At 40.0% G+C, this 144,179-nt stretch overlaps 1 protein-coding gene across 1 annotated transcript; it reads right to left on the reverse strand.

The window, feature by feature from the left end:
- Window positions 1–4,413: 4,413 nt before the first annotated feature.
- On the reverse strand, window positions 4,414–114,230 carry hs3st4 (heparan sulfate (glucosamine) 3-O-sulfotransferase 4). The gene is made up of 2 exons (XM_086093180.1): window positions 113,073–114,230; window positions 4,414–6,727 (listed from the first exon to the last, which is right to left on the reverse strand). Exons 1-2 carry the CDS (start codon window positions 113,615–113,617, stop codon window positions 6,073–6,075), a joined length of 1,200 nt encoding a protein of 399 aa, XP_085949306.1. The 5' UTR covers window positions 113,618–114,230; the 3' UTR covers window positions 4,414–6,072.
- Window positions 114,231–144,179: the final 29,949 nt, after the last annotated feature.

Consider the following 144,179-nt stretch of genomic DNA (forward strand, 5'->3'; position numbering starts at 1 on the left):
GATCAAAATGAACCGGATCACCCAAAAGAGCCGAAAATCCCATCACTACCAGACCTATAATTGAATTATTTTGCTGGTAATTTAAGATGCATAATCTGTCATTTCCTCTGGTCTTTAGGGTATCGGTTGCAGATGGGAAATTTATGCTTTTCAGGAATTAATTTAGACTTTTTGTTTTAAATAATTTTGCAAATGTAACAAAAGAGAAAATAACTATGTATTAGTTAAAAGTATGCATTAGTTAGACAATTTTTTTTCATTTTCAGCCTTTGTCAACATTTTCAGTTTATCTTCCAACTCAGTGTGAAAACACTTTTAAAAAAAAGGCCTTCAGAAAAGTGATATTCCATGTGTTCTGTGAAACAATCTATATAAGTTTTCTTTTGTTTTGAATTACTGAAAGAAAGTAAGTTTCTATGATATTTGAATTTATTGAGCTGTGATTCTATTCTCCTAAAACACAAAGTTTGCGAAAAGAGCCCTGCGAGAACAGGCCTCAAAGTACAAGTTAGGCATTGACTTTGGGAGTCTTGCTCCGGCAGCGAAGTGCTCAAGGTTAGCGTCGCAAAGGACAGCGTGGGACTCGCCTTGATGGAATCAATGGCGCCACGTTAAAAGGAGGCGGCGGTGCCAGCCTTCCTTCCCAGGGTGACGGAGTGCACCGCAGAGAGCAGCCGCCGTCCAGCCATCCTCGGCCGCCCAACAGGCGGGATTAACGGAGCGATGCATCATCGCTGTGGCAACCAGTGATCTGTGGCCGACTTATTTATTGACTGGTCAGACGTATCGATTGTCTCTAGTGATGAAAGTCCAGACACACACAGCGAGTTATGCAAAGTAATAATATAAAAAAAGATGGGTAGTGTTCTTCTTGTTTCATTACAGGGGCATTTCAGCAGTCAGCACCCTCCTTTTACTAAGTTTTTGTTGTTAAATATTGTCATTTTCAAAACCACTGCAAGCGTGACGTATAAGAATCATCATTTTGCATCAAAATATTGTGAGAGTAACCTAATTTTGTGACGATTTGCTTTGTAATGTCATGCAACATAATTTTATTAGTAATGTTTTAATACAGTCAAAATTTTAATGTAAAGCAATGTAAGAATAATGTATTATTTTTCTAAAGAGTACATTTACAAGAATGGAGTTCTGACTTTAAATTGACCTTTAAAAGTGTGCAAAATTTGCAGAATGAAGTCATTTTGTGAGGAAAAAGTTAATTTAATGCAAGTCTGCATAATGGGAAAAAACTATTAAAATTTATTTTGACTTTTTTTTTCTTTCAAATGAGCACTTGATACATTTTTGTTTCAGTGTGATCTTTGTCGGCATGGGCCAAGGACATGGGTCATTAACTTTGGCATCCGGAAGATTCTCTGAAAAATGCTCGCGTCTTTAAAGACAAATTTCAGGCACATGCAGGACGTTCGCATGTATGACAAATAATTTGGAGCTCATCCAAATGAGAATTAATGGGCCTTGGTGGAGGTCGTACTTTTCTGTTCTAGTTTGACTACCTTTCTGTTCATTAGTTAGCGCTTCCATCGCAAGAGTGTCATAGCGAACATCCGATTTGGGTTCCGTTTTAGGTAACAAAGCAGGCCTGTGTGGTGTTTCTTTCCTTTTCTTTTTTTTAATTCCTTGACGGCAAACACTGCCTGACATTGCCAGTGTTCCGGCAGCAGCAGCTTATTTAACAAGCCATTAATCTCTAACGACAGAGGAGAGCGTGGCAGCAGATGTTTGTTAACAAACGTTCGCGGGGCACTTCGGTGCCGTTCTTCAACCTCACGCATCGCCGTGACGACGAGAGGGTCACGAGGCAAAGTGCTGCAGAGTTTTGCAGGAGTTTGCTGCTTATTTTTATTTGTCATATATCTACAGAGCACATGCTTGTCCTGAAATATTGTGTTTTGATAATAAAACAAGCTTTAAGTTTGAAAATTACGAAAAATAACTGTTTTGAATGCCCACATATTACCATTTTGTGCAGCTTGTATCCGTAATGGCTATAAATTCTGTATGTTAAGCCTGGTACGTATAAATCGTTAAACCTGTTGAATTTTTACGATGACAAATCCTAATGTGTGTAATCAAAGCCAAAGTTGGGTTGAGCCACGGATTCAAGTGATTTGATGTAAAATGGAATGGCAGCCAATCAGGAAGCGACCTGAAGCTGCTGCTGTTGCCAGACACAAAAAGTGGAGCAACGTGATTGTGTTGAGTGTTTGTAGATATGTCTCATCAATGCTTCACAACGATAACAATGGGGTATAGTGCTGAGTTAGCCATTTTCTAGCACTGTTTGAATGTGTAGTAAGTGAGGCTAAGTGGTTTGGCATTGCAGTTTGCGAGGCAAAATGTGCATTTTGCACTTCATTGAAGCTCATCGAATAGCAAAACTGAAAATCAAAACAGTTACTCAAAGGGCTATCCTATATTAATCGTTTACGAGAGCTTTATTTTTGAAAACCTACTGTAGCCGTATGAAAGCATGCTACTTAGCACCAATTGATGGGCTAACTGACTGCTGTTTTTCTTTAGGAAAAAGAAATGCAGTATATGTGTGTGAAAGAAGCACAAACACAGCAATATACAAATTGTGTCATTTTGGGTCCATTTCGTAGTAGATGGGCGGCTGGGTGAGTCATGGCACGAAACTAAAATGTTTACAGTACAAAATTGACAATTTTTCCTCTTTTCATCATGATGCACATTGTGACAACTCTATCAACCAATCAATGGAATCATAGCAATATGCAGAAAATTAGCTAATTACAGCTAATAGTGAGCACCTTTACACAGTAGCTGAGACTTGCTATGAGGTACTGTGTTGAATACGCCTGCGTTCTTTAGAATCTTCCGTCGACCATGGAGGGAGGGGAATTAGCAATTAGCAGTTTAGCTTGCGACGCGGCACCGGCAACACATCATCGCAGCGCACGGTCATCAGTATGCTAATGTCAACCACGCAGAGAGACTCCAATTATCGGCTAATGCTCATGATACGTCAGTGCTCTTATTCAATATGGGCGCCACTAATGAGTGTGATGCGGCGAGAATAGTGAGCACATTAATGCGTTAGTAAACAGCAAGGTCATTGCGTGTGCTAAATTATTGTTCCTCATCGTAAAATTAATCATTTTATCTTTTTCTGTCAAAGCGGCGAGTGAGAGAAAGGACGCACAGCCTCCATGGAAACTGCATGGAAAAGCATTGTAATGGTCATCATTAGCCAGTGATGGGAGGGCCAGCAAAAAAACACTATCACTAGCATTATCCTTACATTTACAACCTTAATTTGTTCATTTGTTACATAAAATTGTATTAATGTATTCCCAACTGTCCCTTCTCTTCATTTTCACCTTTCCATTTGCCTCCACTGCTTCCAGTACATGTGTGCGGATTTTATACTTTGCTCAGTGTCTTGAGAATCAGTGGTGCTGGCCGAGCTAAAATAAACGAAGGTAGCAATGGCATTCTTCTTTGACCAATCATATTTTAAATCCTCATCCTCACAGGGCCAGCCGACAAAATGTATATGATTTCAACGTTTAAAAAAACAAAAACTTCACGATTTCAAGGTTTCAAAAGCACGATAAAATTCCATCAGTGGTATGAGCTCTTTTCCTTTTTTTGGTGTTTTGCTTTGGACACATCAGTGAAGGCAAAGTGATGATCTCTTTCCCTCTTCTTGTTGGTGCAAGTAGTAAGTCAGGCTTGGAAGAGGCTGGTACCGCGTCTTGGAAGAGGAAGGCTGTCACTCTTTGACAATTTCAACGTAACATTAATACAAAGTAACCAGTTCAGGGTGTACCCCGCCTACTGCCCGAAGCCAGCTGGGATAGGCTCCAGCGCCCCCCGCGACCCTTGTGAGGACAAGCGGTTAAGAAAATGGATGGATGGATGGATGGAACATTAATACAAAGTACACTCACAGAAATATTTCAAGCTTAACTTAAGATGTATGTATTTTTTAACAAATACTGTAAACCATATATGATACATATTCATTTGTCTAATAAAGCCTATTTATTTGAAATGCATAATCCTCAGGTTTATGTATTTAGTGTTAATAAAGTACAATTACTCTAAATATTAATAATGAGAGTATTTATTTAAAATGCATAAAGTATATTGTTTAAATTGCATAACAATCAGGTTACCTATACACGATAAATATACTGCTATGTGAAAAACACTTCTGTCCTTTATTTTTTATTTTTTTTACATTTTTATGGTTTTGGTATGAAACTGAATGCCAAAAATGAAAAAATTTTTTTTAAAGTAATTACCGTATATTTTATTGCATTTCAAATTAATAGGCTTTACTAGACAAATGGATATGTATCATATAAGTTTGTTTGTGTTCAAATTATCTATAAAAAAATAAAAAAGTTAATGGGAATTTGTTTCTGTAAAAAAATACATAAATCTTAAGTTAGGCTTGAAATATTTCGGTGAGTGTATATTAATATAACTATCTTGAAATTAACATTTGCAACCAACCAGCGGCAAGAATTAGGGTGTCTAATTGGTGATATAAATATTAAAGGCTTGCAGCTGAGGCAGATGACTAATTATCTAGTATCAGTCCTCCCATTTGCACCCTGATGATACGTAACAAAGCAGGGAGGAGCAGAGTAGTAGCTACTCACTTCCTGAGAAAAAAGTACTTTTATGCTTGATTTTTATATTTGCATTTAGGTAAAACAATTGTTCATCTTCTATTTATGTTTACTAATGTACCAGTGGAGCATATTCAATGGAAATAAGTTATATATCCAAATTAGACCTGTAATTATGATACCATGAAACGGCAATATTTTAAGCCACAGTTATCATGTCACTGTCAGATCTAATATTGGCCCATGCCCAGTGGAATTATGTTCTTATTAAAGAGACAGTGTGTAGATTATTATTATAATTTGTTTTGCCATTAGGTGATGAACTAATAGGCAAAGCGCATGCATTTTGAAGCACACACACGAGAGTGTCTCAGAGACACCAGACTTTGTAAGCCTACCACCAGTTACTACATTCACAAACTTCTTCTCCTTCGGGTATTCGGAGCGGAAAGATGGCGGCAAAACATGTCAGCCTCCTGTCAGGTGCGGCGAGACCTATGTGATATAATAAGCGATGACTAGACCTACGATTATATAAAAAAAAACGTGTATGATGGTGTGATAGAACTTTTTTTGCATATTATTGAAATTAATAATATAGTGGGTTTTTAAAATGAATGCACATTGAAAAACTCGACATACTGTTCCTTTAAGTAACTATCAAAAATAGTACTTGAAAAGTTGTTAAAATTTCAATTATACATTTTTTAAGAAAATAAACAAAGGAATATCATACTTGATCTTACCTGCCTCTGTTCCATACTATAATTTGAAATAAATAGGGTTCTTCAGCAAGAATCTTGATGAAGCTAAAGAGAGACTTCAGACCTTTGGAAAATCAATATACTTCCTTAGCTGATATATAGACATCAACAAAGAACCTTGAAGATTATGGAACATTTAACTTTCCATTTGCCTTCAGCTATCGCCATCCAGCTGGCGGCTGGACACCACCACTCAATATCAAAAGGCTTCTTGAATTGACAGGAATATTACCCCTCATATTTTGACGATAAGGTCAGAACTGGAACTCGTTGAAAAGAACTGCTCGGTCAAATTTTGTTGCCTTGTCACTTTAGAGGTCGGCAGTAATAATTTTATTATAACGATAAACTTTTTAGCGGGTTAGCCAGTGTCGCCATCTTGTGCGGGCAGCCTAACTTCTTCACATACTTCTTCTGTGAGTTATCATAAAGAAAAATCTGCATTATTCATTGAAAACCAAAAAAAAATCATCTCTTTTTCACAAATATAAATATATTTTATGTTTTGGTATATACAATATTCATCTGCCATCATCATCAACATTACTTTTGAGGGGGAAGAGAGAGCAAATGGAAAGTGCCATGATTGCGTCCAAGCGTGCCCTCTGAAGACAGAAACAGAACAGGAGTGTTTTTGTTTAGTTGAGTTCATAGAAGGCTGGTGGCGGCTGGTCCTGTTAGACCAGAGAGCCTCGAGATACGCTCTCCTCCTGTTTCTCCCATTCAAAGTTCTGGCCTGTCATTTGGTAGAACATCATATTAAAGGGCTTGTAGAACTTGTGCAGTCGCCGGATCACGTCCGGCTCGATTTTGGGATGAGTTCTCCCTTTGGACTTGCCCAGGCAGCGAGGAGTGCTGCTGTCCTCGGGCTTCTTCAGGCAAGGGAAGCCTTTCGTCTTGTTGAAGTAAAAGTGTTTGTCAGTGACGATCCTCTTGAGGCCCAAAAAGTCCTGGACTTTGGCCATCTCGCCCGAAGGATCCACGATGAGCCTCTCGCCGCTGACAAAGTGCATTTGGGAAAGAGGGAAGTACTGCATCCAGCTCTCCAGGTGCAGCGCGTATATTCCGATGCGCAAAGCGCTCCACGAGGCATCTATGAGCCCCAGGGTTCGGTTCTTGAAGGCGAGAACCTCAAAGGTCGGGATCTCAGGCTTCTTGGACAGAGTCTGCGTGTAGTCCGAAATGGCTCTGGTGACGGGATTCCGCACCACGATAATAAGCTTGATGTCCCTGGCCATGGTGTGGATGCGTTTGGGGGCTTGGTTGGTCACAAAGTAGCTGGGGGTCTTCTCCATGGTGATCTGCCCCTCCAGCGTTGAAGGCATCAGGTCTCTGGGAAGGAAACACACAAACAGACATCTTAGTGTGCAACCAGAAATGGATTGATGGTTTCTCGTATACATGTGCTTCTAATTTGGTAGCAGCCAGACAAAATCTCTAGGACTCGTTTGGGTTTGAAAGACAACTGAAGATGGATGTAAAATGGCAGGTTGAAACCAAAATAGCAAACTTCTTGTGCTTCCTGAGACTTTTTTTGTGGATTTACCCATGATGGACATCTTGCTAACCAAATTCCATGTTGCTAAGTGAAACAGAATTCAAGAGCAAGTTGGATTTTGACCAAATGGGCACAAATGATTGAAAATGCTCATTTCAAACTAAAATGGTTGACTTGCCGAATTATTGATACTTTTTTTTAGTGGGTTTCCTTTTACTAGACACGCCTATAAGATGTCATGTTGCTAGTGAAACTGTCTTTCGGGGCAAGGCCATTTTTAAAGGCCCACTGGAAATGCCCAAAACTACCCTAAAATGGATGCTTCAAAACAAAATAGGAGACTTGTTGAGTATTTTTAAGGATAGTGTCTTGAGACTTTTTTGTGGGTCTACTCATGGTGGACATGCCCACAAATTCCATGTGTGTAACTGAAACTGAATTTAGCCAAACACGCTCATTATAGACATTAAAATTGCAGACTTCCTTCTTTTTGGGGGCATTGGTTTTAAGACTTGTTGTGAGTCTACTCATGATAGACATGTCTACCAAATTCTATGTGGCCAAGTGAAACAAATTTCAGTGCCTGAATCAAGAAAGATAGAAAGAAAGAAAGAAAGAAAGAAAGAAAGAAAGAAAGAAAGAAAGAAAGAAATCGCAACTCAGCCAATTTTCGCGTCTGCTACCGAAGACTCGCTAAGAATAAAAAAGACAAACAAAGCAATTTCAACTATTAACACTTGAGTATTATGCTGTGATGAGCAACACATCTTAATAACTCAAATAATTACATCCATGGAGTAATGTGCAGGAGATAAAAGACAAGAAGATGAAACGGCAGCCGAGCGAGCATGCTCATTGCTTAATTGACTCCATCTGTGTTACTCCAGGAGCTGTTTTGGAACTTTAATAATGACTCGGCTGCATATCATTAATACCGAGGCGCCCGGGGTATTGTTTTGTCATACATTTATTATGCATGCTATGCTCTCACTCTGTACAGGCAGCTTTATTCACGATCCCCCCCCTCTCTCTATGCAATGGGTGGGGGGAGGTATTTTCGTCGGTTGCTCATTGAAGGCAGACGTAACTCATTAGGAGATTTAAGGTGATTATTTGTCGTACAATAGGAACGTCCCTCACTTGAGGAATACGTCCCACTAAAAGCCATTTGCCATGGCTGCCAATGTTCATCTCACCCTGGTGGCAACGACAGCAGTAGTGACGACGGCATTGCTGTTTCTATTTCGGTGCCACTGATAATACAGCATAGCAATAGCTTCCGGCGCAAAGCTTATAAAAAGTTTACACTGTTGCTCATTCCAATCCGCGCTCCCCTCTCCTCTTGTGGACTCTGTGATCCCGCCGCTAAATTGGGCCATTAAATCCTCGATGACTCTTATTTAACTGATCACAAACATAAACGTGCAAGCTTTTCTGCAAAGCACAATTCAAAACGACGCCTCGCGAGTCGCTAAATGAGCGCTTAAACGAGCGGAGCAAAGTGCAATTATGGCGTCTGTTACTGTCTCGGAAATGAGGAAAAGTCGCCATAATTCTGTTTTGTAAGAGCAGTTTCCTCGCTCGTGATATCACAACACCCGCCCCCGCCTTGTTTCAGACCTACACTTATATATGGTTGCATCAATCATTTGCACCGTGGACATATTCTAAATGAAGTCTTCTCTGCTGAAGAATCCAATTTAGCCAGCAAAACATAAGATGCGGTTATGCACATATCGACCACCCGCTCACGCACACACGCTGGCGCACACACATGGTCATCGGTTTCCAGGCTGAAAATCTTGCAAGTGGCCTGGTAATTGCATCTCAAGTAACAGTATTGCCTTCCTGATGGGTAATTTCCCTCTGGGTTGTGTTTGTCTCTCGACAGTATGGTACTGCGCATACTCCCTGGCGCGTGTTAGGAAAATTAAGCATCTGCAGATTGCAAAGTGACCAGAGAGAATATTTACTTTCATTAGGTGCCCTCACTTTCCACTAGTAATGAATGGCTAAAGATTTGTTTATTTTCTTGCAGCCTTTTAAAGGCGTGCTCTTTTCTCGCTGTTCGAAAAGTTCTGTTCGGTGGTGCGCCATGGTCATAAAAAGAAGCTTAAATGGAATCACCTTGGAACAACCAATTTCCTACTCTATAGACACGACATCATTGGTAATGTGCCGTGCGTTTCACAAAGCATGTCCAATCGTTCAAGGTTACCTTTTTGGAGGCATAAAACCCTATTGTCCTCATCCGGCGCAACACTGAACATTATACATTTAATTATAGGACAACACAAGCCCAAACACTTCCCTCTCTCTGTTTTGATGGCGCACCACAATCACCACCATCATCAGTCATGGATCATGTGCGTCTGAAATGTCAGCAGCGAAGGAAATCAGAAAACCGATAAACAAGCTAATTCTTCCGTGCATGGCAAATGGGTGCATGTCCGTCGAGTGGAACCGCGGTAAATAACGGCAAACTCTCACCTCCTCGTTTTGGTTCATTTTTATTTCTGTTTTCACATCAGCGGCTGAGCTTGACGCAGGTCAATCAGGTGGGTAGGTGACTAAAGAGATGGTGCTAAACGGGCCTTCCTCGCCATCTGCTGTTTACTGACGAAGGCCATTCAGAATATGAACCTCATAAAAATGTGTCAACATAAACAAAAAGTGTGGCGATGAAATAGATGCTCACCATTTTGGATAGTGGTTCAAGAAAGTGCCTTTTACAAAGATAAAGACCAGAACTGGACGACCCCAAGCATACTAAAAGAAAATTCTCATCCTGTACGGGTGTGCCCAATTTTCTGCACACACAAATAATGTTCACTTTTATGACTATGATATATATATATATATATATATATATATATATATATATATATATATATATATATATATTTTTTTTTTTGTTCTTATAGTAGTAGTGTAGAACCGCACTGCATCATACTGAGCAACACTGATAAAAATAGGAGATATTTTTATCTTTGTTGCTATTTAATACAATCCAATCCAATGTGTGTACAATGAAAACCAGATATTTTCATTTTTAAATCCAACAAAAGAAAAATGAAAGAAAATCTTTATCAGGATAGTTACCATTCGACAACTCTAATAAAATAAAATCTGAGGATGATCATTTTAACATACTGTATATGTCCCAGATTTGATTTGTAAGATGTTTGCAGTTAAGTTCTCACAGACTGAGCAACTAACATTTTGTTCGTAAAGTTTTTGATATATCTCATACTGGATCTCATTATATTATGCAGGTAGGCCCACTGAAGAGTCCTGTGAGTGCAGTGTTTAAATGCTGTAGACTCCAACATCCCAGCACAACTTCTGGCTCTGCAGAATCTAGGGAATCATTTTCAGGCTCAACGAGGTGAGAGCCAATTTACATTCGTAGAAACTGTTAATCGGTCTGAGCTGTTTGTGGCGGAAAAAGTTTTTCCTCCTGAGAAGCTCAGCTGTCTCCAACAATTAGGGAAGATTAAACAGACACCTCCGCTCGCCCTCACTTCGTTTCCTCGTCATAGCGGTTAGGATTGATCTGCACCGATACGCCAGGCGTCCTCTACGTCAAATACAATCAATTATCCCAATGAAGTCTCAGTCAAAACTGATACTGCACCCTCCGAGAGCAAAATCTGAAAGACGTCGGCGCTTATGAGAGCAGACAAATGTGCTCCTAATGATTCCTTTCAAAAAGAAAGCTGGATTTTTGCAGTGAATAATGTAGACCCCCCCCCCCCCCTCCAACCCCCCTCCATCCGGCTGCTACAGTTTTCCGTATTATCGAATCGTATGCAATAGCAGTTTGAGACAAGAACCTTAAGCAATAATTGTGTTTTCTCGGCAGCTTCGGTGCAAAGCAAAATGAATGGTTCAGGTGTTCCCCGGTGTTATAACCGGCTATTCATCAACAACAATCGGTCAGGAGCTGATAGATGCTGTGGTCAGGTCAGTCTGCAATGAATAAGACATGGCTGCGCATTGAGCGACATGTTTGTGATAAGCACCATCACCGAGATATTGCTTCTCTGAGCACACTGAGAGTGAGAGGGGAGGAAAACACTCCAAATGAGTCATTCCTCAACAAGTGAATGCATTCTTGTTCGGCACACACGTGAACACAAGCCCACAGGCCAGAGCAAAGGCTTCTGCCGGGTCTGTTATGGAGTGGGAGGCATTGTTGTTGTCACAGTTTAAGGTGCAGCTTTTTCGGCGGAAAACAGCGCTGCCGTTCACGGCGATCAGTGCAGTAATGATGCGAGCGGTCGGATCCAGATGGCTTTTGTTTGTGTTTGTTTCCAAACCTGAATGTGAACTTTCCACCTGTGTGCGTGCTCAGAGCATCTTAGCTTGAAGCTTATTCACTGCGCAGCCACGTGTTTTATTTGGCACTTGGGGTCCCTCCCCGGGCTCTCAAATGCTTGTATATATAATAATAGCGCTCCAAACTGACAAAGATACAGGAGTATGTTTTTCCTCTTGGTGATCTCATAAATACTTTTAGCACTGGTCAAATAATACTACACACTTGGATGAGCTTAAACAAGTTTACACCTGTCATTTTCCAGCCAGTCAACTGTCCTCCATTCAGAATGTTCTCTCACGTGTCATGTCGTTTCTTACTTCTTTCTTATTCCTTTCTTTTCCTTTGGGTCTCAGCTCATTTCTCTGTTCCTGGTGTTCTTTTACCTGTCTTACGAGTTTTCTCTTGATCCTTCTGTTTGACCATTCCATGTGATGTTCCTTCACCTGTGTCATGACAGTCTAGGTTTCCAAAGAGTCCCAGACAGTCAACTCGCTGTCTTTCCAATTGCTCTTTGACCTGTATCATTTTTCACTCTCTCCCAGGGTGTTCCCTCACCTATTGATAAAAATGAATCCCTTTTTCTGCTTCCCAAAGTCTCATTTGGGTAATTTTCAAATGTCAGTCATAAAAAAAAATCCTAACCTAAATACCAAATCGTATCTATAATTCAAATTTGTATCCAATAATTATGTATAATCCATGAATTAGAAATGTAAAGTTATGATGTATAAACAGGAAAACATCCTCAGCTGTTTTCACACAATCTTTTTGCAATTAAGGACCAGTGATGTTGAAAAATCTAATTGTTTGCTTTTTCAGGCTTTATAAGGTTTAGGATTTAGAGTACTGTTAAGAGTTAGGGTCTGGTTAGGGGATTTAGGGACAGGGTTATGTTTTATGCTGTTAGGATTAGCGGTTATGGTTTAAATTATAAGAGATAGGGTCAAGTTTTTGTGTCATTGTTAGGGGGATGGTTCACTGTAACTCTTGTCTAAGAAACAAACTACCTTAACGATAAAATGTTTTAATCAGTTTGCTCCTAAAAAATAAGCAACATTTAATCATCCCTTGATAAATATGTCTGTCACCAGAAACAACATGCGCTGTCTCTCTTTCCTGTCAGTAAATAATTGAATCTCTATGCAGGTGATCATATTTGACAGCGTCTTTTAATAATAATCCATATTATGATTGTGAGCAAAAGAATAGCTAAAGCTGATGAATTATTATTGGCCCAACAGGACTGTAAACGTCAAGTACATTTGAGGACAGGAAGTGACAGCTGGTCCTGATCAAAAACCTTATTCCCCAAACTCTTCCAACGGCACCCGGCCAGCCAGGTACTTCTCTCAGCGCAACTGCCAGACTGTAGCAGCCACATCTGAGGCTTTTTGGACATGAAACATCCTGAAATAATGTGTGGGAGAAGAGCGGTGAGGATGTTTGCAAAGCTGTTCCACGCTGCACCATTAGTCCTCAACAATCGACTGAGAAAAAAAAGACTATTTTTAACTTAAGTCTGCAGAGACAATGAGAGCGCAATCTTATCTCCAATCAAATTCTCAAAAGGATATTGCTGTCTTTGCTGTCTCCACATTACACTGTACAAAGGAGGCGCTGCTTTCCAATTTCCATTCTAGAAATAGATAGAACAAAACCAAAAATAATGATCTGACATGATGGCGCATTTGTGATGTAATGCAATTATAATGAGAAATGCTACAGCCACACACACAGATAATTTACTCTGACAATTCCTTTTGTCGCTCTCATCCCGTTAATGATGTGTCCATGTTGTCCTTGTAGCCTTATCATCAAAATTATTATTTTTTCAAACATAATGCTCATATATTTATTCATCAACATTTTATTGCGTTGCATCACACTACCTTCGCCTAACTCATTCACTCCCAGCCATTTTCACTGAAGCAACCCCCTTCGCTCCCGGTTGTTTTACTGGATTTTAACTGATTTTGCAAGGCCCACAGAATATTGTGTTGTATTGCTATAAAAACATGGAACCTACCAAAAGAAAGATTAAAGTCTCTTCTGTCATCCGGAAAAAAAGTTTCCGTTTTGCAGACATTAGCATTAGAATATAGCTAAATTCCATCATTATTTACAAACCTGTTGAAAACACTGGGAAAAAGAGCTAGTTGCAACACGGCTCTGACTGATCTCTTATACTCTGTTGCCACCAGCTGGACGTTTCAAGTAATAGCTACCAGTGTTTTAAGCAACCTCTTCAGGTCAGAAGCTGCATTAAAGCCTTCTGGATGCTCTAGCATAAAAAAAAAAATATATATATATTTTTTAAAAACAATATAAATAAGTTTTTGTGAGTGAAGGACAAAGCATTAAAACATATTTATACGTTTTTGGGTTTGAATGAGTTAATAAGCTAACTGAAACAGATGCGGGACCTTTAATTATTTTCATGGACCTCCTTTACATTAGACCAGTGAATCCCAACCAGTGTGCACCGTGAAAGATCATCAGGTGTGATGTGGAAAATAATCCAATGACAATGTAATTGGTCCCAAGACAGCTTTGTGTGTTTATCTAACAGGCCCACTATACAAATACGTTTGTGAATAAATTGATACACGATCATCATTTTGGTGTACAGTATACACTTTTGTGACATATTTGTTTGATGGTGCAGCATAAGATTATTCTTATCTAAAATAAGTGACTTGTCTAAGTAGTGGTTGGGAAATACTGCAATGGACGCCACATACAGGCTTCCACCCTCAAAGTATCATAGGAGAAATTTATTTTACAAATAACACCTGCCCTTTGAACTGTTTCTCTGAGACAAGTGCACATTTCCTCGTTTTTGTGCTCAATCCATTCTGGACCTGAAGGTCAGTGTGACACCATCACACAAACACAGAAACAAGTATTGTTTATAGTGCAAGAAAACAAATAATGCTATTCAGCAGTTTTCTCCTTGCAGAGAAATATCAGGACAAATTTAGCTCGTCAACGGGAAAAAGTGCACCATTAAGTTGTTGTGAATCACTTCAAACACTTTCACGTCAATATTAATGCTAAATGATAGCGATGGCGTGATTACCAACATTTTCCAAAGCTGTTATACACGAGCAGTACAAGTTTGCTGGCTAGCTGCCATGAAATACACACAAAATATCCCGAGCACACCAAATAAATATTGCAAGACCTGCTCTGAATAATACAGGACACTTTTGGGGTTTGTTCCCAGATGCTATTACTGCGTTCAGCATTGAAGCATGCTGCTACGTCAACTTTGCTTCTCCTTCCTAGATTCGCACCAGTGCTAAAAAAAACAAAAAAACACACAGCTCGCATCACATCAACATCAATTTATTGCTAGAGATTGGTATTAAATAAAAAATAAAAAATAAAATAAGGAAAATGTTTCTCCCACACAATAGCTAACTATTTGTGTTGACATGCACTGAGTACTCTGGAGCATTACAGGGCAAGATGGGTGTATATATAACACTATTTGTGCTGTCAAAGCTGCTGCATCACATGAAAAAAAAACTTCTGTTACTTTGGGCGAGAGCTTGCTGTAAACAGTTTTTATTTTATTTTTTTGCAGTAGGAAAGAGTTTCGCTGAGGTTAACGTTGGCAGAATGATCCAGAAATGTTTCAGGAAGAGCCTAGCTTAAGGTGTGGTTATCTAGCGATTGGCAAAACACACTTTTTCAAAATAAGATCTTGTAGCATTATGAATTGTTCTCGGAAAAATACGACTTTCCTGTATTAACTTAATAATATAGTAACATTCCATAAACTAAAGCACATTTCTGGTAATATCTTGTAGCATTATGAAAAATATGCTCTATTTTATTTTCTCTCTCTTTTATAAAATGACATCTTTTTTCCACACACGTCAGAGCACAAGATTTGAGCTTAAGCCATTATTAGTGTAATCATGAGGTCAGACGTGGAATTCAAAGTGGTAACTTGATGCTACATGTAAGCCCTATGAGTGCAATGTGACTCCCTTTGCGGACTAATTGGCAATTTGTAAAAGATAAAACCTGAACAATTATTGGAATGACTATCGCTATGCTAATGATGACAAAGTCTTGATGAACTTGGTGGTGCTGGGCTACTTGAGTAAAAAACATAATCAATCATCCTCGTCTTTAGCTTTTTAGGATTTTACTCGAGAGATCAGAAGTCTGAATGATAATTTATGCTTTAACTTTAGTGGATGTGTCGAGTGTGGCGTGGATTTATTCCATTTCTAACTAAGAAATGTCATATTAATGAAGGCGTGCTGCTCTTGCTTGTTAATTAGCATACTGCATTTTACATACGGTATGAATCATGCATGTTGCTGCAGTACCTGCTGTACTGTCTCCATACAAGAATGCAACACAAATGTATGTTAGAAAGACTTCCTGGCGTATTATCACACTTGAATGTGGAAAATATGCGCTTATGTTCTCTACTCACAGATTATTATTTTTTCATCCCAAAGGACAGAAAGGGAATGATTAGGTCTTCATAGCATCTGTTTTATGCCAATGTGTAGCAAAGGCACCTTAAAGAGCAATCAAACAACGCAACACAGCAAGTTCAAGTCTTCTTGGCGTGTTATGAAGGGGCAAATTATCAATGAGGAATGGTGCAACTGTAAAAAAATAAAAATAATAAAAATAACTGCAGTGGAGTTGAAGAAAATTGTGCACTTCAGTGTGACAAAATGTAAAATTCTCCAGGCCTTTAAAAAAAAAAAATCTTTCTGGATTTGTTTGTTTTCTTTTGTCATCGCAAATCAGATTGTGAAAGTACACTTCTAAGGTTGAACACAGACTGTTCAAGCTGGTTCAATAACAACTTTTCCCAAAAGAAATAGTGAAAGCAAATCCATTCCAGATGTCTCATCTTAAAGCCTACTTTTAACGCTGCAAGGCTTTTTAAACCCTAAACTTAACTGTTCCAAAAAAAAAAAAGCAAAGATATCTGGTACTTTATTGTCATGTATTATTATAATAATAATAATAATTATTATTATTATTTATTATTATATATATATTTTTTATTTATTATTTGTAATTATTATTATATATAATTTTTAAAAATTTTTTTTTTTTATATTCATTAAAAAAATGCTGCTCAATGAATATGGACATATCCATATTCATTGAGCATGTGGCCAATATATAGATAGAGACGTCACCTGTGCATGATATAAGCTCAGTTAGTAGACAATGTCTACACAAACGCTTCTAGTGTCGATCCTGAAAGCATTATGCTGCATGGTTTGGCAGCAACCCGGCCAAACAGGCCTCGAGTAAGATATCCTCTTTCAGGGGAGGAAGTTGCAGTGCGAATGTTGTTTTCAGGCACAAAATAAATCAAAGTCAAGATGGACACCACAGCGATTGTCCAAGACAATGTGCCAAGGGCCAACTTCAAAATAAAAGCCTGAACAATAATAACATGGGCATGAATGCTTGGTTATTTTGAAGTTGGCCATGCACACGCCAGAAGCAATCTGCCGCAATGCACGGGATATACAATTGCTGTGGCGGCTGGTTTGAATTCCGTCTTTTCGCCTGAAATTACAGCGTGAATACACATGCATGCGTGTGGTTAAGTCAAATTGCCAGGGCTGATTTATTTATTTTTGTTTGTGTCAGTCCAGCCCTGGCCACGCCTGTAATTAGCAGCCAATATTGATGTCCCCGTTCCTGGGAAAATCTTGCCTTAAAAATGCAATAAATCAATATAGAAGTGTATTTTTCAGCCTTAAGGCTCTATTTCCCAGCTAAACTATTTCCAATTTCCAACCAATCAGGCATGATCCCTTTAACATTTGTGACTATCAGACTAGCACAAGAAGAAAATTAACCACTTTAAAGCAGCAAAGAGGTCTACTGTACATACATTTGCTGATGCAATACCGCTAATGACAACATTGGAGTCTTCTTTTCCTAGACAAAATGTGTCGCGTTCCACCTTTTGCAGTAAGTTTGCCAAGAAGTCGAAGAAAAATCTAATATGAGATAAAGCCAGAAAATTATTGCAAGAAATAAAAAAAACTGTTTTCTGCTTTGGTTGCTAAAAGACAATTTATTATAGTGTGACAACAGTTGAGAACTCCTGCGTTACGATAGACACAACCCCAGTTTGGAGTTGATCAGTGAAAAAATGTGCTCACCAGTATACTCAGCAGGAAATCTGCATTGAAATGTCTACAGATTGTCCGGTTAAATATAGGCCAAATAACCGCAGGCCTCTGGGGACTATAAATACGTTTTCCACCCAAAGTCACATATCCAATAATCTGCATGCATGAAGCTGTAGGCTGCCTCCAGCCAAACGTTATAAGCTGCTACTTTCGTATTGGAAGCTGGTGAAGACATTACACACTGGAGCCACTAAATTATATATGCTGTGTATTGACCAGCAAATCGACCCGGTGCTCGGGTTATACTGTAAGTAAGCCACAGCATTGTTTACATTTCCTTTTTTGTTTCATGAGCACAGCTAGAGAAACTTTTTATTAACTCATTCACTGCCATTGACAGCAATAGACGTCAAAAAATTATTTGAACTATTTCTATTAGTTTAACCTTTTTTTTCATTTTTGTTAACAAGAGTATGAAAGCCTAGATTTTTTTTGGTGTACATTTAGAACAGATTGAATCAGAATCTTTTCTTTATTTTATTTTTTTATCTTTTTTATTTATTTATTTATTTTTTAAAGAAAAGATTATTAAAAATTAGGGGTGTCAGGCGATTACCATTTTTAATCGTAATTAATCGCATGACTGCACTAGTTAACTCACGATTAATCACAAATTTTATATCTGTTTTAATACAATAAAAAAATCTATATTCATACTCTTGTTAACAAAAATGTTAAACTAATAGAAATAGTTCAAATGAATTTTTGACGTCTATAGCCGTCGATGGCAGTGAATGAGTTTAAAATACACCGGTCCAAACTATTTTGTTTTCATGCAAACATGCAACATGACTGTGAATACGCAGTTCATTTCAGACTCATATAGATTTAGAACGCTAAACATACTGTATTAGTCTGTATAAACAAAAACATGAATGTTTTAAGTGTTTGTAAAATAAGGATGAACTGATTTAGCATTTGGTTGATTTATGTGGAATTGTAGGTACAGGAGTTGCGAGGTATACTATGGTCCCGACGTTCGAGGTTTTGAGGTGACTAATTAGTTTTTGCAGCAGAATTCGTTAAAGTGCAGTTACAACTATACACACTTTTTCATTTCTTTCATTGTTATGGCATAATTTCTTTTTTTTCATTAAAAAAATATTTACTGTAATGATGGCTTTACTGCTGATTAAGTGTAAGATAGACTATGACACATTGCAATTTTAAGTACAATTTGTGTTTGCTTTATTTTAGATTCATAACACAATACAGTACGCACGAGTAAGTTTATATAACATATATAAGCAAAGCAAATAAATGTAAACAATATACAGGGTTTTTCTCAACATTTTCCATCATCTGAAATATGTTTATTTGATTAACTGCATTTCAAAGGTAAATACAATTTTATTAGCTTCATTTTGGGAAAAAAATAATTAATTGTACAATATATATATATATATATATATATATATATATATATATATATATATATATATATATATATATATATATAAATATATGTATAAGGACATTTTGGTGCCTGGTCCAAATCTGCTTTCCTGTGTCGGTGTTTTTGTTGACTTTCATGCACACACTCTTGTTTGACTATTTTCAAACGTATTCAACCACAAAATGTTTTTTCGTTGCCGTGGAACGTTAAAACATTCTCTAACATTCAACTCTGTTAGTTTGTAAACATCTTGTAAAATGTTTGATAATTTGAGAGAGAATTGTTGTTGTTGTGATATTATTCGATGACACATGTACGTTTGTAGTAAACATGGTTTAAAAAGTATTTACAAAATGCCATTTAAAAAAGAAGATTAGTTGAATCCGAATGGAATTTAATTACTAGTATTAGTTCATTCATCATACGACCTATTCATGTTTTTTTTTCAGCAAAAAAATATATATTGTTGAACTCACCTATTCGCTGCTCTCAGTGCATTTTTACTCTTTCTGTAACTCTCTAATATGCCACAAGATGCTGCCAAAGTGCTAGCTAATAAGAAATTAGATAGGACATTTTATTTTTACGCGTTGTGAAGGCAACATACTTGCAGTTTGCCATTTATGTGCAATGCTAATGTTTGCAATCATGTTAAAGTATTTCGGGATCATGGTTTGGGTATATATAGGGTATGACGACATCAGTTACGGATTTTTTGGCCCCTTTACAGTAACTCAAACAAAATGGAATGCACTACTTTACTGCGACCGGTTGTTAAGTCCCAACGTCACGTTACCTGAGAGGCATTGAGCTATATATTTCATATTCATAGGAAATTTTCCAAAATGTAAAAATGGATCAGTTAATTGGTACTTTTCTTGAAGAGTTCTCAGTGTAAGATATATGACTATGCATAATTATGGATCTTGTTCATCCAAAATTCGTCATTTGACATCCGTCTAAATAAGCCATGTATGAATAATTTAGCTGCTTTTCTACAACATCACATTTGCAGAGATATACTAGAAGGAATGAGGTGCGTCATTTTACCTGAGGTGAAGGGAAAGTGGAAATGGGCGGTGGGGGGTTGAGGGGGGCATTTTTTTGCACCACAACATCTGGATGTAAAGAAACAGGCTGCTAAGAATGTTCTAATCATGCAGACACGGACTAAGCTGCTCCATTATGGGCTAAACTGACCTATCAGTTGGGCTTTCGCTAATCCAAATTGTGCTTTGCCTGCCAGCGCATTGCTCAATTCAGACGCTCAGCCGGGTGGGAGGCGGGGGGGGGAACGCAAGCATAATTCACCTGCCGTGTGAGCCGCTAGCATTTAAGAGATATTTATCTTGCAGTGTCATATGTGCGCAAAGAACACAAGCTATTCCCCCCCGACTCAAATCTACTCGTGTCCCATTCTGGTGCCATGTGCATGCCTGTTACGACCAGTTTGGAGTGCCTTAAAAAGGCTTTTATCGGATGCCAGCTCGTTTGCATGCTCACATCGGTGTTAAACGTGCCGAATGACAGCGATAAGCACGACTTCAGATAAAGATTTAAAGCAGCACGAGGAAAGAATTGGATGTTTTGGGGTTTGTTTTTTTGCTCCCCGGATGCTCCTTCAGTTCATTCCCTTGAGGCCACTGTTCATGATGGCCATTTGCTGACAGGCCGACTCAGTGCTGCTGGACCAGCCAAGACACTATGGGCCCTATTTGCTTGGTGTAAAATGGGCACACCTTCATTTTGTACCAGGTCAAGTCTAGTCTACGGCAGACACGGCTGCCACGTCTCCGGCACATTTGGTAATTTGGCGACAAAAAGTAGACTGTGCTTGGCATAAAAGTGGTTGCAGATGTGGTACCCCTCAGCGGGCGTTCTGGTTGCTAATTTGTTGACAAAAAGTAGACTTGATTTTAGACTCACAAAAAGCAAGTCTAACTAGGAGCTCGGGTGGTAGATTTGATCGAGGTTCAGGCAGACAGATTTGGCACTCCGCCGGACATTTGTGGTGCGTGTCATCAGATTTCATTCATAAATATGACAATGCCTCTAAATCATTGTAGAAACCAATTCATTGAACACATTATTGTCATTATGATTTTATAGAACCCCATGTTTGTAACAACTTGGGGTGGGCGCACACATAGATGCACGTTCAGGGGTCTTAATTGCCACCGTTACATGCCCGGCCAACTCCATCATCCGCAAGGGGGGGGTCTCGTGGTTTTACCTGTATAAAGTAAACGCACTTAGCTTGCATCAATCTTATCTCTCAGAACCCAGCGAGTCAATTTCTACTTTCAAACGTGTGCGCTTCCACTGCCCTGATTTTAATGGGAATGAAGGGAGCCAGCTCATTTGGCCAGGAATCGGCTACGCTCCATCCCACAACGGCGCAAAATGCTACAAATGCCCCATTTATGCCTAATTCTAAATCTAGCAAAAAAACAACAAAAGTAAACACCACCCTTGTGCACGGTTGGAATGCGCACCACTCGACATACCCTGGACACGAAAATAGGGCCCTATGTCAGCAAAGGTTATCACTATTAAATATTTTTAGAATCAATTATTCTATTGAATAATTAAATAATCGGATTTGGCTTCCAAGTCTGCGTGTTTGTGGAATGTGGAGGAAAGCCGGAGCCTGAATTCAAACCCACACCTTCTTAACAGGTAGATGTTCTAACCACATGTGACTCAAATGAAAGGATGGAAATAATTAATATCGTAAAATTCTACAGTAAATACTGTATTTACTTTCCCATGTAAACGTTTGGGCTTGTCAGCTCATGTTACATGGCATAACACAGTGGCGGCTTCAAGCGCGCGTCAGTTTGTTTGTGTGCCCTTTTGCACTGAGGTCAGGCGTTAGTAAACCGTTTTAGTCGGCGGCTGCCATGATAGCAAATATCAGCAGCGCGCAGTCGACTCGGCGGGAACACAGCTCGCCTGGCTGACATGACTCAGGGGAAATTAATTTGCTACAGCTATAAAACGCTTGGTTATTTAATCACTGTTAGATTTAATCTAACACCTTAATCTCATCGGGTGGTTTCTCCGCCCCGGAGCTTTACACCTGCAAAAAGTATGAAGGGATTAAAGTCAGAAGAGTCTGTATGTAGGAGGGAAAAACAAACAAACAAAAAAAAACAGTATGAATGGGTTTCCAGTGCAAAAAAAACAAAACAAGCACCATTAAAAGCGAGTGCCTTTCTCTTGGAGAGTGACATCTAATGGCATCTGAGCTTTTTGGGTTCCTGCTATGTATATTTAATGCCGTCCGGATCAAAGCGTGGCCAGCACCTCCGCGCTCTCACCGGATCAAAGAATTCTTGCTCGCGAGTGCGACACGCTGGCCGACATGAAGCGTCGGAGGCCACGGCCTGTTTGCCACGGCGCCGCCTCGTCTTTCATTCCCAGCAGGAGCGCCCCTGCACGCCGGAGAAAGTAGACTGGCGACACCTCAGCTGCGAAATGGCTGACGCAAAGCTTAGCATCTCCCCGCTTTTCAATAGCGCAGATGGGAGGAGATATGAGGGTGTAATCCTTGAATGGATCTGGCGAGAGCCCCCCCAGTTCCCTTTGAGCACTTCCACTAGAGCCCTCTACGCACACACACACACAAACACACACACGCACACGCGTGCATAATCTGCCTGCCAGAGGTAGTTTGACGCAGCAAGCGAATCTGCCATAAACACTCATCACAAATGCAGGATAATGTTTTGCTGATACACAGATTAACTTGTGTAATCCAGGCTGCCAACGGCAGAGTTTAAAGGAAAATGTGTCAAATGTTTATAGATAAAATTAAACCGTAATCTCTCAAGTCTTTCTTTTTTTCTGCTATTGTCCTCACATGTTCCGCTTTACTGTACTTGGGATCAAATACATACTTAAATAGAAACATCAGTGGCACACTTTGCAGGCTATAAATAGCGCTTGAGCTGGATTTCTAATATGCCACGTTCAGTCTTGTAGGCACTTGATGACACCTGGCTGCAACTGTTGAAGGGACTCAGCAATTCAGCAATTCAGCAATTTTTCTTTTGTCAACGTGGACTAGCTGCAAAGCATTCAACTAGCCAATTATGAATAATTGTTTTTAATGGCTGATATTAGGGCTGTTCAATTATGAAGAAAATATTAACTCATTTACTCCCCAGCCATTGTCACTGAAGCAACCCCCTTCGCTCCCGGCTGTTTTACTGGATTTCGACTGATTTTGCAAGGCCCGCAGAATATTGTGTTGTATTGCTGTAAAAACACCGAACCTACCAAATGAAAGATTAGAGTCTCTTCTTAGCTAAATTTCATCATTATCCACAAACCTGTTGAAAACACTGGCAAAAAGAGAGCTTATTGCAACATGGCCCTTGTTGATCTTTTATACTCTGCTGCCACCTGCTACTACCATTGCTTTAAGCGACCTCTTCAGGTCAGAGGCTGCATCAAAGCCTTCTGTATGCTCTAGCATAAAAATAATAATAATAATAAAACATATAAATACGTTTTGGGACCATGTAAATGTTGGTAGCAAATTAGTTAATCACAATTATTTTGTTGTTGAAATCACGATTAGGACGATCATTAATTTTTTGGTTCAAATCAAGAAAATGTTTACATAACAAATTTTAAGACAAATAGAATTCTTTCAAACACTATAAGTATGCAAGCTCCTTTTGGACAAAACAAAATGTATTAAATTAGTTATTTAAAAAAAAAAAGTGTAAATGTATACATTTTAATGACTCAAACAACTTAAAAATTAGTGCTGTATTAATAATATTTTTTATGATTATGCTGAATTTGTAATTGTGGAGTGTAATAGTTGAAATTGTAATTGAAATTTGATTAATTGCGCAGCCCTAGCTGGTATACAAATATTTTTCGTATCCCTGACTGCATTTGTTCCTTAGCTTTGGAGGGAAAACCAGCTCTCAGTAATGTACGCCATATTTTCTCCACTTGACGACGTCGAGCTTCACTGTGTTCCGCGGTAAAGATTACCTGCAACGACCATGTTTTAATTTGCCGCTTGTAAACGCAGTGAACGCCTTCAGCAGTCTGTACCAGCATAATTACGGACAATAACCAACTAAATACCTCCCACCCGTTGAGAACTTAGGAGGGCTTTCTTACACGCTTTTTGCTTAAAAGACGGAAAATCCCATTCCCATCGCACTAACTACGTTGGTGAGACAAATTGTGGATTGCAATGTGTCGATTATCTCATATTTGCAAGTGTATAACAATGGAAACTGAGTATCGATATGTCAAAATGCATAGTTTTAAGGATAAAGTGGTGCATACAGACAATCGACAAATTTAAGTTTTTCCTCTCCGTTGATCAAATCACCTGATGTCTGCAACGAATGATGTTGGATGATTACCTAGTGGTGTGGGGTGTGTTACGAGTGATTATTTTCCTTTGTAACAATCGTAAATGTTAAACATGTTCAATATTTACGATTGCAAATCCTATTGTGTACGCTCAACAATGGCTGTGGCTGATCCACAGACTCTGACTGTGATGTAAAGCTGATCAATAGCCAATTAGAATGCAACCTGAAGCTGCCACTGTTGCCCTACACAAATTTATATTAAACTGCCTCTCACGCATCAGTCTCAGGGCTACGGATGGTTTGGGGGAGGAGACTCACGAATGTCCGTGGAAATACAGTATGGTTTTAAGTGGTGCTGCTATGTTGATGTACACCACACACAATAAGAACACTCCCGGTGATTTTAAGTTCTTGCTTGTCATGTGTGGGTTCTCAAAATTTAGTACAACTGATAGCGGTGATCATGAAAAAAACGGTAAGTACAATATTTATTTTGTAACATCCAAAATATTTTCTTTTTAGGAAAGTGCAACATCACTATTAGGTCTTCTTTGGAATGTGAAAAATCAACATCATCGGTTTGCCTTCTTTTTTTGTAACGGTTGTCTTGTTTTTAAGAAATGAAGGATCCAGACAAGTGCAACAGCAGCAGTTTGAACAGTCTGAATTATTAGGCCGAGGGGATACATGCGGTAAAACAAATGATCCTTAAGGACCGACTAGATTGTATTAATTACTTGAGGATGCATTCAGTATTCAATTTAGACACCTGATTCAGGTTGGGCAACTGCATTGCGTCTTTCTGTCATTTCTCCCCGGGCTGATGCGAGCACAAAGAGAAAGCTCGGAAAGAAGCCGTTTTTTTAATTAACGAAATGTGTTATATCCGCCGCGCGCCATACGTCTATTCAAAGGGGTGTGTTTTATCTCGGAGAGCAGGTTTCCATCATCCTTTGTCTGCACAGCCCTGAAATGGACCGGCAGCCGAGCCCAAGCCAGCCCCCCTCTCGCTTGAAAGAACCGCTCACTTCAGTCGGCTCTCGCAAATGGAATTTGACACTAGGGTGTGTACTTTTGTACAATGAATTAATCGCCTAATGACTCTTGCACACACGGCCGATATATTCTGGTGATAGCGACTTCTGAGAGGCTTATGTCTTTTGCCGAGACAAAAGGGTAGGCTTTAGCGTATCATTCACATATCCTTCACCAATCTTTCTTTTTTTCCCTCCAAATTCCATGCATCTCCGGCAATAAGCGCGGTAAAGCTCCTGACAACTTTTGCTGAAGGTTTTCGCTCTTTATTATCACCTCACTCATTACAACTCTAGAAAGGTGCTAAAAGGTCAAATGACAAAACTTGGCAGGAATTTACCGGTACACCTGTGCTGCCGAATGTCAATTAGTGTTATTATTAGGAGGTGGGAAACGCAGAGTAACTCGCGGCAAACCAGTATAAAAAAAATCTTAACGACATTCCATGCCATTAATCTAATGCATTTGTTGTGAGTGAGCAATCGTAAACGCTTTCTATGATGCCCCTTTGGCATGATTGAACTAAAAAAGAAAATATTTAAGCGGTGTAGAATATTAACTACGGAGGTTCTCGGTTTACACAGTTATATAACTATAACTTTATAATTTTTACATAAGCTATAATACTCCATTGCCTATCACTAGCCTACACTAATGTAGTTAAGTCATAACTGCAGTAAGTATATGTATAAAAACACTATTAGACTTACATTATATTTACATTAGTGTATATAAAAATGAAAAAGAAAAAAGTAAAATACAGCATAAATTGAACTCACCTTCTTGTGCTGTGTGACTGCGTATACTGTACGTATGCCACTGCGCAAAAAAAGGTAATTATGTGCTATTACAATACCTTTGTAAACCAAGGACTAATGTAATGATTGATTTTATAGTATACATTTTTTATTTAGAATTATTTTTGGGAGAAATAATTACTTCCATTTCATTCATGTCTTTCTGTCTGTTAGAAAAATAACACTCTAGAATATTTTACTGTTTCATATCATACGGTAATGACAATTAAATAGAATGCAACTAAACTGTTTTTGCCACATTGTTTTCTTCATTGTAATAGTCATTGCACAAAGAAGAGTCTCACAACTGACTCAGTAAGTTGTAGCAAGATTTGTCCGTTTTTTGCCCGTTGGTATTGTTATATTTTCTGTCTAGATGTGTTGCTCCACTGTTTTTGCATTCAGTCAGACTACGACAGTGTTGATCCCAGAATATCACACTTTCATTATCAAATGCAGTCAATGTAATGTCGTACCGGTGATTTACAATAGGGGAAATGTCCTTACAATTTTAACGATGCACGGTCAAAAGTAGTGGGTCATCTATTTGTGCTGACAGTAAAGGCACATGGAAAGAAATATGGAGTTGTGTTTTCTAGATTTCCAAGCACGTTCATTTTTTGTTGCTGCTGAGGTTTAATGGAGCAGATGTTGTCGTAATTAATTTTACACACCGCAGTCATCCTTCATATTACAAGGATGTTTATGCTTCATAGCCTGAAGTGAACCAAATCAAACTGCTGGCCTCTCCCAAACACTTGGATCTTGAAGAAAACACAAATAGAGTGTTGGAACGTGGAGGTGTGGGGATAATCTCAACGGAGTGACTTTTTAATTTTCAGGGCGTAGCAGTTAAAAGCTTGTCAGGGAGTATTTTCCCCTCAATTAATCCGCGCGCTTGGTCGTTCGCATGATCACTTTTCAAAAACGCGTCTTTACTCAAGTCAACACGCGGCCATTGCTAATCTCAAATCACGCGGATTGCTGCGCTAAACCTGCTAGCAATTTGCATGGCTCGCATTGAAATCGGCGTATTACATTCCGCAGTCTGTAAGCATCCCGGTGAGCATTGTGCTGCTTGTCTGGAGGGCAGCTGGGTGAGCCAACTGGATGTCAGGGTCACGTCACGGGAAATAACAAAACGACTTAACTCTCCAAGCGCCGCCATTATGACCAACATGAAAATACATCAGCATGCTAGGCCCAAAAGGGCAAGGTTATATTCCTGAAAGGTATTATTTTTTAAAGTCATCGTAATCCATATGCGGTTTGAGCATTAACAATATGGGGGGAAAAAATACTTATTGATTTAATGAAAATATTTTGCATACTAAAGTTAATCCACACTTGTGTTTATTTGAGGATTTGTTGCTCGCAGTTGGCATTTTTTTGTGTGTGTAATTTGAAATGTCATATACAGTAGCTTGCCTCTGCTTAATTTGTATTCAGCAGGCGATGAATTATGAGGCACCGTTGCACTGATGTCATTTTAACAAACAGATAACTTTGAAAGTCTGCAGCTCTTCAGTTGATTATCTCATTTAGCGGCACACAACACAAATCAAACGTCCCTCAAGAGTTTGAAGGACACGGTGATGAACTTGGTAGAGAACGACTTATAAGATTAGATAAAGATATGTTCTCCGTCCCATTTGGACAGCTCCCGTTTATGTTTACGAGTGCTAAATGTGCAGTTTGCAGCCAATCTCAGGAGCGTTTTGTCAAACATGGCAATAAAGCCTGCAATTATTCATGTTGCTTAAATGCTCTCAAGTAGAACAGCTCGGCAGGTTTGACTGACTTGTCGGTGCTGCCCTGGAAAGAAAATTTAGCTTGTTTTGTTGTTGACACAGTTGGAAAGATATGTTCCTCTGAATGGCAAAAGTAGAGACTTTATGGCCTTGCCTAGTAGCAGAGAGGAGTTAGATCATTCGCATTAGGATTCAAGATTATGGCCACATCCTCGCACGCAAATGCGTCCTGAAGGAGCGCCCACTCAAATGACATCTTCTGCAAAGGCTGCATTCTCTTTTGTTTTGCTCTCATGCTTTTATTGCTTTAAGACAGCCGTTTTAAAAAAAACTCAGAGATGCATATATTATGAGCAGCGCAAACATGCACAATCTATATTGAATTTCCAAGAGCTGTTAAAACAAACACGCACAAAGCAAAGAAAAATGGCCACTTTTTTAAAGTTGACATTATAATGCTAAATTGCTAAATAATCTTTTGCTCCTTTGCTTAGGATGGTCACGACATACGGTGTTTGGAGGTTCCGAACGATGTGAAACGAAATTACCTCGTTTGTGCACTGATGTAAAACAGTGGTTCACCGTCACACAAAGACATGCTCAGTTAACTGCTAAACTCACTGTTTTTCGACCATTTTTTGTTCTATTCATGGCCAATAAGAATTTAAAATGGGAGTTTGAGAGTTTGCTGGAAAAAAAGTCACATTTCTTCAAACTTTGTAGTTATTATACATTAGTAGTAGTAGTAGTATTTATATTATACAGTAGTAAAATGATGTTTGAAAAGAAATCATCCCTTTCTTTGTTGCATCTTGCTCTTTCAATTTGATTTTCAAGAAACCATCGGGTCCAAGGAAAAACAACTATGAGTGGTGAGTTGTCAATCATTTGCCATGCACACCCCTGCAGCTTTACACTGATCTTTTACCTCAGGCTTCAGGAGTTTTGCTACCACTATGTTGGAATATCCAAGAGAAATGACTTGTCTCTAGTTTGCTAACAACTCGGCATAAATCTAAAATGAAGCAGGGCAAGGGAACTCAGACAAGTGAGGCAACTGAGGATTCAGTAGTGATGCAGCTGTGGCTAAGTTGAGCTTGTTTACAGTGTAAATGCTAGCTTAGTATTGATAAAAGATGCCATTTTGTTGAACCTGTATGGACAGTGTTGGCTGTTATAGATGACTTTGCACTTTTGTAATCGCATGCCGTTATAAATGGCCATGTTTGGGAATCACGGTTGGAGTGAAGGCCTACTTTCAAATAGCTTTCTTTTGTTTTTGTTTTTTGTTTTTTAAATAGCACATAGCTTAGTCTTCCAGGGAGGGAAATTCCTGACATGATGAACACAATTATAAAATAAATGATGTTAAATGTAAATTATTATCTGTAAATGATTATATTCAAATTCAAATCAAATAAATCGATTCCGATCTACTCAAAAGATAAGCACTGTTTAGTAACGTATATACGAAACACATGATTCCCCCTTCATACAGTTACAAACCTTAGAGTATTTTCTTAACTCATAATTGATGGTAAATTTGGCCTAAACAAAGCAGTTGAAACGTGCTTGCTTGCAGGAGATCAAGCAGGTCTGATTTTCAAAGATTGTTCCACTTTGAAAACTGCTGTAAAATATTCTAATAACAAGTAATTTAATTGTAAAAAGTCCTTTTAAGCATAGATGTATGTCTTTGGTGTTTCTCTTTCACTTGGAACGCCCCGCTAATCTTTCCAGAGGTATCGCTTTCACTTTGTTTCTGAGGCGTTTTGATGATGTTCTGCATTGTTTTTGTAGAAGTTTAAGATGACAATTCTCCACCTACGCTTCGAGTGGCATGACAAAAAACGTCTATGTAGTTGTCGTTTAGCCCGACTGACAAAACAGCACACAGTGGATACACACACACACACACTTGCTTGTCTCACTTCCGACATTGACACTCTTAGAAGAAATCCGCTGCTGTCTCAAACAGTAGTTTTGCGGCAGTTTTGAATAGCTGTCAGAGTGCATCATTATGGTTGCTTGCGGCAATTTGCACATGTCAAACGACGTAGCGAGTTCCGACCACCCCGCTGACACATTACTCCGCCTCTCTCTCGTCTGATGTATTATTTTCATCTAGGAACAACACTCAACCTCTTTGGATGTATGTCACACTGAATTGAGTGATACCGACACTATGACTTCGCCTTTTCATATCAAAATATCTATCCGATATCTTTCAACCTGACCGAGACCAAAAGGTTTAGTATGCACTGGAGTGACTTGATGCTGATTAGGAACGCCGTGCTGGCAAATTGTCAAGTCACAAGGTAGCCATAGCCTCAAGCACAAATTATTTTAGCGCATTTTCCACTTCAAATGAGACTAGCACCTGTAAAAACTAGGTATATATATATATGTGTGTGTGTGTGTACATGAAATAAAATATCAAACCTGCAGCCTAGATGATTATCACATTACAGAAAATATTGTAAATGAAGAGAGAAGTAGGGTGGTACAGTCTTCTAATGACTCACATTTTATAGTCTTATAAAGCCTCACAAACTGTTATATTTGGGGGATATTAAGCTTTCAGGTACAATTTCAGGATGAAACAAAAATTCACTGAATGGCACATTTCCAAGGACATCCACGTCTCCATATGTAATGTCTGTTGCAACCTGCTAATGCCACTCTAAGCTGAGTGGCCAGTTCCTTCCACATCCTGTTTGAAGCCTTTGCAATGGCGAGGCACGGTTGACCAATTATTAGGTGTCGTTTTGCTCTCATGATGTCAGAATGTGAACAATGTGATCGGAAAGACTGTTTAAAATAACAACTGTAAACGAACCTCGAAATGTATAGGTCCATTCATGGATCAAACACGTGTTGTGAATGGTTCCTTGTTTGAGCTGTTCACACACAAAAAAGTGACAAATATCACTACAGAAATGTACGGAAGGTTGGCAGAATTCTGACTTTATTCTCAGCATTCTGACTTTACAGTCAGAATTCTAACTTCTCAGAATTCTGACTTTATTCTCAGGTTTCTGACTTTCTGACTTCCCCCACACAATTCATAGCTCTATGTCACAAATGGCAGAGATGAAGATGCTGAGGTTCTCTTTGGGAGTGACCAGGATGGATAGAATCAGGACTGAGTACATCAGAGGGACAGCACATGTTAGAGGCTTTGGAGATAAAGTCAGAGACGCCAGACGGAGATGGTTTGGACATGTCCAGAGGAGAGATAGTGAGTATATTGGCAGGAGGGTGCTGAGTTTCCAAATGCCAGGCAGGAGGTCTAGAGGAAGACCAAAGAGGAGGCTTATGGATGTAGTTAAAGAGGACATGAAGGTAGTTGGTGTGAGAGCAGAGAATGCAGAGGACAGAGTTAGATGGAGGCAACTTATTCGCTGTGGCGACCCCTGAAGGGAAAAGCCGAAAGGAAAAGAAGAAGATGTCACAAAGTCAGAATTCCCACTTAAAAGTCGGAATTCTGAGATTAAAGTCAGAATTCTCATTTTAAAGTCACAATTCTGAGAATAAAGTGAGAATCCTGCCAACCCTTTTTTTCCTCTTCACTGGCCATAATCCTTTTCGGTAGGAAATGTCTTAATGTACAATATTGTGGTATGGTTCACTTAGTGTCAACTGAATGAATCCATCCTAGAGTCAAACACATCATGAATCCTTTATAAAGAGTACAGGCAGTGCTCAAAGAAGCATTTGAACATGTTTAACAGTTATGAAGGGGTAAACTCAACTCATTAAACCCAAATACTGTGTGTGTGCGTGTGTTTTTTTTAACACTCCTACAGACTATTTCTATTTACCCCCCCCAAAAAATCAACATGGTAGGCTAAAACATTTTTGGTTTAAGGCTCCACTGGTTTCACTTCTCCCAGTTTTATCTACTTATTTTTACACAGTCCAGGATATAAAATCTCAACGTTTAAACCATCCAGCTGGCGCCAGTGATCAATTTTCCAAGTTAATGTCTTGTGTTTCATCAAAACATTAAAGTTTATGCTTTCATCCAAGCGCGACAATAAACAAGTTGGCCCGTTGTCGCCGGCCCGAGTGCCAAGCGGGCGCCAACGTCGTTGAAGTAGTTCCACTGACCTCTAAATGTGATTAGGAGCAAACACATCATTTGCCAAGCAGTCCGCGCTGGTTGGCAAGCTAACGCCACTGAACTAGTTGCCATTGTTTTGTTTCAATTAACATGCGGCGTCCTAAATTTGCTGAGCGTGAGGCTTTTTCAGTAACACCATAGCCCCTCTGCCTTGGCGAGCCAAATAATTAACAGCTGTGCTGACACTTAAATCTGTTGTGTTTTACAGTTTTCATTAAATGTGTCAAAGTCCTTCAGCGTCGTCATCACCGCAGAGACCGAACTGAGAATGTGTAAACATCGAACAGTTATCAAGCTTTGGTTTATTCTTAGTGGTAACAAAATGTCATTGATAAAACAATGCATGCGAAAGGTCATGGCTGTTGTCTCAAACTGTAAGCGCCCAGAGAGAAGAAACTCCAATATGAACATGTGAACTGATTAATGAGACGAGGCTGCTAAGAACAGCATTGTAAAAGGGAAACAAGTTGAATGTAGACCTCCAAAACTAAGGGAAACTATATTTCTGGATCCAAGGGAAACGTAATAAGATCATTAGCGGCACAACAAATGGCAAAAAAGTGATTTTAAGTCCTGGTTGAATTTCAATTTCAAGGTTCAGGTTGGATCCCAATGAAATAGTTTTATTTGTTATTTTATTTTTAAAGATTTGCTGTTGATTACGCTCAACAACAATACTGCGGGGTGTTCATTAAAAAAAACGGTTAATAACTTACAGAGACTTTGCCATTGGCCATGGTGAACAAACAAAATAGTCGTGGAGCTGCCCTACCATGGCCTCTGTATAACCCACCAAAAAGTTGAATGGAAGTTTTAGGTGGCATGATATAATAATAATAATAATCCTATAGCGCCTTTAAAAACAAGTGTTTACAAGGTCCTTTGACAACCCAATGAATAAAAAATCCAAACAACTATAAAACCAAATAGACAAATCCTTACATACCTACATAAACACATAAGAAGGCGATGTTAGGGAGGTATTAAACATTGAAATGTAGTATTTATTTTTTTAACTAATTATTAGTTAGCTATTTCTTTTTTATTTTATTTATTTTATTTTTGTATTTTATTGACAGTTTTTTATTTTCATGGTTGGTTTTACTAGATTGTATGTGTATGGCAGTGTTTGGATCTCAATGTGCAGCACTTTGGAAACGTATGTTTATAAAATGTGCTATAGAAATAAAGTGGATTGGATTGGATCTAGTATTTTATTCCACGCATTAGGGCTGCTCGATTATGAAGAAATGATTAATCCCAATTAATTTGGTAATACTGTAATTGAAATCACAATGATAATCATTTGTCTTTTCGTGCAAAAAAAGAAAATGATTAAACGTTAAAAAAAAATATTAAGACAAATTAATTTCTTTGAAACAACAGTAATTATGCAAGTTTCTTTTGGACCAAACAAGATTTATTAAATTAGTTATAAAAAAAAAAAAAGTGCAAATATATACATTTATGCCAATTTTGTAATTGTGGAGTGTAATAATTGAAATTGTAATTGAATTTCGATTAATTACACAGCCCTACCGCGCATGGAAGAGGAGAGGTCGGATATAGAGCACATTGCAGGGTGTGCTACACTTCCAAGGTCCTTTGACTGGCAAAGCGGCAGATGGAACATTTGGAGGAGACTCGTGTAATTTGTTTACAGACACGAAGACCTCTGTACAGGAATGGCCTTGGTATGCCAAACATGTTATTTTCTGATCACGTGCAGCAGTCTGTATTAGTAAATTTCCATTACAAGCACCCGGAATGAACGTCGTTTGTAGTCGTAGTGATAACAGATTAATATACAAATGCCTGTAAAGACAAGCCCAGTAGCGCATATGTTGGGGTTCGAGCCTCGGAACTGAAGAGTCTTGGTTCAACCCCAACAATTCTGGAGTGTTGTGCACTGTTTATGCGCACCTTTCATTCAATCTCTCCTGGTAGGCCTGCATTTGTGTGATTTGGTTCCGGTTGTCAGTGGTTTCCAGCGCAAAATGTACATTGAATTTCCCCTAATCAGCAGAAATAAATACATTTATAATTGAAATCTGAGGAAAATGACCTTTTTGGCAGAGGTCGAGATTTCGGGGATGTCAAAGTACAGCACATAGAAGTGCAGTTTTGGAGGTAAAACGAACATACAAAGAAATGCAGGAAAGGTTTTGGCAAACAAATACAAGTGAACTTAAGAGGCTCTAACCTTCAAATACGGGCACAGAATAAAATCGGTTTAATAGAAATCCAAAGGAATTCAAGTGAAGTTAGGATAAGCAGAAGGTGAAAGCAATCACGGTGAAAATATAACCTTCTTGGTAGAGGTAGCGAGTGAAGGGTTCTCAAATATGGGGAAGTACAATTCATAGAATGACCTTGCTACTTCTATACACTTGATTGTCAGCAATAAAAGTGACTGAAACAGTTGAAGAGCTTTGGAGCTTAGCTCATCAGCACTCCTGCCATTCCCTGGCTGGAGTGCCTATTAATGTTGGATTGTCATTCTGATGAGCACGAGAAGAGTGGGCGTTCATAAAGATAAGCAAATGAAATGTGCGGCGTAAACAATATAGGCTACCGTCCCGCATAGGAGTTGTTGAACGTGTGGCTTTAGCAGATCGACGGTCTCCTCTTCATTAAAACAACTGGAAATCATCATCAGCAAACAATTGGATTTTCTATAGGGAATAGCGTTGCATCACATCACATAAATGGCCGCTCGGAAATAGCCATCTTGCTCTGCATAACGACGACAGATCGTTGAGTATTTTTAAATCTGCCAAGAAATGCTACAAAGGGAAAGCGGAAGATGAAAGCCCGATGTTTCTGATGTACAGTATTAGCATGTATAAGCGTGTTGTCATTCTTCCTGTCAAGCTCTGAAGGCCTCAAAAGAAACACACTTTTGTTTCGCGCAAGGTTATCCGAGTGTCGTTCCCTCCCCACAATCCTTGGCAACCACTTATTGTTCTTTAACATTAAAAGGAACCTTGTCTAAGCGGCTGTCATCTTCCCCACGCATAGCGAGTTGAAAAGGTTGCACAAAGGCAACCACACGGCCATTAGCCTCGCAGGCAGACGTGTTTTGATGGCTGTTTTTCGACTGCATGGCCTTGTGAAATCTGGCAATTGAAGGCTGATGTCAGTCAAAGCAGCTAAATGTCAACTAAAACACAATGCGGATCAAGGTTCGAAACTTCATTAGAGCCAATTAGAGGCAACTATGCCACGGACACTGACACCGCGGACTTTGGGTTATGAGGGCACGTTCGCAAGATGGCAATTAGCCTGCTGTTGAGTTAAAGTTGTGGAGACTGAGATACTCGCAGATGACCTTTTTTACCTTATAAATGCTCGAGTGATGTTCACATCCCTGTTAGAACCGATCTCATGACCTCTCCAAAGAGGCAATGCAGGGTACCAGTGACTTTTCACCTAATTTTTCCAGTGATACAGCAAGTGGCCTTTTTATGAAGCAGAAAAACAAAGCCTGACCTTTTGAGTGATCTCCGAAGACTGTTAAAATTGACCCGTTATTGCAATAATTTGACTCCTGTCCCAGCGCCAGGGAATTGAGATAAAACGTGTAGCTGAAAGGCAACAACAAATACACTTGATAAATGGGTGAGTTGAAAATTACACAAGCGTAATGATGGTAATAACACAGACTGGATGGGTGCAGAGTAAAGCACTGACTTTTTTTCCCCCTGGTGTCCAACGCCTCAGAGCAGAAAAAGCAGAGATGCCAACCCTCTGGATTTTCCCGGTTGGTGGAAATCAATAATGCAGATCCTCGATTTAAGAGTGCGCCGAACTGAATGGCACTGTGAGTATTGTGGACATTGAATAGTTTCATAAATGAAACCTAATAAAACCTACCTAAAGCCTCAAATAGATCTTTACGATTCATTTTTATTTTTTTTAACGATTTGCATCTCTTAAAAATGTAATTTTCCTGATGCCGTTCCCACAAAGTCAGAAGCATACAACTCTAATGGCCTAGATACGCTAATCCGACGTCAGGAGTCGGACTGCTTTGGGCCGACGGCATACACCGTCTAATCGGTGTATAAATTACTGTTGTAAAGTCGAATCGAGTTGGAATACGTCGAGGGGGCGGGCGTTTGCAGCAAATTCGACATGTTGAATCGGCGTCAGGCGTCAGGGCATTTGATCACTGAGATTGGCTGTTAGCTAGCGAATTAGCGCATGGGGAGAGAAGAGGAAGTGACGAACGCGGATAAACAGTACTAAAAGAAAGCCTGGACCATTTTTTCCCCAGCTCAGTTTGCGCATAGTCACCCTGCTGTACACTCCGCATTTGAACGTACAATGTCTGTCTGAACAGAAGATTGGGAAGATGACTTTGTTTCTTTGGTTCAAGAGAGACCGGCATTGTATGATATTGCCGTTAAAGAGTATGCCGACAAAGGTATGAAAGCCAAACTATGTCATGACATGGGGAAGTGACTGGATATAGCAGGTAGGATTTACTTTTATATACGATACTGTGCAAAAAGGGTTTCATTCATGTGGGAGGACATCGTGAGAGAAAAAGTAACCAATATGCGTGTTTATGTTTTTACATTCCGCCCCCGTAAAGAGGTTTTTGGTTGCCTTTAGGAATAATGACTACCGCCGCCGATGGTACGGAGGGGAATTACTTCTCGCGCATGCGCTGAAGGTACATAATAGTCGGGGTCGGTGCCGTGCGTGTTTACGTCATTTTTCTACGCGACGTGCCGACCTCTGGATCGACGCCACCGGCTAGGGTAGGCGTCGGTCACATTTGGCCGACGTCAGATTGGTGTATCTAGGCCTTAAGGGGACTAATCCCAACCCTAAATTGATTAAGATGCATTTTTCAATGCAGTTCGACATTATTGGTAGCTTTTAATTCTTTATTTCATTTTATTTTAAACCAGTGGCTCAAAAACAGAACCCTGTGGGACACCAAAGTTTACAAGCAGTTGAGTAGGTAAGATGTGATAAGTCCAGCGTAGCATGCTGTGCACATGTAATGTGTTGTGCACTGCTGGCCAGGATGACTTTACAAACAAACAGTGCCATTAAATATGGATGCCTTTTCTTCTAAACTCCGTAAAGTGTATCTGAGCAAGTAATGGATGGCGATCGAGACAAAGGTTATTGAAGCAAAACAATGCAGTCCTTTGAGAGGATATGATCACAGCAAAAAAAATAAATCCACACGCATACCGGCCGAGGAGGCCAAAAACCGACAATCTGATTGATTCTACTATCTAATTTATTCCGCCATAGTGCTTTTTCACCACGTTTCTTCCAATACGTGAATAAGCTCCCGTGCCACAGCTGTGAATTTAATAGATGTAAATATTGATTTTCCCGTAAACGTGTTGACAGTAAAGGGATGGAATATCTACTGCTCACTTGATTGAGCAATTAAAGACAGTGGAGCTTTCGATGAATGTTCATGTTAAGCTTTAGATAAGAACCTACATCCTGTACTTGAGCTGAGTAATGGCCGTCGGCTAGCCAGGTGAGCTTTTTTTTTTTTAGTAACTTCATAATTTAGATGCTCTAGGGAGACATCGTCTTGTCAGAATTATCCCCCAACTCCTCACAACCTCTTCTTTTAGTTTTTACGGTTCTACTCGAGTCTGCCCGTGAAAGTGACCAATCGGGTCAAATGTCGGTGGTGTTCATATGCTCCTATCCGTCACCGGTTTATGAGCTCGGGTGCTAATTCAAAGTAGAAACTCGACATCACAGCGCACATTGGTGAATGATGAGTGTGCAATATTGCTTCGTAAGTTACATCAACTCCTCTGCTCAGTTGTGAGTCTGTATGCCGTGTGTGTTACGCCTCGGGGCTTATTTGTTCCTCTCCACCATACACAGAGAATCAGGCCAAGAAAAAGATCATCAAAATAAGGACTGTATGCATACTAAAAAAATAAAAAAAGAAATAAGAAAAGAAAAGCACACGCCTTATATCTACTAAGAGCCGGTTGGTTTGCACCTGTGCTGTGTGGTAACCACGGCAACAGTGAGAAGGATCATACCGGGGCCATCTGTTTATTAAGGAAGGGAAAAACAATGACAGGATTGAAACATGTTATCGTTGTCATGAATTTTTCACAGAGGCAAGGTTCATACAGAGGACGGAGTCAAAGCCAAATGGTTTTACGCTATAGCAAAAATACATATAATCCATTGAAGCTTCACAACAGTAAAAGTGATTACTAAAGCGGAGTACATGCTCAATGTTGTACAGACGACTCGATTTGTTGACTTTACCAATAATTGTTCCTGCCACAACTTATTAAAATTCTCTTAGGTTTCTGAATTTGCAGTTTGGTGAGTGAAGGAGAGAGAACAAGTGGGAAAAAAGCCAGGCCATATTTTAAACATTTTGGCCCACACTATTAAAGTGGAAAGAGAGCGGGAAATTACTCCAACATACACAAAGAGGTTAGCTGGTTGTCCCAGTGGCAAGCATATCGAGCGAGGGGATTTATTTATTTATTTTTATTTTATTTTTTTACTGGCTGGAAATACTATTGCACTACAGCGGGCAAGCCTTCACACAGCCCATGTTGATGGATGTGTTCTAATATATATGCTAGCAAAAAAAACTTTTTTTTTATTGTATTAGAACAGATGTGTAAAATGTGTGATTAATCGTGAGTTAACTAGTAAAGTCATGCGATTAATTACGATTAAAAATTGTAATCGCCTGGCGAACCTAATTTTTTATAATCTTTTCTTAAAAAAAACTAAGATTATTAAAAATGTGAAAAAAAAATTTTTTTTTAAAGAAAAGATTATTAAAAATTAGGGGATATTTGTAATTGTAATTAATCGCATGACTTCACTAGTTAACTCAGGATTAATCACAAATGTTATATCTGTTCTAAATGTACCAAAAAAAATCTAGGTTTTCATACTCTTGTTAACAAAAATGTTAAACTAATAGAAATTGTTAAAATGATTTTTTTTAAAGTCTAGGGCTGTCAATGGCAGTGAATGAGTTAAATCTATCGTATTTCTGGAAACCAAACATAACTGTGGTGCTGATAGCGAGCAGCTCTGATCAATAAAACTTGTATGGGTGCGGGCGATTAATCGGAGAGAGAGTGAGCGCACATGGCAGCTCTTTGCAGCCCGCGGCTAATTTGCGTCGCCTGTCTCGCTGCGAGCCTTAATTGTGGACTGTTGCTTAAACACTAACACTATGAATTTTTCAGCCGCTCGTAACGAGGCGTAGCTCTCGGCCAGCATTTAATGGATTGCTGATGAGTCACAAAACTGGCTGGAAATGATTTATTAAACTGCCTGAACTGACATTTCATTCGTTAAATCAAATCAATCCGCTTTATTTACACACTTGAGGTCCAGGCACAGACACACATGATACATAATATAAAAAAACAAATACACATGGTTAATCATGTACATTTACCAAAAAAAATAAATCATGCAAGAGGCAGCAATATAAATGACTTCTAGCACTTGCCTTTGAATTGTTTTGATGTTTTAGACATTTAACAGTCAGAAAATTAAATTTTATATTTTATTTGCACTTAATCTGGTCTATTAAGCAATAATCTCGGAGCATCATTTTCTGGATAAATTCTACTTTAATTTGACCACAAATGCGCCGTCTAGATTGAAGTGCAGAATGCTCTGAAGAGAGACAACTTTACATCGTACATTAAACTTGCGTCCAAGCATTTTTCGTTGTATTTACAACATAAAAATGTCCTCATCATCAGTCATTTGCTCTGTAATGAGAAGTTCAAGATACGTTTCTTTACTGACTGTGAGTTCATTATTATTCAACAAAGTCAAGAAAATGTAGATGTTGCTCCCGCTTGGTCCTACAGATCATTTCCACAATCAACACTCTTGGCAGCATATTAATTCAAAAACATATATTTCATATCCATTAGAGGCCTACACGACTGGGAGTATCCATACATGATATGGTTTCACTTATAAATTTCCAATCATGCACTCAGGTTTGCAGGGCCGCAAGTCGTTGGACAAATCGGTCATAAATAGATTAAAAAGAAGTGAGGGGGAAATTCCCTCTTGCCTGACCCCATTACAAGCACCAAATGGGGTTGAGACACTATTCCCGCACTTACATGTATTGTCTGATGGGGTTACCAATATCCTTACTATATTTTTAGGCACCAATCTCTGATCCAACTTTTCATATTATTTCCTGTGATTAATACAGACACATTTTTAGAAAGCATTTGAAACAAAAAAAACTGCTGAAATCTTTCTTCTGTATTGGTTAGGGTGACCACTGACTTTCATGAATTCATGAATATGTCCGGTTTTCATTGCAGGACAAATGTGTTGTTACAGTGGCTATTTTTTTTTTAATGAAAGAAATAGGTCATTTTTTTACGCACCTCACTTCCTGAACATTCAAATAAGACGCTGAGCTGTGTCAGTGGAACAGATTTTTAGGTCACTGGTAGCGCTTTGCTCTTGACCCCCCCCCCCCCCCCCCAAAAAAAAAAGTCAATCGTGGGAGTGAAATGGTTGGGCTTAGAATATTATGTCATTCATTATTCATTCGTCAACTAAGACTTCAAAAGACAAGTTATGTGTTTTTTTTTTCTATCCATGCAGAGGAGGGATATGTTGTAATGTATGGCGTCTTAGACGAAACTTGAGAATCATTTGCGTATTTCAAAGGCTGGCCGAGCGTCCCCTTTTTTGGGAAATCATAACATGGTCACCCTGGTATTACTTCTTTGTTTCCTTTAAGGCATGGCAACCCGTCAGTACTGTTTACTGTAGCTTTGAAACAACGTCTTCTACTAAAATGAGCAGCACAATTTGCTCTAAGCCTTTGGACAGTACGCTGGCTAATGCTATCAGCCTGTAATTATCAAGGCTTCCCGCTTAACTGGCTTTATCTGTGATAACAGGGACCAACAAAACAAACAACATTAAATCTGGAGCAGACCATAAAATATAAATCCAGGAAAAAATAATAGACAACATTAAATCGGGTAGCAGATCATAAAAGATAAATCTGGGGGGGGGTGAGCAAGAAGAGCAGCTAACTACATGCTAGCATCTTTAAGATGTTCAGCAGAACTATGACGCCATTTGTGAGTATTAATGGCTTCATACACGTCAAGTGACAAGATCGACAGAATCATTATTATTTTTAAACATTTTTCACGTTGTACGGTTAGCGCAGAACTCAGTTAAACAAGATGTGGCAATATTGTCGTCACAATGCTATATCTGTACAGTACAGAATAAAGTTATTTTACAATTTCTAAGAACTCTCACTTCTCTCCTAAAATCAGTAGCACTTTTATTTCAAAAGTATTCAGCCATAGCTAACCCTCATAAGTAAATAAAACAAATAGTACACTTGTATCTGACTGGTCTGCCATGGCCAATGTCCGAGTGGCTTCATAAACTTCAGTGATGTATATTCCAGCCGGGCCTGACATTGTGTCTTATTTTGATTTTGTGAAAGCACATACAGCCTCCATACAGAGCTTTTACAAGGTTGTCATCAATTTTGACAGATTTCTTCTCTCTTAGGAGATTCATTATCACACTGCCTGGTTTCACAAAATAGCATCTCAAGGTAGACTGATCTGACTTGATGCCGTATCTCTCTTTATAGCTAGTAAGATAAGAGGTCTTCCTCACAGAATGTTAACCAGTCCAATGTTGGCACTATTTCTATGACTAGGTAGGTACAGTGGAAATAAAGTCTTCAAAATGTATTTCCACCATATTGTGGCCTATAGTCTGTACAACTCCAATTGAGGGGAATCAATGTCAACTTTTCAAGAGGGGAAGTAAAATTAAACAATTGAGATAATGTTTTTCCACAAGTGTGCACATCCTTTTGTAACTGGAAGGTTACAGTCACATTCAAATTAATTCAAAAAGTCCTTCTGATTAACCTCAAATGAATTTCACGTGTTCTAATACTACTGGCGGAGCCAGAGGGGAGGCCGGGGTGGCACGTGCCCCTGCTCAAGGCCTCCCTTTTTTTTTTTTTTTAAATCAGACGCTTACTAATTGTTGTGCCCCTCCTGCACAGTAGGTGGCGCTATGTACCACAATATGTTGTAATCCACCTCAATATGAGTCTGAAGAAGAAGAATCTCCCGAGTACCATCAAGACACTTCAGATCAGTGCATCAAGATGACACGTTTTTGGCAATGTCATGTTGGTTTCCCCGTGAAATGTGAGTGACTGTTGTATAAATATAAATAATAATAATAAATAATAATAAATATTTTATATTCAGATAGATTGTTTTGAACGGACATCAATAAGTTGTTTCGCACAAGCTAAAAATAAATCCACGAGCTGAATGACAAACAAAGACGTAAAACAGGAAACAGAAGTACGGAGCGGCCTTCCAAATTAAAAGCATAGATTTCAAAATAAGAGATTTAAACATCACACACAAAACAGCTTGAAGAATACAGCTTAGCACTTACTCACTTAGTATATATATATATATATATATGCCCTAACGTTTTTAGTCTAGAAGTGGGGGGTTTAATAACAAAATTTAATAACATTATTATTAAATAATAACATTAATAACATTATGTGGTTGTAAATAAAGTGCGTGGAAAATTAAACAAGAAAATATGACTTGTCCCTTAAACAAAACAAATTTCAAACAAATAGCAAATTTCATTAATGTTAAACACTGTTAATTGTTTATTGTTCAAATATTGTACATTTTGTCCAGCACGTTATGGGCAAACATCTTCTGTGTGCTATAATCCATCCACGCATTTCCTGAACCGCTTACATGTGCTATAATATTTACTTAAATATATTTCAACATTTAGAGACTCCGTTTGAAATGAATTGTTTATAAAACAAAAGTATTTGGCATAATCTTTTGATATGCATATTAACAGTGACGTGCAGTGAGCTCTCGGTTTGGGTAGGCAGGCAGTCACAAATTGAGACGCACACACCAATTACAAATTTGTGTGTGGGCAGGCAAGTGTACAACGTATCCTAGGGTGACCATATTTTCATTTCCAAAAAAAGAGGACACTCAGCCTGACCTCGAGATACTTGATACACTATTTTAACATATGCCTCATTTGTATGAGTAGAAAATAAAACAAAAAAACATTACTCTCTTTTGAAGTTTCACATTTTATGCTCCGCAATCTTTTTTTTCCTTTTTTTTTTCGAGCGGGGTTCGTACCCATCAACGCAGTCTGCCAGCCACAGTAAACGTTGAAGAGCACTCCATTTGCCACACATCGAAAATAATGTAATAAAGTGAATATCTCCCTATAAAACAGCCTAATTCCTCACAAAATCAAGCTAGCAATAGCAATGCCATGTAAAGTGAAAAGTTAATCGAAGCACATCCACAAAGCCAATTTTTCCTTTTGCACCATTCTTTGTGAAAAATGCGAATAATTCTTTGTCCCTTACTTTGCTGAAGATCCGGTAGCTAAGGCGTTGGTCTCCCATCCTTCAAAAGATGGCGTTTTCCCTCAAAAGAAAGGCGTGAAAATAGTGGCGTCATCTTACCGCTTTGCTGTGCACTACGTGTGTTTTGAATTCACGAATACACCGTGCCAATGTATGTTTGCATAGGAATAATCCAGCGACGTAAAAAGGCTGCGTAGCGATCTGCCTATTTGCGTAAAGGATTTTTCTACTGGGAAACTGATCACGCATGCGCGAACACACATCGCTACGCAGACAGAGCTGGTAAAAGCACAGCAGCGGTGTGCCTTTAGGAGGATCATTTTTGCAGCATTTTTGCCTGCAGGCCAGACGAAGTAATGAGTCATTTTTAATTGAGGTATGAAAATCACCAAATGTTGTCACTTTTAAACCTATAGGTTGTATAGGCTTTCTGAAATGGATTTTTTTTTTTTTAATAAATAGAAAAAGCCAAACGGTTTCAACTTTCATTTCAGCCTGGGGTAGGTAGTGCCTACCTTGCAATCCTGACCGCACTTCACTACATACTAAGTATCCTTGCCCCCCGCCCCCATTTATAAAAGTCTGGCTCCGCCACTGCTACTACTCCAACAGTTTTGTGCTTACACTGACTGCTATTTCAGATGTTCAATAATTCCCTCCATTTTGTTTCTCCAATTTCAAAGAGTCCATTACCATTTTTCTGCATGATGGGAAAGGTTTGTGCACACTGGTTTATAATATTCTCTAAAAAGGAGAATCACTTGACAGTCAGTTCAGCGTCACTTGATAATCTGCAAATGATAGATAACCTGCAAAGATTAACGGCCATTACTGTAAAGAGCACCCGCAGATTATAAAATATCAATCATTACAAAATCGGTAAATTTTTAGAGTGCCGGCAGAGCTGGTGCACTCCCTCGCTAATCCTTTAAAACCCAACAAATTCGGGAGGAATTACAGTAGGTAAACCAAAGCCCATCCTTGACTGCCGCCAGTCGACGTTAGCCAGCAGACAGGATTGAGAAATATGCTAAAAAAATGCAATATTCTCTATTTGAGATTACATAGGCCGTTCAAAGGGTCATGCTGTGTGCACTATATTAATTACTATGTTGTAGAAGAGGGTTCCCTCACCCCAAGGGATCGGTGATATTAAAAATGTAAGGGCAGATTGGTTTGATTTGAAATTCAAGCGTGACACTTTTTCACAAAAAGTTTAGTTTTTTTTTTTTAAACTACTTAGAGGTATAACATAATGCCCAAAATTACTGTTTAAAGTTAATGACATTTATGTCACGGTGTGGTCACGGAGCGGCGTGGTGTCTGTCGGCGTGTGAAGTGGAGGACCCAAAATGCAGGGAGGCAGGACAACCACAGCAGGAGTGCGAAACTGCCGTGCTTTATTTTACAGAAAACACTAACCAGGGTACTGGTTAATGCTAACTAAACAACAAACTGAAAAGATACAAAATCAAAATGACAGACAGAACTCCGGCGGTGACCGTGACAAGCGGCATTGATCCCACGGCGCATGAATTAAATACACTCACACTAATTGGGTAACTAGCCACACCTGGGGCCAGGCATAAGTGGCTGAGGGCCCGGATTGGTCAATCCGGAAGGGCTGGAACCCACTCAGGACCAATCGAGACCCTCAACCAAAACCAGATCTTCCCAGACATGACAATTTAAAAAAAACTCCTGACTTTTACGTGTGGGTGTTATTTTTTACAAACTATTGACAAATCTGAAAATGTCTCAACAAACATGCATTATTTTATAGGTACGAGGTCTCTGCCCGACTCCAACGATAATTACTGTATATATAATGCATAATTGCTTAACGCTGGCGGCGGGCTAAAACCTTGTACCTCCGAAATCGTCACTATGTTGTTCAACCATTAACATTGCATTATCAAAGAGAGTGAGACATTTTCAACACTTTGGAGTGGTCAATAATTTATAAAAATGACACCCACACGTGAGCTGACCAAAAGTATAGATTTTTGAACAAAATATGAAATTTGCAAAGTTGTAACTTGAGACGTTTCGGCCCGACGCAAGCGTTAGATATGTTCTTTTTAGGAAAATGAACATGGCAATTGCAGTTTGAACACTCGGATTGATTACACTATAAAAACACCAATGGCATTTGTTGCCATTGCAAACTGCGTTTCTGAGGTATATACACTTTGTGTCCTTTACCTTAGGAGAAAACCCATGCAAGCATGGGGAGAACATACAAACTCCACACAGAAAGAATGAGATTCAAACCTGAGATGGATTATCTGGAAAACTCCATGCACAGGGAAGACAAGAAAATTCGACAAAGAAGGAGCTGAGCTGAGATTCAAACCCAGGAGCTTTCGTCTCGACAGTAAGGCAGGCTTGCTAACCACTTATTAAAATGACTAACCTGACATATTGTGTGTCCTCAAACTACAGTCAATGAGGTATGATGGCAAGTCAAACATAATAAACGAGGCGTCAGTCGCTTGTCAATTGGGATTGTGGTTCAAATCCCACGTAAGGTCTTTTTGCCATATGGTTTCTCCTTGTATGCTGTTGGGCTTCTACAGCACTACAGCAGCCAACTGAGAAACTCTGAGGCAAACCCTAAAATCACTTTTGTATTTGCATAGTGTAAAATACTCAATCCTACTACCGATTGGTTTCTCGTTGACAACGAGTAAAAATAGAAGCTCGTGATCAAAGGCACATATGGAAGTGGTGAGAAAAAGAGAGAGAAAAAATGTCATCAGACGTCGCAGAAAGGGGGTCTGCCGCTCACCATCTGCCTAAAAGCAAATTATGAAGATGTGCAGACTCCCGGTACACGTCCGCCCTGAGGGACAGGTGCCCAGGAGGAACCACCTGAGGTCCCCTCCGAATGGACCCCCGATGACCTCTTATCAATGTTTAAAAGCGTTGTGCGCTAGGCAGGGAAGAAGTTTGTCATTTAAACTAAAAGCAAGAGGGAGGAAGAAGTACAGTGGATTTTCACAGGCATGGGGGAACAAAAACAGGTTTTGCGAGACTGCATATCGAGTTCCTCCACACCCGTACATCTTCTCCTTCTTATTTCTCATCAAACTTTCCAAACTGGGTCATTTCATTTTGGGTATTTAATGTTAGGCTTCAGCTCGAACAAATCAGTTAAATCCTCTCTGGTTAAAGGGAGACCATGAAACATTGATGGCCAGTAAAAATAACTCATTAAAACTCTTGATCCTCCTTCATAATGACAGCAAAATCACATGACAACCTGAAAGGCTGATGCAGTTGAATATTATTCTAGCTACATGCAGTGAAAACTGCAAATTCTTTTTCTCCAGTATTATTTAATTTATTCATTTGTTTGATATAGACATCACAAAAACATTGGACAAACCAGATGCATTGCTTTAGGTGTTTTGGCAGAGGTGCTAATGATAATAAAAAAGGAAGGGGAAAAATGTTCGTTTGTCCAAATATTCATTAATTAGCAGTCTACTTCCTGGTTTATGGACGATTATGAACAGATGGGAGGTGCCTTTATGACTGGGGGGTGGACAGGTTGCATTAATGTCACAGTGACTCAAATGGTAAAAAACATATATTAAAAAAATATAAGTTTCAGTATTCATACCTTAAAGATGCATAGGGGAGTTTGTCACTTTTTAACTCGGGCCTAAAGCATAACTGCAGCCTCAGAGCCAGGCTCTTGCATGGCGTGTATGCGAGTATGTGCGCTTTACGACGGCCTATTAGGGCCACGTATAAATATTTTTTTTTCAGAGGGCCGGGGCAATATTTCGAGATAATAACTTGCCACTTCATAAACTTGCAAATTTACAAGTTTTTTTCTTTTATAAAGTGGCAAATTTGCGAGAAAAAAACTCTGAAATTTACGAGAAATACACGTAGCGTAGCTATAGTCTAATCATGTGAGGATTCGATGGTGGTTAATGGGACTTTGTTTATAAAATGAAAAGGCAGGATTGAGACGGATTCATTCTTAAATTTAAATTTTACTCGTCATTCACCGCAGCTGGAGCGACACTTCCTGATCCCCTATCAGCTGACTAACACTAACCAATCAGATGCTAGCATACTTTAGGTAAATGCTAGTAAATGACAGAGAGCAGCAGATTCGACACATCAACTTAGATACTTGTACAAAAAAATACCAAAATGTATGATCGTGTAAATAATAATTCTGGAAACATAAATGTACAAGTAAATATACATTTTAACAAATTAACTTAAATGCTTGATCGTCTTTGTCGCTGGCCAGTGGCCGTACACAACGCTTCAAAGAGCGAATGCTTAATATGATATGGTTAATCTATGCTAACTATCTCCTTATTTGGAAACCCAACCGAAAAGCATTGGCACAAACAGTCGAGTAGTACGCTGCGTGTATTTCTCGTAAGTTGTTGTTTTTTTCTCGCAAACCTGCCCCTAATTAAAGTGGCAAATTTGCCACTATAAAAACTTGCGAGAAAAAAACTTGTAAATTTGCAAGTTAATAAAGTGGCAAATTTTAAAGTTTTTTTCTCTGAATATTGCCCCAGAGAAAAAAAAAGCATTCAAATAAACTCTTCGTTTTTTGTGGGGTTTTTTTTGTTTTCTTGGAGTCTTTGCTGGAGTTTGGGCTGTGCTTGCAGCTTTTTCATCTTTTTACTCATCTGGGAAATTGTCACGAGGGTAAAGTTTGGTGGAGGACCCAAACGCAGGGAAGCAGGGCAAGGAGTCAGAGGTGATGTACAAAAAGAGAATTTAGTTATTCGAAACAAAAGCAAACGCAAAATGGCAGTAAAACAAAATGTAGGGAGGACAACAAGGCAAAAAACTGGCAGCATGACAGGAGGAAAAAGACAATGAACCGACACAGACAGAGGGGAGACAGGAGACTAAATACACACACACACACACACACACACACACACACACACACACGCTAATGACACAACAAGACACACCTGGGGCAAAACACAAGTGGCTGAGGGCACTGATTGGTTGACACGAGGAAGGGCAGGATTACACTTAACAAGACCAAGGGAGACACACAAGGAAAGACAGATCCCAAACATGACAGAAATGGTCGAGCATGCAGGATGTAAAAAATTATTTAACATTAACATTTTCAACTCCACAATGCATCTTTAATGGGACACTTGATTGGGATGAATAATAGATTTGTATGTAAAAATGATGTCAGCACTAACATTCACCCCCCTGAAAAACTATAGATTTAATGCGTTTTATATGACTACATTTCACACTTTTTGGATGTGGACTGCCCCTCCCCCAATCTCACCATATCAGCGTCATCGATGGAAGGAGACAAGCATCCTTGCTTCATTTACTTCACTTTTTGATTTGATTTTGATTTTTAAACAACTCTGACATCAACCAGCAATCACGGAATGCGTAGGAGGTTTGTAGCTTTTGTAGTTGTCTGCTCACCATGTCAACAAGTGACCCTCCTCACTGAGAGCCACCTGAAACCTGGCGCAATTACAACCACAGTCATGAGCCAGACGTTAGCCAGGTAGGAGGAAGTGGAGGAGGACTTTTATATACTAAATGACGCATTCAGGCTTGTTATGACACAATCTGAATCACAGCTTTGGCGGAAACCTTCAGCGTTTACCACAAGTGTGATTCACATAATCGCCTATTAAAGTGTCCTTCTGATTTGTCAAGGCTGGCGACTTTTGCAATTCAGAATGACCACACTCCTGTACTGTATACTGAAATGCATTCCCATTTTCCTCCAGATCCGCTGCATTTGAAGAACAAGCTTGACAAAAGGTTGAATCTACCTCCTACCCAATCATTTGTGTTGACAGCTACCGCAGGAAATGATTAAACACGGAACGCCATATTGCAGTCAAGTGTGAAGCTGTATAAAAGTGGAGGTTTTTTTTTAGGTGGCTTTCATTTCTATGGCTCCACACATCACTGTTGAATGACTTGAGCGAGCATTCTCCTAAGATAGCAACTGTTTAGAATTTGTCCTCAGTACTCAACTCTCTAACGTCTTTAATACATAATAAAAGGATTTGGAATTAGAATGCAAAAATCCTCTTGCAATCAAATGCTGCAAATATTTGACGTGTCCAGGACTTGCATCAACACTCAAAATAATTAACATGTTTATTATTTTGAAAAAGAGTGATAATTTAAATAATTAACATTTTGATGGTTACGTCCTTAAAAATATAACATTTTTGATCATAGGGATCAAAACTAAAGTTTGTTAAGGAATTCAAGAAAAAAATAATATCAAATTTGTATTGCAGATTCTGTGCATGTAAAAAGATTTGTCATACAGTTTGTCCAAAGGTTAGTACATTGCATGTTCATGTTTCTAGTATTTTTTGACACAGCCTTCATTTTGCAAATATACATACTGTGGGTTTTTAATGGCCACAGTCATCCGTTTATGAAATGATTGCCAAGGTGAAGTATCTCAATAAAGTTGCAGTCGTAGTCTTTATGGAAAAAGACACTAACAATAAATCATTTAAATCCTTTCACAATGAAACCGGCGCTCTTTTTTTTTGTCACCACTATACCGGGTTTGCTTGTAGCCCGGTCGGAATAATCATACTAAAGCATAATGTGCATTGAGAAGGTATGACTGCATCTTGTTATGAAGCCTTCACTTAATGACGAGTTAGTACATGTAATGTCAGCCCCTGCCTTTGCTATTCACAAGTTCAAATATATGTGTTTTTCCCCCCCTCCCCTGGGGCTATCTGTCTTGCTGTCCTTGGCAATTTACTGAAAAACTCAAACTTTTCACAGTTTGGTGCTCTCTCACAGAATCCCTGGCTAATAGAAAAGTAGTAACTGGTGTTGAAGGGATACATCTCCATTGAGAGATCTTTTTGTGTCAGCGAGGAGCAATTGTTTAGCCTGGGTTGTTAGCTGAGGCTATGTAAAGTCTTTAAAGCATGTTTTTGTATGATTTTTGCTCAAGCATCTGGAAGCCTTTTACTTATCCATTGAAGGGTAATATTATAAGATATAAAAATAACCACACAAAAAAACGGTGTCGGCTCACATACCCTCAGAAGAAAAGAAAAAATAAATAAATAAATGAATGAATCTGCGGGGGCCAAACTGCAAGTATGCGGCGGTCCACTTTATAGGAAATGAAAAGATTTGTACTCGCATTTTTTTGCTATTCGTGGTAGGACTCTATCCCTCCATTTGCTGTAGTTCGACACTTGCTCATTAGCAAGCAGCTTCATTAAGATAAGACCTGCATCGAGCCGTGTGACAGTGCTGCTGCGCCTGAAAAAGCATTTGCATCTGAAAAATGAAATCTTTTATTCTTGTTACTGTTAGTTGACAAGATCATTGGCGTTGAGGGGTGGCCTGTGCAGGTCTGCGACCTTCTAATGATGGAGCCTGGGATGCCAACCTTGTCTCAAACTGCAACTTCAGCCCCCCGAGTCCTAGGAATGAGATATGCGCGGCTAAGACGGCATCTGCACACACACACTTTTCGCACCACGTGGCGCTGATAACAACACAATCCCTCTGACATTAGGGAGCCGGCTGCCTGTCCATTTTAATTACCTGGGAAACTGCAACCCAAACAGTATTGGTGCAGGCTTGCGGCTCTGTGATTGTCATTTTGGGAAGATAGGGGAGGAACTGTCAAGTAGGCTAACCTCTCTCTCGCTCTCTATTGCTCACTCCCTCTCTCATTGTGTGTGAAGACACAAAGATTTCCGGCTAATCCGTACGGGAGAGCGAAGCACAATGGATAATAACGGAATAGGCACGAGCAAGCAAACAATCTCCACTGCTGCTCGCCTCAAAGAAACCTCCCCCGTCACAACTTGTCAACTCACCAAAGCGCTAAATGCGAGGGAGTTGCTCTACACTCTTGCCTGCAAGTTACGCATGCTTACAGAAGCCAAATGTAAGACTTATGTAAAGAGGCATATACATTTTTTTCTAATTAAGGTCTTTCCTGCTGAAATAGACTGGTAATCGTCTTTGGTGTCCCACAGGGCTCTGTCATAAGCCACTGCTGTTTTGCCTTTGCAATTAAACATCGAAAATAATATTGAAAAAACAAACATCTTTAATTTATCATTGATTAATCGAAGTTGGGCTAGGCCTCTTAGAATCTTAAGATATATAATGTATTTTTTTAAGCAATTTAAAATAGTTCCTAGGTGTCTTGATAACATGTCTGTGACATTCTTCTGTCAAACTACCCTGAAGATCAAGAATTATAGCTCACACCTCAGTCAGTGGAGGCTGGTGTTTGTGGATGTCACTTTGCTTCATCTATTCTTACTTCCTTCATTTAGTCTTTCCCCTGGTCTCTTGAGGTCTCCCTAATCTGTTGGAATTTATATGTTTCTGGGGTTGGTGAAAGATTCTGGTTTTGTAACTCTTTGGGTGGTAGGTGGTGTCTGGTTGGTGCTGGATTTCACTTTGTTTCACCTTTCTTTCTTTTGATCCTTCCTCTGGTCTCCTTACATCTTTACGACTCTGGCGGGACTCTGAAGTATCCGGTTAAGGTGAAGGGTTTGGGATTTTTAACAGGTTTCAGGTGAATTAAAGAGCACAAACTCATTTGGGCACACACACACACACACACACAGAATTATAGCTCACACCTTAAACACTATTTATTGTCATGTTAAAATTAACCCCAAAAGGGGGGTCTTTTTGTATATACTACTGGCCCAAATAATAAATTTATTTTTTAGCACGTTTTCAGAGACAACAAAGCAACAATAAAATGACTCTAAAGGAGGATCCTATTTCCCTTGCTGCTTCACCGGTGTTATCTTTTTTTGTATGTTTTTGTGTTCTTGTCCACTTGCAGTAAGTCCTCACTTGAGATAGTGTCACTGGAGGCTTGCTGAGCACTTCAATGCCGCCTCTGTTCTTCAGACGCTCTTTGACTCTCAGCCAGTATCCGAGCGGACGCGGTCAAACACGCCCAAAGGTTATCTGGCAACATCATCGCGGCAGATAACACCTTGAACGCGGCGTGAGGCAGACATCAGTGGCCTGGACGTTGTCATGTTTTCCAAACATAAAAACAAAAGAGCCGTTTGACTGTCCTTTTATGACAGGATTCCTCTCAGGGAGTTTTTTTTCTAGTCCAGTAAACAACATCCTAAAAGTGCCCTTCCTAAAACACCCTCTCCACTAAACTGTGATTTTCACAAAAGTGAAACAAAATGAATCTCAGGAGAGAGTGGGAAAGAGTTTGGCGTAGAAAGCAACTTGAAAAGAGAAAAGCTTTACAAGAGTGAAGCCGACTTCCTCAGGCACACCGCAAATTATCCTTTTCACTATGAAAAGTGTGAGTGCAACTTGAGCTGAAAAACAGCCTTTTAGCGGCAAGTGGGTGCCCAATGAAAGTAGAGGAAAATGGCTATCTATTGTTGCAAGAGAGAAAAAAAAAGAAATGTGTATACAGACTGTTGCTCATACTCTTCTTTTGTGGTGTTGACACTTTGATTGCTTGCTACGGCCCTAACCAGGAGAAGATGTATGCTCATTTAGTCTTGGTTAATGGGTGAGACTGATTTTCTGGTGAGTTATCTGCAAAAAATACTCACAAATTTAACATCACCCGTCTATGCACAATACCTCCTTCCGATCAGGTCTCATTTGGAGCAGCATTCTAATAGGAGTAGGACTTTGTTCAAACACAAACCTCAAATTTCACTCAAAATGGCTTCTTCATACCAAAAAGGCAGACTCCGTTTTGGTCATGGGTCTGAGAGACTTTTTCATTTGTCCTGTTATGCTAGATAGTTCCACCTAATTTCATTTTTTTTAGCTATCTTGGGGATGCTGCTGAGTCGGTTTTAGGGAGAACTGGTATGTTTGTAGGGATGTAGAGGCCAGGGGTGTCTTAAAACTGGTGCTCAATATCTCATTTAAATTGCAAGCAACAATCAAAATTTCCTGCATGGTCATTTCATACTCAATGACAAAAGCTCAAGATTTTCATAATTTGGAATCACCCATCCACTTGTGTATATATATATATATATATATATATATATATATATGTTTCACATATGTTAGCAAAATCTCCAGGATCAGTATTTCTTTGAAGGAACCCAGGTAACAGACAAGAGATTTAAGACCTCTTATCTTAAATTTCAAATGTCCTTTGACTTTCCGAGCATGGGGGTTTGAGACTTCTTTGTGGTCTACCCATGATCGACATTCCACCAAATTTCATGTTGCTAAGTGTAACTGGCTTTGGGGGGTACATTTTTCACTCTCACTTCAGGTAATGCGTTTGCAAACCTGTAGTACCTAAGTATGCCAAAGACTGAAAATGAATGATTCATTTTCCTTTAACATGCCCTAACACCATATTTTCAGAACAGGATGCATCTCAGGGACCCGCGCTCGAAGTTGAACAGCAAAATTGACTTTTTAGGTTAATTCAGACTTTGATAAGCTCCTTGTAGGGAATGTATCCAAATGGACCAGAATCAGATGCAATTACCATAGACAGCACCCATGCTCAAAACAAAAAAATTAATAAAGTGAATTTCAGTGACTCATCCTTTGACAAACTTTTCCCCCAAATATGCCCCAATCGGATGTTTGCATCCTAGACTGATTGGCAATGCTAAAAAATGTGAGATTACAGTTATCTAATTTTGAACATAATATGCTTTATAGATTGAGATTTCTTCGTCATCATAGATGCACCGCAGGAGCAAAGGAAAAACTATAAAAACAAGTAACCCTGTGCGTAATAAATAGGACTCTAAAAGCTCACTTACTTTTGCTTCAATACACTAAAAGGAACATTTCATCTGGTTCCAAGAATAATGAACATTTTCCAAGTGAACGCAAAGATTTATAGCGCCGCTACAGAAAACCACTTCTACGCTGCGTCCCTTCAGGGGTTTCTAAAGAGGAAAAAAGTCCTTCCCCGGTGATATATTAACATTGTGACATGACGCGCGGTGGAAAACGTTAGCCGCATTTAACACGCCGCGCCGTTCAATGGGTCGTGCATTACTTTTACACATTTAAAGAGGTTTTGTGGAGGCAATTAATACAGAAAGATTGCGTTTAAGAGCTCCTCTTTTGTCCCATCTGAGATTAAATCTAAATGAATCACTTATACAGCCGAGGCGACGTAGTTAGCGTTTTACAACACAGCACCCTCTCGAGCTTCTAAAGATGGCTGTTTATGTTCCACTTTGTTTTACATGTTGCACTTGATGCTAGTGCGGGAGCGCCAGCAAGAAGTCGCCTTTGATTTATTGTTGTCGAGGAACGGGGAAAAGTGCTTGTCAGTGCAAATATGCGCATGCTGCGCTTCACTGATGTCTCGTGTGTTTTCTAAAGTAAAAGTGCTATCAAAAGTGTTATGGCGCAACCTTTAAATGCACAAAGAGTTACATGGATTCTCATACATAGACGTCAATAGCAAAATTGAGATAGCTGCTTCTGAAAATGACAGTGAATAAGAATGACTATGACTAAGTGAAGTGCTTTTTAGGTCCTTAATGCAGGTCCATAAAATATTGTAAAAAATAGTGTTGCTGCAACATTTTAACATTCAACCAAAGACTTTCAGATGATGTCAGATATAGTTTTGTGGACGAGGGACTTGGACAAACATGATTATGGAAAATATACTTTTGAATGATTTGTTCTAGCATGCCTGTCCACTGATCCACTGTGAAATAAACAACCAAGTAAATATTTACTATTTCTGAAATGGGTCATTACGTTATCACTGTTATACACAAAAGAGGATAAATCATCATAAATCAGACGAGTATCACCCCCACAATGTGATAAGCTATTCTGGGTGAAGATCCAGAGCCACTTTCAAGCACATGCACATGCTACCATGTTAAAGCCAAAAGGTCAGCAGAGCTGCACATATGTTTGGGAATGGAATTAGCATTTGCTTACAATATTAGCTTCTGATAAATGGCTTGTCTTTTATTCCTCTGTAAAGTTGTCAATATGGTAGGATTTGTGTGTGTTGTCATGGTGATGAAAGCAACCCCATTATGAAGGGTTTATTTCTTATTTCTTTCTTAATAGGCTGGTAAACTTCTGTTTGGTCAAACTTTGAGGTTGCACTCCTGCTGTGATGTGAAACATTCACAACAAATGACTGTCCTCGTGCCTCGTCCTCTTCTATTAAAAGCTTTTCCAGCAGTTTAGGTCATTTGGTCATTCAGCGGGAAAAAAGTGCAGCTTGCTGGTTAAATTTTTAAACGTATCCCTCTTGGTTTATTTATCTCCCGCCAATGTACTGTCCCTTTGTGTCATCCGCGCCTGTCCCGAGTAGTGTCGAGCTCTGACGTTACGATCGTGAAGCCCACACGAGCCAACTTGCGGAGCACGAGCTTCTAAAAGCTTTGCAAGCGCGAGACTATCAAGTGATGCGCTAAATGCACTTGACACGTGAGGCGCAGCAAAGCGCAGTGAGGTACAGCCAATGACGTACAACCAGTGCATAAGGAAGAAGATAACCGCCATGTCCTTCTATCCTTTTTGCTTTTTCTTGAGGTTTTTAAGGAATATTATGTACTCACTCCAAAAGAAAGAACAGTCTCAACAAGGTGGTAAAGGAGACTTTTGTTTCACAATTTGAAACGGGTCCTGGTGTGAAAGGTCTCTGACATTTATCCATTAAAATACTTTAAATCTGCCTTTTTTGGGGGGGGAGGGGGGGTATTTATATATATATATATATATATATATATAGTGTTTCCCTTTCCAGGATGTTGCAGTGGATGCAGAGTGGGCAACTTGGAGACTTTGTGGTGGCTACACTGTGTGTATCAACTCTTCTGACACTTCTTGTGACTATTTTTCAAAATAGCGACAAATCTAGCAAGCTAGGTCTGTGTTTGGAGATTGGTATTGGAGACTGTGCTCACCTTTTTCGAGTCCAGCCTGTAAAAGATTGACGCTTGTGCGAAGTCCCACTGAAAAATGGAGATCTCCAAAGCAAGACAGCTTCCTGCATTTATTGTTTTTATCATTTATAACATATATTTAAAAATTATTATAAGAATCATTTTTTCATGTTACCCAAAACTATGCTTTTTATAGTTAAATTGCATCAGTATCGTATCTGCTCTCACTTTTGGCTATTTTTGCCGTTGTAGCTTAACATAAAATTTGTCCCCATTAAATGTAGAAATAGAGCGCAGAACTCTACTAAGGCCTCCCAATCCTAATTTGGAACAGCACCAAATAGAATTACCTTCAGCACATGCTTAGATGTTGTGGTAAGATTAATTTATTATTTATATTAATCAAGACATTAAGCAAAATGTGGAAAAATGCCCAGAAAAGTGGCAAAAAACGATCTACAAAAAAATGTATGGGTTCTTCCTTGGCTTTTGCAGTACCCTGATTAAAATTGAGTGAACATTGCCTAAAGTCTTCCTCTATCACAAGCTGATAAACATTGTAATGAGCAAATGACGTCCTTGGCGGAGGTAAAATCAGAGTTAAAAATGGCTTCTTGGTGCAGAGGTTGAGCACAAAAGGCAAAAGCGGTAAGGGAGCGAGTTGTCTCCAGTATTGGAAATTACACAGCGTGCCTGCTGAATGGCTAATGAACTTCCTCCCGCTCCCCACGCTAATGGCGATCAGGCTGATTTCATTCCCTCGGCCCTTTTGTGCGTAATTATTGATTGTCCTGAGAAAGGTGGGCCGCGCAGAGACCAGAAAACAGCAGGTAATTAGTATTTCTGGACCCTGACGTCTCCGCTGTTGCGTTTATTTGTTTGCAATGCAGCAGGCTTGCGATAACTGCCAGCGCGAGCTGCTACCTGAAGCTTTATTTTTTATCTCCCTTCTCTTAAAGGCGTTAACGACCCGAAATTACTAATGTTTTCAATTACAGCCTGTTAAATTAATAACCTGCTCCCCATCTAGCGAAGACGTAGCGTGCATGACGATTGTTCTACTTTCAGATTCATTCACATTACCCTCCATATAAAGCTAAAACATGCGGGATGAACGGCACAGACGCAAACATGCGATCATTTTCAACATTGAAGTGTTAGCGCATCTCAGTCTGTTCACCGGATGTCTCAGCATGAGGGTCCAACTGTGACATGTTACCAAACATTAAACTAAAATTCCAAATGGTCCATATAGCATTTTACATACACATTTCTTTTCTTCCTTACTTGGGGATTGTGGAACTTGAGCACAAGCGTTTGCCGACATCCTGTTCCACAATATGCTAACATGTCTCTTATGCTTGTATGTACTATAAGTATGAGCAATTACAGCATCGCCATTCATTTTTAAAGCGCCAGCAAAGTTTGCAAACATGTCTGAACACGTTTACGAAAGATGCTAACGTGAGTCGACAGCAACACGATGGGGATGTTCTCCAGTTTGTAATGTTCGCGTGCGTCGTCGGTCATAATTTGCCATGTAACGTTTCAACTGAAATATGGATGGAATATTTAATGCCACAGTCTCCGCTCAGATCAAATGTATCCTTTATATGGAGAAGAAAATTGTGGTCTCGCAATGCATACATTTTAGTACAGGTGTAGACTGAAACATTAGCAACATTGCAATATTAAAGGGGAAGCCCCCCACCCCCCAAACAAAATCTTGACAATAATATGTTCTATGCATCTCCACTAGTCTAAATACCGTATTTTGGTTAATTTTGTGTTTGTGGAATATGAGTTAAGCAGCAAAATCCAGCAGTTTTTAACAATATCAGAAGGTGGCCATTTTGCTACTTGTTGTTGAGTGAAAATGAGATCACAGTTGCTCAGGTCTCAGGTAACAACCAATTACAGTTCAGCTTTAGAAAATAGGTGAGCTGTGATTGGTTACCTGAAACCTGAGCAACTGTGATGTCATCTTCAATCAACAGCAAGTGGCAAAATAGCCGCCACCTGAGATGGATAAAAATATTAATCCGAATGTTATGTTTAGATTAGTAAGGTCACATACAATGTACTATTGTCCAAAAAAAAATTAAGGTTGACTTCTCCTTTAAGCGCTTTGACTGGTTTCATTTTACTTGTTGTCTAATTGCGGTTTTTGTGAGCACCCACAGACAAAAAAACATTTTCACTCATGGAGACAGAACTGTGTATATGAGATGTTGGACGGACAACTGGTACTTGGAAATGCGGATAACTGCCCCTTGCAATAAATGTAACATTCTTTTCAAGTTTAAACTTTTTTAAATTTCTGACTGAATGAAATCCAACACAAAGTGCCTTTGAATCCTCCCCGAACACCAGCTGACCACTGAGGGGCGGTCCTAGTAGAGGACCTGTTGTCCAGTAACTGGTAACATTTCATGTTTGGCCATTTTCCAACATGAATGTGACATGCTACCAACGTAGCCACCTTGGCACAGTGCACATGTTGAGACATGAAGTGATTGTGTGCCTTTAAGGGGCATGGCCTAGTGAGTGACATCAAAAGTTGAGTCAAAAGCTGGAATCCTTGCAAGTATTATTTTTTACTTATGTGTTTGACGGTTTGTCCCATTTAATAAACAGCCGAGGGCTCTATTTCCGTGACTGGCGTACTGTAAATCCATAGTGCACTGTACTTCTGCACGGAGGCAGATTAGACCCGATGTTGGTAATTTTGCAGACAAGCGCAGGCCGAAGGATCTACAAGATGGAGTGCTCTACCAGTGTGGGCACGCCAGCGACGCAACTGTTTGTACACAAGACATTAAAAACTCAATTTGTCCACTTGAAATCATTGAGGGAGCACAAAGCCTCGGTTTACATCTGTTGACCTCCATTTAATAGCACTCGTCCTCAGCGCATCAATTATTACATCTTCTGTTGTTTAAGTGCATTCGTGGAGTGCTTTCTGACATTTCTAGCAAGGAGCTATGTAAAAGGCTGATGGGGGAGGAAACTTCTTCAAGATAACTTGAGCGACCTGGCGAGCGAGACATTGGCTCTTGCGAGGACACAACGCACTCGCGTGACACACACGCAACGCAGCACACCACTAAAAGACATCTGTTGCGGATCACTCGCTGCAAAAATGTCAACAGCATTTGCAGGCGGCCACTTTCTTAAGCCCGCCACCCGCCCCCAGTGTTGCGGAGGGTCACTCGTGGAAAGACCCGCAGCGTTGCATGCGCATGCATCATTTATGGGCAGCAGCAGCATAACGGAGTCAATATTATTCAGAGGAAAATAATAATATGGCTGCATGCTTCTAAAGGTAATGCATATTAAATAGTTTTCAGTGTTATAAATGACACCCACGCAGCTACTTCTTTCCACATAAATATTCAAAAGCTAATGACGTTTCTTTATAAGCCCTCCATTACATTAGTCACAAGCAAAGGAATAGCTCGATTTCATTTGTTTATCCATTTGACAAATATGTCATGCTTTCTTATAGAACCTGCTAGAGTTTTCCAATATTTATTAAGCCAAGGCACATATTTGATTTGATTTGAAAATTCTCACTGCTCTTGAAAACCAAAGAAAAATGTCCCAAAAGTACTGTATATACAGTGGTATGACATATTTTTGTAGTAAATATTTTCAGATCAATTTAGTGAAAGTTGATCATTTCCCACGGTGGGATATTTCAAATTCACTCCGTCCACGCATGAAGCAAAGAATGCAAAGAATGCGCAAAAAATACATGTTGTGACTGCACGCAACCTGAGATGGGAAGTAACTAAGTACAAATACTTTGTTACTTTACTTGAGTAGTTTTTTCAGTACTTTGTACTTTCCTGAGTATTTATTTTTTAGACTTCTTTTTACTTTTATCCGTCACAATTATTAGTACTTGTTACTCGATACATTTTCAAAACAAGGGCGTTACTTTTGTTTTTAAATAATGCATGAAAACGATTTAAATATTTGAGCTGGAAGAAAGAGCAGCCGTCAATGTCTCCTGGCTCCACCAATCACATGAAGCGTTACACCCAGTCCCCTACATCCCAGCTTGTGATTGGCTCAACGACACGCTATGACGTGACGTGCAATCGGCTAGATTAGAGCATTTGAACTTGGGAAGAAGCACACTGCAGACTGTCAATCAACATTATCAGAAAGTCAACTGGCCGACATTTTTGCTCCATTATCTAATATCTTTCAAATTGACGTAGGAGGAAACATCCGGTAAAACTACTTTTTACTTCTACTCGTCACATACATTTCAGAGACTGTGCTTTTTTAAATTGTACTTGAGTAAATATTTGAGTGAGTACTTTTACTTTTATTAAAGTCATTTTTTGCACAAGTAATTGCACTTTTACTCAAGTAGAGAATGTCAGTACTTTTCCCATCTCTGCACGCACGTTCAAAAACTCAATTGGAAATAAGTGCCTCTGTGAGTTGACATGACGTTTTGGCTCGTTCCACAGGGAACGTCGGCATGCCTCGTCAGTCATTACACGGGAAAAGCATGTAGCACCTGCAATTTGAATGGAATATAAGACAAGAAAATAACATTAAGTACTTGGAATTGCAATTAGTTTTCATCTGACGAAATGCCAGCGAAAGCAGTTAATAAAGATCTGGAGTCTTGCTGGATCACAGCGTATCATAGCATGATGTTGGACGATGATATTCCTGTCGTTTGCTATGCTATAAAAACCTGCAACCTACAGAACATATGCTTTTGAGTGAAGCAACATTTTAGAAAGAGGTGGCAGAATAGGTTCTCTCCTAAAGTCAATGTGTCCTTGAGCAAGATAGTGAAGCCCCAGTTGCTCCTGATGCTGTGTCATTAGTCGTTAAATGAAGGCAACAGTGTTAAAGTGCTTTTGGTAGAAAAGAGCTCTACAAGTTACCATTTGAAACAACCGCAACTCGGCACATTACGAACCATCACTAGTCGTTACTTGAGCCCGGAGCAACTGTAATGTCATTTTCAGGCGACAGTAAGTTACAAAATGGCCACCCCATTAGATGAAGAAAAACCTGGATTTGCTTCTTTACAAATGCTGTTTCGACTCGTGGGAGTGCATAGAACATACTATTGTAAAAAATAATAATAATTGCCGTCGCCTTGAAGGAAGGGGTAGTGGTAAAGTTGTACTTCCTCCTACTCCATTTCGGAGGAAGTAGTCCTTTTTGGAGAACAAGAAAGATGCTCAGAAGCCTTGCAAGATGGTGAGGTAAAGCTGAATGCAGCAGTGGATGCCAGAAGAAAGCTGCAGAAGACTCGTGTGTGTGCGCCCTCTTATGTCTGCAGTTCGTCGAGTTTTTCAGCCAAGAATTGGGCTTACTAGCCATTTTAGAAAGGAGTGGTCTTCAGCCAAGCTAAAATCATGGATTGAATCCGAAGATGCCGAATCTAATTTCATAAAATTTTAATTTTATGTTAGTTTCATTTTGTCTGTTTAATTGTTATGTCATTTTCACGTTTGAGAAAGAGGATTCATTCAAACGAATAGAAACATTGTAAAAAAATAAAAAAATTTAACATTTTCTGGCACTTTCTGCTTGCAACAAAAAACATGCAGCTCTGTGAAAAATAACTGGGAAGTTTTGCTTGATAAATTTTGTGAGATTTTATTTAATGCTCCGACAACAAACAACACCTGCTTGCCGTCTTGCTGCAGTTAATCCAGCCTTCCCCTGATGATTGACGTCAACCAGCTTCTCCTTTACACTGTTACTCCTTGTAGTTATTCCTCGCTTTCTCGTTTTTTCGCTTCTTTAAGCACATCCGCGCGGGCCTCCATGACCCACATCAGCCCGTGACCCTGCGATGTGTGAGAGCCTCCCCACGGCAGCAGCCTCTTAAATCTTTCAGAGACATTTGCAAAAGTAGACGCGCGCACACACGCACCTCAAAAAACACTCTTCGGTGTAACTGTTGCATTATTTAACAGCGTCCTAATGGCACCGACTGGTCTTAAAAAGCCAATCACCACAGAAGAGGCGGCGAATAATTGCTTTTTCAAGGGTCAGGATTGGATTTATTTTTGAAATATTGGAACCTTTTATCTTATTCGACAGGATTTTTTTTAGCAGGATTTTAGGATCCAAACACAGACAAGACACGGGAGTTGGGAAAAAGAGCCTTACAAAAATACAAAGTAACAACAGAGAGCAGTGCTGGACTGGAGTGGAATGACTGGAATGATCACGGAGAAACACTTGATGGAGAGCCTTGAGCGGGCTGGATGCAGGGAAACCTCGTTTGAGAGAACAGGGCTGGATTCAAGGAAAAAAACTCAAATACACGAACAGCTTGCATTTGAAAGTAGTACGTTTCTTTACAACATTACTGTCTGTGTAGAGTAATGAGTTACTCAAGTTTAAGTTACTTTTCAGTTACTTTTCTTAAAATCTGGGATTAATGAATTTAATAATTAGTTTGAGATTTTAAAAAGAAAATGCTAAATTTGCAACTATAGATGGAAAACGTTAAATACATATATATATATATGTATATAATTTGCAACTTTTATATTTAATAAAATGCCACTATTGTGCACCTAAATTTAGGATTTCATCTTTGGAATATTGCGACGTCTATCAAAATTCTGTATGTATACTCATAATATTGCTACTTTTTGTGAGATCGCAATTACTCTCATACAATGACTTTTTATACTTCAACTTTTTTCTGGTTGAAAAAAAGAAGAAAGAAATAGACAGATTACAATTTTATTCTTACTGTACTGTACTGCAAATACTACTGTAAATGTTGTATTTTGTTTGTTTAATTTACGCTTTTGGTAATAATTGATTTTTGTCAAATGATTTCTTCATAGTATTTGAACTTTTAAAAAAATGCTACTGTTCTCATGTTGCAACTATCTTCTGATATTTAAATCTTTGCTTGAAGACTTTCTTGTCGTATTATACCTTTATTCATTTAAAGTACAAAACTTTATTCAAATAATGCTGTGGCTTTGTATTACACCATTAACTCAACACGAAATCAACTTATTTTCTTTTTTTTCTTGCTTTTAAACTGGTGTTAACTAATGCTGTCTACATGCCCTGGTCATTATTTTGACGTTTTGGTGCATGTTTGTTGAAAGCTTGAATTTGGTGCAAAAAACGTGTGTTTGGTGCCATCTTAAGGTTAAACATTGGGATAAACACAGTTTGGCTGTTTGTTCTCTCATTACATGAGAAGTGGTTGACTACGTCACTTATGGATTGTGACGTAGTCGCTCCCGCCACTCACCGGCTCAGTCTCGTACACGCCTCCTTAAACGCCTTCTTAGCAAGTTGCTGATGTCCACGCCCAACCAATTATTGGTTAATTAACTAATACTACGCCAACGCTCTCCCCATTCGCAACCCAACGGTCCTCCAGGTAACACCCCCTATGAGCGCCCAATTTCAAATCTTAGTGAGGGGTGGAGCAAGAATCGAATTTCTTGTTGAGTTATCCTTTCATCTTGCGCAATGACTCTTGGCAATGTGTGTCCTCTTTTTGTTTTATTCTCATTTCTCCATGAAAGTTATGATTTTGTCTTTTTTAGTCATAGTTTTAAGATAATTGAAGTCAAAGAAAACTTAGCAGTGATCAATTTTTCTAGGACGTTTGAGTGACCAGGGTTATTATAGTTTTGGAATTTTTCATTTTAGTTAGTTTTTAATTCGTTTTGAGTTTTGTTTTTTAAATTTAGTTAGTTTTTATTAGTTTTAGTTATTTCATAAATGCTTAGTTTTCGTTTAATTTTTTAAATTTAGTTAGTTTTTATTAGTTTTAGTTATTTCATAAATGCTTAGTTTTCATTTAATTTTAGTTAGTTTCAGTATTAGTTTTTGTTTTTTTAAGTGTGTATTACTTGTGCGTAATATTTAAAAAAAACACCATGGGAGCAACGTCATCTGAAGGTGCTTTTCTATTGGCTGTTGCTGGATGACATCACTTTTGTCTGACACACTTTCAAATGTCCTTATTCCGGTTAATATCAAAATAAATCATCCCCAAAGGCTCATGCATTAAATTGATTACCAAATACTAAAACAAAGGACATTTTTGCTATAATTATAGTTAGCTTTAGTTAGTTTTGTCAACATAAAATGTAGTTTCAGTTAGTTTTCGCTTTTTTAAAAGCGTTTTTGTTTTTATTTTATTTCGTTAATGAAATAGTTTTTTGAATTTTATTTTTTTTCGTGAGTTTTAGTTAACTAAAAATAACCATGTTGGGTGCTCCTGAAAATCAGAAAATTGCCTGTGTTTGCCCAATGTGAAGTCCGCCCCTGGTTCTGTCAAGGAGAAGCTGGTCTTCTTGGGTCTTGTTCCTTGACGTGCGGCCGCCTCGGCTGTCTACCTCTGACATTGGACGACCTGATTGATTACAGCTGCCGCCAGTCTTGCTGAGAGCTGCCGATATCCCGCGTCGCGGGCACAATGAAGGCATCAAGCCTCTCGTCTGTACAAATGGCAAACACCTTGGTTAGGACGGGCTTTCGGACCTCGTTTGAGGAAGATTAAACATCTGCGGCGCTGAACTTAAAAGACAGCGAGATAAGATGGAAGCGAACGATGAGAACACTTTCAGCTCGACAAGCTATAGCATAATCACACTCTGCTTCTTTTATCCTCGTTAAATGTGCTCTCTGCTATACTGTGGGTCTCAGTGCGTCACTTTGTTGCATAAAATCACCAATGTGTAATTAATCCTGCCACGCGGCGCTCTGTCAGACCACAGAAAAAGCAAATGGCGGCATAATTGCACGCTTAAAAGTTAGACGATTACAGATTCGCTTTCCTTTGCACGTGCTGACGGCTGCATAATGACATGCAAATGAGTTTGGGGGCTGTTATCACTTACCTGTGAGTGGCGGGCCGACATCACCGCGGGGCCGCTTAACTCTCAAATCACTCATTCAGTCATTAGCAATAACAAAGACACCACGATGATGAAGAGTGGGAGCCGCTCGGTGCGCTCGGCGTACTATAAAGGCTCAAATGAGATCACACGTGTCATTACGTTGTCTCGTGTTTTGGAGGGAACGTACAGTACTACTTCAACATCAAGGAAACTCCTGAGCGCTTTGCTTTTTGGTATATATCATTAACACCCAATGTAAGTCATTTGGAAGTAGCGTGTGTATGTATATAGAAAACAGGACATTTGTTTCAATTTGACAGTGAAGAAAATGCACAAATATGATTCAGTTACTGGTTTGGTCTGTAACGTGCAGTGTTTAAGAAAAGGAGAGCGGAAGCTAAACTGCACACAGGCTGACTAGTCTCTAGTGGGCTGCAAGTTGCAAAGCGTGAGCTGCGGGTGATCAGTTTTTGTGATCAGCAATGAAAGGTATTGATCATCATATGCTGATCACATACTTTTCCATGGAAATTGGCCGACAAGATCAGTGGCCGATCAATCGCAGCACCACTAATATATATGTGTATATAATTGTCTTGCCAAGAAATTTTGTTGAAGTGATTTAAAGAGCTTTATGTAATAAGTATAAAATATACTGGAGCAGGAAGTTAGTTTGCAGATTTTCGCTATTCCCGGCAGAGATTTTTCTCTATCTCCTAGAACAGCAACGGAATAGTGCGCTGTATTCAATATAAAATGTATTTTTTTTTTTTATGCACCACATACACTCACTGACATGACTGGGAAGCAGGTGGATCGGAGCGTGGGGATATCATTTCCCTCTGCTCCGGCTCACCTGCTCCCAAATTTAATGCACCACACACACACACACACACTTGTATATACACTGGGTGGGGTCACATTCAAGGTGTAGGGGTAGAGTTCGCCAGTCGGCGAGCTGGCGGACTCAGTAACAGGGGTTAGCTTTCACGAAGAACGCTGGAGTGACGACCGTCCCCCGGTGCCCCCATCTCCCCTTCTGCCCCCGGTGTTCCGTCCCTCCACGCGACGGGAGGTGGGCACGGGTGCCCTCTCCGCTCCGCTGTCCGGCCCCTCTTCGGCACCGATGCCTGGGTGCGGGGGGTCCCCAGGGTCTGGGGGTCGAGGGCTGGTGGATGGCAGTCGTGGGGGGAGCCTCATCCTACTGCGTTGGGTCGGGGGCGCGGGCCGTGTTGGGGTGGGGGGCGCTCCTGCTCCTGGGTTTGCTCTCCGGCCGGTGGCCCTGGTGGGGCCCGGGGGTCGTCCTTTGGCGCTGCCGCGGCCTGGGGGGCCCTGAGGTGTTGCGCTTGCTCTGTCCTGGCAGGGGTCGACGGCTCCCCTCTTTGGTGGAGATTTTCATGCTTGCCAGATCCACCACACCAGCATCTACCGAAACTCAGACGCAATCTGCTTCTTCCTCAGGTCATTGAATCGGTGGAGGCTGGTGTCTGTGGATCTCACTCGGCTTCGTTTGTCCTTCTTTCCTTTCCTCAGTCTCTCCTTTGGTCTCTTGAGGTCTCCCTGATTTGTTGGAATTCAGATGTTTCTGGGGTTGGTGAAGGACTCTGGTTGGTGGCCTGGTGGGTGGTGGGTGGTGTCTGGTCGGTGCTGGATTTCACTTTTCTTTATTTTCTTTGGTCCTTCCTCGGGTCTCCTGACGGCCTCACGACTCTGGCTGGATTCTGAAGTGTTCGGTTTAGGTGAACGGTATGGGATTTTTTAAATAGGTTTTAGGTGAACTAATGAATACACATTCACACGCACGCACACACGCACACGCACATACACATACTCACCCACATACAAAATAAAAATTAATAAAAAAATTAATTAAAAAAATTATTAAAAAGAGAGCAATGATGATGACATGTCAAATCGGTAAAATTACCGAATGAACTGAGCTCTCCAGAAAAATAATAATAATAATATATATATTTATATATATATATAATGTATGTTATAAAAGCAATGTGTTTATGCATTTAAATTTACTCTATATACAGTAGAGTAGTGGAGTATGAATGAATGTGGCCATCTACAACTTTTCATATCTAAATAAAATGTACTCTTTACTGTATTTCACCAGTTCCATCAATACGAAACGCATTCTTGAAAATGAATATAGTATATTGAGTTTTGTTGTCACTGTGCATACAGTATACAATCTAATCTAACGACTGGGAGTGCCAACATGCAGTTCAAATTTTGCAAATGAATGGAGCTGTGTATTTAATATAAAACACATGCCAGACGTTCTGTAATAAATAGAAAATACAGGCACAATGTGCATTTTTGTTTAAATTGCCAGGAAAGGGAGAATGAAGATCTGGCATCTCTTTTAGCTCGTCCGCCGCGCTTATCTCCAGGCGTTCACTTATCAGCAGGAAAATCATCTCAGCCGTTGACCCCGTGCCCCACGGCACTCATTAGAGTGCCACGTGACAGTGATGGAGGGCGGCTCGTCCCGCAGTTCAGTCAGCTCAAACTGCGAGTACACGGCTCGCAAACAGGAGGTGGTCAAATTAGTGCGTAGCAGCCACTGTTCTTTGCCCAAGGCTGGACGTTTTGTCTGCTTTCCCATTACTACCATTACCAATATCCTTATTTCTGCCCTGGATACAGGCCGCACTCTGTGACGTCACGGTGCCGGTGAGGCATAATGGTGCGCCGACGTAAGCGAGTGCATTGAAATGAAAGAATGTAGCTGGCGCTTTTCAAGCTCCCAAAACATCAAGGGTCAGCGCATCTTTGGTGCTCACTGCGGGGTCACTGCTGCAGCCTATGAAGTGTGGCTGGTATTGACTAAGCAATTAGGACAGCGTGCTTTTGAATTATGCACGGCGGGACACGAAACAGCAGTCCCTTTTTCGACATGTGTGCGGCAACGCCACGCATTTGTGCAGCCGACTGTGACGTGCACTCGCAGCCTTTTTCCGCTGGAAGACACTAGTTAAAGCTTCAACTACAGTAGGGAGAAGTAATTATTTGATCCCCTGCTGAATTTGTAAGCTTGCTCACTGACACAGAAATTAACAGTCTTCAATTGTTAGTTGTTTAACGACTATGGCGGTATCCAACCTTTAGTGAGTATAAGCACATATTTTGCATAGAAAAAATCTCAAGACGCAAAAGAAAAGTAAAATTAAATACAGTTGGTACCTTGATTTATTTTTATTTTTTTTAAGTTACAAGTGAGCTTAAGTGGGTTACAGTCAAACACTCAATGGTGCCACCAATGCAAATATTCTGGCCAATGGAACTCAAAATTTTAACTGTACTATTATTATTCTTTACACACAAGATCCTTAGTAACCAACGTATTTTAGTCGGCATTTAAGTCTTACTACTGGCCAGTTAACTACAACACTATCATGATATGATACCCTGAAATGATGGCTTTTAGTTTTGGTGCGCCACCCCAAGATTTGAAGTGTCCCCATCTGGCCACCCCTGTGAAAAATTTCTGCAAACGCTCAACTACAAAATGAAAACACTCTCAAGAAGCATAGGAGAGACATTAACACTCGACAGCCTGATTGACTCCAGCCTCTTGAGGTCATTCACTTGGCCTTGGCAAACCTCTTTTTTGGAATAATTTGTACGAAAACAAACACACCCAAAAAACATGACTGAAACTACTTTAGGTTTTCGTCATAATGCAAAAAGTTAAAGAATATCCCAAAGTAATACCCAAGGTGTTACGATTTCATTTGGCCGCTTCATATTTGGTTTGTGAGATGGAAAAAAGCAACAACAAAAAAGCCGAACGCATCTATTGTCAGATTAATTTATTGCTTGTTTATGTTAAAAAAATACATGTGAAGAGGGCTGTGAAATTTATTATGATTAAATCGCACTTGCTATATAGAGGAAAAATTTGATCATTTTTCCAAATCGTTCAGTCCTAATTAAGCAGTGTTGGGAACGTTACTTTAGAAAATTAATTAGTTATAGTTACTCTGATAGTTACTCTATAATTACTTCATAATAAAAGTAACTCATTACCATGCAAAGTAACTATTTTATAACTACTTTTAAGTTTAGTTTAGTTTTATATCAAACTATTTGGATTTTTTTATTATTATTATTATTATTATTATTATTATCATTGTTGTTATTATTATTATTATTATTATTATTATTATACAAGGAATTATGTCCAGGCTAAATAGGGTGTTTTCATTTATTTTTGTTTGTATTTGTCACACAAATGCCTCACTCTATAATAATAATAATAATAATAATAATAATAATAATAATAATAATAATAATAATAATAATAATAATAATAATAATAATTTATTCAAGTCGGAGTGGTGATGTATGTTCTCCCACTGTCAGTTACTACAGCAATCATAATAATAATAATAATAAAATAAATACTGGATATATGGTGATTTGTGGCACATTTGTCATCTATAGGTAATTTGTAGACAGTCCTAGCCAGTCCCTCCAAGATTTCGCAGGCATTTTTTATGATTGTTGTGGGCTAAAATAATCTATAATATATAAAAGAAATGTCCAATGCTATGAAATATACAGTGCTTAATGCTATCATGGCCAAAATCATTACCATAACTACTATTCCATTTCCTCCTCAAAATCATTAGCTTCCACTTGATGTCTCTGAAATACATACTTTTGTACACTTTCAATTAAGAGAGTATGGTGATACATCTTCAGTTTATAATTCTACACATTTAAATACATGGTTAATGATTGATTTACGTCAGAAAACTGCCCAACTCTAGGCTTAACGTGCATCATTCACATACAAATGTCACTCCATCGCCTCCATGAGTGTGAGCATATTTCCTTCAACACTTTTCACATGGTTAGCACACATGAAATAAGAGAAATACAATTGTTGACACGTCTGTCACGCCGCGACACGTTTCCCGCGGCACCTCCAAAATAAAAGTCACTACACATTTCTGCTGTCAAGGCATTTCTATTGTGACGAGGTCCGACAACAACAGTGCCTCTAAATGTGGGCAAATTATATTTTCAGCAAGTTTTCTGCAACGTCTTGTAAAGCTTACTTTGAGGCTTGAAACTAATAAATAAATTGTAACGCAACACATTTATCATACAATAACGATAACAGCGTTTCAAATATGGGGAGAATAATTAGTTAGATTAGTCCGTTTATGAAGAAAAAAAAAACGGAGTTACCTAACGCTGTTAGTTTAAACGCCGTTATTCCATACACTGTAATTAAGTCCCCACTGAAGCCCCTAGTACCAAATGCGCGGCCTGCCACTATGCCCCATGTGAACTTTGGGCCACTAGTGCAGCGAGTATGTACCCCAATGAGAACAATTATCATGGAAAATGGACAAACGGAAAGATAATATTATGAGTTAGTGTGAACGCTGGTCTCTCGGCATACACACCAGACTGTGTTGAATACAATCTCCTTCAAGCTACTTCCACCTCCACATATCCTGCTCCCACATCCTCCTCCTCACAGCTCCACCACATGGGGGAAGCGCACGTTTCCAGCGCCGCTAGCAGGTGTGATGTGCCAACGCGTACAGAGGACGCTTCCTGTAGCGTTAGGTGTCGCTAGACTGCGCCTGCCCCGAAATAACTGTGGTGACATCAAACATGTGAGTGCCATTGTTGGCATTGCCGCGTGCGAAGTAAACACACCCGAGTACGTGGGAAGTGTGGCAAATTTCTTTCTTTAGAATAGCGCTCGCCCACGTGTGCTGCATTGTCCATGTTTAAAGCTGTTTGGGACGTGTACTATTTGATCAGCCTCCCCAGGCAATTAGTCCAGCATGAATGAGCACAAACTTCTCGTATTGTCTTTTAAACTCAATGCTAGGCTAGCACTTATTAAACCAACATAGCAATAACCTAGCCATCCCCGTCCCCTCAAAAACTTTGGAATAGTTTGACCTTGACATAACAGCTTCAACATCATTGTAATTAGCATCATTGTCATTGCTATGATGACCAGCTACTTGAGTGGTCATCTCAATAGACCACCCAGCTAGTGTTAATTTCGTCAACGAAAACTAAGCAAAAATAATTTTGTCAACACACGTTTCACCAGACTAAAACTAGACTCGAGTAGACTAAAACCCTCATTAATAAGCAATAACTTGGACTAAATATGCATTTTCGTCGACTAATGAAAACGAGACGAAAATGTACTTCACTTAATAAAACCTGGACTAAAATATATCGACATTTTAGTTCACTAACAAAAACGAGACGAAAATGATATGATTTTATAAAATCTTGTCTCTGCTAATCTGTCACTATGACACTTTCAAATCTGAAACTAGCGAGTGCAACATGCACAAACACATGGGACAGACAGGAAGTGGATTCACCGTGAAAGGTTAAAACACAAAACGTAAATTAGAGTTATAACATAATAATAATCCAACGGATATAACGTTCCAACAATAATGTTAATTCGACCGCTAATAATGCTAGCTAATTTACTAGCTCATAGCATGAAGCCATAGTAGCCTCTTGTTACACTGTGATTGTGTGTGGGGTTGTTTGAATTTGTTTGTTTGTTTGTTGAACATATAAACAAGTAGCAGAAAAATATTTTTTTTTTTAAAGAAAAAACCCTTTACATGTTCAAAAAGGAGTAGGAAGAAGTTGAAAATGTATCTAGTCCTACCCCTGTTATTCTTTGTATGTTTTGACTTATTTCATTATTGATACAATAGGTTAATATATTTCAATGAAAGAAGAAAAAATTTATAAACCTACTCATGTATACAACTGCACTTTGACATGTACGTACATTTACCAGCAGCATATGTACATAAAATTCATGCATACACCATAATAGGCCTACATCCTCCACACTCACATATACAATTTTCATTACACTCATACTAATTACATCGAAAAAATTTATAAAATGTGTGCAATTTTACCAGTTCATGTTTGATTTAAATACTTTTCTTGAACTTTGCTTTTAAACATTTTTTTAAAGTCAGCCAGTGACTTTTCAGATCTGTGGAGTTGTTTTTCTATCAAAAAGAAGACATTTTTATGTGAAATCGTTTTAGATCCAAAACGGTCAACATAATCTGCTGACCCAAAAAAATACAGGGGTGAAATGATTGACATGTCTAAGACTACAACGTTTACAGTTTTTGTTGACTAAAACTAGACAAATAAAATGTGGTTTTCTTGGACTAAAATGCTAGTTTTTTGTCAACTAAAAATTGACTAAATAAAAACAGGATAAGGTTGACTAACTATAATAAAAACTATCAAGCGTGATTGGAACTGGACTAAAACTGAGACTAAGTTGAAAAATGGCAGATAAAATGAACACTACACCCAGCACACAACCATGGGTCTTTATTTTGAACTTCCTAGGTCCTCACTCCTCTGTTTACATTAGCATGTTATCAAGGAAGCAACGAGAACAACAGAGGAGCGAGGCGAGCGAGAAAATCCTAAAACGATCGAGACTAGGACAGCTAAAGATGACGTCACTTATATTTGTTGCCGATGATTATTTCGACGAAAACTTCATATTTCAAGTTGGATCAAATTAAAATCAAATATGACTGACCCTATCGTGAGTGGGATTTCAAAAAGGAACATACTGTATCTATACAGTCAGTGTATGTAAATGGAATTTAAATGAAAATTCCACCTGACAACTGTAGAAGAATGAACGTAATCACGCCAGCGAGTTACTGTTTTGTCTTAATTCATTTCCTCAAGCTTTTCAGTAGCTTCATGAATTGGAGCACATATTATTTTCTTCCAGTTTTTAGTAGCATGGATCCAGACTTTATGGATCCAAGCATGCCCACTAAGTCATTATAATGCAGACGGAAGGCACACAACAAAAGGACTGGGTACCCGAGAGCGCTTTCCTTTCCAATAGCATTTCTTTGTGTGTCCATTATGTATCTGAATCAGACGCCCCCAGAGATGGAGGCAAAGATTTACTTAGTTTAATACCATGTAGGCCACACGCCCTCCAGCAAGGGTCGCACTCTGGATGGAAATCAGAGGGGGGAAAAAAGCACCAAACCCAGACGCGTCCGGTGGGAGTTTTCTAATCATGTTTGCTAAAAGAGAATTTATACTTGTCTTTTTTTAAACCTCTCAATGCTTGACTATTACAATTCTCATCTTAAATTATTTATGTACTACTACATCGAATGGGATCAGGCTATATTTTTTGTCCGTCAATCTGAAAATATGTGATTACCAATAACACAAACAAAAGTCCCACAGGATGATTTTTAATTAACTTCATTAAATGCATTGAAAAATGTATTGCTTATCAGTTCTTGCAGAAAGAATATGAAGAAAATGTGTATTTGCAGTGCTGTTGTAGGCTCTTTTTCCATGAAAAGACAAAAAAAAACGGCTTTAACTCTACATTTAATAGTAAGATTGTGGCTCAACGGATTTGAAAGCAATTAAGAACAAAATATGTTAAATGCTCAAGGCAGATGTGCTATTACTTTTAAAAGGTAAGTACTTTAATTATTAATACACAAGTATGACATTTTTAATCTATAAAATCATCCCTTAGGTTGAAAGATTGTTTCCACAAATTTTATGATGTCATGATGCCGTTTATCTCATCTCTCCATAAACAAACAAACAAACAAAACACACATATGCAAGAAAATTTCATTAGCTTTGTTTTGGTACCACTTACAATGCTATAGCATCAACCTTTGGGAAGCTACAATGAAAACAAGGACATAATATCATTAATTTCGAGAAAGAAAAAAACTGGTGTATTTCGTTATTTTAGACCTTTGAGAATGGGAATAATATCAATTTGCATATGTTTGATGGAAAAAGGTCAAAATTGAAGAGGTCTATAGTGACCAGTTTAGGGCAGGTGTGGTATTACAACTCTGCGAAATACAAAACTATTTGTATCAAATTGTTGTCCAATGAGAAACACAAATCCCTCTGTGATGCGACTGATGAATTGCTTCCCAATTATTTTTGTTTATGCGCCCTCCCCAGGAAAGAGAAAATGTTCTGGGTCTGGAATCGGAACCGAACTAGAACCGATATCTAGCTATAATCTTGGGATTGCCTTCGTTATCTGTGATGAATTAACAATTTCCTATTTTGGCATGATGAGAGATAATGAAAGGAGGTCTGCATTAAAGCTTGATTTCATAACTAGCTGAAAATTCCGTTCGGAATCCATGCGTCTTAGTAAAGATTATCTTGATTCTGGAGGCCTTTAGCAGTGGGTTTGGTGCAGGGGAGGGGGATCATCCAAAGAGGGAGCAGGCTGATCTCCAGAGCTTGGGCAAGGATAACAAGCAACCAGGAGAAAGGGTAAAAAAAACAAAAACAAAAAAAACAAGGAATGATGTAGTGTCAGCAGGTGCAGGATGAAGATGGATAGCACAAGTGTCGTAGCAAAAAAACAAAAAAAAACAGTTGCATTGGTTTGAGATTTGTTTTTGGTCAACACGCCTCTCCCGCTGAGAAAAGGGATGAGGCCAGATCTGCGCAAGGCGATTACCGACACGGGTCGGCAAGCGGGCGCATCCAAGGGGAACACATGAAACAGTTTCCTGCGTGTAACACACGCTGACACCTCCTGCTGGGAGGATACCGTCGCTTCAAAATAAATAAATAAATGAAAGGCTCCCGTTGACGCTGCGCAAAGCGTGTTTGCTCTGATAACATTTAATTACAAAGCTGTCGGAGTGTTTAATATAAAACAACAGCATCCCTGAACAGACTGAAATTGAGGCATTTATTTTGGAGTGCACATTCCGGGGGAAGGAGATTGTTGTGGGGCCGTGGGCCAAAGAAAGTCATTATACTTTGGTGTGAAGCAACATGAAACTCTGATGTAAGCAATAATTAATTTCTCAGTGATTAGTACATGAATCTCAGTGACAAAATTCAAACACATGCAAGTGCTGGCTGTCTTTTTTTCTCAGATGGATTACGCTTTTGTGGTGTGAAGGAACACCAAGCACTGATCTGGTAATTATTAATTTCTCTGATTAATTCATGACCCCCAATGAGAAATTCAGGCATATTAAAGAGGTGGCAACACAATGTTGATGCCGTTCCACAGACAAAAGCAGGTACGTTTTGGAGTGTCTGGTCAATGGGGGACGTCAACGACTGCCGCTAACGTGCTGAAGATTCTGCAGTGTTCCATCACAGTCGCCATTTTGCTGCAGCGTAGTTTTCTTTTTACCATTATTTCTTTTACAGATAAAATATGTCCCAATTTTGTGACTCTGTGGCTTCAAAACAACCACTAACTTTCTTTGTGTTTGGAATAGACACAAAATTGTTTTCTTGTGTATCACACATGGCATGGACAAAAGCAATACGAGTTAAGCAAAGCAATGCTGAAGATTGCATTTACTTACATCATTATGATGTTACAGGACGCAGGGAAACTAAGACATTTAGTTCAGAGTGCGCATTTCGGAGGAAGGAGATTGTTGCGATGCCGTGGGCCAAAGAAAGTCATTATATTTAACATGAAACTCTGATGCAGGCAATAATTAATTTCTCGGTGATTAGTACACGCATCTCAGTGACCAAATTCACATGCAAGTGCTGGCTGTCTTTTTTCTCAGATGGATACGCTATTGATGCTTTTCCACAGACAGTCACTGTGCACTTATGCACTTATTAACAGATATGTGGGGGTGGTTTTTTTCAACATATAACACAGGAAGTATTCTAGAATGTTTGTCTATACAAATCCAAGTTTCGTCTATTAGTAGTACGAGGGTTGACTTTTACCACTGTTGGTTACATGTTGGTTGCACAGACTTGCAGAAATTACAAAAGCAAGCACATATCAGTCGACGTCTCTTAGGGACACTTCAGTGTTTCCTCCCAAGTAGGCATGCGCCGATTATGGTTTGACGGTTTACCGTGGCTTTGAATAGTCAAGGTTTCAATTACTGGTCATGGACTGTTTTCTTTATTTGAGGGATCTCACTGACTTCCCATGCAATTTTTGGAGCGGGAAGTACCCCCAAACCACGACAAGCTACCCAGCACCCCTAAACCTCTTTATAGCACCCCTAAACCTCCGATCCTAGAATGGCCTCTGCCAAGCAGCAAATGAAGATGCAGAATTTCTTGATTACCCAGATTTTTGTTGTTTTGCCGTTCTCGTCGCGTCAAAGATATATTTAACAAATTGGCCTTTGAAAAATATAACATCTTCAGTCAAACCGTGAACCGTCAAACTTTTTGATGATTTATTCCGTGTTCAGTCAAGATAAACCTTTTCCACGGAACACGTTTCTCCTCAGCCGCCATCACACTCCGCCATATGCGTCCCTCGCAATGTTTTCCACCAAAGTTTTGACAGATGGGTGGGACTGAGGCGAGCGCAAGTTAACATACGCTTAGGCGGGACACTAATTCCCATATCTGAACACAGGCATGCTGTTTACATAACATTCTGAGGGGAGTTATCAACCACACACGCACATGCTATTTATAAAATACACGTTTCTTCAGCATCGGGCGTGACATCAGCCCGACTTAATCAGTGAGTCATAGTGTGTAAATAAAACAAGGGTGTAAAACATGCAAGGTTACACTGTTTATAACCTACAAGTTGTTTAATTACACTTTGGTACAATGACGAAGCTAAATGACTTGTGGTCATGGTATTCACTCACTTTTCTGTAATAGAATATCAAATGTAAGTCCCTGGGCCAACATCTCTTAAGTTAAATTTACATATATTTACATGCCAAATGGGCTTAAATGCTGAGAATTGAGCATATCTGTTGCGTGCGACAAAATTAGCATCGCCAAATTGGAGCTCAAAGAAGAAAATGTGCATCTTAGCTGCTTGTTAATGTTGAGTCATTACTTTTCTCTGCTCAAAACACTGGACTTTTTCAAAGGCAAAAACACGGGGAGAGAATCAATCATGTTGCTGGCTATTACGCTTGCTAATCATCCAATCAACAACTTTCGATGTTATCGCTATAATGTTTGTTCAGTATTTGGTTGATATTGGTTAGGCTTCTTTTTAGGACGGTATATTTCCTTTGATCAATGCCCCATCCAAAGCATGTCGAGATAGTTTAAGCAAGATATGTAGTGACCCATACCAAAGGAAATGTTGAAAATTTTGTTCGACAATTCCAGCTTGACGATACTGTACAGTACGTTAAAACTGAAGTTATTATTGAACTGTGTAACACGCTATTCTTGAGGGTCTTTAAGACTCGACTGCCAAGGAACACGTTTCTCGAAGTAACCATTCTTACAAGCGTCTGCTTAATCTTTCGTTGATGAATATTCATCTGGCTTTGACTTGACTTGCTTTAAGCATTTTATTGCTCCTCCCAGTTGAAGTTTACTATCAAACTACTCGTAACCAGGCTTGGGGAGTGACGGAATACATGTACCGCCGTTACGTAATCAGATTAAACCATTTTTTTAAACTGTATTCCGTTACAGTTACAGGAAAAAACATGTAATCAGATTACAGTTACATTTATTAGAAATGGGGATTATTTCGAGGGAGGACAATTTCTACGATGAGAGCGAGCCAGCGTGAAAGAGAGAGAAAGAGAGAGAGAGACTTGTTGACGTCATTTCGGGCACGTGGCCTGTTTAAAAGGGTTTACGGACAAAAAGAGGAAGTAAGTGTAGACCGCTATTTACTTTTTGGAACATATTTGTCTTGCTGCAGGACCGATTTATCTTTAACAAATCAAAAGTTTCAGATGAGAGTCGATCATGCGGCATGCTACGCTGAACTTCTTGCTAGCTGCCGCTACAACATAATGTGAGTTACATCTTATCCCTCCCACCAATTCACCATACACAATATGGCTACTAAACTCGTGACTGGGATAAAAGTTCATTTTGCAGTTAATGTCACGCATGGTCATCCTCATAGCATTATTAGTGCATGCGTGAGTGGGGGTGAAATGACAATGGAAATGTGCTTTTAAAAGCATAATTTGTCCCTTTTCTCCATATTTATTGGATATCTATCTATCTGTCTGTCTGTCTTAAAAGTAACCCCCCCAACCCTGCTCATAACAAACTAAACATAACAACAACAACAAAAAAGTCTGCTAGCATGGAAACCTAGCTGTTACGCTGCACATAAATGGAATGAGCTGCCAATAGAAGTGAAACCAGCCCCAAGAGTAAATGCTTTGAAGTCCAGGTTTCCCATACCTATTATTAAAGTGTTGCAAAGCATTTTTAAAATCACATTCCCCAAAATCTTGTGTTTGCGCTGTATGTGCATTTAGTATTTTCAGGAATCTACTTTTTATTTGTTTACTTTACTTTGCTTTCAAGTGTCTTTCATTCTCTTGTTTGTTAATGCTTTTAAACGTTATACTTTTGATTATGTGAAGCACCTTGTATTGCTATGTGCCTTTTAAGATGAATACTTTTGGAGGGGAGTGTACATCATATGTAAATGGGTCCTTCATAACAAAAATAAAAAATACTATGTGAGTGAGGCGCACATTTGTTGACACGTTATGGCAGATCGTCAGTTTGAGGGATCGCTCATCAGCGTCGTGTCCGTGGGCAGCGCGAATTGACTCTCGCAGCTGGAGTTATGTTAAGCGTAAGGCAAAGTGACAGACATGCTAATCAAGTATCTAAGTGACACCGCGTTGCCATTGACGCACATCAGACCCTCAGTGATTTATTAGTCGCAGCCAACGCACCGCGTGTCACAGTGTGGAGTGGCTCACGGGTAAACATGGCTGCTGCCCAGTCGCGACACTTAGTCACCGCCCGCCCCCGCCGCCGAGCCTCGCTTCCCCACAGGCCTCAGCACTCGGAGCGCGGGACAGCCGATAGCCCCGTCGGAGGGCAACTTGCAAAATGGGGTTAAAACAAGTCATTGGAGAGCGTTATTGCACCCGCGGAAGGTGGAAGCGCGTCTGCTGAGTAAGCCCCTGGCCCCGGATCCCAGACACAAGACGGAAAACTTGCGGTGGACCCCAATTATCGGCGCGTCACTCACAATCTTTCAATTACCACCTCATCGCTTTAAATTTGAGTCAGGATATTCCCGGAGAAGCAGGGGGCGGCGAGGTTAACCGTTGCGCTCAGCAGCTAAGCCTTGGCATGGGAAGAGAGGAGGATGAGACATGAAAGGCAGTCAGTCGTACTAGAGAGTGCTTGGACACGGGGAGGAAAAGTTGTGTTTGCCTCTACTTTGGTGTCGCCAATTAATTCCGGATTTCTTTGTGTGAGCTGGGCTTGGAACAGGGCCTGTTTTGATGGCTAAACAATGCCTCGGGCGTGCACAAGATCCATTCGGTCGAGCACGTTCCCCCGCCAGTATTCCTTGCATCCACTTAATCTGCCTGCCGAGTTCAGATGAGATTACCTCGATTGAAGTGAAAATTGCATAATTGGACACAGTTCTCTTTTTCTTTTTTTAGCATGACGGGTAAATACACGCCATGTCGCGGCACCTGCGTCGCCCATGCGATGGAGACAATTGCACATTGTGGGGAATATTGGAATAGTCGGCTTTTGCATAATTCATGCATCTTAACATCTGCGAGCGAGTCCGCCGCGCATCCCGAGTTCATTGGCTGCCGAGCGGATCGAGGCCCATGTTGGCACGCTATTAATTTTTAATAGAATGAAGAGGGGAAGAAAATAGAAAGGCTTCATTTTAGGGGTGTGTGCATCTTTGCTGTCCATATAGAAAATAGTGCGGTCATGCTTGTCTTTATGGCCCTTGAATTCCCATTCCAATTCTTGCTTGACACAACAATGAATTGCAGTGTGTCGAGCTCCATGCTTTCTGTACCTTAGACACACTCTTTCCTCGCACAACAGGTGAGCGATGGCTGGGAATGCTTAATGACTTGAGCCCAATGATAATTGCTATTATTTGCCAGAGACAACGTTATATAGACACATTTAGATACATGGCAAAGTGAGTGATTGGGAATCACTAGTTTCCGTGCTCCTTTTATTAAAACATTATGTACTGATATTAGATGTCTTTGTATGGATATCGTACCTTAAGAAATTACAATAGAAATTAGATTGATAAGAACTTAAAGGGGAAGACCAGTCAAAAAGTTGAAAAAAAGTACAGCTATTCTGATTTTGTGGCATGAATTAAGCAGCAAAATCCACCCCTTTTTGTCCATCTGAAGGAACGGTCATTTTGACTTGTACAGCCACTACAGCTGTCGACTGAACATGACATCACAGGGCCTAAAGGCCTAGATACACCAATTCGACGTCGGCACGTCGCGTAGAAAAATGAAGTAAATACACACCGCACTGACACCGACTATTATGTACCTTCAGCGCATGCGCGAGAAGTAATTCCCCGTGGTAGTCATTATTCCTAAAGACAACTGGCAACCGCTTTACGGTGGCGGGATATAAAAACGTAAACAACTGATACCGGCGTTGATAGCGGTGCCGAGGTAAACGCGGCGGCCAGCTGTTGAAGCGAAAACGGGCGCTGGAACAAGCTTCGTCCACTTCGCATGGATGTACGTTTATTTTGAGGGAGTTTTTCCTTTCCTTTTCATGTCTGGCACCAGTTTCCTGATTGGCCGTGGTTTCATTTCAAGTCACACACAAGCAGTCTTAACCGTTGACCATGCATATAAGGATTTGCCATCATAAATAGGTTGAACCAGAGGTGAGCAAAAAAACTGTTGTTCGATCGGTCTGTCATTGGCACCTTTTCGCAGAGTGCTTCATGACGTGAAGCCTCGTAAATACTCGGACTGAGAAGGACCGTCTGTACTGAGCCCGATCTACGGACGTAAACCTGCTTGAGTTGGTGAACAATGCATGTATTGTCTCAAGGCGTTGCGTCATAAAGCACTCGCCAAAAGGTGGGCAGGCATTGTGATTGACGGGCCAACGTAACGACGGTTTTGCCCAGCTTTGGTTTTAACATTTGTGATTGTCAGTCCAACTGTTTACTGATCAGATCTCTTTGCCCACCCCACACCACAGGACAATCGGCCAGGATAATCTTCATCTGAGAACTGAACTTTTTCTCTTTGATTGTAAGGTAAGGGGGGGATATGTTCCCTTGGGCACCATGATTACATCTAAAAAAGAAAATCTCTCCAACCGTGAGAATGCAATGTAATTTTTTAATGCGTTTGCTCTTGGGGAGCAGTTGTTTTTCTACACGTTGCATTCAAGCACATAGCACGGCGATCGCCGTGCACGAGCACAGCCTAAAGCAATGTGTGCTGTACGCTTTCATGAAGTGAAGAGCAAGGGCGGCGATGTTGTGAGATATTAATGGGACATAAACAATATATATGACGGCGCCAGCTTGTGCGTTTTTCATGTTTCTCTGTATTTTATTTATATATTTATTTATCTATTCTCAGGCAATTTGTGTCGCGTACATAGCCTCCCGGCAGAAAACCTTGCCAGGAGCTTTATGTCCTCGCGGCTGAATTAAACAACATGTCCTCCATTGAACGGGGAAAGTAAGGCTTTACATGCAGGGGCTTAAAAGCTCGTATGAATCAGTCCACTTCACTGCATTCTGGCCAAATATGAGTCAGTCGCATTTAAATTTTGGGACGCATCTCCTCATCTTTTACTTGTCTGCACTCCAATATTTTAATCTCAGTCAAACAAAAAGGAGACGTCGCCATCATCATCATTCAAATTCTGTAGCGGAAACAAACTCCCGGTTACAGGCCAGCAAGCAGGATAATACATCATTCAATCGAAAAGCGCACACACACACGCATGCTAGGACATCGGTGGCATGTTTATGCTTGTGTTGATTGAAAGGTGCTGGCTGGGCAAAGTTGACACGGCGCCAAATTGAGCAAAATGCGAGCTGACAACAAAAATGATGCCTGGCATCTGACGGCGTCCGTATCATCGGATGAGGACAATCAAATCGGATGGAATCTGATGTTTATCTGCGGGAAAAGCGGGTGGCCACACTCACACAGCAAAAAAAAGGCTAATCTCTGAGTTGAGAATTATTCATTTTATCCGTTGCTGAATTTCAACTAGGTTATATAGAAAATACACACACATACACACACAGCTGCCGATGAGCACATGTTTTATTAAACATCCATCACACTCAATTGGGTGCTTCCCCCACCACCACCACTACTATTTACGATACGTAGCATAAAAGACATTGATTTAATAATGTTTATGAACACAAATCTGCTAATAATCAACGCGAGTGCCCGTTCTTTATTTCGACCCACCAACGTTTTAGGATCTTGCAATATTTGCTGCATTGATTAAGATGTTTTTTCCCCCTAAAATTGGTAAATGAAAATGGCATTATTCATTCTTTATTTTGTTATTTATTAATCCCGTTAGCAATATGTCATTAAACTAGTCAATTAGTTTTTAAAATAAATGTGATTTATAAATAAATGAATCAATAGATTAATTCTAATTATTAAAATAAACATTTTTGTATTAGTATTTATTCTATAAAGGAATAAATGCATGTTAAATGTTCATGTCAAATTTAGGCATGGGCGAGTACCGATACCAGGTATCAGTATCGGGCCGAAACCCTTTATTTCAAGTTACCGATACTCTGACAATATCAGTATTGGCCTTAATCTTGAGGCCTTTTTACGATCAAGAGCTAGATATAGTACTCGTTGTATTGGTACTTGATATCAGCATCGTTGACGACATAAGAGTTGAGTACTCGTACTGGAATCGGTCTGGGGAAAAAATGGTATTGAACATCCCTAATATAATTGTTTATTATTTTTCATTTAATGAGTTAACCAATTTATTGTAAAAAATATAATTTGTCAAAAATATAATTGTTATAAAATAAAATTTTACATCTTTAAAGAAGTTGAAATAATAAATGTAAAGACTAATTGTATTAAAATAATAAAGTAAAATAATTGAAGATTAGTAAGATATTTTAGTCAATGAGGACAATCTACATCATCTCATATAAGCCTCTCTGTCCTTTCTGAAAACTTAAACGAGTTCATTAATTTGAGCTCTTGATGAAGTGCAAATGCCTGCAAATTTGCCCCAAAAGGACCAGCACGCTGATGCGTGATCGTGCCTTCATTGGCTGGCATTGACGGGGCGGATTTGGAGGGAGCGGTGTGTGGCCGCCAGCACGATATGTGACCTGAGAGAGCACATTAAACGAAAGCATTAGGGAGCGTGGTAATAAAGAGGCCGGCGAAGGCAAAGCAAACAGCATCAGGATCGCACCCGGAGGCGTGCGTGCGGTCCAAGCCAACGTGCTCGTGTTTGCACTCCAGAGCCAAAATGTTGATGTTTCATCATCTTTGTTGCTTTTTGTGGTCTAACAGCATTGGAATGATCTGCGGCGTTCTTATAAGCAAGATGTAGGCTATCTGCTACTGGCAGGAAATACATAATGCATGTATTGTTTACACGGGGCATACGGTATTATGGCAAATTTACTTTTGAATGGCTTATATACAAATAGTAGTCTCTGCAGTGGCGGACTGCTCATCAAGTGTTGAATTAAACAACCGAGTAAATATTTTGTTTACCTATTTCTGTTACAGAACAGTGATGCTAATCGACATACTTGTGTTTGAGGACGTGCCCAGTGTCATTCGGTGAATTGGTGATGAAGAGCTGCATCCATGATGGAAAATATTGTCCTTTTTTTTATTCAGGAGTAAAAGTGCAGCCCTAGCTCCACCCCTAGTCGCCAAGGTAACCAAATATGGACTCTGCATCGGCCTGAACAGTAGGCTATATGGGGTGGGGTGAAGGTGGTTCAAGCTTTTTTTTTTAGGAGTTGTCAGTACAAGCAACTAAACACAGTGCCTCCCATTTTTGTCATTGGTGCTGAAGCACCCCCAAACTTAACAATAGCACCCCCACATTTTTTGAGTATATTATAGCTATAATATATATATATATATATATATATATATATATATATATATATTAGGGGTTGCCTAGTACCTGGCGATTCAATTCGTATCATGATTCATAGGTCACGATTCGATTCGATACTGATTAATCCCGATGCGAATCTATAAATTGATTATTGCGATTTTTTTTTTTACTCAAATTTAGAAAATACTAATCAGTAAACTTGTACATATACACTGTAAGATTTGTATGAAAATGTATTTATCTGAAAATTGAGGCTTATAACTAAGCCATTGCATTTAACAAACAGGTTGCAGTCTGTTTCATGTTTGAACAGCACTGAAATCAAATATTAAGGCTTAATGTTCCATTAATATAACATTCTTCCATGCTTAAAAATGTTTGTTTAAAAATCGATTCGGCAGCATATCGAATCGATTCAAGATTTGCGCGCTGTAATATTGGAAATTTTATTATTCAAAACAAAAGCGAACGCCAAATGGCAATGAAATAAAACGTGGGGAGGACAACAAGGCAAAATACTGGCAGCATGATGGGAGGAAAACGACAATGAATTGACGCAGACAGGAGACTAAATACACACACACACACACACTAATTACACAACAAGATACACCTGGGGCAAGACACAAGTGGCACTGATTGGACACGAGGAAAGGCAGGATTACACTTAACAAGACCAAGGGAGACACACAGGGAAAACAGAACCCAAACATGACATATATATAGAGAGAGAGAGAGAGAGAGAGAGAGAGAGAGAGAGAGAGAGAGAGAGAGAGAGAGTTTAAAAATAATATTTAAACAACAATAATACAGTACACACCCACCATTTAATTGAAAATGGTTTGATCCACCTCGACCCCTCCCCTGATTACAAACAAACGAGCAGAGCGCGTCGTCTTCATAAATCCAGTCACAGGGTCTGTTTCTTTGGTTGACTGAAAGTGTTCCTTCCTTTTCCCTTTTCCCAGGATATGTGAAAAGTTTCTTACCTTCTACCACTCAACACCAACACGTTATTTTCATTACTAGTCTTCTTTTTTTGCTCCTCAATCATGTTGCTACGTGCTAATGAGGGAAACAAGTGTTAATATGAATGTCTCTATTGTGCTGCTATTGGCTAGCTTACTATATAATGTGTGTGGCGTGCGTGCGTGGTGTGTGTGTCTGCACACACACACACAAAAACGAGCTTCATGGAGTAGGTCATGGACATAAGATTGTTTTTCAGCAAACAAAAGCTCCATTTGAAGTATTTGTATTAAAGACGAGATGCAAAAAGGCAGACACAAACAGTGCTAAAGTCAATTTGTTTTGTTCATATGTTTTATATGTGTCTGTACTTCACACATTCACAGACTTGTACATGCATTATTATTATTTTGGAGATTCAAGCACATTTCTTTTTTGATGTCTGTAGCAATCTGGCAGCCCTTTGACATTTGCCATTGTAGGTAGAGGAAGGATGTAAAATACGTTCTTACGAAGAACGAGACAATACTTCCAGGACATCCTATTTACATGAGCATCAACCATCTGTCTACTGATGCATTGTATGCCGAGGCAGTTAACTAGCTAGCTAGCTAACTTGCATAGCGACGCTGGAACGATAAGAGGTTAAGTAGAGAAGAGCAGGGAAGTAGCTATTAGCTACAGTACTCATTTTTCAAGTACTTTTACACTGTACTACATTTTAATTGCATTTAGAACAATCCTATTGTTTTGCTGTCAAAAATATTCTATATGTTCATAAAAATAAGTTAGCTTGTTTAATTACTGCAATTGCAGTCCTGTGAAATGGCAATATTTCTGCTCAATTCTCATACTGCTACAATGTGATTCCCATTTCCATCCATTTCATATTTGCAAGATGTTTGACACTGACTTCACTTCAAAAGCAGCCATTTTGTCAAAAGCGTTTGTGTAACCTTTAAGATTGAGACCTCGCTGAATACATAGTAGTTTCAGTATAAATATGTATCTGTTTTCATGAATGCTGTCAGCTATCAGATGAGCATATTTTCAACTGAAAACTGTCTTGTCCATGCATGTGGCCTTGTCCACGGTCAGCATTTGTACTGTCACCTCAAAATCATTTCATCCATTTTCTGGGGTGAAACCGATCACAGGCGACTTGGGGGGGAGAGGCGGGGTACACCCTGAACTGCTCACCAGAAAACCACAAGGCACACATTTACAACTGTTGGACAAGTGAGTCTTCAATGAAGCTAAGATGTTTGTGGAAAGTACAAAGAAGCCAATTTGTGTCGGTAATTGCTTTGCTTGGCGCAACAACATTCTTGACAGTCATTCTTTACTTTCATTGACAGTCATTCTGCCAACTTTACTTTATGGTGGTCTACCATTCATCTACATGTCCAGGCCTGGCTTTTATCTCTGTGTGTTTAGTGGCACAACCCTTTGCATTGGGGTAAAACTGTTGCCTATAAATTAAAGCACTTTGCATTCCAAGGTAAATTTGGTGTTAAGCAGGAGCTACAAGTCCCTCGGCGCACTAGCCTGAAGCTTTACAAAGAGAATTTATAATTAGAATCTTTATAGCCATTGCTGTAAAGGTAATGCCAACTCCCCCTACTTGAGTACTTGTACTGTTGACTTTATTTTATTTGATTCCAGACCTTTTGTGCTTCTGTGCTAATTGCCTGACAGGAGGTTGGATGATTGCTTTCATTTTCTGCCCGAGAAATTGACGGTGACTGAAAAAAAAAGCTTTGGAGATTTTGTGCTGTTCCTTTCAACAAAAAAATTAAATAAAGCTTTAAAAAAACAATGAAGTCGTGTAGCAAATCAATGGAGTAGCACTTGGGCACACAGCCTCTCTGATGTCAAAACGTCTATGCAACCCACAGCCTCATTAAAAGTCATCACTCCTTTTACTGGAGAATGATGCATTTTATTATTTGGGGACATCTGACAAGCTGTATTAAAGAGCAATCTTTTTTTTAAAGAAAATGGAATAATTAGAAGGCAATTAAAGTCATCCAATTTGGGCAAAGGTGATGAGTACTGATGGCTTCTCCCACCCGAACTGGAGGATCCTGCTGCTTTACACCTTGAACATGTAATCAGGAAACACTTTCTACCTGCAATCAGCCCGCATGGCGAGGAGGCAGGAAGGTGAGCGAGGGCACGGGGTTGCATTGAGCATCGTTCAAGACAGACAAATGATTTTTTTTAAGTGAACAGAGCAACACGCCGGATGTTCTGTTTGTTGTTGGAATTTGCAAGACCCCAAACAGTTTCAACCAATACAGTACAAATTAGTCCAAGACAACATGTGGGTCACGTTTACAGACATGATGAGGTTGAGCAAACTTTCGTGCGTGCTCCTGCTGCGATGAATAAGACATTATTTTGTGACAAAATTAGTGCCGCCAAAATGAAAGTGTTAACTCAATGATTAATCACAAAAAAATATTGCATTTATCATGTATAAGCGCAGATTAATCACACTATTAATTTTGACCGCAGATGATCCTTTAGCTTGACATTGGAGGGCTACGTTGAAGGTAGCACAGGTTGTGTTTGAGCAATAAACATAACTACATGCAATAAAGTAAAGCATTTAATACTTGCGTATGACATTCAGAATACTTTTTCATGTCAAACGATTTTTTCTTTCATTTTAAATTATGCAAGTAATTAACTGATTGGAAAAAGAGGAGGATGAGAGCATGCAGCGGATAAAAAAATGTGGAAGACAGCCTCATAACATAAAATGTGGAAAGAATGAACACATAATTCAATTTTGAGGGGCAAAAATGTTGATAAAAAGCATTGTTTTTTTTACTTATTTGCTCCCAAAAACATATAAATATGTTCTATCTATTAAATATTATCATGGTCCCAAAGACGTATTGTTTTTGTCTTTTTAATGCTTAGAGCATTCAGAAGGTTTTGATGCAGCCTCTGAACTGAAGAGAATGCTTGAAGCAATGGTAGTTATTACCAAAACGGCCAGCAGGTGGCAGCAGAGTATGAGATCAACCAGGGCCATGTTGCAACAAAGCTCTTTTCCCCATTGTTTAAACAAATTTGTGAATAATTATGTAACTTCACCATATTCTAATGCTAATTGCTGCAAAACGGAAACAGAAATAAATTGACTTTTTTTTCTGATGAAAGAAGAGACTCTAATCTTTCTTTTGGTAGGTTCCATGTTTTTATATCAATAAACACACAATATTTTGTGGGCCTTGCAAAATCTGTCAAAATCCAGTAAAACAGCCGGGAGCGAACGGGGTTGCTTCAGTGAACATAGCTGAGACTGAATGAGTTAATTAAGTGATTAATCAAAATTCTAAAATGTGACTAATCAGATTTTAAAAATTAATCGTTTGACAGCTCTAGACAAAATTTGATTATTTGTTATTATTTTAAAGTCAACACAGTCAGTGAGGAAATATTTGATTTTTAATGGCACTCATTTTAAAAATATAAGACGTTTGGATATTCGTCAGTTTTCTACAAAGAACAGAATCTTTAATTTTTGTATGAACTCTGAATCCAAGCAGATAGCAGGATCCGACTACCAATGAATAAAACTGTATTTTGCAACAGTGTTATATTTTGCCATAATTTCAAAACAGTAGGCTCAGTCAGGGCAGTGTTGGGGGTAACGCGTTTCAAAAGTAATGTGTTGCAGTAATATACTACCTTTTAGTCACTGTCGGTGAGCAAAATGCATTCTTGGGAAAATCTTGCAAATATGTGAAAAAAAAGTCTGAATTGGGCTGCAGTGTGAACATAGCAAATATATTTTTGCTTTTATTACACACATCCATCCATTCATCCATCCATTTTGTTAGAGCAGTCATCAATTATACTTTATCATTATTATTTTTTTTGCCAATTTCTTTACATACAAATTTACTATATGTAAAAAAAAAATACATTATGCTATTGATAAGGGGGCACACGTTGGCAATATGAACTCATCTTTCCCTTGTATGTAAATTAATTTGAGTATGTTGATAATTGTATTCATCGTGTACAGTCTGGGATTATTTATTTCCAATTCAAATTCCAATATTTATATTTGGAAAAAAATACACCTTAATACAGATATGAATCAAACTTAGTGATCTCACACAATAGAGTAAAAATATTTAACATTATACCACACGCTATATACTTAAAGGTCTTCATTACAAGTTACTTTTACCAGCTATGATTGCAAATAAATAAATGAATCCCCGATGTAAAAAAAAAAAAAAAAGTTTGAAAAAAAAGTTACTCAAAAGTAACTCAAACTTGAGTAACTCATTACTCTACACAGACGGTATTATTGTAAAGAAAAATTACTTTCAAATGCAAGTAACTAATAATATAAAATATGTTACATTTACAACACTGGCTCAGGGTATATTAAGCAAAACAAAACAGAAAAAAATGGCAGTACTCTCTACTAATTGGGCAGAACTGACTTATTTTTCTTTTCTTCTGTAAGGTTTTCTGGTGAAATCCGAGATGTTTCTTTGTTTTAATGGTACCCTTTAATTTTTGTTTGAATGTCTATTCTCAGTTAAAAAAAAAAGAAGTTAAATACAGTAAATGTTCTTTTATGTAACCCTCATTTGTCCATTCAACAAAAATATAAATGCAATGCTTTTGTTTTTGCTCCCATTTTATATCCACATACACAATACCACCATTTCTCTCAAATATTGTTCACAAACCAATCTACATCTGTGATAGTGAGCCCTTCTCCTTTGCTGAGATAATATCATCCTCCAACCAGTCAGTTGACTGGTTTTCTGAGTCCCTCGGCCCCCCAATAAAACAAAACTGCACTTTTCAGAGTTTTTTTTTTGGGGGGGGGGGGGCAGTCTAAGGCACACCCATGCACTAATCATGGCGTCCAATTAGCATCTTGATATGGCACACCAGTAAGGTGGGATGGATTATCTCGGCAAAGGAAAAGTGCTCGCAATCACAGATTTATTCTGATTTGTGAACAATATTTCAGGGATATTGTGTACATGGAAAATGTTTTAGATTTTTTTTTTTTATCGTGGTGCCTAAAAAAAGACTGTCACCCACTGTCATTCCATACAGATGTAAACTACAGAATTTCAAAGGAATTAGGCTTAGGGGGTTTTATTTTCATGATGGCTTTTTAAGTGAATGGAGCAACAGTGGATATTCTTTTGGTGAATGTTTGTTGTCATAATTTATTCGCACATTCATTCTCTGAACCGCTTATCCTCACTCGGTTTAGATATCAGATAATTCTTTTCTACTAACAAAACAGTCCAAAACCACATGTGAGGACTATGTGGGAAGACCCCAGCAGTCAGAACATCCTCTCAATCACCCGCCTGTTAAAGCAGACAACTGCCATTGCGTCTTTTTGCACAAATCCGTCCGTTGAGACATGAAACTCGACAAGCGTTGGCTAATATGAGCCAACGTGTGCACATTAAACCAGGACAAATTGCACGACATATGATCAAACTCAAGGTGTGAAATTTCTTCCCTCTCTGCCGCTAAACTAATTATCAAGGCACATTAATTTTCAGAAGCCTGAAAGCCTTTGTGGAGTTCAATGTGCATGCAGCCTGCCGGAGTTTATTCTGGTAAAAACTAAACGAATTGCGGAGCGAGCGAGAAAGCGAGAGAAGAGGGCCTTCGCTACACGGCTACAGGGAGTGCTTCGATTGTGCACAGCAGATTGTATCACAAATGTGGGAAATGGTAATTGGAAACAATGTTGTTTGCAGCCCAATATGCTGTGACGTGTTGTGAGAACAATGGTATAGATGGGCATGAATTCAATAAGCTCTCAGGAGAAATTATCGGGGAAAACAATGCCAAAAAGTTGAGCGTGACTAAATATTTCATTTGAACTAGAAAGTCAGTTTAATGTAGTGCAGCATTTCGTGAATATAAATGATTGCAATATCATCAAGTGTAATATCAAATTCGCTTTACGGAAAATGTATACTTACCACAATTGTTACTACAAATATTGCCTTGTGTTAAAATTACTATTAGCACACATTTCAATAGGGTTTAATATACATTACATCCATCTATTTTTTCTTCTGCTTATCCTTATCAGGTTTGTTGGTATGCTGGAGCCTAGCCCGGCTAACTTTGGTTGAAAGGTTGGGTGCACCGTGGACAGGTCGCCAGTCAATCACAGGGCAAATATAGACAAACATATAGGGCCTGACAAGGATTTTTGAGCTGATATTTGGCAAAATAACATTCCAATAACTGATTAATGCGCCAATTAATTACTAAAATATACTAGGGGTGTGAATTGCCTAGTACCTTGCGATTCAATCTGTATCACGATTCATAGGTCACGATTCAATTCGATGAATCCCGATACGAATCTATAAATTGATTATTGCGATTTTTTTTTCTTTACTCAAATTTAGAAAATACTAATCAGTAAACATGTACACTGTAAGATTTGTTTGAAAATGTATTTATCTGAAAATTCAGGCTTATAACTGAGCCACTGCATTTAACAAACAGGTTGCAGTCTGTTTCATGTTTGAACAGCACTAAAATCAAATATTAAGGCTTAATGTTCCATTAATATAACATTCTTCCATGCTTAATGTGTGAATCCTAACCCTTAGTAAGACGTTTTGTTGAATATTTCCATAAAAATGTGATGTTTAAAAATCGATTCGGCCGCATATCGAATCGATTCGAGAATTGCGCGCTGTAAAATTGTGATATATAGCCGAATCGATTTTTTCTAACGCCCCTAAAATATATCATGAAGAAAATTACTTTTTGGTGTGTGTCTTAAAATAACAATGATATGAATTACAGTCCGAACATTTGACTCTTTTTCCATTGTTTGTTTTTTAGTATTGGTTGAATTTTACAACAGAGAGAAAAATCTGCGTAAAGTGTAAATAAAATAAATCAACCGATTTTTTTAAAAGAGAGGAGATCGACCAATTAATTTTTCGGTCCCCACAAATTACTCTTCATACTCACACAGGGGGGTAGACAACCACTAAGTGATTAGGAGTGTTGCTGATTTGTTGACTACGTATTTATGTTTACTATGGTTCGTGTCTTGTGTTTTGTTATTGTTGGCTTTTTGGATCTAGGTTGTACTTTATGTTTTCTGTGGATTTATAATGATGAGGTCTCTAAGTATTTATTTTATATTATTATTATTGAGTGGTTCATTATTAGTCACTTTTGTTATCCTCAGCAATATATTTTTGTACTTTATATTTATTTACTATTGATGTAAACTAAAAAAAATATGGAGAATGGTGGGGATTTAATAAGCGACTTCTTCCGACTCCCTTTTGAACATGGAAAATCGTTGTTAGGTGCGCTTTGTTGAATTTTGTTTGTGTTGTAGCTATTTTATTTTGTTGTATGTTTATTACTTTTATTGTTTTTGCTTTGTTTTTAATTCTTTTTCATGTTCAAATAAACTCAAACTCAACTCAACACTTAAGGACGATTTAAAGGACGTGTGCCCAAGTTCGGTCCTCGAGAGCCCCTCTCCATGTTTTTGACGGTTCGCTCCTCCAACACTATTAGAAAACAGGCTAGATAGGAGCTCTCAAGGACCGGACTTGGGCACCGCTGATTTGAAGTGTTCATATGAACGGAACATCAAGCTGTGTAACAAATCATTGCTCCCTACCAAGTATATTAGCTTTGTGTTCAAGTATACATGCCCAGATTTCACACTGAGTAATTACTGCTACGTTTGTGACTAAACCGACACAAGATCAATATTTCAGTATGCATACTTTTTTTGTACATTGCATACTAGTTGTTTTTATACTCCCTTTCATACAGTGCCTGAGCACTTTACTGTTGACTATATCTTGTCTTGTGTTTTTCGTGTCTTGCCAGCACCTGGGAATGCGAAGAATGATATTTCGATTGCTTTGCATGCCCAGCATATGTCAAGAAATTGACAATAAAATTGACTTTGAACTTTATATTTGTTTGGTGGTTTACCGTGAGGTTTTTCTCTGGCTCCACAGGTTATAAAACACTGATCTAATCATTACGCTCCTAAATAAAAGCTCAAGTTATTGAATTTATCTTATATGATGCACAGAGACGAACATGTATCATAATGCATATCATTTAGGGAAAGTATATGTATTATTGCTATCTGTAATCTATCTATAACTATATATAACCATTCATGAGTGAGCTGAAGTCAAGCATAAAGTAACTTTTTTTCAAAACAGATTTCAAATTAAATGAATAAGATGTGCTGCAACAAAATTTTGTTATGCTTGCATAATGACAATAAAGATTCTTGATTCTTGATTGATTCTTAATTTTAGGGTATTTGCATCCAAATCAGGTAAACACCGTAGGTAGTATAACAGTGAGTATATGGAACATATGTCTGTCCATTTTTAATAATGGGGACCGGCTAGCTGCATGCTTACCAAGGGTTAAGCAATGTTTCTGTGATAATCAAAACTTCTCAGTCACGAACATAATTTCCAGTGAATATATTATTTACTCTATTACCTCTATCTTTTGTACGTCATCCTATTAAATGCAACCATCGATAAACAGGCTTCTTCTCCCATAGATAAGCAGAATATTGTGATATCATTTTAAATGTTGGCATAATTTAAAGACAACGAAAAAATAACGACAACTAATCAGCGGCTTTTTATAACATTCAGGCTCATGATTGAGATGTATTCAACAGAATTGTTTTCCAGCATTTAAAAGCAATTAGGCTAAGTGTAGTATCATTTTCAGTTACATTTTGTATGAAGTTCTAAGTTTGTAACAAAATGTAATGTTTTACCCTAATGTCATAGCAGTCAGGCTTCGGGCATGTCGGTGTACAACATTCATTCAAAACAAGACATTTGTCAGTGCTCGATGCTAAAGGAGCTAGCCTGCGCGCTACCGTTTTCCTTTGGGCCGCCACACTGAATTCCAAAGGCTTCTTCTCTGCGGACGTGTTGACAAAGCCTTCATTTATGATGAATTCCCAGCCGGGGCGAGCACAGCCCCCGTGTGATTGAGAAGCCTTGTACCAAACAGGCTTGCGAGTCCCATTTCACCGCGGCCCTATATTCATTTAGTTCTGCGGATTTATACATGCTGCAATCTGGCCGGCCAAATCCAGCATGACATGAGGGAGCAGCGTGGCCGCTCACAAGAGGAGGTAGCGGGGCCTTAATCTCTCTCTTTCTCTTCACGAAGGAAGCTCAATCTTCCAGCGAGCGGCGCGTCTCGTACGGAGGCAATAAATTGAATTAAATAAACCCATTAGTTACGGCATCCACCTCCTCACCTCGGCCGTTCTGCGCTTTCATGCTAAGTAGGTCCTTTTATGAGGATGCGGCCTTTGGACCGCCACTGCCGCAAAAAAAGAAAGGAAAAAAAGTGACCTTGAGTCCAGAAGAAAAACCAGCGTGTTCTCGCTCATTACGCCAATCAATTAGAATGCCCGCCTCATTGCGCAGAGTTGCCCGCCGTGTTCTGCAGGTGTTTAAAGGGAAATGTATGCCCGGGGGAAAAGTCGATTCATACTTAGGATTGGGGAGCAGGTGGCGGCGGCGCCTACTGGCTTGTATACATGAAGCAAACCAGACTTTGAATAGGTTGGGAAAGCAACTGGAAGGAGTTTTACCTTCAAATAGTCTACAATTGAAGTCATCCATTGAACGCTCATCTCACTGACAAACTATTAATTCTATTCCCAGCTCACGGTTATTTAATCAACACTTAGTCATATGCAAAGGTTCTCAGAATTAGATTGGTTGTTACTCTGTTTACATAGATCAACATTGTTCCTGGCATTTCCTCTCTCTGTATGTGTATCATTATTGTGCTGCCTTTTTATTGTATTAAAAATATTTAGGAGTCATTATTACTTTACCTCCGCGACCGACAATTTGACGGCTATTCTTTCACGTCGCTGGGACCTGCGGGTTTGCGCCGCTGGGCTTTCGTAGCAACTACTGTAGGCATGGGCTTTGGATACAAGCTACATCATCATGGCGAATAAAAAAAAAAAACGATACTACAGAGGAGAGTCTGATGAATCACGATGAGTGGTCGCTGCGCTGGATGGCTCGGCAGTTTCAAACAGCAAGTCCGAACAACATCAGCCCACCCCCGCTAAAAGGAGCCATGTTACTGCTGCACTAGAACTGGTGACGCAGTTCAAGGTATTATTGTTGGCTTATAGTAAAAAAATATTAAAACATATTAAAAAGATAGGTTGCTATTAGCTTTATTAGCTACTCAAAACAAAGAGTAATAACCAGAGGTTGGTAGTAACGAGTTACATTTACTCTGTTACATTTGAGTAACTTTTTGAAAAAATGATGTGATGTTCACGAACAAATCAAGTCTTCTGAACGGCTTTCAATGTGACGATGGGAACTGAGTCTTTATAGAGACCCGCTCAACAACCTTGAGTATTCTTTTTAGCGAATACTTTTGTACTTGTACTTGAGTGATTTTTTTTTATGTTGTTTTAGAATTCTGGTAGCGTCAGAATTCACCATTCTTCCCTCTTGTGACAATTGAAAATCGCTTGAGCCATTGGGATTTTTTCTCCCCCACGCACCCCATTTTTCGTTGTTTAATCAGCGTTTTTTGACTAATACTTTGTAAAAAAGAAAACAATAAATAAATACATCACTCCCCCAAATGCATTTCAATGGCGTCAATCATGCACTTTTCAGGGGTCACTATAAAACTGTAACTGTGATTTCCTGATCCTGTCCTTCCCCTACTGATTCATTCATTCATCATCCATCCATTTTCATCCGCTTATCTGGGTTCAGGTGCCGGTGGTTGTAGCTCAAGCAAGGAAACCCAGACTTCCCTCTCCCCAGCTATTTCATCCGACTCTTCTGGGGTGAACTCGAGGCATTCCCAGACATAGTATTTCAAATCAGATGCCCCAGCCACCTCAGCAGCGGCTCAACTCTGAACTCACCGATGACTTAACTTCTCACAGTCACTAAGGCATTCTGGTAACTATTGTTGTGGGTGAGAATAGAAATTGACCGATGAATTCAGATCTTTTGTCTTGTGAAATTCAAGAAAAAAAAAAGCGGATGGTGATAAATGCACATTTGTTGAGCCGCTAAAGCTAAAGAAGCTAGTGAAAAAAATGTTTAAATAAAAATAATCTGAGGTTTTACAGTTTTATGAAACATTTGGATTTTTGTACATCCAAATATTAACCCATATTAATCAAGTCAATCAAATTAAACACCCTCTGTCCATTTTGAGAATGTCTCAGTGAGCAAACCATTCTGCACTTCCGCCCCACTTAGTTAACAGTGCTAATAATTGACATCCTAACCAGCCAGCCACTGTGCGCAATCCCTCCCCCCATCGACGAACAACGAATAGTAACCTAGATGTCGGCCGCTGTATCCAAAACCACTTTCTAGTTTCAAGTGAGTGTTTCTACCTTATTCCGTTCTTCAGTAATCAACAATAGAAAATGGTTAGTTTCACCCAAATGCTCTTGTTTTGGACCAAAATACGGAGAAATCAAGCTTTTAGTGAAACAATATTATTTTATGCACTCTAGTGAATTTGACACCTTTTTTTTCCATGAATGATGCCACAAACATCTAAACAGTGCTTTACTTATGTAAAACACTACCACCAACAATGAAAAAGTGTTTTTTGATAGCAAAATACGTTTATTTACATTCAACAGTGTAACAATTTGACACAACAATTTGGCAAACTATTTACAAATGTGTGCAACTGTGGTACTATTTACAAATATGTGGATGTTTCAACTACAGTTTTTCTTTTTGTGTAACACTCCCCTGCGTGCAAGGAGACGCAACAGGATTTGCACAACAGATTAGTTTCACTGCGATTGCCCCTTCGCGTGCACTTTCTTGCCGGCCGTTTTTTCCGGGGAATAGCAAGTATATACTGCAGTGTGTGTTTGGCCATGTTGCCATCAAGTCTACTCTCAGGATCACGATACGGTGACCTGGTGTTACGTCTGGCTTCCTCATGTCCTTCGGTTCCTATACCGGGTGGTAGATGTTCTGATCCATCTTATCCACTCCATTCATGGTGGCATCGTAGTCCAGAACCAGTGTCTTCTCCGTGATCAGACTGTACCCGCTCCTCCGATGAATATGCATTGGACTCGGGGTACTCTTCATCGTCCGATTGAACGTCCGCCTGTGCTCGGTTGTGCTACGCGTTTTCCGGCGTTAGCATCGCTCGCCGGTGAGGCTTTATGACGTGATCATAGCCGCCGCGTCAACGCTTCCAACTTCGGCGTCAACCTCGGGAGTCACCATCATCATCGTCGACATCAATGTGCTCTTTAGTATGAGTCGATGCTTTTCGACTACTCTTCATCGTCCGATTGAACGTCCGCTTATGCAGAAGTGCTCGTTTTCCGCCGTTAGCATCGCTAGCCGGTGAGGCTTTACGACGTGATCATAGCCGCCGCGTCATCGCTTCCAACTTCGATGTCAAGCTCAGAGTCACCATCAACATCATCGTCCTTGGCATTAGTCGATGCTTTTCGTGTTTGAAAAAAATGCTCAAGCGTGAGCTGCTTGCAACCGATCGCCATTGTTGCTTCGTCAGCCGTTGTCCCCTCAACACTCTAGCTCCTCCTCACGTCTTCTACTGACGCCCACCCAATCTTGTCCAAAGAGAGTCATCGCTGCCATCTAGGGGCCAAAACTAGTCATTATACTAACTACATCTGCTTGATACTTTCAGCACAGCTGGCCAAGGCTTTCCTCCACCCGTTTCCAAAGAAAACCAAAAAAACATAGTGAACGTCTTTTAACATCTTTGACGCCCCTCCGTAGGATTTTACTAAACGTTATTTAACGTTTTTGGCAGTAAAAGAGTTAAAAGATGGTTTCACGTGAACCTCCTACATCAGGGGTGCTCAAGTTCGGTCCTCGAGAGCCCCTATCCAGCCTGTTTTCTATGTTTCCTTCCTGCAGCACAGCTGAATCTAATGATCAGCTGATCAGCAAGCTTTGCAGAAGCCTGATAACGATCCTGATCCAGAATCAGGTGTTAGTGGAGAGAAACATGGAAAACAGGCTGGATAGGGGCTCTCGAGGACCGAATTTGAGCACCCCTGTCCTACATGTTGTTGCTTTAAGATTGCACTTAGTACTGATATTTTCCTCCTCTGCATTGTTGTTGTTGAATACAACTTACTCTCAAGTTTATTGTTCATTTCTACCACGTTTGTTGTTGGTTTGTCTTGCTATAATGGAAGGCTATCATCAATCATCTTAATTAATCAATTATTATCCATATGTGTGTGTATTGTATTGTCGAGTATGGTTCTGCTTGCTAAGGCATTGTGGCTAACTCGGATTAATTGGGTCGCAGCTTCCAAGAGTGGCTTCGGCTACATACGTGCATGTTTCAGCATGTGTCGTTTGCAATAGAACTGCACAATTAGCAAACGCTTTGAATTCGATCATTGGTCCCAATTTGAAGTTATGAGGCGGACGGCTTCTGCACGTTGCATTACCAAACCAAATTATGCTCAGCAGCAACATTAGAGAGATTGATTTTAAAATGTTCACTCTGCGTTGCTGCAAAGAAAAAGCATATTTGGAGGTCAATGACTCGAGATTGTCGGGCCGCTTGTTAGTGGCTTGTACAAACACAGACAACCACTATCAAATGAGAGCAATTTGCAATGATGTCATCCTAAAAGAGGAGAGCATACAATCAATTGACAACAAAAGGAGCGATGCCTCCTTGTGCCCTCAAGCGCTATTTGTACTGAAAGTGCTACCAGTTTCTCCTCTTCGGAAGCACAATTCAATATTGATTTAATTGTACGTGGGCGGGCCGTGCATTATTGATATGTTCGTATATGAGAATGCCCACGAGGGAGGACTTGTCATTTTGCACAAGCTGGTAGAAGGCACAATATCCAATTAATCATCAGAATCGTGAAGAGCAGCCTTTGTTCTGAAAATCTGTGTCAGTCTATGATTTGATTTGCCCTATATTTGATTTGGATTCTGTATTTTGTATGTTTTGTTAGTTGACTCGCCATGTAACCATTACATACTGTACTTGCCTTGATCTAACGCTGCTTTCATCCATGATGTGACCTGACATAAAATAAAGCAATTACATATACACACATATATAGATGTTTTTTCTCTAACCATAGTCTTTGTTTGATGTAAATTTGTAAGGAATTTGAACTTTGCACCTAATTCTCTTTCAGCACGTATGAAAAAGAGCCCTGCATTGCAAATAATGGATTATTTATCAGAGTTTCAAGTAAAATGTCTTCAAATCCTTCAGTGTATATCACACAGATTGAACACCCCCTCACACCCAGCAATCATCACAGCATTAGGGAAGCGACTGCTCTTCAAAGCGTCAATGGCAACGGAGTACATGGCCTCACGCTGAGCTAAAACCAGTAGAACGGAACACCCCGCGGTGATGTTGGGGGAGCGAGCGGAGCATGAATAAGTAAACAACATAAAGCCACCAGGAACTTGAAAAGCAACGGGCGGCAACAGACTTGGCAGCCAATGGGATTGTTCTAGTCTTTGTCCACTTGCTCACGAGGGCGTAAACACAAGAATTAGCTTGCGCCTCTTGAGTCTTTCGAGCCGCATTTGAATGGAGTTGCCTTGAACAATGAGCAAAATATGCATTTTTTGGTACTAAATGGTCTCCAAGCACCTTGACAATTAAAGCCGTTGTCCTTGGACTACTGCCTTTGGAGCGCTTCATTCTTGACAATAACAATCCATCTTGCGTGTGTCAAAGCAAAAACCAATTGTTAATCAGTAATTGATTTATTGTATTTAAAATCACGCTCTGATCTTATGAACTCTTGATTTCATGCCAGTGCTAATTTTCACGCAAAGGCCCGATTGTCCGATGCTTTCTAAAACACCTCGAGCTATTATCAGAGGTAGGCATCCTCTCAGTAGCTACTGACAGACAGTCCGTCACTAACGAATGGCCATTTTGCTGACGAATGACAAAAAGCATTTTAAGGCCCAACTAGCACTGACAGAAGTGGGTTTTTGTCTGTCACTGTAATCATCACTAACCGGGTCAAGTACCGACGGACTTCTCAGTCTATCACTGGCGGCCACCTGTTTTGTTGACGATTGACGAATTGTAAAAGGACGGACTGACGATGGCGAAAGGGTGCCCAGGGTGCTGACGATTGACAGACCAGCAAAATATTCTAACTTGCGCCTAAAGTGTGTTAATCATGTTATTTTCTCCTCGATCTGTTCGGCAAAACAGCCAGGGCCAACGATCATACATTTTAAACCTGTTCAAGATTATCCATCGCAAATTCTTGTGTGTGGTCAACGTAAGTCCGCCAGGCCCAGACGTGAAAGGGGACGAATAGCCAATTGAACAACCACACTTCTTCACACAGGTTAGTCTTGAAGCTATGCCAGACAGCTGGTTTGAGGCAGGTGACCTATAATTGTCAATGTGTGGGGTCATTTACCGTATTTTCAAGACTATAAGGCGCACTTTAAAGTTTTATTTTATTTTATTTTTTTATTGACGGTGCGCCTAATAGTGAGGTGCGCTTTGTGTGTGGAGCAATGTCCAAAATCTGACTGACTGTGTGAGGGGACTTCCCGCACACATTGCTTATATACAAGAAAGGCGGACCTGACTGAGGACAGACATGAGAGCACGGAAGAGTCAACTTGGAGTTCTCCAGCCCCTCCTCTCCCTCTCCCCCTGACCCACCCCCCACCACCATGTGTTCGCTCTGCCAATCGTGATTTGTTGTGTTCAAACTTATGCCATGGTGCTAAAGCGTGCATGTTCAGTGCGCATGCGTCCTCTTTTTTTTCTTTTTTGCTTGTTTCAGAGCTTAACGAGCCACTTACAAGTTCATTGTTTGATTGACAGCTCACGCCAAAACAGAGGGAGGAAGATGGAACATACCAAATGCAAAGGGGGGCCAGGCTACACTACTACATACAGTAGTGTATTGTTTCGTGTTTTGTGAGTACATTGTTATATATTTCAAGTACAACTGAACTCACTGTTTACATTGTTACTTCAACCAAACTCAGTTTTGTTCCGTTCGCTGCCTTTTTTAAAACATGCACTAGCACTACCATATGTTTTGAGCTAGCGTATGTTTAACCGTGCGTGCGCCCAATAGTGCGGTGCGCCTTATGTATGTGTTAAACACAGAAATAGCAGCAGTAACTGTGACTGCGCCTTATAATACGGTGTGCCTTATGGTCGTGAAAATCCGGTACATGTTCAAAAAAAGTGCAATGTTAAAATTCAGCACTCTACTGACTAGAAATTGCACAGCAAATTAGTAGAGGAGGGCACTTCCGTCTCTCCGTCGACACAGTTGTTGACAGATGCCAACATTTTGAGCGAGTGTTTAATGGCACAAACATTGGCCGAAAATGTGGGCACTCGCCGAAAAAGTGGGCATCAGTCAATGATGGGGCCAACAGAGAAACGAAAGTGCCTACCTCTGCAGATTAATCTAGCATGAATCAAGAGTGCCTCTGCTGGACGAAAGCAAGTAGTGCACTCCATTTTGAGTGTTGCTTCATGATGTTTTAAGCTTTTAACAGATTTCAAAAAGCAAGGAAGGTTCTCTTTTCAAGTCGATCTTTTAACTTTTTGCCATTTGATATTTTCAAAGCAAGATCTGTTTAGGTTCGAGAATATCTGGATCAATACATTTGACGAAGTACTTTATTTTCTCCACATTAGCATCAATTAGCTCAATCAAGTATGTCATGTTGGACAAAGCCATACGGGCATATAATAGGACATATTATAGTGACACCCGGACCCTCAGCCTATTACTCAAGTAGTCAGCTCATGGACAGACCTCGGAAGCATATTCCCAACAGTGACTGTATCTTGGCTCCGGCACCGCTCCTGTCATTTTTTTTTTTCCTGAACAAATGCATGAGCTTGCGTCATGAGACAGCATCCCCCGCAGCCAATACGTTGCATGTAGAGATGTGGGGAGAAAATTGGAATCTTGACAAGTGTGATTGGCACATGCATTTGTCCCGAGGTAGACTTATTTGCCCAGACGTGCCCGAGTGTCGTTTCTGCCTCCCTTGCATCAAAATGACGTCATCTTATATATATATGAATTTTCCGTATGGACGCTACATGATTTGACACACGGGGGCCATGTCACTTTCATTTCCAGACATGCATCTTGTATCACTTTTAATGGACGCAAACATGAAGTAGATATGAGCCTCGATGGAAAAGCATAACCCACGGCTACTACACTAATAGAGGAGTGGGATAAAAATAAATAAAGTAAAATAGAGCTTCACTTGAAAGCATCCGAGTGTGACTGCCGGAGTGGGAGCAGAATGGCGCATCAATTGGGAACACGACCAAAAGAGGAAATTGGCGATGCCCATTAAGTACCTTCTTCTTCTTTTTTTATTACCATCAGTATGCAAAAAGAGGCCAGAGAGTTTTATTGCTACTTGCAGCAGCACAATAAGATCAAACCCATTCATCGCACAGCAAATTCAAAGCAAAACCTTAGTAGATGTGTAACGGAATGAAAATTTCACATTATTGGTATTATAAAGACAATAGTAAAATAAATGTAAACAACATTTAATTTTGAATACAAAAAAATAAAGCATGAGATATAAGCAGAAAACCTATACAACAAAAAAACTGTGCCTATTTTGCTTTTTCTTTGGCTTTTTTATTTTACAAGAAGGAGCAGCCTCAGTAAAAAAAAATTAAAGAACAAGAATGAGGAAAACGTCACTTCATTTTGCATGAGGCGAGATGACAAATCATTACAACAAAGAACTCACTGCCTGTTTTACTTTTACTTTGGCATTATTTGTGACTATTGTTCCACAAGAAGGACAATATCAAGATGAAAGATGAAGAGAAGAAGTTGATGAGAAGAGGCATTGATTAGACATGCGTGAAGTTGTCACTTGTTATCAAAGTGTAAAGGTGACTGATTAGTCGTTTTCACATTTGAGATCCAACCCAAATCCTGCTCAATGCTCAAAGTTAGGACTGTTTTATGGTTTAGTACGACTTAATACTAAGAGAAGTGTTTATATTTGTATGACAGTTTGACTGTGAAACGAATTATTTATTGAAAAGCTGTTTCAAATCCATCCACTCGCTGAAAACGAGTAAAGGACCAACAGGTGGACAGAACAGAACAATGTTACTTGCCAACCACTGCACTTAAAGAGATGGAGCAGAATCCAGGCAGCAATTAAATGTCCTTCAAATCACTCATTCGGCCCAACATTTCCTTCATGCGTGTAATTTTTGCAGGAGGAGGGTTGCTAAGCACCCGTGTCTGCCTAACTTGTGAGAATACTGCACTCTTTTTATTTGCAAGATGAAATCAGTTGATGCAGCAACAGCTCGACCAATCGTTGTTGGCGTGCTGTCCTTGTAGACATGTCAGCCTATTTCTCACACACACAATAAACACACATCCTCCATATAAAATTAAAGTGTGGGAAACACATTAGGTGCACTAGCAAAAATGATGAGGATAGTAATTGATTGTCCAAAATTATTTTGGTTCTGTCGAATTGATTCATGATAAGCAATTGAGGCAAAATGGAGTACACTACTTGACTGACCAATGGAGGCGCTGTTGGTTCCTTCTCAATCTCAACAGACTGCTGTGTGAAGAACACCAACATGACGTCAGCTATGAGATTTTGCTATGGTCTTTCCTACATGCACGCAGCTGTTAATGGCCTGGGGTCGAGAGCATTCGGAGACATTCCATCCCGTTAAAAGATAGATAAATAAATACATAAATAAAAATATCACAAAACTGGACACAAACAGCGATGATTGTGCCCTCAAACCACTGTTTAATGGTGGATATTCAAAATGATCATGCTTGGGCTTTGTGCCAATTTGGCCTCAGTAGGACTAATTAACTTGTAGAAGTTTGCCCTGGAATTCACCCAAAATGGCTGCTTCAAACCAAAATGACAGACTTCCTGTTTTTGTGCATCATGATAGTCATGTCCACCCATATTTGTGTTGATCAGTGAAATTGGCATCCCCCACCCCCACCCCTCACACACACAACTTTCCAGCGAGTGCTACTGATGAAACTTGCTGAAGCCGAAATGGATATGACTTCCTCTTGAATTTCAAGCATGTGCCCTGTAGACTTTTTCATGTGTCCACTCAATTTCATGTCAATTTGTGAAACTGGTGTCGGGAGCTTGTTATTTCTAACATTTTAGGTTGTGTTCCTGAGTGAGAAATAGCTGATTGAAAGCAAAATGACTGACTACCTGTTAAATTTTGGCCATGGGTGCTTGAGACATTTTCATGCGCCCTGTCCTGATGGACATGTTCATTCATTTGTGTGTCGATTTCCAGGAAGTGGTATGAATGATAAATGGCTGATTGAAGGCAAAATGGCTGACTCCCTGTTCAATTTTGAATGTCCTGTTATGAAATGACCACCCAGTTTAATGTCAGTCTGTAAAATGTGTGTCAGAAGCTTTTTTCTTCTTCTAACTTTCCAGATAGCGCTACTGGCTGATTGGAACTAAAAATGGCAAAACATTCGAAACACAAAAATTGGAGAGCCACCATCCTTGGGGAATACAATCAAGTAGGAAGAGGATGAGCCTGAAGGCAGTGTTCCGTCAGGTCTGGTGGCACGCTGCTAAATTCAATAAGAAATTCCACAACGGCAGCCAGCGCGTGTCCCGGTGAGCCCTGGCGCCGTCTTATCGGGTGTCGACAGATTCCCTCTATGTCGGGAAGGAACCGGGAGCCGGTGGGTCCAGCTGGAATTGACAGCGAGCGACCACTCAGGAGATATCTGCGGCCCCGCTGATGAGGAGTCACCGGGTCCCCGTGCGAGGGAAGCTGCCGAGGTCAGGAAAAGTGGAGCTAAGCCCTGGATAAACACTGGATTTAGACCTGCTGCTGCTGGGATACACACTTGGATCCATCTTCTTGCTGTCACTCGGGCACTCGCCTCCTGACCCCAGTTTGCGCTCGCAAGCACACGCTGTTTCACAGTCGCACGATCTACTGACAGCGTCGCCATGAATGGACTGCAATATCTCCCGAATCCCGCAAAAACAGAATCACTTTCTTTTTCACGCTTGAATGTGCTCCGCTGCACTGCTGAGGAAATGTTTTGTTACATCAGGCCAGCAAGATGGCACAACTCCTTCACAATGGCACGGTTTGTTCTGTGACATGCCTTTTATAGCTGGAAATTCTTTAGGAAAAAGTCAGAACCTGAAGTCAGAGGATGAGTTATTTTAAATTTTATATATATCTTTTTTTCTTCAGAGCTCAGTATTGTTCATTCGGTAATCTTACAGATTCGACATGTCATCATCATTGCTATCTCTCTCTTATTGTTCTCTTTTTCTTTTTTTTGTATGTGCGTGAGTATGTGCATGTGTGTGTATGTGCTGGGGTGTGTGTGTGCTTGTGTGCGTGCGTGGGTGTGTACTCATGAATTCACCTAAAACCTATTAAAAATCCCATACCGTTCACCTAAACCGAATACTTCAGAATCCAGCTAGAGTCGTGAGGTTGTCAGGAGACCCGAGGAAGGATCAAAGAAAAGAAAGAAAAGTGAAATCCAGCACCGACCAGACATCACCTACTACCCACCGGGTTACAAACCAGAATCTTTCACCAACCCCAGAAACATCTAAATTCCAACAAATTAGGCAGCCTCAAGAGACCAAAGGAAAGACTAAGGAAAGGAAGGAATGACAGACGAAGCAGAGTGACATCCACAGACATCAGCCTCCACCGATTCAACGACCAGAGGAAGAAGCAGATTGTGTTTGAATTTCGGTAGATGCTGGTGTGGTGGATCTGGTATGCATGAAAACCTCCACCAAAGAGGGGCGCCGTCGACCCCGGCCAGGACAGAACAAGCACAACCCCCCAGGGCCCCCCAGGCCACGGCAGCGCCAAGGCACAACCCCCGGGCCCCAAAGGCAAAATACATTGCAACCTCTAAGGTCAAACATGTAATTTGGCCACAATTTTTAGGAAAGTTAAAGGAGACAGCAGTCTTCTATTGCCCTTGTCCTCATTAGGGCACCAGATGAGCAGGAACCAATCCCAGTTTACCTTGAGCAAGTGCCAGGGTACACGGTGGTCTGGTCACCGAATCACAAACCAGCAATCACTGCAATGGATGACTTGAGAGTCTTCACTGAACCAAATAGGCATGTTTTGGGGATGCGAGAGTAAGCTGAAGTACCCAGAAAATCACGAGAACATCCGCACTGGAAAGCCAACAAAAGTTTCGGATGTAAAACAGTTTTGAAAATCCAAACCAATGCCAAGTCTGAAGGTTCCACTGTAATTTTCACAATAAAACAGTAGTGTGCGGGAATGAAAACAATGTATTTTGCAACTAATCGCCGCGGAGCAGGAAGCTATCGATGAGTTATTTCTCAACGCTTGCCACGCAGCCCCGAAGGAGGCGGTTGGGGTAAGAGAGATTTATAGGCTCGGCCCCTCGCCTTTTATTGCACAGGGGGGTTAAAATGTCATTTTAATAACACAGAGATATTAGAGCTTGCAAACCTCGCAAGCACTTTTGTTCTGGTTCACCGTCGCTTGATTTATCTGCCGGATAAATATTGAACACGCCGCCAATGCAATGGATGTACACTTGTGAAAACTTATGACAGAGCTGTTGTCTAACGCCCTTGACTGCCGACGCAGTTTGAAATATTAAAGTTAAACCCTTAACTGCAATTTCCCTGTGAATGACAGCGAGGATGTTTTGAGGATATGTCAGATTCCTTACTGGCTTTCATTCTATTATTGCACCGCATATCCTAAGCCATTGAAAAGACGAATGGAGAATGTGTGTGCTTTGACGCGGTTCACACTTCCATTGAGCCCGGGCGGGGTGGGAAACCTCTCGTCTTCCATGCCTTTTATACGATGTGGTCACACATGATTTTCAAGTGGAATTCATCTAAAATGGGGATTAATCAGACGTGAGGAAAATGACGACATTTATAGCGAGGAGATCGTGTCCGGGTGTCGTGTCAAAACAATCACGGATTCTTCTTCCCCTTCTTCTGAGCTCGGAGGACTGTTGAAGGTGATCCGAGGAGATCCGCTGCAAATGAAAATAAGGGCCGACGGCGTCACTTGCATGTAAAATGGAACTTTGCTGCATACAGTATGCACCTGCATGCAAATTCGACAGTGTAATGTCTTTTTTTTATCTATTAATTCTGGAACACAGATAGGTGAAGTGAGGTTGAGTCATGCTCAGGAGAGCAGATGAGTTGAAATTCTCACGACGGTAGCTCCGCTCTTAGAACGTTCCAAGTGCCAGTTGGCTGGAAGTCCTCTGTGCATAGTAAAGATAGAGCTACATTGCTAATTAATCCCAAAACACACAGGAGGACGTGTCCATGAGAGCTAAAATAAAAAGACCAAAAAAAAGGTAACGATCGCCAAGATAAGCCCGTTTGAGAATGCCCAAACCACTCCAAGCCTTTTGTGAAGCTTAAAATAACTTCATGAATCTACCACTATTTTCCAATCAGTGGATTTTAATTAACTTGGACAGTGAAGTGATTCTACCGTCATTAGCAGTATTTGTTTTATAAGTTCTGAAATGTAAGGCTTTTTAGTTGTACCCACCAATAAAATACAAATACGTATAATATAAACCGGTCTATTCTGGAGTTATTCAGCTTTTGTTTTCCCTATTGGCAATAAAGGAAAAAAAGAAACATTCTCTATAAACTGTCTATAAAATAACCTTTATACCGTCATTACAAAAATATAGATGTAATGAAAAATGCTTTTGGAAGTATTCTCATTTTTGCGGACTTCAGGTCAGGTCAATTCTAGAATGAAATCATTTAGGGAATGATGATTGCTGTCAAATGTCAAAGGGAGTGAAATTTGACCTGAACGAAAGGGTTAAGGACTTGTCATCACTCTACTCTCGCCGTAACACCAGTTTAACCCAGAAACACAATCCGTGTGATAAGCACTCTCATCATGCCTTGACGAGTCGGCATTCTATCCCATGCAGTTTTACTTATCACAGGCGTCACGAGCAGGTGTTGCCGCCTCAAATTTACGAGTTTTTTTTTTGAAGAGCGCCAATGTCAAATGGTTGCAAACATCTGTAACCCATCGTAATTCCGCGTCCGTTAAGTGCACATTAGCCCGGGTGTCGGCAGGCGTGGAGATGTGCGTGAAAATGCATTATTCACAAACAAGCTGTAATGTGGTCTGCATAAATTATCTTCATTGGTGACTCATACGAGAGCACAACTTCTTCTCCTTGATGCTACAATCCGCTGACCTGCTCGTACCGAGCATTTAAACAAAAGACGCTCAAAAATCCTCCCTTTCCTGAAGGCATCATGATCGTACAGCTAACCCTTTGGTGAATAGTGAAAATCCATAAGTGACTGACACCCACACAAGACTGCCGCCTATACAGGTAGATGCCAAACAATGGCGGCAAAGCACTATATTTTTGTGAGACATGGCTTTGGCCCAAGCAAAAAAAATATATTGAATAGATAAGTTTTTCAGTGAATAATGGCATATTAGGTCCTTCTATTGGAATGTTTTCATACAAAATAAGCGAAAGAAAAAGTACAAATTCTACCTAGCAACAGGTGACCCAGGACACTCATACCTTGAATGACAAACAGTGGGTCCTCAAATTAGGGCGGTATCGACATATGAGATTTCGTGTCACAAAAAGCGCACAAAGAATTATTTGGTGCAGAATGTGATGTTATATGTGGCAGAAATCGTCACGCTTAGTTATGGCCGTACCTAAAAAAGTTTTGATTGGCATAAACATGCTTGCAATGCAAGTACTTACAACAATTAGGACTTTACTACTTGTATACAAATTACTGTTACTTTGCCACTGCACAAATAGAACTCCACCATACACCAAGGACTGCAGAACCTGGTATACCGGTACATATTTTATTTTTCCGCCTATAAAGGGTTACGCTTAACATTATGTTAACTTGAACAATACGTGCAGAGCCAAGACAGATTTGTACTTAAATGGAGGCCTGTAAATGGATTTATTTGATGAGCGCTAAAAGTCACATATATTTATGTAAGCGTGTCATGTTCTCTGGGTAATGAGCCTCTCTTCATGCGCCCAATGAAAAACGCTGCTTTCACATAGGCTAAATGTGCAGCCAAAAGCATGTCAGAGCAGGAAGACCAAACAGATGCTTGGGCATCCGCAGCAGCAATCTAGCTTTGTCCAAGAAACAAATATAAACAAATAAAAACAAGCCATTCTCGACAGCTCATTGACTCCATTTGCAAAAAATAAATAAAAAATTGAATTCCCACGGTCCGACATCATCATTAAAGCCTAAGCGGCGTCCGAGCGAGCCGTGACCGACTGACCACGGGTGAACCTTCAAATTGATTTCCCCCCCCCCACTCTTCACTGGCAAACACGCCGATGATGTACAGGCTTCTTTTCTGGCTAATAAAGCTGCAGTCAGGGGGAATGTCAGCAGCAGCGGCGGCAGCGAGGCTGATGAAAGGCAGCGTAAACACACGCGCACATACTCAGACACACACAAACACACTCGAGTCAGAGAAGCATTGGTTGCTATTGAGGCAAAAGTTTATACTTTAAAGGGATGCTTGACTCATTTAGCCATTTATCAATAAGAAGGTAATATTTTGTTTGTAATTAATGTGAGAACGTTCCTACTTTTTTTTCTTCACAAACACATACCCACTGTAAAACTTTTTAAAGCACATTTTGCCTCTTGTTGCCTGAAAATGACATCACGTGTGCTCAGGGATCCGTTTGCTAACGTCACATGACCAAACCCAGAAAACAGGTGAGCCTTGAATTGGTCGTTACCTGAGCTCTGTGCACCTGCGAAGTCATTTTCAGTCAAAAACAAGTGGGAAATGTGTTTTTTAAAGTATTAATTGTTCATGAAAAATAATGAAGTTATTTTTTTTAGGAAAATATTAACTTTTTATTGCTGAAAATGAGTCAAGTATCCTTTAAAGGTGACATGTTATGCTTTTATTTGCCCGCAATTTAAAATCATTTTAGTTGAAGTGACACTCTCTTATCAACATACACAAAGGATAAAGAATAACAGGACACTTAATAACCTCCCATACTCAATTTCAAATCACTCAGTTTTGAGGTGGCAGTTCTGTCTCTTGAGTACATCTTTCGATATGCTGCTGAATGGTGGTGGAGCTAGGGTGTTGTGATGAAGCAAACAGCTAACTCAGTCTTGCCAACTTTGCAACTTTTCCAACCTCTGTCGCGACTGTTTCGCAAAAAGCAAATCTAGCAAATTTTTGTGGTGCACTTTGAGACTTGGAGAGATTTGGAGACTGATGTTTACCTTTGCACATCCAGACTGCAAATGAATGCCGTTTTGGGAAAAACTGCAATTGAGTGATTTTGCCACGGTGCTACCATGAGATAATAGTTTAATTTGTTCCGTGACTGCACTTGTAACTTAAACTCTTGTATATCTCAAATCCTCTTTCCCACTGAAATCAATGGAAATGCCACTAATCTGTTCCAACAGTTACAGTCTTCCCCAAAAACAACCAACATTTTTTTTGGGAAGGGGGGGGGGGGTTAATGCAATAAATAATACTTTATAATATTGTACTTTATTAAAACATTAAATAGAAGGTTTTATTTTCCTTCTAGTGTGTGCACCATGGCCACTTGGGGCAGTATAACACCAACATAAGGACGTACATGGACCTGGTCACAGCATCTCAGTAAGCTGCAGTAATAGTTCTTCTTCGCAGAGGATAAAGATTTTTTCCTGTGAGGATTGTCATACATTCGCAATCATTTGTGTTTCAGATGTCAATGGCTATTGACCTCCCTATTAATATCCCGTCTGTGCTATTTTGAGTTATTTGTTAAAATTAACCTAAAGGGACATTCGTAAGATAATCTATGTGGTTGTTTTAAATACACAAGGTGCAATTCTCTTTGTTTGATGTTTAGTTTGACAATACCCTTCAATAGGGAGTGACAATAAACAGCTTGAAGTCTCATTTTGTCGAATTGGTCACCATCTGCCAAACTGCTGCTTGTACATCCCCATAAAGATTTGATTGTATTTTCCCACATGGAGGCACTATTTCATCACTAATCCGCTGAATTACACGTTGTCAATTAGTCTAGTAGCTCCGCGCTTGTGGTGCATGCAGCAGACATATCACCAATTATAAATACGATACATAGTCATGACGTAATTTTGTGGTGGAAGTGCCGAAAGGGTTGTGCATAGACAGATTCTCAGCAATAGGCAGATCACAAAAGATGAACTCGCTGGTTTCATTTCACAACTTTGAATCAATGCTTTATATATGGCTGAGACATTATGAGCCAAAACTAAAAAATTAAAAATATTTACTTACTATACAACTCATAGTACAACGGCATCTGTATTTGTTAAGAACGCTTTATTATATAGATGTTTTTTTCTAGTTTTAAGCAACCTAACTTTTTCCAAATGTCATGCAAATGCATAGACTTATGTCGGCTTATCTGTGTGTGTGGTGCAGTTCAAGTTCATCATACTGCATAATATCAGAGTCAGCAACTACTCAAGACTTGCAGTAAACATAACAAAGCTCACTTTATTTCAAAGGAGATGCCGATTCCTTATTAAAAAAAAAAGCTTCCTTTCTTGACTGTGTTGGACAAAAAAAAGCACAAAAGAAACCATGTTGGCTTCCTTTTACTGTTTTGCAGAGATTCCATCACACCACATTGATGACCCCAAAACGGTAACATGCAGTATCAGGGACAGGGCTACAGTAGGAGTCTATTTCTATCCATCGACACTCGTGTACCACAGAGGACTAATTATCCAGTGTCCAAAATTGTTGAGCTATGTTGCAGGTATATCATGTATGGTGCAGCCTCCACTAATGTCTCCCTTAGGGCTAATTACTGGAGTGTATTTTAACTCGTACCTTTTCCACGGGTCAGGAATACTGTATGAAATGTCAAAGCAGAAGAAGCCTATTTTACAAGACCCAGTACCCTTAAAAGTATCGTATTCACTCATGTACGGGAAATTCTTTATAACTTTTCCCAGCCACGAATGTTCCCAAATTGTTGAAGCTAATCAATCCAAGCTAACTTTGTGCAGGACCAAAATGGGCGAGGCACAGAATGTTCCTAGAGTGTAAAAGTATGATCAGTCATTGTACCCTTACACTAATATATCCCTTCAGGCTGATTATTGCACTCCACATTAACTTGGTTCTGACAGTATGTTCTCAAAGTACTTTTATAACAATCAAGATTTTTAAACTCGTTCACAATAGCACCCTGGTCACCAGACATCGTACCCCTCCAAGATACAGCCGACACTCATGTATCCCTTAGGGCTAATCATTTCACTCTTTCGATTCCAAGCTGGTACGGAGTTCTCTCAAGTTGTAGAAGTCAAGTGTCAGATCAGAAATTGTTCAGGGTCCCACCCTAGCGGCAGAAATCGTACCCCTTAAATACAATCTAAAGATAACTCTGTGTACCATTTTTATGCAAAGCAGGTCAAAGTATGTCCACCAAGTCCAGAAGGTCAAGTGTCAAAGTAGAGCTTTTCAAGAACCAAGACATTGCACACCTAAATGTAAAATCTACACTATGATTGTGCTCCAATGGTAACTTTGTCCCGATAGTATGTTACAAAAGTGTAAAGGTTCAGGGTACCACCCTAGTGGCAAGACATTGCAACATGAATGTACTTCTTTACTCTTTGTAACACTTCCAAGCAAAGCAGGTACAAGTATGTCCTCGAGTGAGAGAAGAAAAAAAAAAAGCTACATGTCAAAGCAGGGCTTGCCTGTTTGGGGTTCCACATTTGTCACATGGCATTGTCCCCCTCAAGGTACAGTCTAAACAAATGGACCCCACGCTTTCACTTCAAGGTAACCGTTTGGACCATTTCGACTCTAATGTACACCACGATGAGCCATTTAGGGTACTACTCAGGTGGTAAACCATCGTAGCCTCAATAGTCTGGGGTACGACTCACCTATACCAGTCTAGACCCTTCTCGTAGTTCCTGTCGAAGAAGTGCGGCTCGTTTCCGACGGCCCGGACGTCCGGGTGCACCCTGAGCGCCTCCAGCAGGGCTCGGGTGCCCCCTTTCTTCACACCGATGATGATGGCTTGGGGCAGCTTCTTCTCACCGTAATCCGAGGTGCAATTGACCCGCAGCTCGCCCTCCGTGGCAGCCCGGAGGCGGGCGGACTCGGTAGCTGACGCCCGCTGGGTCCCGGTATAGGCATGATCCTCGCCCTCCTCCCGGTCCACGATGGAGACCGCCGTGCTCTTATGGCCAAACTGAGCCTTGGCAAAGCCCGGAGAGGTGGAATAAAGTTGCTCCCTCACCAGCGTGGTCTCCTCGGCGCCGGCCGACCGTGCCTGGTAGGCAAAGTTGTCCTGCAGCGGGAACTGTAGTGAGTTGTAGCAGCTCATCAAGCTGTAGAACAAGTAAGTGACGGACAGGGAGAGGGTGAACATGAACAAGATCTTCCGGGGCACTTTAGAGGCGACAGTGCCGGACCAGAATGCCATCTCTGACAGCGGGGGTCCTCTCAGGGAAGTGGCCAGACATGTTTCCACTGCAGGTCTTGCATGGACAAAAAAAAAAAGAGGAAATCAGCAAGAATCAGTCCCTGCTGCAGCTCCTGCTGTTTAAAAAAAGAAAGAGAGGCGTGAAGCTGGACCAAGCCGAGCCAAACACACCGAATTGCATATTTATAAGAGGAGAGACAGAAGGGGGATCGTTAAAATTCCGAGTTCCTCCCTTCTTTCCCCCCCTCTCTCTCTTTTGATGATCGATTAGATGATGCTTGACAGACAATGTCAGAATTTATCGGAGCCAACTTGCGAGGTTCCGGTGGTTGCTGGCGTCCTTCCAAATGAGAGCGTGGACGCACGCACGCAAAGAAATAAAGAGAAAGAGAGAGAGAGAGTGAAGAAGTGATGCTGGTCAAGTGCGCATCTCATCCGTCCACCTCCGAACAGCTGATCCACACAATAATCTCATCATAGCAATCCTTCCTCCAGCAGCGGCATTAAGAAGATCTTTGCCACTTGGGGGTGGGGCGGGGTGGGGGGGAAACAAAACAAAACAAAAAAAGTCAAAAGGAGGTGCGGAACACATCCACTCTTTCCCGCCGCCAAGGCATCTGTGGACGCGAGCGCAGTCCGCCGCGTAAGCTCACTCACTCACTCCTCGCTCCTCACTCACACGCGTGTTAACACACGCCTTCATTTTTTTAGTTGAGGGAGGGGGGTCACACCCCGAGTACCCCGTGCTGCTCCCATGACGTCAATTTCATTCAAATCACCCACACACCCCTCAATAAAAGTCCAGATTTGATTCTTATTATTATTTTAAAAAAAAAATTAAAAGCTCCTTCACATTGTTGTGCACAAAAGCTCGTGCCTGCACCCTGCTGGTGTCCCATTGAAGCACTTGAATGCATTGACAGCCACAGTTCTGCATGCGCTCCAGGCACACCGTGTTTATTGCAAGAACTTAGGAGGTATGTACAGTTGTGCTTGAAAGCTTATGAGCGTACTGCATGGTGAGACAAAAGCTTAATGCACATACAATCTAAAATACTGTGGTCATTGTTTTGACATTTTCAAAGGTTGAAGTTGACATGAGTAGGGATGTGCGTGCGAATGTTGGTGGCGATTCATAGCATTTTTGTGTCAATAAGTGGCGTTTAGATTTTGTACATTTGCAGTTGTGTTCAAACGTTTACATATCCCAAAAGGTATGTATACTTATAAGCACAACTGTATAGGAAATAATTGAGCATTAAAATAGCACTTAAAAATGCTTACATACTTAGTAGTGACTTGTCCGTCTCTCACGGCAACTTTCTTTTATTTCAACAGCCCGCGCAAAAAAAAAAATCGAAAAGAAACCATAGCGCACAATCATCATTATCACCATTTTTTGTTAAGTACATAACTCCAAATGTGTTTGATAGTTGTCATAGTTGTCGTCATAGTTTTGATGCCTTTAGTGAGAATCTACAATTTAAATAGTCATGAAAACAAAGTATAGTATTGAATGAGAAGAGACAATATTGTTTTTTCTAAATTTTCGTATTCTTGTTAACATAAAAGTGGGGGGGAATGGTCAACTAATAGAAATGTGGCTGCGTCTTTCAGTCATTGATACAGTAAGTTTATAATAATTCATAAAATTAAGTTAAAAATTGAAAAGATAGATGTACTGTACTGTAAAAAACAAGTGTGATATTGATTTGTCTTGAGGTCGTTTTTCTGCCACTAGATGGCATCATTGCATTTGTAAGACATTGGTGACAGCACAGTGCATTTTTCTTTTCATATTAAGAGCTATCTAATCTTTGACATGAAGTAACTTGAGAAATTCTGCACATTTAAAAAAATGTCAATTACAACTTTACCCCAGACTCCACAAATATATGCATTATTATTAAATTTATTACTGCTAAATTTTGACTTGGACGTGTCTGCTGCGTTGTGATTGGAATTCCCCCAGTACAGGCTTTTTAAGTAAGGGCGGTCATTAATCGGCCCAAAAATAGTAGCATTAAAAGAACTTTAAGTTCACTAAAAATGAACTCACTAATATATATATATTAGTGCTTTCAAAGTTAAAGCGTTAACTGATTAATTAATCACAAAAATTATCGCATTAATCATAAATTAATGCAGATTAATCGCACTATTAATTTTGACCATAGATAATCATTTAGCGTGACAGCGGATGGCTACGTTTAACTTAGCACAGGTTGTGTTTTAGCAATAAACAGAATTACATGCATTAAAGTAAAGCACATAATAAATGTTTGCGTATCACATTCAGAATATTTGTTCATGTCAAATTATTGGGGTCATTTTTTCTATTTTAAATTATGCAAGTAATTAACTGATTAGAAAAAGAGGAGAATGAGCGTGTAGCAGATCAAAAAATGTTGAAGACGTCCTCATAACATTAAATGTCAAATAGATGAACACATAACCAGTGCTCTTCAAATTTGGTGGGACATTTTTTTTGATAAGAAAAGCATTTTTTTTATTAAGCGATTAATCGTGATTAATCAAAATTCTAAGATGTGATTAATATGATTAAAAAATGTAATCGTTTGACAGCTCTAATATATATATATATATATATATATATATATATATATATATATATATATATATATATATGTGTGTGTGGGTGTGTGGGGGGTTGTTCTGACGGCAACCTGTCAAACCTCTGCTGGGTGGAATCTTCCGTCCAACCAACGCTAGCGACTGTTTTAACAAGGGGGCAGTGTGTTTGAATTAATTAATTAATTCTTTGAATATTTTGACATCACAGACTTGTTATTAAGATACACCATAACTATTTTAAATAGTGAAAACTAGGGGAAATCGATAGTTGCACTGATTTGAATAGGTAGTAGTTTACCACAATGTATTTTTTCATTCAGCTCTTGTAGTGAATGTTATTGGATGAATATTGTGTTTAAACTTGCCAAGGTGCAATGGCTCAAAGCATGTCTCTTTGTTTATGGCACTGTTGCTGTCTACATTCATAAGTGGGCCCATGTGAGCCTCTTTTATTGTGAGTCACATACTGAACATTAACATTCACCTCAAGACAACATCTTATTAGAAGATAAATTATCAATACTACACTTGGAATGATTAACTGGTCTCCACTTTGTTATCTCTAGCTTGGACTGTTTTCAGTCAAACCACCATGGCGCAACAATCCATTTGTTCTGTTTTGTTCTAGTTCTAGTTCCTCCATCTGCCGGATCTGAATGGTCACTGTCCCACATGATCCCCAATGCAAGTGGATTGTAACAGGCAAAAAGGGGATTCTTGTTACTGCATCTTAATAATGATAATAATAATGATGCATTGGATTTATATAGCACTTTTTTAGACACTCAATGATGCTTTATAATGAAATGGATACATTATTCATGCATTCACACATTCACACTGTGGTGGCTTGGGCTGCTCGATTATGGAAAAAATAATAATCATGATTATTTTGGTAATAATTTAAATCACGATTTTTTTTTTTTGTACAAAACAAGAAAATGTTTAAACATTTGAAAATATTAAGACAAATCAAATTATTTAAAACACTATAATTATGTAAGTTCCTTTTGGACCAAACAGAATTCATAATGATATATATCATTTATGTTGAAGTTGGGATGCAGCGTGTGCAGTATAGCTTGTGGGGTGCAAGCTAGTTTTGACAATTGTGTGTGGTGAAAGAACTCGTATGGGCGTGCCTCAAAACAACTCAAAATTAATATTATTAGGGCTGCAGCTATCAAATATTTTGGTATTCGGATATTCTACAGAAAATTCTAACGAAAGAATCTGGTATTTGGATAGAAATAAAAATATACTTGTATATACTTTCTTGGTTAAAGAACAATTATAAATACAGAAGACAAAAAACACATTTGCATGTAATAATTAACAACCAACTGGTTTTCATTTTTAGAAAATCAACTTTTTTTTCTTTTCTTTTTTTACTTAAACTGTGCTTGTCAGCAAACTATTTTTCTCTGAAACTGTGAGATTTTAGACAAATCCCTCCCCATAGATTTTGGTCAATGGAACTAAACTGACGTCAGACCCACAATAGCGATTTTGTCAGCTAAATAAATAGCACATTTGAGTAAGCCTGGTTTGTTAATAAGTGATCAGTAGGAATGGCAAATTAATCCGGCTGTCAGCATCAAAGTGTGCGCAGTCCATCGATCTATTTTCTGATCTGCTAATCCTCACGAAGGTCGCGGCCGCGCTGGAGCCTACCCCAGCTGTCTAGTATGGGCTGTAGTATTTATGCCTTTGAAAAGTAATCAGATGGCTGGAGCACTTTACCGCTGCCAGCTAGCGCGGCTAGCTTGCTGCTGTTAGTTCGCTGTTAGCTAGCGGTCGCCGCTAAACGCTGGCAACAGGCGGCGTACAATACAATGTCAGCATAATTATGTCTTAGCACTCTTAACTGGAGCTTGAACGTGACTTCAGGACTTTGTCTTACTGACGTCTGTCGCTACATGGTAAGGTTAATTTTGAAATTGGTTTTCTCTTAGCCCCTTGTACTGTTGTGCATACTGCCATTAACTTGACTACGACTATCTCAAAGGGTATCCGAGGCAGAAATGACCAGGACTCGTTGCAGCCCTACCATTAATAATCGTTTTTGTACGATTATGCCAATTTTGTAATCGTGGAGGATAATAATCAAAATCGTAATTGATTATCGATTAATTGCACAGCCCTAGCGTTACTTAAGTAGCCACAGCTGCCCTGGGGCAGGCTGAGGAAAGCGTGGCTGCCAGAGTACGCCTACGGCCCCTCCGATCACCATCAAACATTCGCACCTTCCACACACCAGTTTCAGTAGCACTGGAGGCAATGTGTGTGAAGTGCCTTGCCCAAGGACACAACGACACGTGATTTCGGGAGAGCGGGGATCGAACAGCCAACAGACCTCGCCAATTGTCTCCTGGCAATTTCAATTGCACCACCAATTTAATTTTTTGTCAATTTTTTAAAATCAACAAACAAAAATAATATAGGCTGCTACACTAATATGTGAGTGCATTTAAATTGCAAATTAATTTTGATTAAATAGAAAACCTTGACCAATATTTTTGAACATTCAAAAATGTATTACAAAAAATTTATTTTTATAATTAAACTTCACTGATTTGAGTTCATTTAAAGTATTAAATATGGACCAGACTAATAAGCATAAGAAACATTGAAATTACATCAAGTAGATTTAAAAACAAAAAAACATACATACAAACAAAAATTAAATAAGCTATTAGTTAATATTTGAGTTCAGCTAAATGAAAATAAATCAGGTATACGTGTATTTCAGTAAATTTAATGCATTTGATGAAATTAAATTAAATACACTCCAGAAATACAATATGCATGTTTGATTAGGCCCTAGTAAAAATAAAATATAAACATAAATTTCATTTAAAAAAATTGCCCTCAAAAATTAGAACATTTGAGTAAATAAGAACTAAAATATCAATATATTTCAAGTCCTTTTGTAGAACTGTATGGCAAACATTCATCATTAATGTCTTTGCTTATTCTAAAAGTCACCGCAAACTTGAAAATCACTTTTTCTTTATTCTCCACTTGTTCCAAGTAAAGAGGCCAACCACTGCCTGTGTTCCACTTGGGGACAAAGCTTGCCTGTCGGTGGAGGAACGGAGGTTAAACACTGCCCGCCATCCCACAAAACACCTGCCAAGACTTGGCTATGAGGCAACGCGGGGATGAGGTGGGGGCGCCACATGCCACAACCCCCAAAGACTGTGAGACAATTCTTGTCAAAAACCCTCTCAAGTGCACCTGCACAATTTCTCGCGCTGTCACGGCAAAATACGTCAGACTGCTGGCCCCTTGGCAACACATTCGCATAGCGCTGCCACCTTGATATTCGGGTCTCCTCGCAGAAAAAACAGCCCCCGCTGGTGAACTCTGTCTTGTGTGGAGTCTGTAGCGGGGGTGAGATAAGCATCTCGAAGCATCCCGTGTTACTTTCCTCTACCTCAGTGTAATTGAAGCGGGCAGCTCTGTTTAAAGCTGACAGCAGCAGTTATGGCCTATCAGCCAGCTATTTGACAGAGGATCCTGATTTTCTCATCACCCCCAAGAGAAAAGAATGACATGCGAACCCTTTTACAGGAGGTATCAAATGAACTTATTGATCACTTGTATATAAATACAGTGGTGCCTTGAGATAACTTAATTTTGCGTTGACTTGTGAGCAAACATTTGAAATGGTGCAATGAAATCAGCTCACTTCATAACAAGCAGCAGTTTGGCAAATAGTGAACAATTCTCCAAAAAGAAAAATGGTGGAGAAGGTTGACATCCAAATATTTCAAAATTTTTAAGCGAATTTAGTGAAAATGCACAAAAGCAACATGCGACTATCCCCGTTTCCATTTTTTACTGTTTTGCCAATACTGAGAGGAGAGACTGCATCCTGAAATGATGTCATATGAGAGCGTCTGTGCCACAAAACACTCGGCGGACTGTCAGCGTAATTAATTAGTTGCTACTGCCTGGAGCTGTACATGTTGGCTGGCTAGTCTTGTCCTCCACACGCGGGCAGTCTAAAAAAGCTTCACGGACAGGAAGAGGAAATGGCGACCGGTATTCACTGTTTGGAACATACTCGGCTTGCTGAAGGAGCGAAAGTTTGAGCTGAGAGTCCAGCGGCATGCTACGCGCTGTAGCTTCTTGCTAGCTAGCCTGCTAGCCTACAACCATAATGTGAGTTACACCTTCCAAACAAATCTGCCTCCCACCAATTCACTATTTAAACATCATACACAACATATACACGGCTAAACTTGTGAATGGGATAAAAGTTCCTTTTGCAGTTGATGTCACGCATCAGCCTCATCCTCATTGGATGACTCTATCTATCTATCTATGATCGATCGGTCTGTCTGTCTGTCTGTCTGAACTGTGAGGTGTGGTTGTTTTCAGTGACAGTTCGAAAACAGCATATGGCCATATGGTCAATCAATCAACCTACATGCTTTTTAATTACACAAGGATTTTTGCTATTTGTAGGGTTACGATCACCCGCAAATAGCAGGGGCACATTGTTTAGAATATATATTGTGGTGATGTTTATTTTCATTTTGTCTTCATGAGCATACTCGGTATTGGAGTAAGCCAAAAGTAATCAAATTACATTACTTTAATATTATGGTACTTGGATTACGTTACTAACTACATTTTTTAGCAGGTAACTTGTAACTGTAATGGAATACATTTTAAAAGGAACCCTCCCAACACTAATCGCATGGACATCGGGCCAGTGCCTCCAGATTGGCAGACCAAGGTGGTGGTCTGAGGATGTGTTCCAACTATAGAGGGATTACACTCCTCCTATTCAAGGGTGCTGGAGAGGCGGGTTCGTCGGGAAGTCAAAACTCGAATTCAAGAAGAGCAGTGTAGTTTTCCGCGGCCGTGGAACAGCGGACCAGCTCTACACCTTCGGCAGGATCCTCGAGGGTGCATGGGAATTCGCCCATCCCAGTCCACATGTGCTTTATGGACGTGGAAAGGGCGTTAGACTGTCTGGAGGGTTCTTTGGGAGTACGGGGTACCGAGCCCCCTGATAAGGGCTGTTCGGTGCCTGTACGACCGGTGTCAGAGTTTTGTCTGCATTGCCGGCAGTGTCGGAGCTGTTTCTAGTGAGAGTTGGACTCCACCAAGGTTGTCCTTTGTCATCGATTCTGTTCATAAGTTTGATGGACAGAATTTCTAGGCATTGAGACGGTTCAGTTTGGTGGCCTATTTTGCATCTCTGCTTTTTGCGGATGATGTGGTGCTGTTGGCTTCTTCAAGCCGTGATCTCCAACTCTCGCTGGAGCAATTCACAGCCAAGTGTGAAGCGGTTGAGATGAGGATCAGCACTTTCAAATCCGAGACCATGGTAATCAGTCGGAAAAGGTGGAGTGCCCTCTCTGGGCCGGGGATGAGATCCAGCCCCAAGTGGAGGAGTTCAAGTATCTTGGGGTCTTGTTCACGAGTGAGGGTAGGTTAGAGCGGGAGATCGACAGGCGGATCGGTGTAGCGTCTGCAGTGATGCGGACTCTGTATCGGTCTGTTGTGGTGAAGAAGGAGCTAAGTCAAAAGGCGAAGATCCTGCATCCATCCATCTTCTTAACCGCTTGTCCTCACAAGGGGCGCGGGGGGCGCTGGAGCCTCTCCCAGCTGGCTTTGGGCAGTAGGCAGGGTACACCCTGAACTGGTTGCCAGCCAATCGCAGATCCTGCATACAAGCGGCCGAAATGAGTTTCCTCCTCAGGGTGTCCAGGCTCTCCCTTAGAGATAGGGTGAGAAGCTCGGCCATCCGAGAGGGACTCAGAGTCGAACCGCTGCTCCTCGGCACTGGTTCGGATGCCTCCTGGACACCTTTCTAGAGTGGTGTTCCGATTATGTCCCACCAGTGGGAGGCCCAAGGGATGACCCAGGACACGCTGGAGAGACTATGCCCCCCCCGGAGGAGCAAGGTGAAGTGGCTGGGAGAGGGAAGTCTGGGCTTCCCTGCTAAAGCTGCTGACCCCGCGACCCAACCCCGGATTAACCGGTAGATAATGGATGGATGGATGTAATTTTCAATGGGAAGAAAGAATGTGAGATCCAATGCAAGTGCTATCAAAAAATTGTAAATTGTAAAAATTAACCAAAAGTTATGCAAAAAGTACTGAAACACTGATCAGATGGATGTGAACACAAAAGGTTAAAAAAAAGTCAAATTAAGAAATTCTACCAATACTTGGGTTACCCCATCAGACATCGTCTGCGATAAATGGGAGATTTTTTTTTTGTAATGTTTTTCAATTGGATCTCATTGAATTGTTCAGGTGTGCCTAATGAAGTGTCCACTGCAAAATATGATTTAATTAGAGTTGCTTCGTGTTTAAGAATGCAGGATGGTAGTCTACACATTGTACAGTATTATTGTAATCATTCTACAATTCGCTGCTGTTGTTGTTGCTGTTTTCGTAGTTGTGATACGTGCATGCGCTCGCCTTTTCGAATGTCACCCCGGTGACTCACCCTGTGACACACTGCCACGACCACCGCACATCCAAGACACGTCGATGGCGAGGTGCGGTGATAGATTCCGTCCTTTCCGTCGATCAATAATCCCGCTTCCCCGCAGTGTTGACCGGCCTGCCACGCAGGCCGCTAATTAGATGATAAAAGTGATGGATGTGTATTAAATTCAGTTGCCAAGCGCCTTCAAGCCGACTCCTTTGGGCTTTGTCCCATTTCCTGTTGACCTTTTGAATCCCAACTTTATAATCGGACGTGGATGCCCGTTGACTGCTGAGCTGATCGGGATGCAGCAATTGTAGTGAATGTGGATATTGGAAAAAAAACACTCACACTCATTGATAATTTGATATATATAGATAATGATAATAATTTATTTTTTAACTGTCACTTATAGACAAATACAGTATTTGCTCTTCTACATTATTATTATTATTATTATTATTATTATTATTGTTATTATCTTCTAAATGATTGCAGATTCGGCATCCTTGATGATTTCCTTTTCCAACAATCCTGGTTCTGTGAAGATTGACCCGGTAGTTAAAAAAAAAAAGCCGACCACGACACTTTTTGCTGAAAATGTCCAAATTCAGCAGGCCATAGCTCCCAACCCCCTGTGCCAATTGACTTGAAATTTGATATTTAGTGTTGTGCCATCACTATCAACAAGTACACAAAGTTTCATTAAAATCAAAATATGCTTGGGTAAAATGTTCAGATTTTTGGGGGTGATTTGGCATTGAACGCGGCCCCAATGTCACAACAAGCCCCACCTCTTAAACGCACATGCATCTACACAGGTACCTTATTAAGATTTTCTATACATTTTTTGCTTCGTTTTTTTTTGTGGGGTGGTTCAAATACATTGTCAATGTGTTTAAAAATTAACCAAAAGTTATGCAAAAAGTACTGAAACACTGATCAGATGGATGTGAACACAAAAGGTTAAAAAAAAGTCAAATTAAGATTTCACTTATCAGATGATAGTGAATTTGAAACTCATCATAAAATGTCACCCTGTAGTCTAATATAAGTGCTAACATTATCTTTTGAACAGGTAATACTGCTGATTAATAGTGCAGCTTATCCACACACAATTGCTTTGATTGTTCACTAAAAGCACGCAAGTCAGTAACCCCGAAGCGGCATTATTACATCAAATTGCGTCTGTCTTGCCTAATATTTGTCACCCTGCGTTTTACCGCATGACGCCCATGTTGTTTTCCTTCACGTGTATTAATATAATAGCCTTGGAGAAAAAGTATCCAGTCATAGTAGGGCCAGTGTGTGCTTATGATGATAAAAGCTTGTGCCACATTGCGGCATGATGTAAAGTCGCTGTAATCAGATTTGGCCTACAGCATCACGACAATTACGAGCCGCCATGCCGGAGACTTCCCGCCGTCCGTTTGCTGATGAAGACGTACGTCGCCGTGGCGAGCGGTCGCCATTGTTTATGAGCGCTGTCATCACGCCTGACAGCCTTCTCGATGTATGATTTACACACTTGAGAGCTGGACAGAGGAGTACTTGGACTGTTCCGCGCCTCCGCGGACGTCCTTGATGCTCAACGCCGGGCGAACATCTGCACGGGACGTGCTCCAGACACGTCCATCACGTGCTCAAATCGGTGCGTTAATGCAGCGCGTCCAGATGGCCGGTCGGTCACATTTTATTGCGGCCGTAAATTTAATCAGAAAACACACTGCGGCCTTTTATATGATGCTGTTTGACAATCTGGATGACATGGAAGTATTAGAGGAAGTGTAAGTTGACATCAAGTTATATAATTACATCAGTTAGGCCAGTGGACCTAGGTGAGGATTAAAAATAGGTTTGATATTGCCGTACGGCCAAAACTAGGAAAAGACTGATCCAAAAGAGTTTAGATTACCACCTTGCACTAAACGATCGAGATGATGAGAGCACGCTCTGGCTCCAGTAAACCTCTAAAATGTGGATTCAGATTTTTTGTCTGAAACTGTGAAAATCTTTCGGTGTAAGGCTATCCAAAGCAGTACCTGCCTTTCAACCCAGAGGTTGTGGGTTTGATCCCATGCCATTGTGACCACGTTGGAGTATCCTTGAGCAAGAACCCCCAGTTGCTCCCGATGCTGCGTATCATTAGGTGAGGGTTGAGGGGCCTTGTAAGGTGGAAAGACGCTATATAAATGAAGTACCATTTACCATGTTTCAAAACCAGCCGTTCTTAATGATAAATGCAAATGTGTGTTACGCTCGAGCCTTCCTGCTCGAATATGATTCGAGCAAATGAAGCGTAGGCGTGTCGAAGCAGTGTTCCAACAACTGCTTCAGCGATGCCGAAAATCGATGAATTCGGTGTTTGACGAACATGCCTGCAGTAATTAAGGCCCCATTTACATGAACACGAAATAGGAACGGTTATGATCATTCGGCTCAAATATTTTTTCCATTTTAGGATTATGGAAATACGTATACCATATAAAAACAATATCCCTGTTCACAAGCACTGCACCTATATATTATATTATGTAGAGTCAATTTGACTCTATTTAGAGTGGGACCAAATAGACAGTTTTAGAGTAACATTAACACTTGGAAGAGACTAAAATAAAGAATTGGAAAAAGATAAAAGTCAAAAGGTGAGGAATGAACTCAGAACTTTCAGCTTGGGAGACAGCTAATCTACTCCTTCAGCCACGCAGCTCCTGATGTGCATTAGTAAATAGCTCATGTCAGCTGGAATCTTCCTGACTCCAAGAGACCAAAAACGATATTTTAGGAGTGACATAGCTTTGACAATGATCCTAAAAATTCCAAGTGCGCAGGTTTGACCAGCAGATAGCGCTTTTGCAGTGAGCCTCAAAAGTGGTTCATTGTTTCGGAAACTCTCGGTTTCGCCATCCCTAGCTGCAAACACAGTTAGAGAATCACTGCCACAGTATATGTAGCAAATGCTGAGGGAAAAAAAAAAAAAAATGGAATGGAAAAAAATACCAATTACACTGATGGACATTAACTCCAATGCCAAAATTGAACAGGAAGTGAGTAGGGATGTGCATCTCTCCAAAAAAGACGATTCAATACGGTTTTCGATACGTGGGGTGCAAAACCATTCAAGGATGATACGGTTTGAAAGTGGAACAATTCGATTATGTTTGACTCGTGCAATTACGATTCGATTCGATATGGTATGGCTCAGTTCGGGAGGGTATGACGCAATTACTTTTTGTTGGGCACTTCCATTAATTGGCAATTCCCGTCTTTGATGATGGCCATCTTGCGGCAAGTGCACAATGACACGAAGCGTCGGATAAATACATGGACTGGGCACCGACTGAAGCACGTTTACGCCTGTGGTTCGGGGTGAGTACATTCGGTCCCTCTCATTCCATGTAATTTTCCAAGCCTTTGCGTCATAAAGCATTCGTCAAATATGCGGTGGGCATCGTCATCGACGGGAATTGACGATTAACGGTGCCCAGCTCTGGTCATTTTACATACACTGAAATGAACTTCTTAGTATTGTAAATTATCCATTATCTTCTAAAATGTATAAGCACACAAATTCCACACTTGATTTTTTTTATTTTTATGGAACGATTCGGTTCGATTTGATGAACTCACAACTTTTAAATTAATAATTAAAAATACAATTGCCCAGCTAAAAGCAGGTTTTGTTACACACCTAGCAGTCAGCCATTTTGGTTTCAATCAGCCTTTTTGTGTGCCGTTTCTAAATGAGCGCAAATTGTATCTAGCTATTAAGCTTTTTTGAAGATTTAACATGAAAAGGTTGCATGCAGCTGGATATGATTTCATTTCGTTCTGACAGCAGTAGTTCCTCACCACTTTTTAAAGGTGATCTAACACAGGGCCGATGTGATGGAACACATCAAACTCAAAGATCACTGCCAACATCAAATATCTCCTCTCGCGCTGTGATAAATGGAGGAGTTGACACGATTGTCTTATTTTTTGTTGTTAAAAATAAAACTGATAATGCTGGTTAATTATTGCGTCCCATTAGGGGGTTGATTGCGCTCCCAAATGCACACCTGCTGCCACACAAGACAAAGCTCTTCGCAGTTGAAATGTCATCTTTAATCAAAATCTATGGTTTTACCTTTTTTTACTGGGAACAATCAGGCATAAAACTGGACCTGACATAAGCAGAGCGCTGGAATTATTACGCAATTAGCTCTTAAATAGATGATATATTCCACTGTGGGTTCTTAGGACCGCTACATTCATACGCTTTCATCCCATTTTTCTGTCAAATGACACATTTTCTGTGCTCTTGCGGCGGCAAGATAAGGCCAAGCAGGACGGCTGAGAGTCTCGTGAATTGATGGAGCGGGGGCTCGGGTCGCTTTTCATTCAAAACGTGGCAAGAATTGATAATAAAAAAAAATCTCTCCCGGTGACCTTCAGGCGACTGCAAAATGGCGTTCTTGTTTTATTCGTACACATTTAGGGGCTCACCTCATTTAAAATGGATGTATTAGTGTTAAAAGTTAGCTGGGGGTAAATGTTTTCATCCACAAAACACTCAAAAATTACATTTGCTTCAAATATTGTTTCTTAAATAGTGCAATACAGCATTTCTGCAAAAAAAAAAACCCGACTAAGCCTGCCGTACTGAAGATTTGAGAGGAGTTGAGCCTCCAGCACGGTACACTAGTCCCTTGCTAACCTTGCCAGCAAGCTAAATTCTCGCTGTATTTGTGAGTTCACAAACTGCGGAGAATACATCTTGTACCGCTCCCGCTGATACGTTTGAAGCCGATCTTTTTTCGATCGGACCAATCAGGTGTTCTTTAGGCAGGACGAAACCAATAAGCGCCGATGGCGGGGGGAAACAAACAAACCGAGCAGACGAATGGACGCTGCAATTAATTCTGTTCTCGCAGAATTATTCACCGTTTCCTTGTTGAATTTGAACCGCGAGAGAAGTTTCGTGCATTTTTATCTGGTAAAATGAGACGAGATTGTCATCGGTTGCCTTGATTGGTCAAAACAAAATGTGCAAAGATGCCGCATCGTCCAATCAGATCGAAGTATTGTACAGCAAGCCCCGCCTTTCCTGAACGGGTCTGCCTAGTGAAGTACCAGATTGATAATGTGAAGAACTCCCTCGCGTGAATCACAATTATCAATCTGACTGGCGAGGTTCGTCCCTTGCTGCTTTGCGGTTAAACTTATTGCGGATTTACTACATCGCGGTTTTGTATTTGGGTCCAAATGTCCTATATTACGGGGTTTATCTTGGTTTGTACCTCGCTATAACGTGGATTTTTCTGAGATTACCCCCCCACCCCTCCCGGATTTACTGTATTCTTCATTTATGATGCTATTTTTCTTATATTTACAACGTTAACAAGTGTTTAGAAGTGTGGGAACTGTGAGGTGGCTTCATTATGGTTCTTTAGAAGTGGAACTCACCCCCCACCCACCCTTTTTTTTACGTCCTCTACTTTGCGGGGGTTGGAACGCAACACCCGTGAAAAGTGTATATTAACAAGGTGCATTGTCGGTGAAAGTGTGACAAAAACTTGAATTCTTTTTAATTCTACTTAAGTATGTCATTAAAAAAGGAAAAAAATGCTGTCATTCAAAACTTCTTGGCTTTCTTGTTTACTGCAAAAGTAAGGAACCACCAAGTACTGTAGAAATTAAATGAAGTCATAGAATAAGAAAGACTGTCTCAAATTTCTCAATCATCAAGCATCACAGTGCATTAATTTTTTTTTACATTAAGGTTGTGTTTTTTTCTTTTACTACTGTATTACCAGTGGTTTAAATCTTCTTACACTTAATGACAGTTGGAAGATTCACAAACACACTGCCTGTACAGCCTGATATTTATTTGGCATTATTTCCGATGGGAAAAGCAACTTTCCAGTGATAAAATGGACTCCAGCATAGCGACTCATCATTAAGGCATATACTGTATCCGCTATGACAAAGATGTTGTTGTAATCCCAACTCCATTCTGCACACACACTGTCACACCGCAGAGATAAGAACATAATATAGAAAAACCTGCGGCAGAAACTTTATCTGTAGACAGAATGGATAAACTTGACCTGCATCGGGCGCTTATCATACTGTAGCAACCGGGAACATATTTCTTGCCCATGTGGATGGACATGAACCTCCTTTTCTCTTGTCTGGACAAATGTTTCCATGTGCTGCCTACAACACACTTGGAAAACCGCCGGCAACGTTATCGTTCTCATTGGGTTGTCAGGTAGGTTGTCAGTAACACCTCTTGAATATTTGTAAATAATTGGATATTATCGGTCACATTTCATTTTTAGCAATAATCCATAATGAACAAATCATGCTTGATGGGGCACGAGGGGGACAGGCAAGGACTGAACTGAGGCTACGTTCAAATGTTTTCATTTTTGAGCTGGACTTCTAAGCAGGGCACAATATGATTGGCTGCTTGATGAGCTGAAAATTGAGAAGAGATCATTTTCCCCTCTGGCGAGCAGAAAGGGGAGAGGTGAGCAGTTACAAACGGGAAGAAGGGAGGCAAAAGGCATTGTGCAAAGCAACACGGATGCCTTTTTGTTATCTTGATAATATATAGCCCACGGGTCTGTGCAAAAAATACACTGTAACGAATTGACTGTAGAATTTTTTGCTAAAATTGCCAGCTAATTCTTGTAAAATCTAATTTAATTACTCTAAAAATCTATTACAGTATATTACTGTATTTTTACACATATTTACTGTACATAATTTACAGTTACTGTTTTTACATATATTATATATTACATTATATATATTATACAGCAGTTCACTGTAATCTAGTTTACAACTGTTTCTTGTATTCTAATATACAGAAATTAAATTCCTGTAACTAAATAACACAGTGTGTCGTTGTAAAACCCATCCCTCCATTTTCTTAACCGCTTATTCCTTACAAGGGTCATGGGGGTGCTGGAGTCGATCCCAGCTGGCTTCAGGTAGTAGGCGGGGTACACCCTGAACTGGTTGCCAGCCAATCGCAGGGCACACAGAGACAAACAACCATCCACACTCACAATCCTGCCTAGGGACAATTCACAGCACTCAATTAACCTGCCATGCATGTCTTTGGAATGTGGTAGGAGAAAACCCACGCAGGCACGGGGAGAACATGCAAACTCCACCCAGGAAAGCCGAAGCCCGGACTCGATCTCACGCCCTCAGCACTGGGGGGCGGATGTGCTAACCAGTAAACCACCGTGCCGCCCTCGTTATAAAATCAATCCTCCTTCTGCAGCCGAGTGCATAAATGAATGTTAGCTGTAATGTTGCCTGTTTATGGGAGAACTGCGATGTAAAGACGATGCAAAATATTACTCACCAATTTGCTGAATTCTTGTTCTTGCTCCAGTGACAATACAGGGTCCGTGTTACGGCCAACGTAACGGTATGTTTGCTTCTTCTCCTCAAGAGAGTTCTATATACCCGCCAAAATTCGACAATCTTGACAGTATTTACATGTAATCCACATATATACATGCCAAAACATCAACATTAAATTTATAGTATTTGACCGCTAACATACAGAAAGTTACTGTACTTTGTTTTTTACTCGTAATGCACTTTGTTTTACTCATAATGCATTGCGGTAGTTAAATATTGTAAATTTTAATAACAAGATAATGCTGTAAATTGTTATTGTAGATTTTACAGAAATTTGTTACAGTGTAGCTTAACAGTGATGGGACACGAAGAAAGATTGAGAGAAGAAGAATGTTAGCATTTATCTATTTAAACTTAACATGGTGCACATTTCTTAATGTACCAAAATAAAGTAGATTGTGTTCAATGAATAATTATTTTTTTTTAAAGGACATCTTAAAGCTGTAATTTAATACAGTGATATTTTTGCTCATGGTTACCGTCGGAATGTAATATCAGCCCATGCCAAAGTAAAATCTTACCAGCATCCAACTGCCAATAGACCTAACAGAAGAACCAGGACGGACAATGCATAACATACATACAGTTGGGTTTTGTGCTCACATGTTCTGTGTTTGCAGGTTATACGGACAGCAAATGGTATTACTGTGTGTTACATGTAAAAATAATAATAATAATAATAATAATAATAATAATAATAAAAAATTAAAAAAAAATTAACAATTTAAAACTCATTTGGGGTCTTTTTTGCCAGGTGCTATAACAGATTAATTCCTTGTGTAAGTTAATTTGATTTGAGATTTAACCATGTTCACGGGGCAAACTTAAATGGAAAAACTTGTATCTCAAAGCACCACTGTGTTTATAAATGATGATGATTTTCAGACAAATGACGTGAAGTTGGTTAATTTGTCGTGGCTCTAATGATCTCCCACGGCACACCTGCTTGGGAATGGCACACTCTGAGTGTTCCCTCAATGCGAGCGAACTATGATGACAATAAAATTGCTACCGAAATTGAATGGCTTTTTCTATTGACCAATACAGCCTTCTTTCCCTCACAGTTTGTAGCCGTGTCACTCAATAGTCAGCATTATTATCTTTATAAAGGCAGCGTTTTCTATACAGCGCTTGTCGTGTATCCCATCGGATTGTGCAGTTGTATTTGTGATGTGTTTCCATAGGTACCGCTTGGTGTAAGATTGCATCCTAAATGGAAAGCAACCCTTGTTTGTTGCCGCGCCTTTGCTTGATATCACTGACAAGAAAAATCTGAATAAGCCAATGTGTTCAAAAAGGAGGGGGGGTGAAGGGTTGGGGGAGTTGCTCACTTGCGTAAGCCATTCTGTGTGTTCACACTGAGCGGCGAGAAGGGAGGGGCGAGGGGGGTTCTCAGCGTGGCTTTTCCAGCTGTGAGCCTCCCTGTATATGAGGCTTGTTTTTCATCGACTGTGTCAGGAATCAAGAGGGCTAATCCCTCAGAGACTTCAGATGAAAGTTTCAAAAGAAATAATGAAAGGCACGCTCGCCCGAGGCTGCGTATCTGGGTGAACGTTGCGGCGAGAGCGAGAAGAAGGAAGAACATAACGGCCTCCTGTGCTTCCGCCCCCACCAGTCCGACGATAAATCACACACACGCCGTCTGCAAGACATAAACAAATTGGCGGCTGAGCACATCAGACGCTCGGCGCAGCGTGAACGACTATAAAATGTAACATTTCTGCAGCTTTTACCAACCAGAAGAGCACGAATGGTCCATAAAAGTGACTCGAGATTGAATGGCTTTGCCTCTAAATGTTAGAATAATATGGTTTTTGAAATGGCTCCATTATGAAGTTTTTTTTATGCATGTTAAAACGAACTGGAGCAATTTTCACCCTTTCCGGTCAAACTCACCAAAGACCCAATAATCAGAAGTCTCTAAAGTGAGCACCAATATCAATAATTGGGTTCATTTCATCCCGATTGCCTCCTTTCTATCAATGATGTCAACCGTCCGATTGTCGAGTGCTTCTAAAAGGTTATCCTGAGTGATTATCCTGTGGTGGAGGGCGTGTTGCGCCACTATTGAGTTGAGTCCAGCAAATCTGGTTCCTCCTTTTTGGAATTTGTACAGTGCTCATACTAAGAAGACAAACCTGTTAATTCTATCAAAGTATCAGCTTCCCATTTTTCATGTGACTGATAAGACAATTACATAGTCCTCTACAAAAATATATTGTAATTAAGGAGTAGGGAATGAGACAGTAGTTAGGTCTCCATCCAAATGTTTCAAAATGTTTAAGCGAATTTTGTGAAAATGCGCGAGACGGATCTGGGACTTATGCCCGTTTCTATCTGTTCTTTTGCGAATATTGGGAGGGGACTCCGCCGCTGTAGGTGGCGGTATACACCATAGAGATGTGATCCACCAGTAATTTAAAAGAAGAACAACAACAGGAGGCGACTATGCCGTGCGATGACGTCGTATGAGTTTGCTTTTGTAATTCTTGATAAACCGTAGCGTTTATTTGCTGTTTTCCATCTGAAATAGCATTAATATTTGCTTATTTAATTAATTCCAAAAAGATTTCTGTTTCGTCTTCCCCCCCAAATATACCTTACTTTTTCGTCCGCCATTGCTTTGTGACTACAAACGTACGTGCAACGTATATACGGTCTTGTAGTCGCTTATTCGCAAAAGCTGTTTGAATAGCCAAAATGCGCATTTTCCTTTTTTTCCAATACACTTTAAAATCCACGCCCTCCAAGCGTAAAAACATTTTTGCGAATTTGGGGTATTTTTTCGAATTTCTGGCGTTTCCATTCAGTTTCTTTTTTGCAATTCTTGAAAATTTGAATAAAAATAGGTGGACGGAAACCTGACTAGTTATTCCCAACACAAGCTGATTTTTTATTTTGCAACCTTTATTGGTAACATTTACAAGTGCTTTGTGGAAATGGAATATTCATGAGGGCATTTTCACCCAACGTCTCTTGTTGACAAACAGAGTCCATTTCAGCAAGGCATCTTAACAACTGTCATCCTGCATTCCAAAAGAATGACGCCATTCATGGTTGGGGTTTGTCTCCAAGTTGGAGCATAAAGAGTTGAATTTTCCACACCAACTCAAGCTGGGGCATTGTTAACTATGACTTGTTGCATGAACTGACGCAACCTGCTCCTGGCCAAGAGCGGTCTCAAAGCTTGATGTTCATACCTTCCTAAATGCAAATGATCCGATCATTACACATACAGCAGACTGAAAGAGACAGGTGGTCAGAGAGAGAAAGAAAATTTACACCTGTTGCCAGTAGTGCACAAATCAGTCACACAATCACAGTAATTTCTGGACTATAAGGCGCGCTGGCTAAATTTGGGGAATACTCGAGTATTGTTACACATATAAGCAGAACTCGACTGTAAGTCGCAGGTGTTCTAAAGTTACCGCACCGGGTTCCTGCTACTTTCTTTTCCATAATGAGGGCGCAAATTGTCTCACTCTTGTTCTGTCTCTCCTACTGTATTTGGGCTCATTTGGTTTGTTTTGCTCTGCCTGACTTGCGCTTCCTTTATAGTGCACCCCCTAGTGATCTGATGGATAAGCCACACCTTTGTATTAGCTGCAGGGTCGAATGCAAGTGAAAAAAGTAGCGGCTTGTAGTCCAGAAATTACTGTAAGTGACCGCTATTAGGAATATTCAAATAGGTGATTTACGGGCTTTTGTTGTGGTTTGGATTTGTTTGGATTTGTTTGGATTTGTTTTGGTTTGTTGTTTGTCTTTTGTCTATGTCATCGGTTTTGTTTCTGTTGTCCCTGTGTCCTTCCCTTGTCTCGTCAAGCTTTATGTGATCCACCTGTTTGCGTTAACCAATCAGTGCCCTCTGCCACTTGTGTCTTGCCCAGGTGTGTCTCATCTCGTCAATCAGTGTTAGTGTATTTAGTCTATTGTCGTTTGTTCAGTTCTTGTTGGTTCACTGTTTGCTCTTAGGTGTTAGTTTGAGTTTCTAAGGCCCCGTCCAGACGGAAGCAAAGCCGGCTTTGTTCCTCAAACAAATCTTGTACACACAGAAGCATTTCAAGACTTGCGTGTGTCTAAAAGAAGACGCTGAGGACGTTTAACGGCTGTAATGTTTATGCCAAGGCTGGAGTGGCGCTGTAGCGCAGCCACAAGGAGTTAACGGAAAGCTAAGAAGACTTTTTTCCCTCTAACTTTATTGCAATCTACAGAACAAATATGGCTTTGCATGTATAAAAACAACATGAAAAAGACGAACACAGGAGAAGTGACGCTTGTTGACTAAAGAAGCAAAATATTTTGCTGAAAAAGCATAAGAAAGCTAAGGAGGCAGCGCAAAACGACTACGACACGGCTATCCATCATTGTTGCTGACAGACTGACGCGAGCATTGGCACATACGTCATCAATATGCGTCAATGCGTCGTCATCGAGCTGCGACCATTACGTCATCGCTGAAGGAGTATCCTGCAAATGGTGTCCAGACGGGCGCGTATTGAAATCTTTCCACTCTGGAGCCCGGTCACAAAAGTGATCGGTTTCAAGCTCTGAAACCGCGCCGTCATTTGGACGAACGGCTTAAGCGGTGAGAAACTTGAGGATTCATTGAAACTGGTGGAAATTCGTGTGGACTGGACCTTATTCTCTTGTCTTTTGTTCAGTTCTTGTTGGTTCATCGTTTGCTCGTAGGTGTTTGTTTGAGTTTCTGAGTGCCATCCTTGCCCTGCTTATTCTAATGAGTTTTGTTGGTTACTTTGTATCTGATCTTTTGGTTAACAGATCAGATACAGTTTTTCCACATCCCTTGTTTGCCTGTTGGTTTGTTCCTTGGGAAATAAAATCCCTTTTTGTTTCAACCTCCTGCAAGCCTGCCTCGCCCTCCCAGTGTCCTGCAATTTGATCCCCCCCCCGATCATAACAAGATGTCCATATACATTTTAATGATCACTGATTGATCTCTGGCTTTGGACATTACAAGCAATGTACATACAAGGATTTTGAATGGAGAAATTGTGTCACATTCCTTCAGTGGCTCGTGTCCATATTGCAAGGAAGATAGAGGTGTTACAAGAGTAGTTATTTACTTTGTATTTATTGGTTTCTTCACATCAATTTCACAAAATTAAAAATGCAAGCTTGTTTCTTTATTCTGATGGGGGAAAAAACATAGAGAATATTTGAGTGACGAAAAATATTCCCTTTAAAATTACAATGTTCACTTTTAATTAACGTCAAAGTATTCTTCCATGCACAAAGAAATGTTTGTATAAAAAAAAATGTCATTTTGCTAAACTTCATTTTTTTGCATGTCTCCATGCCAAGATTGTAAAAAATACTGTATGTAACACTCATCATTCAGTGGGTTTAACTCTTTGACCGCAAAAAACGTTTAATAACGACTATTTTTGGGCACTAGATGGCAGCGATGACTCTCTTTGGACAAGATCGGCTAAGAGTCAGTAGAAGATGTGAGGCGGAGCTAGAGTGTTGAGGGGAGAATGGCTGAAAATGCGAAAATGGCGACCGGTTGAAAGCAGCTCACGCTTGAGCATTTTTTTCAAAGACGAAAAGCATCGACCAATGCCAAAGAGCACATCGATGATGATGATGGTGACGCCGAAGTTGGAAGCGTTGACGCGGCGACTTCGATCACGTCGTAAAGCCTCACCGGCTAGCGATGCTAACGGTGGAAAACGAGCACTTCTGCACAGGCGGACGTTCAATCAGACGATGAAGAGTACCCCGAGTCCAATGCATATTCATCGGAGGAGCGGGTACAGTCTGATCATGGAGAAGACACTGGTTCTGGACTACGATGCCACCATGAATGGAGTGGATAAGATGGATCAGAACATCTCTTACCAACCGGTATAGGAACCGAAGGATATGAGGAAGCCAGACGTGACACCACCGTAACGTAACCGTAGCATGATCCTGAGAGTAGACTTGATGGCAACATGGCCAAACACACACTGCAGTATATACCTGCTACTCCCCGGAAAAAAAGGCCGGCAAGAAAGTGCACGCGAAGGGGCAATCGCAGTGAAACTAATCTGTGGTGCAAATCCTGCTGCATCCCCTTGCACGCAGGGGAGTTTTACACAATATACCTCACAAAAACAAAAACTGTGTAGTTGAAACATCCACACAATTGTAAATAGTACCACAGTTGCACACATTTGTAAATCATTTGCCAAATTGTTTTGTCAAATTGTTACACTGTTGAATGTAAATAAACGTATTTTGCTATCAAAAAACACTTTTTCATTGTTGGTGGTAGTGTTTTACAGAAGTAAAGCACTGTTTAGATGTTTGTGGCATCATTCATGGAAAAAAAAAGGTGTCAAATTCACTAGAGTGCATGAAATAATATCGTTTCACTAAAAGCTTGATTTCTCCGTATTTTGGTCCAAAACATAGCATTTGAATGAAACTAAACTATTTTCTATTGTTGATTACTGAAGAACGGAATAAGGTAGAAACGAACTTTTTTTTTCTGATGAAAGATGATAGTTCAATCTTTCATTTGGTAGTATCTGTGTTTCCATAGTCCAAACACAAAATTGTCTGTGGACCTTGAAAGATCAGTCAAAATGCTTAAATCAGCTGGCACCCACACATCCTCTTTTCTGAAAATGCTTGGCAGTCAAAGAGTTAATGAAAGACTTGCAGCAGTACGGGATAAAGTAAGAGCTGGAAAGTTCTCCTGGCCCTGATTGTCGTGGCGCATGTCTTCATAGCCTCCTCGCTGGGTCCTGATTGACAGAACAGCTGTCATTGCAGTGACGTGATGTGCTGCAAGGGTGAGGGCAATCTTTCGTCAGCCCCAATTTCCAATTCTTGATTTGGAGCGGCCTAAAGGAAAAACATCCAGTATGTACGCAAGGTGTAACTGTATGCATTCGTAGCTTTGGGTACGGTACATTCAAAGTAATACGTAAGGGACAGGAAGTGTACATTTCTACACTGTGGACAAGCAGCTCAGTCTCGGGCTGGCCATATGTCAAACTCATTTGAAGAAGAAAAGAAGAAGAAATCACAAAGCCAAGTGACAACTTAACTTACTGTTAGGTGCTTCCGGTTGACTTTCAAGTGTTTGGCAAACAGATCACTTCCGCTCCTCCTGCAGCTGATGATTGGCAGAGTCTCCCATCTTGTGCATGTGTGTGCACCGTAACCCTTCAAATGACTAGATTAGAATGCCATACAGTTCGCCAGGCGTGTGCAGCCAACGGAGAACTCCCTTAATAGTGCTGCCGGAGAAAGGCCTCTGCATTCAAAAACTCATACATATGTAAATCTTTTTTCTTTTTTTCCTCCTTGCTCCAGCACATGGAAATTATTTGTTAGATAGGCCAGGCAGGTTGGCCTAAACTATTACTGTTATTAATGCCTGTAAGCTTTTTTCTTTTTCTTTTTTATGAAAATGACTGCTGGCAGGCATTACTCATTAGACAAGCTTGCGAAAAAAAATAAAAATAAAATAAAAGTAATAAAGTGGAGTTATTTCTCAAGCATTTGAGCTTGCCTTCTGTTTTCATGGCAACGTGCATGCACATTCCCTCCTCGTGACTGCGCTTCAGCTACAGATAATCAGATGCTACTCTCTTATTCTAACAGCTGAGGAACGGTTAGACGCTTACGGTTATTTGGCGAAAAATATCAGGTGCACCACTGATTAGTTTTGTTAGAGGAATTTTGTTTGTTTGTTTGTTTTCAGATTTTGTGGCGTGACGTACAGCAATTAATTTCCATTTTCCTGTTCTGTTTAGTGAGTAGATTTTGTCCCCACAGTCCAGACATTTATTAATTTGCCTGCAATTTTCTTTGTACAAAGTTGGACTCTCCTCTTTAAAGTGGTTCCAGCTAGACACCTGTGAAAATCACCCAAGCACTTAATTAATTAATTAATTAAATGCACTAGCCATGTCAATCGTAGGTTAGCTTAGCTGTTAGCATGGCTCGTAGCTTATTCGCCACCACGGAGGTGTGACGGTTGCTGTGAGGTTCAGACTGGACTGGCTTTGAGCGCTTGAGACTTTTTGGTGCAGATTAGGATACTTCCAATTTCAGCCAAGTTAGTGTTGATCGGTGAAACTGATGATGCGGACAACATTTTTCAAACTTTTAAGGAACACGGCTGAGCAAGTTCTTGAAGAAGTTGCTGTATGTCCGCTAAAATGCATACATTATCATCAGGCTCCGTGTACTGATGTTGTTTTGGATGAACTGCAAAAAGATGATTGATGCTAGAACTTTTCAAGTGACTGAATCACTTTTTCGAAGGATTCAACACACCTGAAAACTAAGCAATTTGTGTTTATCTTTATGAAAATATGTGCATTTTAGTCAAACTCACTCAGTAGTGCTCCCTGGAAAATACTGTCATGTTTTGGGTTCTGTTTTCCTTGTGTGTCTCCCTTGGTCTTGTTTAAGTGTGATCCTGCCCTTCCTCGTGTGATCCAATCAGTGCCCTCAGCTACTTGTGTCTTGCCCCAGGTGTGTCTTGTTGTGTCGTTAGTCTGTGTATTTAGTCTGCTGTCTCGGGTCATTGTTGTTTTTCCCCCTGTGATGCTGCCCATTTTTGCCTTGGATTTTCCCCCCATGTCATGCTGCCCGTTTTGCCTTGTTGTTTTCTCCATGTTATGTTTTTCCTTGCAATTTAGATCTCGCCTTTTGTTTTGTAGAAATTAAAATCCCTTTTTTGATTGAACCTCTGCCTCCTTGCCCTGTCTTCCCGCATTTGGGTCCTCAAGCTCCCCCTTCTTGACAAATACTTTAAAAAATAATAATAATAAAGCCCCCAATACCATTTTCAACATTGGACAAAAATTGGGTAGAAAGGAAAGCAATCCATCCAAATGAGCCCCAATCACAAGCAAGTATCCAAAGACAGATTGCAACACGATTGTCATGATCATTTTTACACAGTGCAGGTCCCAAGCATGAATCCAATTGGTCAACTTTGTTCCGTGGTAACGGCTGCTGATTAAACTATTAATTTAGGGCTTCATTGTGTTGCCGGTCTGACATATTTCATGTTTTTCTGCAGGATTTAAGAGGTTTTGTATATTTTCAGCCTGCTGCAATGTTGTGACTCGTGTTGGGCAGCATAATTAACGACTGCACATCTTATGATAAACAAGAAGTTCACGTCAGTGATAAAGTGGGATTAGTCTGAATCAAAGGCAGGTGATTAGTCATCCAGAATGAAACACAAGATTTGGCACAGGCGGTGGAAAGAAAGGCGGAGCAAGTGCCACGGAAAAGACAAACAATGGCGCAATGAAATGTAAAATATCATCAGCATTGCGACGGCGGCGGAGGCAGCTGTCTGCGATTCCGTACCTGATTTAGCCAGCAGAGAGAATTTCTCTCTCCCATCCTCGCTTTTTGCACTGCTGCGCTGGGATTTACTTTCACACATTGCTGTGGCACATGTCAGAAAGAAACAAGAGGGTCAGTGTTTATTGCTGCCTTCAGCCCAGCTGGAGAAAAAAACTACAAAAACACATTGGGCTTCTCCCTTTGGTGCATTTATCCCCAACATGACTCCCATTTTTCCCTTTCACTTCTCGGTGGAAAAGTAAAGATGCATCTTATGTCCTTGTGGACTCTTTGACATTGAATTACATCTCAAGTCCAAAATAAACTTCATACTGGTTGTGGAAAAAAGCCTTCTCATGATTTTCATTCGTTCATTCATTCATTCAATCATTCATTGACCGTGTGTGATGCTCTTCTTCTTTTTTTCTTCCCCCCTTGTGTGCGCCGTTAAGCTCCCCGCCCTGAGACGTCGAACTCTTTTTATCTTTTAAGAACACGGCCAGCATTTAAAACGCATCCTGTCATCTGTGAGGAGTGGAAATACTTTAGAGGAGAAGCCTTGAAAAGAATGTCATTCACTGAAAGGTCAACTATATAAAGTAAGGAACCATATTTGGTAACATACTGTAAGTGACTTGTTAACAGTGTTGGGAGCGTTATTTTAAAAAAGTAATTAGTTATAGTTACTCATTACTTGCTTAAAAATGTAACTGAGTTAGAAATTGAATTACTTCATAATAAAAGTTTCGGTTTTGTAGGGGTTGGGGTTTTGTTTTATTTCGGTGGGTTTGTTGGGTTTGTCTTGTGTTCCTGTATGTCTCGTTATGTCTGATTACGTCCACCTGTGTGTTTGACCAAACACCCTATTGTGTTTCCCAGGTGTTTCTCATTAGTGTTGATGTATTTAGTCTGTTGTCTTTGTCCAGTCGGCGTGGGATCATTGTCTATGTCAGGTGTCATTGTCGCAGTTCGTCTGGAATCCGTGCGTGTGTTTTTTCGTCCAAGCCAAGCCCCGAGTTTATGCAAGTCATCTTTGTTTCAGTCTAGTCACCCTCGTCTTTGTTTAGTTGTCTTAGTTCCCATCCAGTCCTCCACGTCACCATTTAGTTTCCCTTTGTCTCAGTCTGGCCCCTCCCCTCGTCGTCTCGTCATCCTTGTCACTGTCCTGTAGTTCTCAACGCTCTTCCAGCTACAGTCAAGGCAGCCAGTCTTCGTCCTCTCACCGGTCCCTACAAGTTTTAATAAAGCTTCTGACTTTGTTCAAAATTCTTGTCTCCTCCAGTCTGTCTCCCCGCATTTGGGTCCACCGTCTCCAATGCACCCCTTATCATGACAAAAAGTAACTAGTTACCAGGCAAAGTAACTATTAAAAAAAAATAAAAGTTTTATTTCAAACTATTTGGATTTTTTAAAAATATATTATTATTATTATTATACAAGGAATTCAGATTACGTTATTTTTGTGAGTATTTATGTCACACAAATGTCTTACTCAATAACATGACACATCATACAATAATAATAATAATAATAATAATTTATAAAATTTGGAGTAGTGATGTATGTTCTACCACTGCCAGTTACTACAGCAATCAGAATAATAATACAAATAAAATAAATACTGGATAGATGGTGATTTGTTGCACATATGTCATCTATAGGTAAATTGTAGACAGTCCTAGCCAGTCCCTCCAGGATTTCCCGGGCATTTTTTTATGATTGTTGAGGGCTAAAATAATAATAGATCAAAGAAATTGCCAATGCTATTAAAATATACAGTGCTTCATGCTATCGTGGCCAAAATCATTACCATAACTACGATTAGATTTACTCCTCAGAATCATCAGCTTCCACTGGACGCTGAAAAACACATACTTTTGTACACTTTCAAATACGAGAGTATGGTGATATATCTTCAGTTTATAATTCTACACATAAAAAGACGTGTTTAATGATTGATTTACGTCAGAAAACTGCCCAACTCTAGGCTTAACGTGGATCATTCACATACAAATGTCACTCCATCGCCTCCATGAGTGTGAGTATATTTCTTTCAACACTTTTCACATGTTTAGCACTATAAATAAGAGAAATAGAATTGTTGGCGCTATTAATTAGACATGGCGAGCGTGTCGCTATGACTACCGGTATCTTTATCGCTTTTATGGTGCTTGTGGAGTCACAATATGGTTCTTGGTGGAACATGATTGTCAACAAATCGCTCCTTATGGCGGCCGTTTTTCTGCAAATTTTTTGATATCACTCTTGTCAAAGATGTCAAACCAGTTCCAGGCGAGGACGTGGACTTTTTGCTAAAATGCTCAAATATGCTAAGCCTTAAAGTCCAGAAGGAAGAACGATGACACGTCCGTCAAGTCGAGACAAGCTTCCTGCGGCACCTCCAAAATAAAAGTCACTCTACATTTTAGCTATCTAGACACTTTTATTGTGACGAGGTCCAACAACAACAGTGCCTCTAACTGTGCGCAAATGACATTTTCAGAGCTAGTCACCGCACAATGTCTTGTCAGCTTACTTCGAACCTTGAATCTAATAAATAAATTATAACGCAAAGCATTTCTCATACAACAACGATAACGGCGTTTCAAATATGGGGAGAATAATTAGTTAGATTAGTCCGTTTATGGGAAAAAAACGGAGTTACCTAACGCCGTTATTCCCAACAATGCTTATTAAATCTCATTTTCAAATAATCAATGAACGTGTTTTGAGGTTCGTAATTTGTAGAGTACCATTTATCCTTGCTTCTATGGGCTGGATGAAAAACAATTGTGAAAGTTAAAGGAGCAATGTGGACTTGGTCACTTTTTTTTTTACTCGCGACTGCCACCCCTGGCCTAAAGCATAACTGCAGCCTCTGTGTAAAGATCGTGCATGGCGCCAACCCGCCCCCCTCTCCCCTGTGAATATTTCATTAAATAAACAAATTCAGACTTATATTTAAATGGAATCTAATGACTAAATGTGTCGGTTTTCACAATTTTGCCGGTGAATAATGCGTGTACATGTATAGTAGTTGCAACTGGCATAAAAAGCAATGGGAGCTGTCATTGGGTGGGAAAAGTGAAATTGAAGTCAAACTCCAATCAAAGACAGGTGTCACCACCCTTTTTGGGTACTGCTTAATGCAAAGGGATATCACTTTGATATCACTTTTGAAATAGCAAGATTGCTCAAATGACCTTGATTAATGTTATTGTATTGTTATGAGTAGGAAACGATATTCATCAATGTGACAATTATGTCACAATAACAAGCACACATAAATGTCAATATTCAACCTTTGATTTCTATAAATCTCTGCTAGTGTTCACATTTTCAAATAATTTCTAAAACATTCTTAGAAAATCACAATGTCCCATCACTGGGGAGCTATTTTTAGAACAGGCCTGCGAGTTACTCCTTGAGGTCACCAACATGGTGCTCGCCTCATATTCATCTTTTGATATCAAACCGAGGGCAAAACTAAGGAATTTGTGTGACAGCCTTTAGGATGAGAATGTGAATTATCTTCGAAGCGTTCATGCTGTTGGCCTAAGCTCTGCACCTAATGACTCGTTGCCATCTCCTTCTCCTGCGTGTTGCTTTTTGTCAGCCCTTCCTTGGCTTTGCACTTTGCCACTGAAGCAGGTGGAGCTTACCTGTATGTGTTCAGTTTGCCCTTCACTTATGGTGTACCATATCGCCGATGTGGACACAAGTGTCTGCTATCATCCCTTAATTAGGCAGTGATGAGCCCATTCATTTAGCATGCAAAGCTGCTACCAACCACACCCGCCCTCTCCTACCTTTCCTTTCACACGGAAGCCGGCGCTAATGATCTCGGCAAGCGCCGACGATCCATTGGAGCGGTGCATCAAGAGCACATTAATCTTGCTGCTGATCCAGTTGATGAATGACCTCGGAGCGAGATCTTGCTCGAGGCACACCTGGGAACATCTGGATGCTCAAGAGAAGAGTCTAGTCGATGTCGCCCCGCCAACCCCCGCCAACATTGCAGCCTCCCCCCCTTCCCCTTGGTGGTGTCCTCAAAAGCCGCCATCCAGCCTAGAGAGAAAACATTTCACTGGGGACCTCGGATGTCCAAACGTGTTGAAAGGGCAAAAGAATGGCATGCATACAACTTTGACTGTACAATATAGCTTATAAGTGGAAGAAATATAGGCCACACTGTAACACATTGACTGTAGAATTTACAATAACAATTACAAACAACTGCGATTGGCTGGCAACCAGTTCAGGGTGTACCCCGCCTACTGCCCAAAGCCAGCTGGGATAGGCTCCAGCGCCCACCCCCCCGTGACCCTTGTGAGGACAGGCGGTTAAGAAAATGGATGGATAGAATTACAAAAAAACTGGCAAAAAAAAGTTGCCAGTTTATTCTTGTGAAATCTTATTTAATTACTGTAAAATCTATTACAGTATATTACTGTATTTTTACAAGTATTTACTGTATATAAATTACATTTAATTGCTCGACTTACTTTTCCCCCCCCTTTTTTTTGTGTGAAAACAACTCTAATCTAGTTTACAACTGTTTATTGCATGGGTGTCAAACATGCGGCCTGCGGGCCAGAACTGGCTCATCAGGCGGTACAATCTGGCCCGTGAGGACAGAATATGAACTGCAGTTTTTCACTAAAATTAATTGTTGCTATTTTTATCCACTGGAGGGTGCATTGACAACCACTTACATGGCATTCTGAAATGTGGCTGGTACTCAGATTTGATG

The sequence above is a fragment of the Leptonotus elevatus genome, chromosome 1 (genome assembly GCF_054856555.1).
Source record: "Leptonotus elevatus isolate MCC_2025b chromosome 1, RoL_Lele_1.0, whole genome shotgun sequence".
NCBI classification, from domain to species: Eukaryota; Metazoa; Chordata; class Actinopteri; order Syngnathiformes; family Syngnathidae; genus Leptonotus; species Leptonotus elevatus.

What these genes read in the sequence shown, in the direction of transcription:
- hs3st4 (XM_086093180.1), bottom strand. Translation starts at nt 113,617, where the DNA reads ATGGCATTCTGGTCCGGCACTGTCGCCTCTAAAGTGCCCCGGAAGATC. An exon ending in AAGGGTCTAGACTGGTATAG is followed by an intron (nt 6,728 to 113,072) that starts GTGAGTCGTACC and finishes TTTCCTTCCCAG; the next exon opens with AGACCTGATGCCTTCAACGC.